At 44.9% G+C, this 144,179-nt stretch overlaps 1 long non-coding RNA gene across 1 annotated transcript; it reads right to left on the minus strand.

The window, feature by feature from the left end:
- Positions 1-38,770: 38,770 nt before the first annotated feature.
- On the minus strand, positions 38,771-67,063 carry LOC132346935 (uncharacterized). Its single transcript, XR_009496949.1, has 4 exons — positions 66,381-67,063; positions 62,976-63,170; positions 51,383-51,529; positions 38,771-39,068 (listed from the first exon to the last, which is right to left on the minus strand). It is a non-coding gene; the product is annotated as an uncharacterized lncRNA (long non-coding RNA).
- Positions 67,064-144,179: the final 77,116 nt, after the last annotated feature.

Here is a 144,179-nt window from a genome sequence, read left to right on the forward strand (position 1 = left end):
GAGCCCCAATTCTACCTGGTCAGGGTGCCTGGTACATTGCTTTCCTTTCATCTAAGACATGGACAACAGTAAGTTGATGGCAAGACCATCAGTGGGATGATACATTGAGAGTGAGTCACTTGACACAGTTAAGTACAGTTATCCCCATCCCTGATGACCCACATATTCCTAGAGCCTGCCACACAAGGTGGGGCTGAGGCGAGTCCTGCCTAACCTCCTTGCAGAGGAAAGGCAGCCTCAGGAAAAGTTAAGCAAAGTTAAGAAAATGACTAGGGAAGTGCTTCAGCAAAGCAATCCTGTTTAAGGCTGGAGTAATACCAGCTGTTAGTTCCCCAGGTGTGTTCCTCAGAGCCCTGGGGAGATCAGAGTCCTGGCAGCCAGTGTGGGGTGCCCACGAGGAACATTACAAGGCATGATTCATTAATGACTCACGGAACACCCACTAGGTATCAAGAAGTCACCTGGGACCACCTACAGCGAAAGACATTCACATGACCACTTCGAGGATCAGTCAGTGATAGCTTTTGCTAATGCTTGAGCTCTGTTGCTCAGAAAATCGAGGCTGGCAGGAGTGTTTCCGTGTTTCATAGCCAGAGATGCCTCCAGTCCTGACCTGTTCAGTGAAAAATAGGCCAAAACAAAAGCATATCTAACAGGGAAGCGAATGGGGCTGACTCCTGGTCAAGCTGGACTGGGGTCTCACAGACTGTCAGGGCTCTGAGCATCCCCCCATCCTGAGTGTCCTTTCCACTGCAGTAAGGGCACTTAGGGGAGAAGGAGCTGCCCAAACTCTAGGCTGATGGAAACCAGGGATTTCTCTAAGTCAAACACTGCCCAGTTTGAAGGTCACTTTCAAATACTACCTCCTCCACATTCCCCAGTCCTGAGGGGGCTTCTTCCTGTACACTTGGGTTGGCCTTGATGAGGCTCATTTATCAAGTATCTACCATGTTTCATTAGGGCTTCCCAGGAGACTCAGTGGGTAAAGAATCTGCCTGTAATGCAGGAGTCACAGGAGATGCAGGTTTGATCCCTGGGTTGGGAAGATCCCCTGGAGGAGGGCATGGCCACCCACTCCACAATTCTTGCCTGGAGAGTCCCATGGACAGAGGAGCCTGGCGGGCTGCAGTCCACAGGGTCACATAGAGTCAGACACAACTGAAGCTACTGAGTAAGCTTGTTTCATTAAACTGCTAAATCCATAGCCCCTATGAGGATGGGGATCTTGGTGTCCCCACCTGCTCCCACAAACCCCAGTTCAGTTCAGTCGCTCAGTCATGTCCGACTCTGTAACCCCATGAACCACCAACCAAAGCCTCTCTGTCAATCACCAACTCCCAGAGTCCACCCAAAGTCATGTCCATTGAGTCCGTGATGCCATCCAACCACCTCATCCTCTGTCGTCCCCTTCTCCTCCTACGCCCAATCCCTCCCAGCATCAGAGTCTTTTCCAATGAGTCAGCTCTTCCCATCAGGTGGCCAGAGTATTGGAGTTTCAGCTTTAACATCTGTCCTTCCAATGAACACCCACGACTGATCCTCTTTAGAATGAACTGGTTGGATTTCTGTAGAGTCTAAGGGACTCTCAAGAGTCTTCTCCAACACCACAGTCCAAAAGCATCAATTCTTCTGCACTCAGCTTTCTTTATAGTCCAACTCTCACATTCATACATGACCACTGGAAAAACCATAGCCTTGACTAGATGGACCTTTGTTGGCAAAGTAATGTCTCTGCTTTTTAATATGCTGTCTAGATTGGTCATAACTTTCCTTCCAGGGAGCAAGTGTCTTTTAATTTCATGGCTGTAGTCACCATCTGCAGTGATTTTGGAGCCCAGAAAAATAAAGTCAGCCACCTTTTCCACTGTTTCCCCTTCTATTTCCCAGGAAGTGATGGGACCAGATGCCATGATCTTCGTTTTCTGAATGTTGAGCTTTAAGCCAACTTTTTCACTCTCCACTTTCACTTTCATCAAGAGGCTCTTTAGTTCCTCTTAACTTTCTGCCATAAGGGTGGTGTCATCTGCATATCTGAGGTTATTGATATTTCTCCTCGCAATCTTGATTCCAGCTTGTGCTTCATGCAGCCCAGAATTTCTCATAATGTACTCTGCATGTAAGTTAAATAAGCAGGGTGACAATATATAGCCTTAACATACTTCTTTTCCTATTTGGAACCAGTCTATTGTTCCATGTCCAGTTCTAACTGTTGCTTCTTGACCTGCATACAGATTTATCAAGAGGCAGGTCAGGTGGTCTGGGATTCCCATCTCTTGAAGAATTTTCCACAGTTTCTTGTGATCCACACAGTCAAAGGCTTTGGCATAGTCAATAAAGCAGAAATAGATGTTTTTCTGGAACTCTCTTGCTTTTTTGGTGATCCAGCGGATGTTGGCAATTTGATCTCTGGTTCCTCTGCCTTTTCTAAAACCAGCTTGAACACTGGAAGTTCACGGTTCATGTATTGCTGAAGCCTGGCTTGAAGAATTTTAAGTATCACTTTACTAGCTTGTGAGAGGAGTGCAATTGTGTGGTAGTTTGAGCATTCTTTGGCATTGCCTTTCTTTGGGATTGGAATGAAAACTGAATGAAAATGTCAGTTTTCATTCCACAAACCCCCGGTCCCAATCAATAAACACCTACCGAGTGAAGACGCAAATACCAGCAAATGCCTGACATCATCACTTCTCCTTGCACAACAACTTTCAGGGTCACCACACAGGAAAGCTATTGGAAGCTCAGAGAGTCAGATGAGCTGCTGAAAACAATGGAGCAGCTAGCAGACATGTGACCAGTCCTTTCCAAAACACGCTCCACTGCTTCACAGACTGTCTTGCAAGTTCATGTGCTCATTCATCCATTAGTCGACGATCCACTGAGTACCTGCTCTGCTATTTCACTGGAGGTGTCTGTGAGGCATGTGTGACTTGCATCCCAATCTGTGAAATGGCCATGATCATGGTACCTCCTCCCAGGGCGGTGTGTGCTGTGTTGACACAGCACTTGGAAGGACACTTGAACTTGCACTGGCCCAGGTTAGGTGATCAGTTACTTTCACTCTCCTTCAGTCTGAGTTCTCTGGGCCAGAGATCTTGAATCATTTGCTCCTTTTCCCCGCACTGATCCAGACTGGTACATAGACAGATTTCATATTGACTAAAAAAAAAAAAGCACATACCATATGTGTGTGTGTGTGTGTGCACGTGCACACGCATGTAGTCACTCAGTCATGTCTGAAGCTTTGCCACCCCATGGACTGTAGCCTGCCAGGCTTCTCTGTCCATAGAATTATCCAGGCAATAATACTGGAGTGCATTGCCATTTCCTCCTCCAGGAGAGCTTCCCAACCCAGGCATCAAACCCATGTCTCCTGCATTGGCAGGTGGATTCTTTATCACTGAGCCACCTGGTAAGCCCACATATCATTATAATGAATTACAGTTTCTATTCATCCCACTAAAACCAATTTACAAAGAGATCGATCAGAACAATGCAGAGGAGCTGGAGTTATGTGCAATGCTGCATCACGAGAGAGCATTCAGAGGGGCTGAAAACCTGGCCGGAGAATTTGAGCCCCTTCCTGGAAAAGGCACTTTCCACAGGGACTATCAGTGACCCAAGGGACACATGGGTTTTTCCCTAAGGCACGCATATGATACTCTGAAGATGCAGTGTTTGAACAGGAAGAACTGATGACATTCTGCTGGATCTGACCTTGTTGATCTTTTTTTTTTTTTAACTTATACTTAATTTTTTTTAATTTACTTATTTTATTTGGAGGTTAATTACTTTACAATATTGTATTGGTTTTGCCATACATCAACATGAATCCGCCATGGGTATACATGACCTTGTTGATCTTAAAACGCTCCAGCATGCTGTCACTGAAACAGCTCAGGTGGGTACAAGGCTCGCTCTTTTCCCAGAATGATTGCAGATCTCCAGGGCTTTGAGATGAAGTGACAGTTATACATATTATCAAAAGTGTATTATTATTATTTTTTAATGTGGAGGAAAGAAGAAGCTGAAAGAAAGAGAAAAATGGCAAATGAAGGAGAGTCTATAAAAGCTCATTAATTCTGAGTTGGGTAACCTGAAATTTGTGAACATTCAGACGTGGGTCAGAAGGAAGATTCCTTTCTCCTTGTTAAAAATTGTTCAGCAAATGAGTTGTGAAGCCGGGGTGGTTACAGAAGGTATATGTTGGCTTCTGTAGGAGAACAAATTGCTTTCAAGGTCACCATGGTCACAAACAGATGAATTGGAAGAGAACAAATAAGAATTCTATTTTGAGTTCCTCTCTTTAGTTATTAGTTTCTTGATATATTTACTCAAGAAGAATAAAATAACACGCATCTAAAAACATTTTACATCCTGAATTTTTCACTAATTAACACCCATCTTTTAATTTAGTGGAATTTCTTTGCATGGATGTTTTTCTTCAAAGGATTCTAAGCCTTCATTTAGACATGTAGTGGAAATGCAATTCTGGAAAAACTATATTATTCATGAACATTATGGAGGTAAAGATGAAGTTCTGTTTCTTAGGGAGTTGGAGGGAGGACGTTGTGGGAGGAAGATGTGGAGGGGGTCTTTGCAAGTGGTCTTTGCAAGTGGCGCTAGTGCTAAAGAACCCACCTGCCAAGGCAAGAGCCCCAAGAGACGTGGGTTCAGTCCCCAGGTTGGGAAGATCCCCTGGAGCAGGGCATGACAGCCCACTCCAGTATTCTTGCCTGAAGAATCCCATGAACAAAGGAGCCTGGTGGGCAATAATCCATAGGGTCACAAAGAGTTGGACAAGACTGAAGTGACTGAGCACGCACACACATATGGGAGAGGAAGAAAAATCATTAAGACTGTGGAGTCCTCGGACTTCAGAGGAGTCAGGGGAACCTGTAGAGGGGGGAGGGGAGGATCTCGCCCTCTTGCCAATCCAGCTGAGCTGGTCACTTTTCCTAACCATGGGCCAAGTTCTGGAGGATTGGATGCTACGATGGAGTTTGGGGTGCAGCAGGATGATGGTTGGGGTGTGCCCTCAGGTTCCATCTTGTGCAGAAGGAGGAGTGCAATGGAGGACAGGAAGACATAAACAGCTTAAGGAACCTGCTATGATGGAGCTGCAGCCACTGCTCACAGCTCTGGTGCTAAATCAACCCACTAAGATTCCACTTCTGCAGCAGAGATGACTAGGTCTTTACACTTGTGCATCCATCTGTCATCAGATGGCACTGTAGGGGGAGGGGTGCTTGATGGAGGAAGTGCTCAGTCCCTGAACTGGCTGCTGGCTGGAGGTCACCTGCCCACAGCAACCCAGAAGCTATTGGGAAGGGTGGTCTGGAAAACTCACCCCTTGACTCCCCAGATTAGCTTAGTTCCCCTTTCTCTAAGATCAAAACAATATTTCTGCCTCTTTGGGACCCTGTGGAGTGGAATGGAAGACTCTGATATAGTGCTTAGCACAGCGGCTATTATGGACTGAATGTCTGTGTCACTTGGGAATTCATACATTGAAACCTAACCTCCAATGGGATGACTTCTGGACATGGGGCCTTTGGGAGGTCATGATGGAGCCCCCAGGAATGAGATTAGCACCCTTGTAGGAAGAAACCAGAGAGTTGGCATCTTCTCTTCCTACCAGTTGGGGTAAAAGGAGAAGCCAGTGATCTACAACGCAGAAGGAGACCCTTCTCCAAGCCTGTCCACCCTGCAGGCTGACCTCAGACCTCCAGCCCCCAGACCTATGAGGAATAAATGCTTGTTGTTTAAAAGCCACCAGGCTCGTGATATTTTGATATAGCAGCCTGAGCTAAGACATTGGCACTCAGTAAAAGTGAATGAATGTGAAAAACATGATTATTTTGTTGTTGTTATTGTTTAGTTGCTAAGTTGTATCTTTTATGACCCCCTTTGACTGTAGCCCACCAGGCTGCTCTGTCCATGGGATTTCTCAGGCAAGAATACTGGAGTGGTTTGCCATTTCCTTCTCAAGCAGATCTTCCTGATCCAGGGATCAAACTCATGTCTCCTGCATTGGCAGGCAGATTCTTTACCACTGAGAAAATATCATTATTATTGTGAATATTTATAAGAACCATATTATTATTGTTACAGAATGCTTACAGTTAATTAAGCATGTGCAATCTCACCACTCATCATTGCTCAGTGAATTACATCCATGTTACAGGTGAGAGTCACAGGCTCATGAAGACTGGGCATGTGACAATAACCAGGGGCTGCCCTGGAAGCTGAGATTGCACACCACAAGTCTATTCTGAAAATTCTGTGTGATCCTGCCTCTCAGGCACTGTTTGAGGTGACTCTGAATAGCCTCCATATTTTCACTGACTTTTCTGGTCCTGCTAGATGGATGAGCACTTGTATTTGAAGTCAAGGCAGTGATGGGACTTCCCTGGATACTGTTTCCAAAGCAATGGACCAAAGACCCTTCTTTCCTTTGGTGGTCACTCAGGACTTGTGAGCTTTTTCACCCCATTGAGGAACCAGCCCCTTCAGTTGGAACACAACTGCTCCTGCTTATACATTGCACAGCAGTCTGTGATTGTGTAGAAATTCAAATGTTTCCAACTTCAGTGTAGGAAGAAGAACATTTCAGAGGATGCTTTTTTATCCTCATGGCCTCAGCATCAGAAGTACATGCATAATTTAAAAACTACGTATTTTCAATTATTGTGAGTTTCTCAAACAAGAGGCTTTTTTTGTGAATGTTAAATGCAACTCGATGATCATTAAAATCTTGCTTGTGTTGACATTTCCTTCAGCTCTAAAACTAAGTTAAATTTTCTTAGTAGTAAATGAGACCTCTTGGGAAAAGTGCTTCCAAAGAAAAGATTTAAGAAGTTTTTTAGCAAAGAAAAAAGAAATAAAGAATGGGGGAGCAAAAAGGAGAAATAGGCTTCAATTTTATGACTTGTTTCGGAATCAAAGTCATGGCCAGTATCCCACGGAGATGAAAATTATTCCAAGCCGGAGGAACAGGGCTGAGAATGTGTGTTTCCATGAAATGTATTGACATTATGATCTTACTAATGCATGCTAATATCCAGCCAAAATTGACTACATAACCAAAAGCACTGGGCAGTCTTATCTAAAATATCAGATACATATTCTGATTTAATCTCATTATTACAAAATTAATTCAGATCTTTGTAGGATGTCTTGAAATGCCTTCCAGAAATAACAAAACTGACAGCCTGATAAATCATATTTCAGTGGCACCTTAGTGAAAAGTCAGAAGAAATCAGTTTGATCCTCCTAGATGAACAGTTCGATGATCAAATTCCTTCCAGCTTTTAGATTCGACGTCTGTAAAAATATCCCACAGTTTACAGTGATGCTGAGGCATGTCAAGAATCACATTTCCCTGGTTTAAATAATTGATTTCTCACTAAATTCCTATACATACAAGTTTTATTTCTTTCAAGTCAAATTTCAACCCCCTCATCTGACTTTCGAAGATTTGTTAAATGTCTGTAAAACTGAGAAAGCTTATTTGTTTTCAACTTAGAAAGTCAAGAACAATCTCAAACATTATAAATGATTCTTAAGGATGGTCCCTAACGTTCCTGGTGATGCTCTCAGAATGGTTGGCTTGATGTCCTGTAACTTTGGGGCTGTCTTTAGATCCAGGTGAGGGAAGTGCGGCTTATGAATCTCTCTTTTGGGAGCTTTGTCTCCACATCTGACAGCCAAGCACAACTGCATAAAATGCAGATGTGATGGTAAACATAATTTTGTCATGTCCTGATGGCAGATTCCCCTTTTCACTTTTCCTTTTCATTCAAGTGTTTTGGCAATAAACAAAAAAAGTAGCTGCCTTGCTTTTTCCAAACAAAGCTCTCAAAATATTCCTATGACTTTCCTTGCCTGTTCCATCCTAAGAGTCCCTGGGGAATCTTTGCTTTACAGCCAAGGCAACTCTGGAGCCAGACTGTCTGAATTTCACGCCCACATCTTGGTAATTGTGGGGCCCAGGAAGAGTCATGAGACATTTAGGGGCTTTAACTTCCTCATCTGTAAAGTGCAGTTATTAACAGTATTGACCTGCTGGGTTATTATCAATTAAGTGAATTAATACCTGCTAGAGGCCCAGATTGCATGGGACACACAGTAATTATATGACAGCTATTTATTATCCTTGTTGTAATCTTGAGAATGTGGAGCTTTCATTTGAGGCTTTGATTTATTCCTTCAAAAATTCTACCGCTCTCTACACTCTAGTGGTCAGGTGACATAAGAAACTTTTCTCATCTTACCTTTTATCAAATGACTATATTTTGTCACATTTTCAGCTCTTTTGTTCTTAGAACCACACCTTATGATGCCTTAATCAGCAGAATTTGAAACAAAGTTTCCATATCTGTATGGAAGGAGATTATATTAATACTACCAATAAATACTGGTATACACCTACATTTATTTCCCATTACACAGAGGGCATCAAGCAACGTCTTCTGGTTGAAGAAACAGACACCCTGAAGAACAGAAGCTTTATGATTAAGATTTCAGTTCAGTTCAGTTGCTCAGTCATGTCTGACTCTTTATGACCCCATGGACTGCAGCACACCAGGCTTCCCTGTCCATCACCAACTCCCAGAGCCTGCTCAAACTCATGTCCACTGAGTCGGTGATGCCATCCAACCATCTCATCCTCTGCTGTTCCCTTCTCCTCCTGCCTTCAATCTTTCCCAGCATCAGGGTCTTTTCCAGTGAGTTGGTTCTTTGCATCAGGTGGCCAAAGTATTGGCTTCAGTTAAAGGTTGCATTTTCAGTTAAAGGTTGCATTTTTGCTTTAATATTAATAATTTAATATGGATTTCTAATAACACCTTCTAAAGAAGTTCCTGATTTGTTCTATATGTTCTTTAAGTTTCCCTGCATAGGCTGAGTAGAACTGATACATTTATAAATCTGTCTATTCTACTCCATTCATTCAAACGATATGACTACCCACACACACTGATGCTGTCCTAGGTGCTGAAGATACAAATTATATTATCTCTGAAGATGTGATGGAGCCTGCATCCAAGCCTGCAATGAAGCAGTCAGAAAGAAGGGTGGCTATAATAGATCCTGTTACATTAGAGAGTGTATGGTTTATAAAAGATGTGAAACCAGAGAGTGGGGATAGAGGTTGGTGGTGGTGCCAGGGAAGTAGTTTTTAAACATGGTTAAAAAACATCATTTAAGGGGAAGAATTAAAGCTGAGGGTTTCTCTCATGACTCAGTTGGTAAAGAATCTGCCTGCAATGCAGGAGATCTGGGTTCCATTCCTGGGTCAGGAAGATACCCTGGAGAAGGAAATGGCAACCCACTACAGTATTTCTTGCCTGGAAAATCCCATGAATAGAGGAGCCTGGTAGGCTAAAGTCCATGGGGTTGCAAGAGTTGGACATGACTTAGCGACTAAACCACCACTACATTAAAGTAGAAGTCTAAGTGATAAAAAGGAGACCTTCATTTAAAGATCAGGGGAAGGAAGTTCCAGGCTATGGGACAGCAAGTGTGGGGTGTTGTTGGTGTGTTTGTATGTTGCTTGTGTGTGTGTGTGTGTGTGTATGAATGAGAGATACAGAGAGATAGAAACAAACCCACTCCAGTATTCTTGCCTAGAGAATCCTGTGGACAGAGGAGCCAGGTGGGTTGCTGTCCATGGGGTCGCACAGAGTCGGATGCGACTGAAGCGACTTAGCAGCAGCAGCAGCAGAAACAAACAAAGAAAAATGGTGAATTAATCCTAAAATCAGTACTCCCTACGCTCCCTTCTTCCTGTCCCATGGGTAATACTGCTCCATGCTACAGCTTGTGAGATCTTACCCGCTCAGGACCCACCACGTGTTGGACCCCTGGCACATCACCAGGCTACAAGTGAGGTCCCAGGACATGAGTTGAGACAGAGTAGATCCTCTTCCCTTTGCAAGGTGGTGCAGGCTCCTACAATCTTTGTAGGTCTGACTTAGGATCTGACGCTTTCCTCTCTCCCTAAGCCCTGAGAGAGGAAAAGAGAGCTCTCCAGGCTAGATGGAGACTGGTGGGGGTTTAGTTCTAAGTCATGTCCAACTCTTTGCAACACCATGGCCTATAGCCCACTAGGCTCCTCCATCCATGGGATTCTCCATGCAACAATACTGCAGTGGGTTACTGTGCCCTCCTGCAGGGCATCTTCTCCACCCAGAAATCGAACCTGCATCTCCTGCATTGCAGGTGGATTCTTTGCCAAGTGAGCCATTGACAGCATTTCAGTTTCTCACAACAGCCAAAAGCAAACAAGTAAATAAGACAAGCATGGACACAGCACAGAGTCCTTTCCTAACTAACCAGAGAAGAGAGATACCCAAACACCTCTCTCTATGCTTTGTTTATTTCTCCTTAGTATTCTTGGAATGATACAATAAATTATTTAAATAATAATAAATTAGTTTAAAAAGAATTTTTTCCTTATGTTGGGCATACATAAAAGCAAGCAAGAAAATTAAACAAGTAGAATGAAAAAAAAAAAAGATTGATTAGAACTTTTGAAAGAGAGAGAAATAACATCCTTTCTTCTGACAGGAAATGCCATCATCTGATCGTGGGCTATTAACATGCCGTTCGTATCCTAGAAGAATATCATGTTAGCAGAAATTAATCTATCAGCTTCTACGTGGTGACCAACCCTGTCAGCTTAATAGCCGCCCCAAAGAACTGATGATGTGGAACCAGAGTAAATAGCAATGTAAATAGAGATACACCGTGGTTCTTTAGATGCCTGAGTAGATTAACCTGATTATTGATTAGCTGGCTTGTAAATTAATGAGTTATCCCTATTAATTATGTGTGTGTCTTCATAAACATCCTCATTGGATTTTCTAGTGATGAAGTGAGCTAAGTAAAGAATAAAATGAGGCAGAATCTTAGGAGATGGGTCCGAGTTTCTGTGAGCAACTAACTCCCCCAGGGCATGGTTCACTTTTCTGTCTTCTCTAGGGCAGTGTGAGGGTCAGGGCTGACCATATCTGCCAGATGGTCACTCAGCCTCCAGCTCCACTTCCTCTGAAGGTGGACCCTCCGTCCAGTGAGCACCTGCATTGCCCCATCCCAGCGGTGCTTATGGGGTATTGATACTCATCGTGTTTTCTCCATCTTGGTTAACAGCCATAAGCCTGTTGAGAGCAGAGCCTGTGACTGATTATTCTCTTTCTTCCTTGGTGCCCAGACAGGGCTGGAAGCAGGGTGGGACAGCACTGAGTGTCGGCTGAGTTGAGGAGCTGTGTTTCCAATATCAGAAAGCCTTCGTTTGGGCCAGCCTTGGCAGAAGCCTCATAAGCATGCTGCCCAGAGGATGATGATTCTGGGATAATGGTAGTGCAGGGGGGACTTTCTATACCCAGAGAGTTGCAAACTGAAACATGTGGAGGGAATGCTCACAGTGATCCTGCCCAACTGTGAAGTTCTCTTACTAGATCGGCTTCCTCACACCCAGCCCCCAGCCTCCAGCACCTCCTGCCTTCCTGAGCATCTGGTATCACTGTTTCCTGCACATGATCCCAGCTCCGATTTACCCATCAGGCACTTCCATCGCTTTTGGTGAATCACCTGCCCTATGTCTTATATAAACTCTGACATTTCAGAAAGGAGACACACCCTTCTCTGACATAAATATTTCCCTGTTTTAAAATTATATTTTGGAATATTGTCATACACATTTGGGAAATGAAGAAATATAAAAGCGAGTGATGAGTGATCCGTCATGATATAAGCATCCTGGCCATCAGCATTTTGTAAATTCAACTCCACAGGATCATGTATAGAAAACTACAAATCGTGAGATGATTGTCTCCATAGGGTGTGTGCTCACACCGCTCGCAAGCGGAGCTTTCTGGCAGAACTCAAACAGCTTGTATTTGCCTTTTCCCCACATCTACTTGAAGTGGATGGTGTGGTAGGAACTGCGTGAATCATCTCCCTGGTAGCATGACACTCTCCTCAATATTTCATGGTGGGGTGGAGAGAGAACAGGCTGTGTGTCCCTAGGCTCAGCTGTGCCGCTGGTCACAGTGTGATGGGAAACACATCTCTTCCCATCTCTGAGATACAGCTGCTTTTTCCTCCTTGGTGGCGGACAGATGAAATAAGCACCAGGGTTCCTACCAGCTATGAAATTCTATAATTCCATGGGGCTTCAATAAGGGGGCAGTAGGCGTGGCTGTCTACACATCCGCTGGAACTTGAGCGGGTGAAATGAATGCTTGAGTTCCCCTTTGGAGACGTCAGATCCCAACAAAGCAATCGCTGCAAACAGAGTGCTTGGAACAGCTGTATGCCGGACGAGGTGTCGCACAGCAGAGCAGCCTCCTCGATGCTGCCTGGGGGGCTGTTAGTCTGTTGATGAGAACCATTTATCTTTTATCTTGCCCCTGTGTGTAGGCAGTGAGATCCAGAAGAGACGGCATTATTTGTTGGATTAAAACTCAGAATGCATCACCATAGAAAACCAGGGAATGGATTTCTCACAATTTTTTTTTTTTACTATATATATTTGAAAATTCCTAATTTGACTTGTAATTCAACTTTTTTTTTGGCTGTGGACGTGAAGGTTTCAAGTAGGGAGAGTCAAACATTAATAATTCAACTGTTCTTAGGGAGGCAGATCCTGTGCAAGCAAAATAAGGCAGATTTGGACACATAGGAGGAGCTCCGTAGAAGTTCCACAAATAGAAAGGGTAGATGAGTGAGCCAACTCACGGCAAAAACAAATGGTCCTCTATAATCATGAATTCATGGACTTCTGGTTGTTTGATCAAACAGTCAATGGAAGACCTAGGATGTTTAAGCTGTACTGAGTGCGTATTGTTTCAGCAATGCTGATTTTAGTTCCTAGCTCACTGGCAAGGAGACAGGCATCCAGGGAAAAGGCAGAGGCTGCTGCTCCAGGCTTTACTTACTATCTGATAAGCTTGTAATTGGAGTCTGTCTGCTCACCGCCCGAAAGCCATTGTTGAAGCCAAGTTGGTGGAAAGGAAAGTTTCTTTAGTTTGGATGCTGGCAACTGGGATGGGGGGAAGGGGTGGATATCAGTCCAAAGGCCAACTCCACCATCACAACCACCCTACCCCTGACAATCAGGAGGAAGTGCTTTTTATAGGCTGAGGGAACTGACTACATGCAGAAATAGTATATTCATCTCTGACAGTCATCTTGAAATTGGTCATGGTGTTTCATCAGTATCATCTTGACTGTTTTAAATAGTTAGTCTTCAGTTTCAGGGTCGGTTTTTCCTCCATTTCTTTGAGGACAATTCTCAGAATTGTCACGGCTTATGCCGTAGCTACAGTCTGATCATCGTGATGTTAACTTCTTCTATCTGGTGAGGGTTTCGGTATCTACAAGACAGCTCACAGGATGTGGCTCAGAATATTATTTATAGCCCTTGAGGAGTAACTAAAGATCCTTGATTTTACTTAAATGAGTATATTATTATAATCATTAGGCTTCCCTGGTGACTCAGACAGTAAAGAATATATTTGCAACACAGGAGACAAGGGTTTGATCCCTGGGTCGGGAAGATGCCCTGGAGGAGAAAACGGCAACTCACTCCAGTATTCTTGCTGGTAAATCCCAAGGACAGAGGCACTGGTGGGCTTCAGTATCTACAAGACAGCTCACAGGTTGTGGCTCAGAATATTGTCTATAGCCCTCAAGGAGGAACTAAATGTTCTTGACTTTACTTAAATGAGTACATCATTATTATTTGGTTTCTTTGACTGTTTTCCTTTGTTTCTGCATTTTCTCATTTCTCTGATTAAAATTCTTCTTTGGCTAAAGTTTTTCCACAGACAAGAGGCAGGCTGAGGTCATGGCAGGGGGTTGGGTGGGGGGGGGGGTTGGGGGTGGCAAGAACCATAAGATCCAGCTCTGCTTCAGTATGACATAATAATTTTCTATGCCATGCCCTGGAGATTCTACCTGAGTCTGGGATGGGAACTCTAGTTCTCAAACTTGTACACATGTTGGTATCACCTGGAGAGTTTTTGAAACACTGATATCTAGGCTCCAATATCAAGGATTCTAATTCAGTTGATATGGGGTATGAACTGAGCATAAGTTTTTTTTTTTTTTATGTTCTGAGTGATTCTAATACGCAGAGAAGTTTGAGAACCACTGCTATAGACTGAACCAGTGTCACAGGTGACTCTTATGACCACCTAGGAGGGCAGCAGCCCAGTGCATCACCTGGGCTTCTGCTGTGCGGCTGAGTATGCAAAAGGTTCCTGAAGAAGTTTTTGATTGGGAATGTCTGATGCTGTAGATGGTCTATCATCCTTCTGCACAATTGAAAAGTAGAAAATGGAATATGACAAATGGGCTTTTTTTTTTTTTAGTTTAAACATTATTTATTTATTTTAATTGGAGGATAATTACTTTACAATATTGTGATGGTTTTGCCATACATCAATATGAATGGGCCATAGGTACATATCACTCATTATTAGACAAATGCAAATCAAAGTCACAGTGAGGTATCATCTCACACCGGTCAGAATGACCAACATCAAAAAGTCTACAAACGATAAATGCTGGACAATGTGTAGAGAAAAGGGAACCCTCCCACACTGTTGGTGGGAATGCAAACTCATTCAACCACTATGGAGAACAGTATGGAGATTCCTTGAAAGACTATGACCCAGCAATCCCACTCTTGGGCATATACCCCTAGGAAACCAGAATTGAAAAAGGCACATGTACCCCAATGATCATTGCAGCACTATTTACAATAGCTAGGATATGGAAGCCATCTAGATGTCAACTGGCAGATGAATGGATAAGGAAATAATGGTACATATACACAATGGAATATTACAGACAAATGTGCTTTTTTTTTTTTTTTCCAAAATGTGCTTTTAAATATACAGCTGCTCTTGCAAGAAAGAAGATAAAATCTGTAGGTGCAGTAAAAACAGAGAACTGAAGAGATAGCTGCATTCCTACCCTGGTGTGTTGAAGGGAAGGCAGGTGACAGTCTCAATAATCTTGGGCAGGGGGTCTAAATTCCAGCTCCAAATCAGAATCATCTGGGGAGATTTTAAGCCATATTAGTGCCCAGTCTTACTCCAAACCTGTTAATTAAATATCTGTGTGGATGGGGCTCAGCTGTCAGGCTTTGTAATAAGCTCTCCTCGATGATTCTAATATGCAGCAGGTTGATTTGGGTGTTAATTCCCACATTAAAGTCAGACATGAACAAGGTTGCTGATTATCACTACATTATTCAGCATCACAGTGGACATAGTTGGACACGACAGAAATGACTTAGCAGGCATGTGCAAACAGTAGAAAGTAACATTATGCTAAGTTCTATTTTAAAGTGGTATTCACAGCACCAAAACTTCCAAAAGGTAGTTAAGAATAAAGCTATTGAATCTAAAAAAGAATATCTATATCTATATCTATATATTATATATATAAAATCAGTTTAGTTCAGTTCAGTTGCTCAGTCGTGTCCGACTCTTTGCAACCCCCATGGACTGCAGCACACCAGGTCTCCCTGTCCATCACCAACTCCCAGAGTTTACTCAAACTCATGTCCACTGAGTCAGTGATGCCATCCAATCATCTCTTCCTCTGTCCTCCCCTTCTCCTCCTGCCTTCAATCTTTCCCAGCATCAGGGTCTTTTCAAATGAGTCAGCTCTTCTCATCAGGTGGCCAAAATATTGGAGTCTCAGCTTCAACATCTGTCCTTCCAATGAACACCCGGGATTGATCTCTTTTAGGATGGACTGGTTGGATCTCCTTTCAGTCTAAGGGACTCTCACGTGTCTTCTCCAACACCACAGTTCAAAAGCATCAATTCTTCAGTGCTCAGCTTTCTTTATAGTCCAACTCTTACATCCATACATGACTACTGGAAAAACCATAGCCTTGACTAGACAGACCTTTGTTGGCAAAGTAATGTCTCTGCTTTTTAATATGTTGTCTAGGTTGGTCATAACTTTTCTTCCAAGGAGTGTCTTTATTTCATGGCTGCAGTCACCATCTGCAGTGATTTTGGAGCCCCAAAAAAATAAAGTCTGACACTGTTTCCACTGTTTCTCCATCTATTTCCCATGAAGTGATGGGACCAGATGCCATGATCTTCGTTTTCTGAATGTTGAGCTTTAAACCAACTTTTGCACTCTCCTCTTTCACTTTCATCAAGAGGCTTTTTAGTTCTTCTTCACTTTCTGCCAGAAGGGTGGTGTCATCTGCGTATCTGAGGTTATTGATATTTCTCCCAGCAATCTTGATTCCAGCTTGTGCTTCTTCCAGCCCAGCGTTTCTCATGATGTACTCTGCATAGAAGTTAAATAATCAGGGTGACAATATACAGCCTTGACGTACTCCTTTTCCTATTTAGAATCAGTCTGTTGTTCCATGTCCAGTTCTAACTGTTGCTTCCTGACCTGCATACAGATTTCTCAAGACACAGGTCAGGTGGTCTGGTATTCCCATGTCTTTCAGAATTTTCCACAGTTGATTGTGATCTACACAGTCAAAGGCTTTGGCATAGTCAGTAAAGCAGAAATAGATGTTTTTCTGGAACTCTCTTGCTTTTTCAATGATCCAGCAAATGTTGGCAATTTGATCTCTGGTTCCTCTGTCTTTTCTAAAACCAGCTTGAACATCTGGAAGTTCACAGTTCATGTATTGTTGAAGCCTGGCTTGGAGAATTTTGAGCATTACTTTGCTAACATATGAGACAAGTGCAATTGTGTGGTAGTTTGAGCATTCTTTGGCATTGTCTTTCTTTGGGATTGGAATGAAAACTGACCTTTTCCAATCCTGTGGCCACTGCTGAGTTTTCCAAATTTGCTGGCATTTTGAGTGCAGCACTTTCACAGCATCATCTCTTATGATTTGAAATAGGATTTGAAATATATATATATATATATAAAATGTATAGTAATGTAGTGTTAGTCGTTCATTTGTGTCTGACTCCCTGTGATCCCATGGACTGTAACCTGCCAGGCTCCTCTGTCCATTGACTTCTCCACAGTGGGGCCATTCACTTCTCCAGGGGATCTTCCTGACTCAGAGATAGAAGCCGGGTCTCCCACACTGCAGGCTGATTCTTTACCATCTGAGCCACCAGTGAAACCCAGTCCTTTGGATGATGTTCACATGAAGAGCTGGCAAGATCTAAAAGTTCCATGGGCTCATCCAGCTTCTTGGGTCAATAAATTGAAAGGGAGCAATGGTGGAGATCAAACCAGTCAATTCTAAAGGAGATCGACCCTCAATGCTGATGCTGAAGTTGAAGCTCCAATACTTTGTCCACCTGATTTGAACAGCTGATTCATTGGACAAGACCTAGATGCTGGGAAAGATCGAAGATGGAAGGAGAAAAGGGCAACAGAGGATGAAACGGTTGGATGGCATCACCAATAAGATGGACATGAACTCAGACAAACTCCAGGAGATGGTACAGGGAGGCCTGGTATGCTCTAGTCCATGAGGCTACAAAGAATCAGACGTGACTTGGCAACTCAACAACAGTAGTGGACACCTGCATCTGAGTTTGGGACTGTTGCTATAACCCATGGGACAGGAATCCAGGGAATTGTGATGGAGGTGGCAAGAAATGGTCAAGTTTTGGATACATTTTGAAGGTAGAACCAATAGGATTTGGTGAAGAATTGTCCGTGGAATATGAGAGAAAGGGGTGACTCCAGGTTTCAGCCAGAAACACTGGAAGGAGAGTGTTTGCATTGCCTGAAATGGACAAGACCATGGAACACTGGTGTAGGGGGAAGTGTAACAGGGGGTTGGTTTGGATCTGTACAGTTTCAGGTGATAATTAGATTATCATGCTGTTAGTTGCATGTGAAATTCTGGAACTGAGAAGGAAGTGCCAGAAGTTTAGGCTAAAAATAAAAGTTAAGGATTTGTTAATACATGATGGTGTTTTAAAACAGTGGTCACAGGACCTGCAGAACTTGGAAACTTGTTATATTGCAAATTCTTGGGTCAACCCTAGATATCTGGGGACTTCTGAGAGCTACTGAATCAGGAACTCCATGGGTAGGGGCTTGAGATCTGTGTTTAATAAGACTCCAGGGTGTTGAGAAGGATGCTGGGGTTGTGGCTCTGGTTAGGGGGGGAAGATTCTTCTTGGATAGAGAGACACCTGTTCCAGGCACTAATGCTTGGGTCCTGCTGAAACTTAGAGGACAGGGCAGGGAGAGAAGAGAGAACCAGCCAAGGAGACGAAAAAGAGAGTGAGTGAGGTGATATGAGGAAGATGGAAATTCTTCCCAGATAGATGCATATGTTCCATGCAATCCCGAACAAAGTCTCAGAAGTTAACAGAGCTTGACAGCTGATTCTAAAAGTCACATAACAGAGTAAAGGGCCAAAGATGGAGAAGACAATTGTAAGAAGACTCAGGCAGGATTAACCTCAGCAGAAATCACAAGAGCTATAGGAGATTTGTGTGAGAGAGGAGTGCAGTCTCAAATCAATGGGGAAGGAGGGACTTTTTAATAACTCGTATGCAGACAATTGGCTGGACATATGGAAAAAAATATATTTAGATCCCTACACAACACCATACACAAAAATATATTCCAGATGGATTAAAGGCCTACATGTGAAAGCAAATGTTTAAAAAGAAAATATAGGATAATATCTTTATCTCACTGGGATAGTAAAAAAAATTTCTGATAAAAAAATTGATACATTGGATGACAAGATTTTACATCTTTGAATGACAAAAGCCAATTTCACAAATTGCGAGAAAGTATTGGCACTAATGGTGAAGAACACATCTACCAAAGCAGAAGATGCAAGAGATGTGTGTTCGACTCCTGGGTTGGGAAGATCCCCTGGAGGAGAATCCCCAGTATTCTCGCCCGGAGAATCCCATGGACAGAGGAGCCTGGTGGGCTACTAGGATCACAAAGGGTCAGACACGACTGAGCAACTTAAACACACACATGTGTTTATGATAAATTTGTTCCAATCAAGATACAAACCCTTCTACACTGTACTAGGCTGCTCTTTCTCTCAAATGTCTTCCTCTCTTGAGCCTGCCCTCCATTGCCCTCCACTTCTGATGTCTATTTATTGAGGAAAATGGATCTTTTGTTTTGCCTTCTGTAAGTTGTGGATCAAATCTCCCTGGTGTCGTTTAACACGGTTTCTCTATCCCCCTTATTTTGTACCAAGTTGTGAACTGAAAAGTAAGTGTGGAGGCTTGATTGCATCACGGTGTGTGTGTGAGTATGTGTGTGTGGGTGTCGTGTGGGTCTGTGGTGTTTGTGTGGTGTGCCTGTGTTGGTCTATGTGTGGTGTGCTTGTATTCGTGCTGTGGTGTGGGGGGGTTGTGTGTATGTTTGTGGTATGTGACATGATGAGGTGTGTGTGAGTGAATGTGGTGGAGCAGGGGGAGAGAGAGAGAGAGAAGGCAACAGAAGGCTGAGGCACTGGGGTCTGGGGTGGGTGGGGAGTTTGGAAGCCAATCGGGTCTCAGGAGGGTAGATGGTCCCTCCACAGAGCAGAACTAGAAGGGGCTCTTGCATCTGTGGTTCCCAGTTAATGCCTAAGACACCCCACCGTGGTAAACATCCAAACCTTCAGGTGAGAATCTGCGCTCCAGGGCGATGGAGCCTGGGTCTGCCTGGCACAGCTGGAACAGATAAGACCTGAGATTTCATTTAATTCAACCCCAAAGTCTTGGTTCTTCCCTTCACCCACCAACTTGAGCTCTCCCCACTCACCTGGCCCAGGGCTCCATGCAGCCTCCAGGTCCCCTGCCATCAGAGGGAGGAGGAGGGGAGGGAAGGGCAGAGGAGGAGACAGAGACGGACAGGTGACATATGCTGAGCCCTCTCCTGCTCAGCCGGGGTTGGTGGGTGAGGTTGATGCAAGATTCCAGGATCTCCCTGCTCCCGAGGCTTTCAAGCAAAACCTTCAGGACTGCCCACTGCTGCTGCTGCTAAGTCGCTTCAGTCGTGTCCGACTCTGTGCGACCCCATAGACGGCACAGTCTGCAGCAAATCTGTCAGCTTCCCTCACAGGTTTGAAATGAGGTTGTGTGAAGTACCATCGTGGAGGTAACATCACATGTGCAGTTTGCTTCTGAACTTACTGCTGGCTAGAAACACAGCCTCCAAAGCAGCCTTTTCATTCATTGCAGTTTGGAGTTTGGTTATTTAGAACAGGCAGGGTACTTCTGGGTTTTGTGGGGGATTTGACATGGCGGGGACATGGTTCTGCTCCATGGTATGAAATTCATCAATCAGAAGTCCTTTTTAATGGGTTCTTCAGAGGGGTCTGTATCACAGCATGGCTATAAATAAACACGCGGCCTAGGGGGAAATGGGCTGTATGGCCTTCCTGGGTGCCTGGTGGCTGCCGAGGGGTAGAGAACTGTTTCACTCCTCCTTTCCTGCCCAGTGAGCACGTAGCACCCACATCCTCGAAGGTTTGAACTAAAGGGATGAGGATACAGAGATCAATAAGTTAACAACAAGCTAGGGATCCTGTTTTAAGGGACTGTGTGAGCAATTCCAACTAGGTCCATAAATACTAACAAGCACCTATCCTCAGTAGAGGGACATGGTAAACCAGGGATGGGGAGTAGGCTGGGTTCTCACAGCTTTCTCTCCGGCAGGAGATGCAAAGAAGAATCTGGGAACAAAGAGTCACCTGTGGATATGTCCATGTCTACTCTCTCCCAGAGGGTGTGGTGGAGACCCTGGCGCTCTTAGAAGCTGGTCTCTTAGTTGAGTCTTTGCAGGGATGTCCGGAGGTAGGAGGCATGGAAGCAGATCCCTGCAACTTCCTCCTGCTGCCTCGTCCTGCACCAGCTTCTGCTCTCAGGCTCCAGGTCTCCAGCCGTGTGGGATTTCAAGTCCTGGGAAGTTATCCTGCTTCTTGAGTCCCCCACGTTTCCTCCGCATGGTCCAGGGTGGAGGGAACTCTCCACATCAGCCTGCTTCTTAGGTCTCAGCTTAAACTTGATGCATTTTGAGAAAAATCTAACATGATTCAATCTAGATGTGTCTACTCCCCTAGGAGCCCACATCACCCGTTTTTCTCCTCCATAGACCTCATCACCTTGGTTAATAACTGACCAGAGTCTCTTTGCAGGTGACCGGCCTCCACACTGAAGCAGGAGGCACTGAGTCTCATTTGTTGCAGTGTTCTAATTGCCCAGGACAGCACTTGAAACATAGGAGGCAACTAATAAATGTTTGTAATATGAATAAAGGGATACTCACATGTAAAAATGAATGATATTATCATGCCCTCAGGGTGTAAAAGTTTTGACAAAAGAATGGCAAAAGTGGGTACGTGGATGAATTAATAAGTTGGCTGGTATTGGAGAAAATGTTCTTCGGATGATAAAACAGTCATTCTATCTCCTTTCTCCCTTGATGCCACAAGGACTTGAAAATTAAATATTTATTTTCTCACTCCTCCACTACACTAAGGGCCGACCACAAGGCAAAGTTCTGACAAATAATAAGGCAGATGTATGATAGGGGGCATCCAGGAATGTAGCTTACTGTCTTGTACAAGAAGTCAGTATGTTGTTGGTGTTACCCCTTTCCTGCTAAACATGGATTTGGTGGCTGGTGTGGTGGCAACCATCTTGTGATGACGTTCAACTGATGTGATGAAAGTCAGTCCACAAGAAGAGTAATAACAGGAACCAAGATAGAGTGAATCTGGGTATTCAGTGGCATCAGTAAGCCAGTGAATTTAAACTGACAGCCAACTCCCTTCTGACAGCTTACCGTGTAAGACAACAAACTCCTGATTGTTTCAGCCATCATTCATTCAGATTTCTTTAACTCATAGCTAAACATGCTTCCAGCTGGTATTGATAATTGGATGAGGTACCTGGCATTTTATGTTTTGATTCTGCCAGGCTGTGGGTGAATTCTGTAAAGTACAAAGGTACTGAGCAGAGGCGGGTCACACGAAGAAGCAAGAAAGGATGGAAGGATGATGATCTTTGATGGACCCCGCCTCCTCCAGGCAGAGCAGTATCCTTCCGCCTATACCCAAAGAGGTTACAGATGACACAGTGATGGCTACAGTTGATTGCTTGTTCTCCGATCTGCTGCTGCTCCCTCTAATAACCCTCCTTGGAAAAGATTACAGCTTTTATTAGGCTCTAAAGATGTGGAGGACCTTGATGATGCTTTCCAGACTTCCTGCACGTCTGTGCACAGCAGGGCAGCCCTGTGCAGGAGAGCCATGTTCTGCTCAGTGTCGGTGAGGTTTTGTGACAAGAACTCATTTTGGCTTCACAAGTGCCCAAACCCAGGGGGCCACCTCGGGCCCCTCTCTGCCATTTGTTCAAGGACCCCTCCCCCGGCATTCTGAGTGACACCCTCCTCTCCGTGGGGTCCCTCCTATCCCGACTCATCCTGGAGCCTTCTGACGCATGGTCTGGACAGAGTCCAGGCTCAGGACACAGTCTGCCCAGTCACAGAGCACAATGTGATTGAAAGTACATCCCGTAATCCCCAAGTCTGAGCGCTTATATTGGCTCCCATAGAAGTCCATAGCACCTGAAGCCCTGTTTATTATTTCCTACTCTCAGCAAATATGTACTGAGCCCGGGGTGTAGGGCTGGCACCACACACACACCGAGCACTGCAGTGGGGAGGAAACCACAGCTCCTGCTCTCACAGAACTACGCTGGGGAGACAGATGCTAACCGCCTATCCACATCCAATTACAACTGCAGCAACTGTCACAAGGGAGCGGCTGGAGGGTTATAAAGAGAGGATGCACTGCGTGGGTGAGAGCCCTCTTCTGGGTTTGCAAACTTCTGTGTCCTCACCTGGCCAAAGAGGCCAGGATCCTTTGGAGCTCTTTCATAAGGGCACTTCATCCTATTCAGAAGGGCTCCACTCTTATGACGTAGTAACATCCATAAAGCCCAAGGTACCAATACTACCACCATCACCTCTGGGAGTCAGGATTTCAACCCAAATCTGAGGGAGATAAAGACAACCCGACTAGAGCAAAGTGCAAGATGGGTGCCAAAGCCACGATACGTCTTCACATCACTGTGCCCAACGTGCAAGGTAAGGAACCAGTTAAAGATGGAATCTCCTGAGGGTTGATACGTTGGCTTTTCCGTTTTCTGGAAGATGGTTTGTTGACTTAGTGGGGAATAACCAGGAACTCAAGCCAACCAACCAAAAAGAAAGAAAGAAAGGAAAACCAGTGAGCACCACTTCTAGGGGCAGAAGAGGAGACTCCTCCCCCACACCGTGTAACGACTATGTGTGTGTGCTCGGTTGCTGATCCTGTGGACTGTAGCCCGCCAGACTCCTCCATCCATGGAATTTCAACCATACTCCAATATAAAGTAAAAATTGAAAAGAAAGAGATTCATCCAGCTTCTTAGAGTGTTGACTCTTTGGGGGTCTCCCCATGCTGTCTTTTCCCTTCCTCTCTTCACTGCCCCCCCACAGTGTAACATTTGAGGATAAAAACAACAGGAAGATGAGAGAAGCCTGGAAGGAAGTTTGGTGATAAGAGTCCTGCTGTTGCCACAACTCATTCCCTTAATTACCCTGAAAATCGTTCACTCTGCATGTTAACATGTTTCTGAAAGGTGGGGCTGCAGAAAGCCTGTGGGGTTTAATGAATTATGTAGCATGCATTTCCCTTTACCACATTATTGTTAGCTGACCAGTTTTCTAAACAAATATATATATATATTAGAATTCAGGGGTGGGGAAATAGCTAGCAAAACAGACCTCATATTTGCAAATAACTTCTTTGTTCACTTGTCTTTATCACAATGTTGAGATTGATTTAAAGATGATGAACTGACTTTTGGTCAATGAGTTTTTTAACACCCCCCCATCTAAAATATGAATATTTCAGTGTGCTAGCTGCAAGGACTGGATGGCTCTGAAATGAAGACAAGGAGAGGTAAGGGTGTACAGTCACAGCCTCTGCAGTCATTTGAGGTTGAAGGTGCCAGCTCCCTGGGGGGGCTCAGCAGGAAGAGGCCTCCTGGGGGGCGCTGTGAGGGTCCCAGCCTCATGCTCATCAGGAGACGATGACAGTGGGGGTGACGAGAAAGTCAAGACATGGCTCAGACTACCGACCTATTAGGAAACTGTAAGGCACATTTTATAATGTGATGAAAGGGTGCAAAACTGGAGCGACACTTAATCCTTGTGTCTTTCTATAAAAAAATCTTTCCGTAATAAGGATTAATTTCCAAGCCTTTCTGTAAAAAAAAAAAGAAAAAGAAAAGAAAGTGTAATTGTCAGACTCTGGGGTGACCAGTAGTTGGGACTGAGGTGAGGAGTCTTATCTGCCTGGTGCCTAAGGGGCCTTACTCTGCAGGAAACGCTGACAGAGGTTAAGAGACCCCAGGTTCTCGGCTCACGGAGTCTGCACATAGTGAGAGGCACTCTCTCCTTGGCCCTCTAGCTGATTTGAAAAATATTTCTTCTGCTTTCTTCAAACTCCTGAAGCGGAGAGACTAGAAAGAACCTGACTGTCTTCTGGTCCAAGTTCTTACAAGGTCCTCTTACATTCAATGTGTTCATTTAGTCCTTCATCCCTACATTCACTCTTCATGTACCCACCGTATGTATTTACTGTATATTCTCTACTAAACATTATTCTCTACTAAACATTATTTAGTAGAGATAAACATATCTCTACTAAACATTATTAGGAACCCTGGTCCTTGTGTTGGGCAGACACTAAATGCTCATCAAGGGACTTTGTGAGAAGAATGTAAGGACCTTGAAGACCTTGAAGAGCAGCCCCAGCCAGTCAGGTTGGCTCCATCTCTGCCTTCCCAGAGCCCAGGGCACCTCAATGCCCTGCTCAGAGCATCCTCCCAGCCCTGACTCAGCACCTGCTGTACAGCAGATCTGGGCAAAGGGAACCTTGGAGGGGAGGAAACCGAGGGGAAAGGGGAGTGGACAGGGACCAGGGGAGCAGGTGCCTCGGGTGCCTTGTGCTCTCTGAGGGATAGCAAACCTCCAATTGACCCTCAAGGCCACACTGTCAAATCAGCCAGTTCCACGACAGGGCATCCCCTTGGTGAGTTTCAGTCCTGACCAGGAGTGGCTGTGTTTCCCATTCAGTAACCAGATGTGCAGGCCCTTGGATCTGGGTCCCAAGAGCATTCATCTTTCCCGCCTCCCTGGCCTTCATCAGCCTTTCCTCTTCTGAAGCTCCAACCATATGATCTCATGAACACAAAGGTCCTCTATTACACCAGACAGATTAAAAATTCCTGGGGGTTTTCATTTCCAGTATCCTGGGGTTGCTGATGTCCAAAGCCACACTGCCCCAGGCTGGTGGGACTCTGAGGAATCTGATGCAACAACTCTGACTGTCCCTTCTTGCTCCTTAAAAGAGGATGAGCTAGCAGGAAGCTCTCAGGAAAGCCCAGCCTGGCCACCTGGATCTCCTGGGAGAGGTACCGTCTTGCCCGCCTATGTTTAAAATCAGACTCGGCCTCTCAGGTGGAGACAACAGGCTGTATTGAAAGCCCTTTCCCTTGAAAATTAGACCTGAGCCCACTGCTTCATAAGAACCCTGTACCCAAGAGCATGGCTGATTGCTATTGCCCAGGAGGATGTCAGGGTTAAGGAACCCCGGCTCCGCACAGGTTGCCACCCATGGGCTGAGACACCTTCAAAAAGCCACTTAACCTTTCTGCACCTTCACCGCTTCAGGCGTGAAATGAAGGGATTGGGGGATGGCTGGAGCCCTTTCCTGGAGAAGGCAATGGCACCCCACTCCAGTATTCTTGCCTGGAAAATCCTATGGATGGAGGAGCCTGGTAGGCTGCAGTCCATGGGGTCGCTAAGAGTTGTACACAACTGAGCAACTTCACTTTCACTTTTTCACTTTCATGCATTGGAGAAGGAAATGGCAACCCACTCCAGTGTTCTTGCCTGGAGAATCCCAGGGACGGCAGAGCCTGGTGGGCTGACGTCTATGGGGTCTCACAGAGTTGGACACAACTGAAGTGACTTAGCAGCAGCAGGAGCCCTTTCCAGAAGTAAACGGCCATGATTTGGCCCTGATTCGGGGTCCTTTCCCAGCTGGTCCTGGAGGAAGAGGGCAGGTCAGAGAAGGTCTCAGAGATACAAGGACAAGCATGAAATATCAGCCCAGTTGCACTGGGGAACCTCCAATTACCTGGGAAGAAAGTTCCAGTCTGTGTGCGGGGCCTCAATGCCATTCTGGCATCAACAATGCTCCTCTGAGCTGGGAGCCTGGATGCCATATATATATTTGTTTTTCTCTTTTTGACTTGCTTCATTGTCTATGACAGACTGTGTGTCCATCCACATTTTTACAAATGACTCAAATTTTATTCCCTTTTATGGCTAATATTCCATTGCATGTGACATAATTTTCTCTTTTAAGAACAGGAAGGTGATTTGTTTAATGAAAAGTAATATGAAATAAGTGGCTGAATCTGGGCAAAGGCGTGGGAGTCGTTTCCCCTTCTTCTCCTTCTGTTTCAAAAAAAGGTGAGCAGAGTGGGAGATGTAGCAGGAACTCCCGCCTTTCTTTCTTGGGAACAATTCACTGGAAAACTGTTCCCTTGGCCTCAGGCTCAAGTGACAGAGTTCATGACATGAGGGGACAGATTCTAAACAAGGGAAAGGAGGCATTTAGGCACATATTAAGCAATAAATGAGATCCACACAATCCCTGACACAAATTAATTAAGTTGCTATGGAATATGGCTCAAAGGTAGACTAGAAGGAAAAGGTGAAAACGGCCCCAAAGGGCAGAATGACGAAAAATGTAAAAACAGAAGGAAAAAAGGCCTGGAGAGTGTGTGCCAATGAGGGGGATGCAGGGTAGTGGGAGGTGCATGGCACAGGGACCAGGGCAGCAGGAGGCATGGCTCTAAAGATGCTCTCAAGGCTTTCCTCTCCCCGATTGATTTAGGATTTAGTAAAACACTCGGAACGCTGTGCACATCACAGGAGCAGGCAGGGTGGCCTTTAAGCTCAGGGAGGACTCGTGGAATTCAAGTGACAAGATGGGTGTTTGACTGCAGTGAGGCCTCCTTCTCCCCGTCTGTTAAATATTATTTTAAAAATATTTTGTTCCACTTACACTAACTAGCCATCTGCTCATGTAAATAAGCGTGGAGACACAATTGCAGCCTGGCCTCTGGGTGTCGGGTGGAGAAGTCTGAGAGGACATGCATGAGGGAGTGTGCCGGGGGCCCTGGTGGAGCCCCCGCCCCATCCCGGTGTCTAAAGATGCCTAAACAGTGTCTGGCAGACTCAGCACGTGGCTGCTTCTAGCGATGTTGTCTGTGTTCTTCTCTTTGTCCCCTGTGGTTTGGGAGCAGGAGAAAGATGGTGTCTGAGAGTTTGCAAGTGGAAAGGATTGCAATGTGTCCGCCACCACTGTAATTCTCCCTTTGGGGAAATCTCCTTCAGCACGGATGCTGGTAAAACATCAAAACAGAGCAGCCTGGAGGGAACCCTGTGACCGAGAACTGAACACAGAACTTGCTAAGTCCATGCTGGTCTCACTGCGTCCTGCAGTACTGACCCGGCAGGACTGTACCATGGAGCTTCTGCCCCGGCACACAACCCTCCCACCGATAGGAACCCCCAGACACAGGACTGGGCTGAAGTCATGTCAGGATGGCGTCCCCCCTGACCTCTGTCCCCTGCCGCCCACTAGGGACCAGGGTGGAGAACAGAGCTTTGCTCATCCACTCAGGTTGGAATTGGGCACTACAGGCCCTTAGCCCAGAGGGGAGGCTGTGTGTTGGGTTGGCCATTGTCAGCCTTGTGGGAGAACGTGGACTCAGCAAGTGGAGGAGATGCATGGAGGCGCGCACCGGGCCGGTCAACAGGGACCGACTCCCGGACACACGCAGGGACGTGACGGTGGCACACAGTTGCATGCAAGCCCAGAGAGAGCTTCAGAGGGAGAGTAGTACATGGATGGGAGGAGATGGAGGCAGAGGCTTGGAGCAGGGCTGGCGCAGACCCTGTGGTCCAGAGGAGGCCTCCTGGCCACAAAGCCCCCCACGTCCAGCTCCATCCTTCCCCTGACCCACTGCACGTCCAGCCTGTGGCTTCAGTGACACAACCCCATATCTTTCCAATAAACCCACCCTTTTGCTCTTCAGCTACTTCGAAGGCGTGTCATTGTCTGAAATATCTTCGCCTCTGTCAATAGACCGACTGACCGGGTGCAGCCATGTCTCTGAATTGAGTTCAGCATCCTCCCTGGGCCTTGCAGAGAGGTCTAGATGCTCCTGCTTCATATCTGAGCCCCACTCTGTTCCCAGAGCTTGTTAGATTTCATGGGTCCAGAGCACAACTGCGGGCCTTGCTCCCAAAGCTGTGGCTTGACAGAGGGGAGGCCTGGTGCTGGACCAAGCCTGGGACAACCAGACCATTGCTTCTGATTGGGGAGAGAGCCGAGACATGTCCATTAAAGATGCCCGAAGAGAGATCTGAGCCCCTCAAATGGTGATGCAGGATTAAAACCACCCTCTAACACACAGACTGTGTCACCAGGCGGGGTCAACTACAGGATTGTTGACAGGATGTGTCTAGTTCTTTTAAATGAGCCAACCAGCCCCATTACTCCTCCTGTCCTGCCTCTCTTGGAGTGGCTCCCAGGTTACCTTCTACTGATCCCTCCCTCCTGGAGCAGCCACATGCCAAGCCACCGGGCACCTCCCCCAGCACAGCAGAAGATGCTGCACTCACCATGCACCGTGGCAGAAGCTCTCGGCATCACCTCTCTCTCTCCATCACCCACTGCCCACAACAGAACCAGTGTTGCAGCCAGCGACTCCACCTCCACGTTCCCCACGTCTGTCCACTTGTCTCAGTCCCGTGTTGCCGCCCTGGTCAGGGCTGATGTCCATATCTCTGGGATGACTCTGACATCCCCCTGGTGGGTCTCCCTGATTCCCACTTGTTCTACAATCCAATCCTTAGGGTGTTTCCAGGGAGACCCTTTGAAACATCAATTCCCACTTAAAGCTCTGCAGCGGCTCCGCTTAGCACTGGGAACAGCACCCAGCCTCCCCAGCGCGGCCCATCCAGCACACCTGCCCGATTCCACTTTTGTTCCCCTCATCCTGCCTGCCATCTTCCTGCCTGGTCAGGTCTCAGACCCACTAAACGTGTCCCTGCTCAGGCTTCCAAACCCACCAGCTGCCATTAAGTGTGACTCAGCCTCCACGTTCTGCCCAGGTGTCTCCTGCTCACAGGCTCTGCTCAAATATTGCCTCCACTGAGAAGCCCTTCTTGACCACTCCACTCACCTTGCCATTCTCTATAACACCCTGACTTGTTGCCCTTAATGCACTTAATTGACCTGAAATGATGTCATTTAGATGTTTACTCAAATTATCGATGCCCCCCACCCGCCACTGATATGTAGAGTCAGGCAGAGCAGAGCTGGTATCTGTCCTATTCACAGGGTACCCTGGCATACTGCCAGGCTTCCTCAAGGCGTAGTTTCTGAATTAATAGCTGCCCACCCTCCTTGTCTGCTTTTTGCTTAGTTAGCCTGTCTCGTTGAGGCTTATCAGTTTTATTGAGCTCTTCCTAGAGCCAGCTTTTGGCGTCATTGTTTTTCTCTATTGATTTCCTGTTTTCAATTCTATTGATTTCTGCTCTAACTCTTTTTATTCCTTTTTTTCTGCTTATTTTGGATTTAATCTGCTCTCCCTCTTCTAGTTTGCTAAGGTGGAAACAGACTTGATTTTAGGCCTTTTTCTTTTCTAATATACATACTCAAGGCTACACATTTCCTTCTCAGCCCTGTGTTCCCTGCAACCAGAAATTTCTGGTAAGTTGTGGTCCACTTTTATTTAGTTTCAAATATTTTAAAATTTCCCTTGAGGCTTTTCTTTTTCTCCTCTTTTGGCCCGTTTTTTTTTTAGAGCTGTGTTGTTTTTTTCTCCATACATTTTGGAATTTTTTTCATTATCTTTCTGTTTCTGATTTCTAGTTTGATTTCACTGTGGTCTGAGAGCAGGCATGCCATGATTCTATTCGTTTAGATGTGCTAAGGTGCGTTTCACGGCCCAGAGCTTGAGAAGAATGTGTTTTCCGCTGCCGTTGGATGAAGCTGTCTATAGATGTCAATTACATCCTCTTGATTGATGGTGCTGTTGAGGTCAACTATGTTCTCACTGCCTTTCTGCTGGCTAAATCTGTCTGTTTGTAATAGAGGGGTGCTGAGGTCTCCAATTATAACCGTGGATTCATCTGTTTCTCCTTGTAGTTCTATCTGATTTTGCTTCAAGTAGTCCGATGCTCTGTTGTTAGGCACATACCTGTTAAGGATGGTCATGTCTCTTATAAGAATTGATCCCTTTATCATTACATAAAACCCTTCTTCATCCCTGATAACACTCTTTGAAGTCCATTCTCTCTCACATTGATGCAGCTATTCGTGCTTTCTTTACATGTGTCTTTATATTTAAAGTAGGCTTCTTGTAGACAATACAGAGTTGGGTTGTGTGTTTTGATCCACTCTGTCAATCTCTGTCTTTTGAATTGGTGCATTTTCCCACCAGTTCAAAGTGACTTGTGAGAGAGTTGGGTTCGTGTCTACCATGTTCATTCCTGTTGGTTATTTGTTGCCCTGGTTGTTTGTTCCTATTTTTGTCTTCCACTCTTTCTCTGCCTTCCGTAGTTTTCATCGAATAGTTTATGTGATTGTACACCACTTCACAGATGACGTGAGTACCTTGCCATAACAAAACAGTCCTAATTCCTTTCTTCTGTTGCCTATACCTCACTTGTCACTCCCTTCACCTCATACATGCACGCACACTGCCCAGGTCACAGCGGACTCAGTATCACCCCAAGCTTGGATTTCCATTGGTGTTTTATAGAAGTTCACCGCTGTTGCTGGTATGCTGGGAAAATGCCTAGTCATGGAAATGCTACATATGGCTCTAGGGTTGTGATAACTTCCTGTGAGGCTACAGGGTCTCATTCATGTTCTGGTGAAGAAGACATGATGGGATTTATGAGACGCGACAAGGGGTTCCCGTCTGTAAGTTCTGACATTGTCTTGCCCATCTGTCTTATTTTTTCTGTCTTCAGAGGCTGTGGCTTATTATTACTTGTATAAATACATTTCTAATGAAGAGAAGATTAAATATGCATGTGTTTTCAAATTAAGGATGCATAACAGAGTCCTAAAAAATGTTTTAACGGAACGAATCATCCAATCTCTCATGAATATTATAACTTGGCAGGGGGCAGTTCAGGTAACTTGTAGACTTGTACTTGTGTTCTTAAATTGAGACAAGGTTAAGGGCTGAGGTGGAGATTGAGACTTTTTATCCATATCTCCATCTATATCCACATCTATAGCTATTTGTTTTCCTGGTGGCTCAGGTGGTAAAGAATTCACCTGCAATGCAGGAGACCCAGGTTCAATCTCTGGGTCAGGAAGATCCCCTGAAGAAGGGAATGGCAACCCACTCTAGTATTCTTGCCTGGAGAATTCCAGAGACAGAGAAGCCTGGTGGACTACAGTCCATGGGGTCGCAAAATCAGACATGACTGAGCAACAAACACACATATCTATGTCTATGTCTATATCTTTCTATATAAAAGAGACTTCCAAAGGCTCATGTGGCTTCTAACTGCCGACTATATCTAGGACGCTGATGAAAACCACACAACTGTGAAAGACCTTGGTCCATTTGAGGGTTTTAGAAAAAAGCAGCCCCCCCTTTTTTTTTTCAAATTCCCCTGAATTCACTTTCTCCTGAATCCAATCCTCAGCAGGGGTTCTCAGTTCTGTGCACAACTTAGCATAAGCCAGGGGAATTTTATAAATACAGTGGTGCTTGGACTCCACTCTAGGAGATTCCACCTGCCTTGCTCTTGGGTACGGCTGGACATCTGCATTTTCCATCTTCTGAGCAGTGGTGACTGAGAAGGAGCCCACATGGACATGCCAGCACTGGACATGCCAGGAGGAAAGGAGGCGGGGTGCCTGTGTACCAACACCTATGGAAGCCCCTTGATAAAAGAACAACTTCATTAATATAGTTTTTCCCTGTAATACTGCTTTAGAAGACTCGATGGTGATTCTTGCTCTCCACCACTGGCTTTTTGGATGGATGCAGAGGAAACCAAGCCCTAATCTCCAATGTGCACTGAACAGTTCACTGGGAGACACAGAGCTTTGCCTCCAACATCACCCCAAGCAGGTGCTTCCTGGGCCTTATGGTTCTATGAAACCACAGGGACCCTCTACAATGTGGAATCTGAGCCAGCAGCCTGGGGTTGTGCGTCTCACAAGCTGGCAGGTGATGTTGACCCCCCTGGCCTGCAGATCCCACAATGAGTAGCTGGTAGACCACTTCCTTCTCAAACTGGGCTTAAAGAGTCCTGGGCTAAGGAAGCATTTCAGGTAGACCAGCCAGAAATCCACAGCACCCTAGCCCAGTTATGTCCCCACCCCTTCTCTTAATATCACCATGCTGGAGAGCCGCTCCCAGTTGGAGCAGAAGTCAGGTGCCAGGAAAAGTCAAAGGAAATGCAGCTTCACTTCTTTCCTTCTCCCTTTCATTTTTAGGGATGTGGATATAGACATGCTGCTGCTAAGTCATGTCAGTCATGTCCGACCCTGTGCAACCCCATAGATGGCAGCCCACCAGGCTCCCCAGTCCCTGGGATTCTCCAGGCAAGAACACTGGAATGGGTTGCCATTTCCTTCTCCAATGCATAAAAGTGAAAAGTGAAAGTTAAGTCGCTCAGTCGTGTCTGACTCTTAGCGACCCCATGGACTGCAGCCTACCAGGCTTCTCTGTCCATGGGATTTTCCAGGCAAGAGTACCGGAGTGGGTTGCCACTGCCTTTTCCAGATATAGACATAGATATAGATATATAGATATAAACATAAACAACTTTTCTTTTCCTCCTTCCATTCCCTAGATATTCCTAGGAAATAGTAAGTGTGTGGATCAAGTCACTGATTTAAGCAAAGGGTAAGTGAGGAGCCAAGGCCAGGCCACAGCAGTGTCACACAGGTGGTCCTTGCCCCTGTGGGGCCAGTGAGAGGGAGCCCCAAATGACAAGACTCCAATAGACCCCCGTGGTCAGGAGACTTTCACAGTTGACTATTCAAAAGACCAAGAATAGCAAGAGATGAAGAATCCAGTGATTTTCCTTCAGATGATTTTGGGTTGCATAGACCTTTATTTTTACCAAACTAAGTAACTATGATTGCTTTTCATAGATAATTGCTGTTTTAAAATAAGATAGGCACTCTAATATTTTCTTTTGTCATAAAATGTGTTTCTTTCACACACTTTAAAAAAATCTATGTGAAAAATGAGTGTGACTTTTGGAGGTCTTAAAACAAAATATTTCTCACTGAGATAAATAGGACCAGCTTCTTCATTTGATATTTTCTCTCTTAAGTGTAGCAAATGAAGTTGGAGATGGGTACGTGTGCCTACATAATGCTTGTCCAATAATGAAGATGCTTGAAGACACAGTGCGAGTTAGAGTTGATTCTTATTATCCATGCGTCCTCTATTTGTGAAGCTGCCTACTCATTACGTTTAATTTGCAATCCCCCAAATCAATACTTACAGCATTTCGACGGTCAACTGCAGACGTGTGCAGAGCAGTGAGAAATGTGGGTCACCAGTGGGCATGTTCACAGCTGATGTGCAGCTAAAAGAGACCCTCAGATACTGACCAGGGGATGGATGGACACTGGAAAGGACAGTGCAGGCAAGTGCGAGAATGTCCAGCTCTGGACCATCTGGTCAGGGTTCAGATTCAGACTCTGACACCGTTGAGGGGAAGCCTTGGGCAAGTTACTTAACACTTCTGAAAGGTGCTCTTTACAAAGTAAAGAAAATAGAATGTACTAGGATAGATTGTTTTTCAGATTTAAGATGATTATATAATAAGAGGACGATAGAGGATAAGATGGGTGGACGGCATCACCAATTCAATGGACATGAACGTGGGCAAACTCTGGAAGATGGTGAGGGATAGATAGGGAAGCCTGGCGTGCTGCAGCCCAAGGGGTCCAGAAGAGTCAGATACAACTTGGTGACTGAATAACAACAAATGTAATATATAGATTTAGAATATTCTATCTATACACAATCCCCTACTAGCCATCATTCAGTATTCACTACTCCCAGGTTTGCAGGGAATTTATAAGAAACCTACTGTTATTAATTATGAACTCCAACTACATATTCTTTTGTTTTTCTTGAAGCAGAATTTTTTCAAAGTGTAACCTCCTGTAGCTCTATAAGATGCCTCAGAAACAAACAATCTGCATGAAATCAGCTCAGTTCAGTCGCTCAGTCGTGTCCGAATCTTTGCAACCGCGTGGACTGCAGCACACTAGGCCTCCCTGTCTGTCACCAACTCCTGGGGTTTACTCAAACTCATGTCCATTCAGTCAGTGATGCCATCCAACTATCTCATCCTCTCTTGTCCCCTTCTCCTCCCACCTTCATTGTCTCCCAGCAACAGGATCTTTTCAGATGAGTCCATTCTTCACATCAGGTGGCCAAAGTATTGGAGTTTCAGCTTCAGCACCAGTCCTTCCAATGAATATTCAGGGTTGATTTCCTTTAGGATGGACTGGTTGGATCTCCTTGCAGCTCAAGGGACTCTCAAGTGTCTTCTCCAAGACCACAGTTCAAAAGCGTCAGTTCTTCAGTGCTCAGCTTTATTTATAGTCCAACTCTCACATCCATACATGACCACTGGAAAAACCATAGCTTTGACTAGACAGACCTTTGTTGGCAAAGTAATGTTTCTGCTTTTTAATATGTTGTCTAGGGTGGTCATAACTTTCCTTCCAAGGAGCAATTGTCTTTTAATTTCATGACTGCAGTCACCATCTGCAGTGATTTTGGAGCCCCAAAAAATAAAGTCTGACACTGTTTCCAGTGTTCCCCCATCTATTTGCCAAGAAGTGATGGGACCAGATGCCATGATCTTGGTTTTCTGAGTGTTGAGTTTTAAGCCAACTTTTTCACTCTCCTCTTTCACTTTCATCAAGAGGCTTTTTAGTTCTTCTTCACTTTCTGCCAGAAAGGTGGTGTCATCTGCATATCTGAGGTTATTGATTTATCTCCTGCCAGTCTTGATTCCAGCCTGTGCTTCATCCAGCCCAGCGTTTCTCATGATGTACTCTGCATATAAGTTAAATAAGCAGGATGACAATATGCAGACTTGACATATTCCTTTTCCGATTTGGAACCAGTCTGTTGTTCCATGTCCAGTTCTAACTGTTGCTTCTTGACCTGCATACAGATTTCTCAGGAGGCAGGTCAGGTGGTCTGGTATTCCAATCCCTTTAAGAACTTTCCACAGTTTGTTGTGATCCACATAGTCAAAGGCTTTGGCATAGTCAATAATGCAGAAATAGATGTTTTTCTGGAATGCTCTTGCTTTTTCAATGATCCAGTGGATGTTGGCAATTTGATCTCTGGTTCCTCTGTCTTTTCTAAGTCCAGCTTGAACATCTGGAAGTTCACAGTTCATGTACTGTTGAAGCTTGGCTTGGAGAATTTTGAGCATTACTTTGCTAGCATGTGAGATGAGTGCAATTGTGCAGTAGTTTAAACATACTTTGTCATTGCCTTTCTTTGGGATTGGAATGAAAACTGACCTTTTCCAGGCCTGTGGTCACTGCTGAATTTTCCAAATTTGCTGGCATATTGAGTGGAGCACTTTCACAGCATTCTCTTTTAGGATTTGAAATAGCTCAACTGGAATTCCGTCACCTCCACTAGCTTTGTTCATAGTGATGCTTCCTAAGGCCCACTTGACTTGGCTCTCCAGGATGTCTGACTCTAGGTGAGTGATCACACCATCGTGGTTATCTGGGTCATGAAGATATATATATATATATATATATTTTTTTTTAATAGTTCTTCTGTGTATTCTTGCCACCTCTTCTTAATATCTTCTGCTTCTGTTAAGTCCATACCATTTCTGTCCTTTATTGTGCCCTTCTTTGCATTGAAATGTTTTCTTGGTATCTGAAGATACCAAGGTATCTAATTTTCTTGAAGAGATCTCTATTCTTTCCCATTCTTTTGTTTTCCTCTATTTCTTTGCATTGATCACTGAGGAAGACATTCTTATCTCTCCTTGCTATTCTTTGGAACACTGCATTCAAATATCTTTCCTTTTCTCCTTTGCCGTTCACTTCTTTTCTTTTCACAACTAGTTGTAAGGCCTCCTCAGACAGCCATTTTGCCTTTTTGCATTTCTTTTTCTTGGGGATGGTCTTGATCCCTGCCTCCTGTACAATGTCACGAACCTTTGTCCATAGTTCATCTGGCACTTTGTCTATCAGATCTAGTCCCTTAAATCTATTTCTCACCTCCACTGTATAATTGTAAGGGATTTTATTTAGGTCATACCTGAATGGTCTAGTGGTTTTCCCTACTTTCTTTAAGTTTGAATTTGGCAATAAGGAGTTCTTGATCTGAGCCACAGTCAGCTCCTGGTCTTATTTTTTGCTGGCTATAGTATAGAGCTTCTCCATCTTTGGCTGCAAAGAATATAATCAATCTGATTTTGGTATTGACCATCTGGTGATGTCCATGTGTAGAGTCTTCTTTTGTGTTGTTGGAAGAGGGTGTTTGCTATGACCAGTACGTTCTCTTGGCAAAACTCTTTTTGCCTTTGCCCTGTTTCATTCTGTTCTCCAAGGCCAAATTTGTCTGTTACTCCAGGTATTTCTTGACTTCCTACTTTTGCATTCCAGTCCCCTATAATGAAAAGGACATCTTTTTGGGTGTTAGTTCTAGAAGGTCTCGTAGGTCTTCATAGAACCATTCAATTTCAGCTTCTTCAGCATTACTGATTGGAGCATAGGCTTGGATTACTGTGATATTGAATGGTTTGCCTTGTAAATGAACAGAGATCATTCTGTCATTTTTGAGATTGCTTCCAAGTACTGCATTTTGGACTCTTTTGTTGACTATGAGGGCTACTCCATTTCTTCTAAGGGATTTTTGCCCACAGTAGTAGATATAATATTCATCTGAGTTAAATTCACCCATTCCAGTCCATTTTAGTTCATTGATTCCTAAAATGTTGATGTTCAATCTTGCCATCTCCTGTTTGACCATTTCCAATTTACCTTGATTCATGGACCTAACATTCCAGGTTCCTATGCAATATTGCTCTTTATAGCATTAGACTTTACTTCCATTACCAGTCACATCCACAACTGGTTGTTGTTGTTGTTTTGGCAACATCTCTTTATTCTTTCTGGAGTTATTTTTCCACTGATCTCCAGTAGTATATTGGGCACCTACTGACCTGGGAAGTTCTTCTTTCAGTGTCCTATCTTTTTGCCTTTTCATACTGTTCGTGGGGTTCTCAAGGCAAGAATACTGAAGTGGTTTGCCATTCCCTTTCCCAATGGACCACGTTTTGTCAGAACTTTCCACCATGACCCATTCATCTTGGGTGGCCCTACATGGCATGGCTCATGGTTTCACTGAGTTAGACAAGGCTGTGGTCCATGTGATCAGATTGGTTAGTTTTCTGTGATTGTGATTTTCAGTCTGTCTGCCCTCTGATGGAGAAGGATGAGAGGCTTATGGAAGATTCCTGATGGGAGAGATTGACTGAGGGGGAAACTGGGTCTTGTTCTGATGGGTGGGACCATGCTCAGTAAATTTTTAATCCAATTTTCTATTGATGGGTGGGGCTGTGTTCCCTCCCTGTTATTTACTTTGGGACAAACTATGGTGGAGGTAATGAAGATAATGGCCACCTCCTTCAAAAGTCTTATGCATGCACTGCTACACTCAGTGCCCCCAGCCCTGCAGCAGGCCACCATCGACCCAAGCCTCCACCGGAGACTCCTGGATACTCACGGGCAAGTCTGAGTCAGTCTCTTGTGGGGTCACTGCTCCTGTGTCCTGGGTCCTGGTGCATACAAAGTTCTATTTGTGCCCTCCAAGAGTCTGTTTCCCAAGTCCTGTGTAAGTTCTGGTGGCTCTGTGGTGGGGTTAATGGCAACCTCCTCCAAGAGGGCTTATGCCATACCCAGGTCTGCTACACCCAAAGCCTCTGCCCCTGCAGCAGACCACTGCTGACTGGTACTTCCACAGGAGACGCTCAAACACAGTTCTCTCTCAGAACTGTGTCTCAGAACTGCCACATGAAATACTGTTGGCAAATTCTGAGCAGTGCCTGTCCTTGAGGAGTCACAACTCACATTAGCATATTAAAGGCTCTGAAAAGTCCTGTATTGGTGTGGAGGGGTGATATTCATCTAACTTTGTTTAATTTGGTGTTGTTCAAAGATATTTGCATATCTGTTTTTTTTTATAGGAAACTGTATTAATATGCCAAAGAATCTGTAGTGGTCTAGGGAACACATTGGGAGAATGATCACTTTGCCCATGAAGCAATATGTGCTTCAGGAAATAATGAATCTGTCATCATTATAATAGCTTCAGTAGAGGTGGAACAACTTTTTTGACAGAAACATCATAGAGAGTATTTGAGCATCAGTCCTGGAGATTACCCTAGAGAAACTTACGGGACACTATTTTGTATGGTGATAAAGAGGATAAGGTATAAGTCAGATAGTCCTGGGCTTCAATCCCAGCTCCATCTCTTACTGACTGACAAAGAGTATGATTCAACCTCCTCAAGGTTCAGTTCTCTGATCTTCAGATTGAGTATGATAACAAAGCCACCTCATCAGGCTACAGTGAAGCCCATAGGAGGGAGTACATGGAAGCCATGACTGTTTTTATTAGAAGGTGTCTTTGCTCTTCAGGAACTTGCAATTCTGGGCAATTCTCTCCCTCATCACTGAGGTTCAAGTAGTGAAAGTCTGAGTTGTCGACAGGGAAGATTTCTTCACAGCAGTGAATAAAATCACTCTGAAATGATAGAAAAAGCTGTGATCCCAGGATTTTGAGAAGTCCAAGTTCTTTCTGGCAGTTGTTGCTACAATAATGACGTAGGTGAAAGAGGATGGCTGCTCTGTCCAGGCTGGTCTGTGCATTTCAGTGATTAACATCGAGGTGCTGCAAAACAATAAACAGTTAAAGCTGGAAAAGAAATGATATGGAGGGACCTACATTGTAGGGCATCTGGGAGCCAGTGGCTCCACCCCAGCGGAAATGGATTTAGACAACCCTCCCGAGCTGCAGAAACAAATGGCACAGTCCTTATGAAAGAATATTGTAAGGGCATGTAATTCAAGCATGAACACAGCCTTTGGTGAAAGTGGATAAAGGGATTAACATACGAATCAACCCCAAGGGGAGGCACCAGCCATGGTGCAAAATTAGATTGGCTGGAGACAGGAGCTGAGGATGTATTTTACTACTGTCATCCAGGAAACAAATTAGTCTTCCAGCTTCAGTGTTTGGAACCCACTCCCAGCTTGCTCAGTCACTGAGAGTAAAAGAAGAGTACAATATATTAACATGGCATCAGTAAAATGAAAATAATTTAGCTGGTCCACACTGGTGATGTTCTGTGGACAAAGCTCTATGTGTGTGTGCTAAGTTGCTTCAGTTGTATTTGACTTTTTGCAACCACATGGACTGTATGTAGCCTACCAGGCTCCTCTGTATAGGATTCTCCAGGCAAGAATACTGGAGTGGGTTGCCATTTCCTGCTCCAAAATAAACTATGAAAGTGAAAGTGTTAGTCACTCAGCCGTGTCTGGCTTTATGCAACCCCATGGACTATAGCCTGACGGGCTCCTCTGTCCAGGAGATTCTCCAGGCAAGAACACTGGAGTGGGTTGCCATGCCCTCCTCCAGGGGATCTTCCCAACCCAGGGATCGAACCCACATCTCTTACGTCTCTTGCATTGCAGGCAGATTCTTTTACCACTGAGCCACTGGGTAGCCATACTATAGTGTACCATAGTGTATAATTTTTTTTTAATGACTATATTTGGGTTAGTAAAGCTTCTCAGATCTGTCAGTTTTGTGTTTTATTAGCTTTGAAAAGTTCCCAGCCAATGTAATGTTGCTTCGTTCCACTTTCCTATCTCCACTCTTCTGGGATCCTGATTGCATGCATGCTCTTCCTTTCAGCACCCCAGAGTGTCTCCCACCTGATTCTATTCTTCCCATGATTTGTCAGTCAATGACCACGACTGACATTGACATCTCCCACTTCTCTGATTCTTTCAGTGTCCAATCTATGTTCCATTCATTGACTTCTTCTAAAATTTTAAGCATTTTTCTGTAATTTCCAATTGACTCTTTTTTAAAAATTTGCAGGTTCTTTGTAGAAATTCTCAATGGCTTCTAACTCCTTGAACATGATAGTCTTAGTTGTTTTTTTTTTTCTTTTTTTAATTCAGTGACTCTCATTTCTGGATCTGCTGTGCATTTGTTTCTATATTCTGTGTCTCCTGCCTTTTGTACATGCTGCCTTGCCATCTCAAGATGCCTGGTAATTTTATACTGTGTGCCAGACACTGTACATTTACAATTGTTTGTAAATGACTTAGGTCCTGTTTGATTCATTTTATGTTTGGGATCACCTCAATCCAAGTTCAATAACTGAGACTATTAGATCTGCAAAGGTTATAGTGACCAGTTGATGTCTAGCTTATTTCAGTTGAACTTAGACAAAAAGCAGCTCTTAACTTCAGCTGACTTTCCTTCATCTTATCCCACTAATTCCTCACTATCCTGTTAGCTTTCTGCTGTCCTCTTAGAGATGTTTTAATATGCTGTATGAAATTAAAAGACGCTTACTCCTTGGAAGGAAAGTTATGACCAACCTAGATAGCATATTCAAAAGCAGAGACATTACTTTGCCAACAAAGTTTCGTCTAGTCAAGGCTATGGTTTTTCCTGTGGTCATGTATGGATGTGAGAATTGGACTGTGAAGAAGGCTGAGAGCTGAAGAATTGATGCTTTTGAACTGTGGTGTTGGAGAAGACTCTTGAGAGTCCCTTGGACTGCAAGGAGATCCAACCAGTCCATTCTGAAGGAGATCAGCCCTGGGATTTCTTTGGAAGGAATGATGCTAAAGCTGAAACTCCAGTACTTTGGCCACCTCATGCGAAGAGTCGACTCATTGGAAAAGACTCTGATGCTGGGAGGAATTGGGGGCAGGAGGAGAAGGGGATGACAGAGGATGAGATGGCTGGATGGCATCGCTGACTCGATGGACGTGAGTCTGAGTGAACTCTGGGAGTTGGTGATGGACAGGGAGGCCTGGCATGCTGCGATTCATGGGGTCACAAAGAGTTGGACACGACTGAGCGACTGATCTGACTGATCTGATCTGATGCTTTTTCTAGCTGCCCTAATTTGAGGGTTAGCCTTCATTTAATCTACCATTTAAAGAATGTTCCTTTATTCATTAAATACTGATACAGTGAGTCCTACTTTGTGCTAGGAACTCTGTTAGATGCTGGCTATTCAGTGGTGAGCCAGAGAGAGGTCTTGCCATGTGGAATCAGTCCTCTAGTGCCCAAGGTTAATTAATAACTTTTGTGCCTGTAGCATCTTGGAAGGATAGATTTGAAATGAGTCCAGAAACATCATCGTGCTCCAGTGATCTGTCGGCACAAGGAAGGATGCTAGGGTAGCCAGTGCACAGAGGACAGTCCTGTCCATCTTACCACAAGTATTTGGCCTAGAAAGTGAAATAGGTCTTCTTGCACCCTGCTCCGGCAACACTGCACACCAAACACAACAACTATGCTTTGTCCAATTCCGACTGGTCCTACTTATGGTCTAACTGTGGGGAGAGGAGCAAAGGGAGATGGTGAAAGAACTTCCTGTGAACTATTTAAGACGTAAACACCGTTGATAGCCCTAAGAGCCCCATGGCACTCTGAAGCAACACTGCTCCTTCATCACGTCATTCCCACATGTTTACACTAGCGCTTCAAAGGCCCATTAGATCTAAACCCTTTGATGAATGACCAGCTACTTCAGCAGTGACTTCCTGTGAGCTCAAATCTATATCCAATGGGAAAAAGAACAAATTGGCTCTTTTATCAAATACTTTCAGTATCAACTCTCAATGAACAGGGACATTTCCCTGTGCTTAAGAGCTACATGATGAGTTTATGAGCAGGACAAAGTGAATAAATATTCAACCCAGGAGCTTGATTAGAAAACAAATCAGTACCACATAAGCCGGGGCTGTCTCCACAATTCTCTTCAAGCTGAGTTTTTCCAACATGCTTTCTCCCTGGGGACCACTTGCATATGGTGTGATGAGAAGTCATTGAGCATCATGACTGGTGTTTGGCCTGCAGGGTGGGTCTGGGGATGGTCCATGGCCCTGGGATGCTGCACACATGCTGCTGAACAGACTCTGAAGAAGACTTCTTTTGCCATGTCTGAGAGATGATCATTAATGGACATATTTTTATGATGTGAAACTGAACAACCAGATCTCCAACCCATTTTATTTTCTTTTGGGCCAAACTGATGCTCATGGTAGCTGCTGTCCCCATGCCTCCTGTCTGGGGTCAGTACTCTCTGAGCAGATGGTGAGGATGGGCTGGGAGTTGTGCACTCAGTGAGATTCATTTGCAATGAGTGCTGGCATCTCCTCTCCCGGCCCTTCTTTGAGAAGAAGTACCATTTGCTGAGACAGGCTTTATCCACTGAAGAAGATTTGGAAGGGAAGAAATACACTTTAAAAATTAACAATAAGATAATCTGCAAGTCTAGAAGATACACGGGACATTTTGCTTTTTAAGACATCCTGTTGTGAGAAACCTCCCTCATATAAGTCAACCTGGCTGTCACGAGGCAGGGCCACAGACTGAGTGGCACTTCTTTCCTCCCCTTCTGGATGCTGAAAGTCCACGATCAAGGGGTCAGCAGGGTTGGTTTCCTCAGAGGACCACGAGGGCAAGTTCCTTCCCAGGCTTCTCTCCTCAGCTTGCAGATGGCTATCTTCTCTCTGCATCTCCACGTGGTCTTCCATCTGGGTCTTTCTGGGTCCTAATCTCCTCTTCTCATAAGCACACCAGTCATATGAAATACCAAACCATTCATATCACCCCATTTTACCTTAATGACCTTTTTGAAGATGCCCACCCCCAAATACAGCCCCATTCTGAAGTTCTGGGGGCTCAAGCCTTCATCATATGAAGCTTCAGTTCAGTTCAGTTCAGTTCAGTCGCTCAGTCGTGTCCAACTCTTTGCGACCCCATGAATCGCAGCACGCCAGGCCTCCCTGACCATCACCAACTCCCGGATTCACTCAGACTCACATCCATCAAGTCAGTGAGGCCATCCAGCCATCTCCTCTGTCATCCCCTTCTTCTCCTGCCCCCAATCCCTCCCAGCATCAGAGTCTTTTCCAATGAGTCAACTCTTTGTGTGAGGTGGCCAAAGTACTGCTTAAGAGGATACAATTCATCTCACAAACTTTTCTAAAAGGGCACAAAAATTTAAAATAGATGGATACACTTGACTACATGAAAATAATTTTTTTAAATTCTGCATGATAAAAATTATGAAAAGTAAAAAGACAAGTGGGAAATTGTGGAACATACTTGCTATTTATATCACTAAAGGCCATTTCTTAAAAAATGAAAGAGAGAGAAAAATGGCAGATAGAACAATACATAATTTTGTTCAGTTGACAAAAGAAGTACAGTGCAAAAATGGGCACACAATACAGGGAGTTCACAGAAAATGAAACACACAAGTGGCTCTTAAATGTATAAAATGATACTCAACATGAAATACAAACTTCAAACAACCTTGAAATGACATTTTTAAGTGGCTCTGTTGGCAAAAATGTGATAACCCAAACTTGACCAGAATTTGTGGATTAGATTCTTTCATATATTACCAGTGGGAGCACAAATTGGTATGACCTCTATGTTGGACACTTGGCAAATCTATCAAAATTACAATTATACAAAACCTTTGACTTGGATTCCTCACTCCTAGAAACGTGGGCTAAAACAGAGCTCCATCTGTGTGAAATGACTTACGCACAAGGTCATCCATGGTATCCTGCACTATGGTGAAATATTGAACAGGATCTAAACATAAATCAATAGGTCTGCTTCCATGGAACCTTTCACAGCTCTTAGAGGAATAGGGAAGCCCTATATATTCTGATATGAAACAATCTCCAATGCATATTTGGTGGGAAAAGCCAAAGATGAGTCAGTGTTTGTGAACTCTATTATCTGTGAGCAGATGTATTCCTAGAGTCTGCATTTGCATGTCTCTGAAACTCCAGTACTTTGGCCACCTCATGTGAAGAGTTGACTCATTGGAAAAGACTCTGATGCTGGGAGGGATTGGGGGCAGGAGGAGAAGGAGACGACAGAGGATGAGATGGCTGGATGGCATCACTGACTCGATGGACATGAGTCTGAGTCAACTCCGGGAGTTGGTGATGGACAGGGAGGCCTGGCGTGCTGTGATTCATGGGGTCGCAAAGACTCGGACACAACTGAGCAACTGAACTGAACTAAACTGAGAGCACATGGTGTGAACTGAACTGAGAGCACACGGTGAGAACTGTTGATCCTGGTTGCTTTGAGGGAAAAGGACGTGGTGCCTAGGAGACAGGATGGATAGGACATCATATACTCTTTCCTCCCTTGCATTTACTGGAAGCAAATAGGACAAAATGTTAATGTCTGTTCTGAGGTGGGTGCAAGAGTGATCTGCTCTATTATCTTCTGTACTTTTCATGCTTATTTGAAATGTTTCATAATTAAAATTAAAAATAAAATATCACATCTTTTTGCCTACTAAGTTTTTAAAAAAGATTCCCACACACTTACACCTAAATTTGCTCATATTTTTAACTGTTACATGTATTCTATTCAGTGCTGTCAGAGTTGCTCAAGTAAGAAACATAATCCAATAGGCTATAGCCAAGTAGGGAATTTACTGCCTCCTTTTTCTGGAAAGTCCTGAGGACCGCCTTCAGTTATGGTTGGATCTAGTGGCAAAAATGGTTGGATCTGGAAGCCCAAATGGTGTCCCTCTCTTGTCTTCCCCTTCTCTGGCTCTTCCTGCACTTTTCTCTGGCAGGACACCCTCTTGTTGAGGTGCAGATGGTCAGAGCAGCTCCAGGCTAACAGCCTTCACATTTACTAAATTTTTATAAAAACTCTTCCCCAGCAGTTAAAAAAAAAATGGGCTCCCTAGGGACAGAGGAGCCTAGTGGCCTGCCACCTATGGGGTCGCACAGAGTTGGACATGACTGAAGCGACTTAGCAGCAGCAGCAGGTCATGTTAGGTCATGTGACCAGCCCATTCAATTACTGTGAGTCTAGCATGCCCAGGTGTGAGTGGACATCATCCTTGGGGTTGGATTTGTGTCTCCCTTTTCCCAAAGCTAAGGATTGTGAGTGTGTGATGGTCAGTTTAGCAAAGGAACACAGACATCTCTTTTCCCTCCAAGGGGAAAAAGGATTCAGTAGGCAAACTACATCTGTTGGATTATTGAAAAAGTAAGAGAGTTCCAGAAGAACATCTATTTCTGCTTTACTGACTATGCCAAAGCCTTTGGCTGTGTGGATCACAACAAACTGTGGAAAATTCTTAAAGGGATGGGAATACCAGACCACCTGACCTGCCTCCTGAGAAATCTATATGCAGGTCAGGAAGCAACAGTTAGAACTGGACATGGAACAACAGACTGATTCCAAATAGGAAAAAGAGTGTGTCAAGGCTACATATTGTCACCCTGCTTATTTAACTTACATGCAGAGTACATCATGAGAAATGTTTGGCTGAATGAAGCACAAGCTGGAATCAAGATTTCTGGGAGAAATATCAATAATCTCAGATATGCAGATGACACCATCCTTCTGGCAGAACATGAAGAATAACTAAAGAGCCTCTTGATGAAAGTGAAAGAGGAGAGTGAAAAAGTTTGCTTAAAGCTCAACATTCAGAAAACTAAGATCATGGCCTCTGATCCCATGACTTCATGGCAAATAGATGGGGAAACATTGAAAAAAGTGACAGACTTTATTGTTTTGGCTCCAAAATCACTGCAGATGGTGATTGCAGCCATGAAATTAAAAGACACTTACTCCTTGGAAGAAAAGTTATGACCACCCTAGACAGCATATTAAAAAGTAGAGATATTACTTTGCCAACAAAGGTCTGTCTAATCAAAGCTATTGTTTTTCCAGTAGTCATGTATGGATAAGAGAGTTGGACTATAAAGAAAACTGAGCACCGAAGAATTGATGCTTTTGAACTGTGGTGTTGGAGAAGACATTTGACAGTCCCTTGGGCTGCAGGAAGATCCAACCAGTCCATCCTAAAGGAAATTAGTCTGGAATATTCAGGACTAAGGACTGATGCTGAAGCTGAAACTCCAGTACTTTGGCCACCTGATGCAAAGAACTGACTCATTTGAAAAGACCCTGATGCTGAGAAAGATTGAAGGTAGGAGAAGAAGGGGACAGCAGAGGACGAGATGGTTGGATGGCATCATCGACTCAATGGACATGAGTTTGAGTAAACTCCAGAAGTTGGCGATGGACAGGGAGGCCTGGTGTGCTGCAGTCCAATGGGGTCACAAAGAGTTGGACATGACTGAACAACTGAACTGAACTGACTGAACTGGGCATGCTGTGGTGGCAAACGTCCATTAAGAAATCTGTAATTTCAATATCTTAAAAAACTAGCAATAAAACTACCATTTGACACAGCAATCCCTCTACTGGGCAAATATCCTGAGAAAACCACAATTCTAAAGGACACATGTACACCAATGTTCTTTGCAGCACTATTTACGATAGCCAGGATGTGGAAGCAACTTAGACGTCTGTGGACAGATGAATGGATAGAAGTTGTAGTACATATATACGATGGAATATTACTCATCCATTTAAAGGAACACATTTGAATCAGTTATAATGAGGTGGATGTACCTAGAGTCTATCATACTGACTGAAGTAAGTCAGAAAGAGAAAAACAAATATCATATACATGGAATCTTGAAAGATTGTGTTGATGAGCCTATTTGCAGGGAAGCAATAGAGACACAGGCATAGAGAACAGACTTGGGAACACAGTGGGGGAAGGAGAGGGTGGGACAAATTGAGAGATTAGCACTGAAACACACACATTAGGAATTTGCTGTATGACCTGGGGAGTTCGACCCAGTGCTTTGTGACAACCCAGAAGAGTGGGATGGGGTGGAAGGTGGGAAGGAGGTTCAAGAGGGAGGGGCCTTATGTATACCTGTGTCTGATTCATATTGAGGTATGGCAGAAACCAACACAACATTGTAAAGCAATTATCCTCCAATTAAAAATAAATTAATTTTAAAAAGAAATCTTTAATGCCAGCCACTTCCCTGGACAGAAGAGGCCATAAAGATGAAAACCATACCATTGGCAGGTATCTGCATGGTGAGCATGGTGTTCTATGGCTATAACTTTATGGGGAGTTGGTGTTGCAGGCCAGCTTTCCACTTTTCAGGAACCAGTCAGCATTTACACACTGGAATCTGTTTAATTTCCCACCTTTGTTCTAAAGCTCCCCTCCCCAGCTCTTCACTGCATTATTCAGTAATGATTTTCCTGATACGATGTCAGATAGCTTATAGAAGGTCCCAAATTGTGGAATATTTGATTGCATTCTTGTTGGGACACTTAATCCTTTATCCCTGGATTCCCTGTAGTTTACCAGCTAGGTGTAAAGTATTGATTAACTTTAGACTGAATGTTTTTTCAACAAGAATGCTTCACGGTGATGCTGTTTACTTCTTACTGATTTCCATTAGGAAGTGTAGACTAGAGGCCTGTCCTCCTGACAGTCATGGTAACTTTCGCCACTTGGTTGAGCATGTGGCCTCAAGGTTTATCCACGTGAATGTGTATTCCTTGTTCACAAGTAACAGGGGACGTTTGGGCATGTACTTAGGAACTGAGCAAAATCCTTTCCCTGAGAAGCTTCTTTCTAATTATCATAGGCATCCTGACATTCCTGGGTCAATGAGGTGTTGGTGGGGGTGCTGCAAATACGAAGTTCCCTAATTCCACCATTGCTTCCTCATCTAGCTCCTGCCACTTCTCTGTAAAGAGGAGTTTTTCTTACTAACTGAGGATAAACTAGTTCTGGGTAAATGCTTAGTTCTTTCCCATTAGGCTCCAATTTTCAAGGTAAGGAGTGGTTGCAGTTGTCACTTTGAATAGCAGCATTCTTTTTTTCTTTTTTCATGTCATGATTTGGGGTCCTCACAACCTAATGCTGAGATGGGTTTTGGGGTGCAGGATCCTCTTTGGAGATAGATACCTGCAAAGGGAAGGGGCAGATAGGGGTGGGCAGAGGAAGATGTTAAACCACTCAGGGCAAAGGTTGATGAAGCCTTGTCTAACGTGGAGGGGCTTTGGGGCCAGCCCTGTCCTTCAGAATTAGGAGCTGCCCAACTGCTCCCACTGGGCTGATGTGCCTAGACCTTTACAGACCCGCCCCACTCAGCCCTCCTGTCACCCTTAGAGCATAACCTTGAGCCAGACGGCTCCCTGAACCTAAAGCAGTCCTGGGGGAGCTGACGGCTTGGTGCTCCTTCCCAGGTGGCTCAATGGTAAGGAACCTGCCTGCCAATGCAGGAGATGCAGGATACATGGGATCAGTCCCTGGGTTGGGAAGATCCCCTGGAGCAGGGTGTGGCAACTCACTCCAGTATTTTTGCCTGGAGAATCCCTTGGACAGAGGAGGCTTGTGGGCTATAGTCCATGGGCTTGCAAACAGTCAGATACAACTGAAGCAACTTAGCACTTTGTTCTGTATTTTAATAACTTGATGGACTCATATTTTATGTTCTATATTTTGCAATAAAAATATGTTTGAGGGGAAGCTCAAATATCCCACATTTAACCAATAGAATTGCTTTTGACACATGATAATATGTCTTTGAACCTTACTGCCTTCTAATGGAAGTGGTATTTATAAAACAAGATCTGAGTTTTGGCCCCAAGATACTGCTTCTAAACCCTCTCACTGGAGAGAAATAGGATGTGTGTGTTCATTTTCTATTTCAATTTAGCATCACAGAATTTATTTTCTTGTCTTTTTAAATTTCATATATATGTATATATATTTGTATACGTTTGCACTAGTAATACTAAGTTACTTGTTTATTCTAAAAGGTACATTAAATGGTGTCAAAACTATGATATCAAAATTATTATTAAAAAAAAACAACACCGAGTGAATGTTACAGTTTCTCTATAGTTCTTTTTATCCTTAGAATTATAATCACCAAGGATTTAGATTCAGGTTGCTGTTTTCAGAGATTACAAGGAATAATTTTTCTCTGTGTTATTATGTTACTACTTCGATATAAAATTATGTTCATTTGTTTCAGCTTGTTTTCAGCTTGAGGGCTGGAATTTTCCCTTTCTGATTTACTTTTTTTTGACTCTGTAAAAAGCATCTGCCAGCTTTGAATCAGAATTCTTACTTTGACATTTTTCCCACTGAGATTCCTTTCTTCTTCCTTAGTTTCTAGGCATCTAAAATCAGCATACTTCCAAATGTCTTATCTGGGTACACTGGCGCTTCTTATGCAGATAGGGAATAGGAGAGCACTCCCCCAAATGTGAATTATGAAACACCACATTCATGAGATGCTTCCTGAGAAACAAGTTTGGGAAACTCTGTGACTGCCCCACCAGTCACACACACACACACAGACTCACTCACAACTCAACGGCAAAAGAAAGAAGGCAAGAGAGCCTTCAGTAAGAAAGGAGGTTTAACTCCTTTAAATACAAAGTGCTATGTAGTGTTTGATCTTCAAACGGGCTTTGGATTACATACATTAACAATCTATGGGATTAGTGCTCTGAGGTGTACATTTTGTTTTCCCTAATTTAAATGCAACTTGTTGGAAGCAAAGATTAGGGTTGTTAAGCTTTCTCCTGATATCTTCATTATGACTCACAGGCCTTAAAATAAGGAAACAGCAAAAGTTTGTGTGCCTCTCAGGAAGGAGCCAGTGCCTCACAGGTGTATATTTGGAATATAAGCATCATCAGAGAAAAGACTTTCTGTTGCCTCTGCTGGAACAGAGAATTCAACTCTATTTGGCACATCATAGGTGTCTGATGCTTTCTGGTGTAAGAAAGAATGAAGGGTCATTTGATGGGCATTTGTTTTCTCTGAGAACTAGAGCCTCCAGACATGCTGACTAGGTAAAGATGTCCTACACTTTTTTTAGGGCACCTAAGATTTTAAAAATAATAACTAAAATACACAAATAAGAGGCTTAGTGAACACCTAAGATCTCCTGGAAAATTACATAGGGAATTTCATAATAACTATCAAGCAAATGTTTAAAACCTATGATCAAAATAAACATATATAGTCTAAAGAAATCTAGAAAAGAATAACGTAAGTAGAGAAACACATTTTAGATTATGGTATTATTTACCAAAGCATATCTCAGGGAAAGCAAGATTTAGGTAGTATTAACAAATGTTCACAAATGGCTTTATCCTTAAATAAGTTTAGGAATCTTTTTATTGGACAGATTGGAACTAGTTTCTTTAATGTAGAATTCTAAAATTAATTCAACATTCAATCAGTTAATGCAGGAGGAGAAGGGGATGACAGATGATGAGATAGTTGGATGGCATCACCACCCAACAGACATGGGTTTGGGTAGACTCCGTGAGCTGGTGATGGACAGGGAGGCCTGGCGTGCTGCGGTTCATGGGGTCACAAAGAGCTGGATATGACTGAGCGACTGAACTGAACTGAACTGAGACTAATATCTAGAGTGAGTCTCTAATAAGGGAATAGATAGTTTGTGTCATTTCCAAATGTTTTATTTTTCCAAGTATTCTTGCCTGAAGAATTCCATGGACAGAGGAGCCTGGCAGGCTACAGTCCATAGGGTCACAAAGAATCTGACACAACTGAGCTCATACACACACATGTGTGATACCTAATATGTCAAGGGATCTGCTGGACAAAATAGACAACATGCAGTGATAGACGGGTAATGTAAGCAGAGAGATGGAAACTGAAAAAAATCTCTAAGTAAAATGATAGAACCCCAAAATACAGAAAAAAAGAATGCCTTTGAAGGGCTCAGAAACAGACTGGAGAAGTGGAGGAAGGAGTCAGTGAGCTTGAAGACATGTCAGAAGAAAACTTCCCGGACTTAGATGGAATAGCTAAGATCACTGGAATAATTTCAAAAGGTATAAATGTGAATATTTGAAAAACCACAAGGAGAAGAAAGTGAGAACTGATCAGAAGAAATGCTGAAGTACTAATAATTGAGAAATTTCCAAAATAAATTACAGGATACCAAAACAGATCCAGAAAGCTCAGACAACACCAAGCACAGTAATTATCAACAAATATACACCTATGCATGGGGGCTTACCTTGTAGCTCAGCTGGTAAAGAATCTGCTGGCAATGCAGTAGACCCTGGTTCAATTCTTGGATTGGGAAGATCCGCTGGAGAAGGGATAAGCTACATACTCCAGTATTCTTTGGCTTCCCTGGTAGCTCAGCTGGTAGAGAATCCACCTGCAATGCAAGAGACCTGGGTCTGATCCCTGGGTTGGGAAGATCCCTTGGAGAAGGGAAGGGCTACCCACTCCAGAATGCACCTATGCATAATGAATTCAAATGGTAGAAAATCGAAAGTAAGGAGAAAACCTAAAGAAGCAAAGGAAAATGGTTTTACTCCCTAGAGGAGTAAGGATAGATTTTACAGTGGATTTCTCATGAGAGAGCATGTAAGAAATAAGAATGTCATGAAGTAGTTTAAAGGTTGACAGAAAACACCTACACACCTAGAATTCTATATCCAGCAAAATTATCCTTCAAAAGGGAAGTAGAAACACTTTCTCAGAAAAACAAAAACGATGGGAATTCATTGCCAACAGACCTTCCCTACTTGAAATGGTAGAAGAAATCCTTCAGGAAAAAGAAACTCATACAGAATCAAAACTCAGATTACATACTGAATGGAAGAACTTCAGAGAAAATATAAATGAAGATAAAATATTTCTTATACTAAATTGACCTAGCAGAAAACTGCATTTAAATTAAACGTTAAATTAATACTAGTAACAAAAATATTGGGTGATCACAGCATATGGATAGTGAAATAAATAACAGCAGTCCTATGAGGTGTGTGAGGGGAAAATTGGGAATTTTGTATTAGAAGATATATATAGTACAGTGTTACGTGAAGGTGGATATAGATTAGTTAAGTACATATATGGTAAATCCTTTAAATATCTTTGAAAGAATTTTAAATAGAAGTATAACTGATTTTCTAAGAGACCAGATAAAACATAACCATATAAAATTCTCAATTTAACCAGAGAAGAAAGAAAAATGAAGGGGATGTAAAGAAATGCAGAACAATGACAATGAACAGAAAACACATTCAAATATGGTAGAATGGGAGTACACTACATTAGCTCTTTTAAATACAAATGGTCTAAATACACTAATTAAAAGGAAAAGATTATTAGAGGGTATTAAAAAAATTAAAACCAAGACCAAACTACATATTGTCTAATTGATACCTACTATAGAGTTAAATACCCAGGTATGTTTGAAGTTAAGAGATGGAGAAAGAGATGTCTGCTAACACAAAAGACATTTGAAACAGCTACATTAATGTCAGAAAAAGTAGAGTTCAGAGTAGGAAGGTCATTAGGGATAAATACAAGCAATATATGATGATAAAGCAATCAATTCTCCAGGAAGAAATATGGTTGAACCTTGAAGACATTATGATAAGTGAGAGAAGACAGTTACAATAATCATATGCTATACGACCCCATTTATAGAAAAAGTCCAGAGCAGGCAAATCTATAGTGACAGAAAGCAGATCAGTAGTTGCCTAGGGCTGGGGTGGGGGTCGGGAGCAAAAGGGAATGACTGATATTACAAGTAGGGGGCTTTCTGCAGTCATGAAAAGGTCTGCTATTGATTGTGCTGCTGCTGCTGCTGCTGCTAAATCACGTCAGTCGTGTCCGACTCTGTGCAACCCCATAGACAGCAGCCCACCAGGCTCCCCCGTCCCTGGGATGCTCCAGGCAAGAACACTGGAGTGGGTTGCCATTTCCTTCTCCAATGCATGAAAGTGAAAAGTGAGAGTGAAGTCGCTCAGTCGTGTTTGACTCTTAGTGACCCCATGGACTGCAGCCTACCAGGGTCCTCCATCCATGGAATTTTCCAGGCAAGAGTACTGGAGTGGGGTGCCATTGCCTTCTCCTTGATTGTGGTAAGGGTTGCACAATTCTAAATACATTAGAAACCATTGGACTGTGTGTTTAGTATGGGTGAATTGTGTGGTGTGTGAATTACATCTCAATAAAATATTTAAAAATAATAGAGGAAACTAGGTGTGGAACATAGGAAACTCTATGTACCATCTTCCTTTTTTTCCCCCCTGCAAATCTAAATCTCTTAGCATAAAATAACAATGTTTATTTAAAGAAACAAGTCACCAGCCCTGATACCCTGCTCTGTGTTTCTCTTCCACCTTCCAACTAAATGGGCAGGGATGGTAAGAAATTTCCAGAGTCCCTCACTGGAGGAAACTGCTTCCTGCCTGCTCTGACTTCTTTTCCTGGAAAAGAAGCTTCTCCCTTGGCATTAACTACTTTGCATTCCGAAGGTGGAAGTGTCACCGGGAGTCTCACTGCATTGGGTTTCTGAGAAGGAAAAGCCACCCTCGGGCAGCCTCCAGAAGTCAGTAGTGGAGAGAACACAAAACTCTATCAATTATGCATCTGCATGAGAATGAAAGAGAGCACATCGTGCAAAAATACATAATTTGCAAAAATATTTTATTTGCACCTAATTTTCCAATTATGTGTGTGCTTGGAATCACACAGCATTTGCTACTTGCAAATTGTTCCTCTCCTTCATAGCCCTACAGTACCTCAATGAAACTGTACCAAAATATAATTCTATTGAGTTAAGCTAAAAAAATCAAAAGGAAGAGCTAATGTATGTGTGTGTGTACAGAAGAGCTATTATATATATATATATATATATATATATATATATATATATATATATATTTCAGCTAGAGACTTTAATTTAATTGACTTCTCCAAGCCGAGCAAATGATGCATGAACGTACATCTAGATTCAATGTTCAGATTCTTCAATAAAAAGGGAGGGTGTATGGGGAGGCCGTTCCAGATGAGTCGTACAAGAAGCGAAGAATTACAGATTCTGCCTAATATGTGGATTTTCCCCCACTTTCTATTGAACTGCTCGACCTTATCAAATGGCAGGATAATTAAGCCAGCCCAAGGGAGTCACACACACACTGTGGGACACACCCTTTGAGAAGTCCAGATACAATGGTCAGCAGTTTTGGGTCCCAGACTGTTCCACTTGCTTTCCTTGGCGAATGCTGATCAATGAGCCAGTCAGGCTGGATCAAAGGCAGCGTGATGAAATGCCACCATACAAAGTAGTTGACTTCATGGATCTGCCCAAATGAGTCATAAAACTAGTCATCAATACCCTCCATCGTGCTGTCCTGAGCTCACGTTTAGCTCGAGGGATACTCCGATCAAAAGAGCTTACTGTATGATCTCTTTGGCCATTCATTCATCACCTTTACCTTCCAGGAGGAGAGGGTGGGAAAGAGAAGAACACCATTGTCATCACTGAACCAGAGCTCAAGCACTGGTTTCTATGCTTACAGAGGCATAGGGTCTAAAAATGCTTACAATGCAATCTCTTATCAGGAAAAGAGGTGGTGTTGTATTCTGTTTTGCAATTTGTATTTCCATCAGCCTCTATTTAGTGTTGGACATAAAAATCCACATGCATTGAGAAAAAGCAATCCAGTATGTGTCCTTCTTCTGCTGATGCCATTTTTCTAGAAACTAATATTGTTTGTGAGAGAAATATCACTAGCACAGTTTCCTGAGCTGTGAAATCTGCCTTAAGTATATTCAGAATGAAGTGGGGATGTTACTGTGGGGGTATCATGTAGGTGTCCCCCAGAATTCTGCTGGTTGATGACTGGCCCTCAGAGATGCAAAGACAACTGCCTAGGTTCCACAGAGACGGTCCTTCTTCCCTCTTGCTATTATAGACAAGCAGGTATTGTGTTTGAGGATTTTAAGTTGAGAGCTAGCTGTCATTTTGCTTCAGAGGGAGATTACTTGAATTGGCAAATCTTCGATATTTTAAAACATGTGTACATTCTGCAGTCTACAACACATATTGACTACTCAAATTTAACTGTGGAGTTGAAACACAGTCAGGAGTCTCCATATATCACAAAAGCAAATCATTCCATTCGTTTATTCTTCACTGGCTCATTCCTTTAATCAATGCCATGAAGCCAAAGGAATGGAAAACTCATACTTCTTGGGTTTCCCTGGTGGCTCAGTGGTAAAGAATCCACTTACCAATGCAGAGGACACGGGCTTGATCCCTGGTTTCGGAAGATCCTGCGTATCTCAGGGCAACTAAGCCCAAATGCCACAACTATTGAGCCTGTGCTCAGAGCCCGGGAGCTGCATCTACTGAGGTCCATGGACCCTAGAGCCTATGCTCCACAAGAGAAGTCACTGCAGTGAGAAGCCTGCACACTGCAACAAAGACCCAGCACAGTCAAAAACAAACAAATAAATTATATATTTTTTAAAGAAGCCTAATAGTTCTTGGTTTAGGCTGGAGGCTGACATCGGGGGGAAATTCACGGAAAATTGGCATTTGGTTTGGGCCCTGGTGATGTCTGTTGGTGATGGAGACAGGAAAGTACAGGGGACAAGGGGAACCAAGGCACATACACACTTAGGACAGATGTACTAGAGAGATGAAAAGGGAAACAGTACTTTCTCAAGGGCTGTGGATGGAGGTCAGGATGGTCCCAGGTGAGGAAGTCACCTGGGCTTCAGCTTCAGCATCTGTCCTTCCAGTGAATATTCAGAGTTGCTTTCCTTTACGATTGACTGGTTTGATTTCCTTGCTGTCCAAGGGACTCTCAAGAGTCATAGTTCGAAAGCATCAATTCTTTGGCACTCAGCCTTCTTTATGGTCCAGGTCTCACAACTGTACCTAACAACTGGAAAACCATAGCTTTGACTATGCGGACCTTTGTTGGCAAAGTAATGTCTCTGCTTTTTAATACGCTGTCTAGGTTTGTCATAGATTTTCTGTCCACATTCACATGTCTATCTTGAATAGCAGCCATGACAACTGGGCAGGGTGTTGCAAGTGGGGTCAGGGCTGGGCAGGTATCCCTGGTTCTAGAATCTGTTTTCATATCAAAGTCCCTTAGGGTCATGTTAGCCTTTGTGCAAACCCTTTCTCAAATATGCATCACCTTTGCTTTAAAGTCACCCTCAGAGGTTTTCATGGTTACATGCCCTGTGCTTGTGTGGTTTTGTTGTGCTGGCTTTGGGTTATAATTCTACATGTCCTTACTAAATCTCCTTGGCAAAGCCACCCCAACAATTCAGATTGTAGGCTTGGATTTTTTTTTTTTTCTTTTTCTCAGGATCTATGAACTAAAGTTCTCATTGTTCTTCCTGGCTCCAGATCACCCTGGGTAATAATATGGAACAGGGTGGGAGCTGTATTAGTGACCTGCAGCTGCCATAATAGGTCACCAGAACTTGTTGGCTTCAGACAACAGAACCAGGCACGTGCTCTCTCACTTTTCAAGAGGGCAGAGGACTGCAGTTCAGCCACCAGCAGGGTTGTGCTCCTTCGGCAGGATCTAGAGCACCTCTCTGTACAACACCCAGGGGCTGGGGATCCAGGTGTCCTTGGCTTGTGGCTACCTCACTCTAGTCTCTGCCCCTCTCTTCAAATGGTCTCCCCTTCTCCTGTCTGGGTCCACATCTTCTCTTCTCTTCTATAAGGACATTTGTCACTGGATCGGGGGCCCACTCAGACAATCCAGGATGACCTCACCTCGGGAGTATTAACTGAATTATGTCTGCAAAGACCCCTTTTCCAAATAAGGCAATATCCACAGGTCCCAGGGGTCACACTGTGGATCTTTTGGGGGACATCATTCAGCCATCTTGGAGAAGGCAATGGCACCCCACTCCAGTACTCTTGCCTGGAAAATCCCATGGACGGAGGAGCCTGGTGGGCTGCAGTCCATGGGGTCGCTAAGAGTCGGACATGACTGAGCGACTTCACTTTCACTTTTCACTTTCATGCATTGGAGAAGAAAATGGCAACCCACTCCAGTGTTCTTGCCTGGAGAATCCCAGGGACAGGGGAGCCTAGTAGGCTACCCTCTATGGGGTCGCACAGAGTCGGACATGACTGAAGTGACTTAGCAGCAGCTGCAGCAGCAGCATTCAGCCATCTGTAAGTCCCAAGACAAGATCAGCATTCTTATCAGAGTATGCACTATAAAGTTAGGTGCTACTGTTAAGACTTCAGTGAGACTTGATTCTCCCCGGAAATATCTTAATTCCCCTTTGATCATTTTCTCAGTTGGCTTGTAGTCATAGGATGTGATTACGAAGAAATGGAATAATATTTTTTTGTAAAAAAAGATCCTGCCAAAATGCACATAAAAATGAGTAATGTTGGCCTAAAATATGTTACTTGGAATGTTTTCCAACTAGACCATTTTTTTTTTTTTAATCCTTAGAACCATTTTAAAAATTACATTAGACAAACCAATGTTCTTATTTTAGAGCACATCTTTTGCTCAAAGTGTCCAGACCCTGAACTTCTTTTTCCACACCTAACTTCACCATGTCTCTTATGTATCTTCTAGGACTGAACTTTAAATAAAATAAAATTAATGCCCTGTTTGAAGGATATTGCCACAATAAGCCTCCCGCTACTAACTGATCAAGGCTGAGGATTTGCTAAGAACTTTTATGATTGCCAGAAGGCTAGTCAGTGTTGAGATAAGAGTTGCTGAGACCATCTTCTCTTTTAGATATTTGACTTCACTTTAGCTGTGTTTTCTAAGGAAATTTTAATAGGTTTTGTTGGTGATTTATTTTTTCCTTTGTACAGTGTTTGAAAATCCTGCCTGAAAATCTGAGTCTGCAATGTACTTACCATCTGCTCAACTTGGAGTGTGTACATTTCATCTTGAGCTTCAAGAGGACACCTGCCTCCCTTTAAGCTGCTGGTCAGTCCTAGGGTTTGATGGACATTTACAGAAACAGATGTGAGCCTTCTTAGCAGAAATGGCCCTGGGCACAGACTGGCTCCTGTGTCAAGGTGAGCCACCCACTGTGATTGCAGCGGGCACCACCCGGAGTGACACACCCCAGCTCCCCCACAAACTGGTCATGCATGGCAAAGAAAACTAACTGAAAAAATAAGGGTAGAAATAAGTCTCAGGAAACCTCACTGTATTCCTATTGAAACATCATAACCTCTTTGAAAAGACAAAAATTTTCATATTCAGTCAATCATCCCCACTCCACAATCAAATTCCAAACACAATGGAATCGAAAGGAGAAGATGGAATTATTTATAGCATTGACTAGAAATATATTCTCTTGTTCTGAGCATAGATACAGAATCCAAGATCAAATATCAGCAAACTGAATGCTGGTACATAAGAGCGTGGACATACACATGCCCCAACACGTACACTCTATGAATCATAAGACAGGTGTTCATCTACCATTTGTTGTTTTAATATAAAGGAACATAAGAATTCAATTCAACTTAGTAGCACATTTTTAAAAAACAGTCATATCAACAGATATAGGTAATATAATTCAATATACAAAGATGAGTTTTTAAAAAACAGGCAAATTAGGAATAAAAGCAAATACCCTTAACACAATAAAACCCCAAGCAAATACAGACTGTTTTGAAATGATTACAGCCAAGGTCAAGGCAAAATTCCCTCCTCATTATTTATTAAGTAAAAATAAAAACCCATGGAGGAATTAGTTCAGGGTCAAACAAACTAGCCACTGGAACAAAATAGGAAGTCCAGGTATAAAAACAGTCATAGGGGCAGTGGCATGAGATGGAGTGCCCTGTATAAGTTGGGGAGAAGTGATGGGCATTCTATTAACATAAATGGCACCAGCATCTTCACCTTCCTGGCTGACAAATGGACTATTACATCCTTACTTTTCATCATACCCAAACGTCAATTCAAAGTTGACTGTAAACTTAAATGTGAAGTGAAACCATTTCAAGCAAAACAAAGCAATCCCGTTAGGTAAATGGTAGCAGCCTATTTAATGATTTTGAATGGAGACAAATTTCTTGATTTGGACTAAAAAGGCACAGACCACCACCAAAACAAATGCTACCACATTTAATTACATTTAAATTTAAAGTATCTGTCAAATGTAAAATACCTTAAGTAAAACAAAGACAGACACATTCTGGAATTATGTGCTAATAGTTTGTTAAATGATGGGGGAGAAATATCTGAGTATGAAGAGAAAGGTACTAAGAGTCAGAAGAAGAACAAAACAAACAACCGATGGAAAACAGACAGTCCATAGAAGAGGAAATCTAGAGCAGTAGACACAGAAAAAGATGCAGACTCACTAGTAACTAAAAATGTACAGATTAAGACCGCAGAGATGCTCTTTATCATTCATCCATCAGAAGCGGAACTTCTGTCCTCTGCTGGGGGACAGGGTGGCTGGAGGAGGAGAACCAACTGGCGACATCTGTAAGGGATACTCCACCATCCAAGTATTTCATAAATTCAACTCCTAGGGACATAGCTCATAATATAGTCTATGCCCATCTCTTTGGCCCTTTTCCCAGCACTAATTCTAGGGACAAATGGCTGGGTCTGGGTTACTTAGAACAACCCTGACCATGGCAGGCTTTGAATCGTGGGCATCAGTCTAAGAGAGGGGGTCTTGAGTGAATCCTCTGAGAAGTGTCCACTGCAGACCTGACTCTGAGATGTTTACTCTGAGTACTTGCCAGGCCCCACATTCTCCCTGTTTCCCCTCCTTCCAGTTTCTCCAGGGACTGGTTTTATGATTTTCAACAGGAAAGAGCAGGGATCATCAGCCTGGAGCTGTGGAGCCGACGGTTATTAATTACAAATGAAACAATTACAAAAATATTCACAGGATACAAGGTTATATGTTATTACACTGATTAAATAAAAGGCTACTCTCCAAATCCACAGTAAACATCAATATTTTTGCTTCCCTTTCACTGTTAAGTACTTTTTTCCCCCTTATCTTTAACCTCAACATTATTAAAAGTGCACCAGGAATCTATTTAAAAAATCTCACTGTGACATTTCTGCAGTAAAAAAAAATGACCTTACCATTTTACGGGTGCTGCAATCATTTGGCAGCATACAACATTTTTTTTTCCTCCCCCAGTAAATCAACATTCTAGAAAATGCTTGTTTAAAACTCTTTATTCGATTGTCATTTGTAAGTGGGCCAGTGCTTCCAATCACAGAGAATGAAGAATGGCTAAATTGCAGACAATTTCCATGCTCAGGTGTCTTGCAAACTGTCTTTCATCTTGATCATGCCTCACATTTCATTTCCAAGGTGAGCTGAAACCTTCGCTGGGCTCAGAACTGTGTCTTAAGAGCCGAGGGTACAAGAGAATCCACAAGCTAATGAACAGAGTTGAAAAGTGACTATGTCACTGCAGGCATAAATCAAACTTTTTTTCCCAAATGATTTGTGTTCAGCTTGTTCTTTCCTCATATTGCCTCTCAAATAATAGAAATAGAGTGTGTGGAATCCTTTTGTCTGTATCAGAAAGCCACAAATGATGGCCCCGTACCCGTCTATCAACTGGCGGGAGCGAAGATGGGAACCATGGTTGCGCTGGTGTCACAGCTTCTGCTGTTGGTGACGGTGATGGTGAAGTTCATGAAGATGAGGATGACAATGGTGGTGATGCTGATCAGTGTTTATAAAACCTGCAGCATCTGCATATTTGGGGTTGAAAGCTTTTCTAGATACCCTGCTGATCACTCTGTTCACCTGTTTCCCTTAATCCTCACAAGAGCCATATGAAGTAAATCTTCCTATTATTACCACCATTAGGAGTCGTAGTAATACCTCCACTAAATGGATAAGAAAAGTAGGCTCGGTGAATGGACACACCCATTCACCTGATTAGGGTTAGCTGTTTTGCAGAAATCCAGAGGGGAAAGAAGGATCAGGCCAGTGTAACTGCAAAATGGGCCTTTGTTAACAAAAACATGCTTTAAATTCCTCATAAAATTTCCCCTTTATAGGAGACACACCAATCATCATTTCTCTCACATGTTCAATATTAAATCAACACTTAAGGAATGCAGATCAAGCCTTTACCCTCAAGGTACGTTGGCCATCTGATGCTCAGAGCTGACTCATTGGAAAAGACACTGATGCCGGGAAAGATTGAGGGCAGGAGGAAAAGGGGGCGACCGTGGATGAGATGGTTGGATGGCATCCCAAACTCAATGGACATGAGTTTGCACAAACTCTGGGAGATAGTGAAGGACAGGGAAGCCTGGTGTGAGGCAGTCCAAGGGGTTGCAGGGGTGGACATGGCTTAGGGACTCAACAGCAACCACAAGAGGCATGGTGGGTAACTCTGCTTTTAGCATCAGCCCTGCCAGCACAGAACTCACTGGTAGAAGCAGTGCATTAAAAAATCTGCTGCTGACATGGATAAATGCAAATCTAGGGGCTGTAGACTCCACCCTGTGCCCACAGCTGAGAGGCCCAGGGAAGACACCAGACTCTGCACCAGCCAAAGTCTGCCTCCTGGACAGAAAATTGGGAAGGTGAGACCAAGGAGGCTTAAAGAGGCTGGTCACAGAGCTTCAGCGCTTGGGCCACCTCCCTGGCCAGCCAGTACCACACACCTACAGGATCTTATGGCAGAGGGAGAAGTCAAGAAGGAAGCAGAGAGGGGGACCCTGGGGCCTTGGGGTGTGCGGTGGGGACCTCCTGATCTTCCACTGCCAGTCCGTGGGGCCTGACTGGAGACTGTCTGATCTTTAAACAACCTTCCTCCCTTTTCCTGAACTAGTTAGGGTGGAATTCCATCTTGTCTAGCTCAACAGTCTTAGAAAAAAGTCTGTTATCGTGGATATACTGCCTAAAAATTTCAGTATATGCATTTTTGAAGTTGAACTAAAATTATTCCTTTGGAAATAGTTTTCCTTTTACCTCAGTGATTCTCTTAACTTTGGTTGAGAAAGGTTCTCCCCTGAAATAAATGCTACATTAGACATTTCAGGAAAAACGATGGGCACACCCCCCATTCTGCAGCCTGCGGTCTACTTGGAGGAGACAGATGGGTAGACAAGGACCAGAGGTGATGTGGAGCTCGCCTGTGGGTTGGTGTGGGCCTTGGACACCAGATGCCTGGGCACCTGAGTGATGCCCAGGTAGAAACCACACCCAAAGGTCCTGGAGAGACAGTCTGATGCCCTCTAAACAAACAAAGAGTCCACATAGCATGCCTGAAACACATTAGAAACTTTTTCCAGATCAGCCTTGGATACAATCAAGTCAATAGGAATAATCAAGAACTCACACAGGAAGTGTTTCAATAAAGTGTGTTTGGCCATCACATCAGAGCTGACTATCCCCTCCGGAACCTCTCTGGTTCCGGGTCTCCACTTAAACCCCATCTTGTCACAGAGGCAATTCCTGACCAACCGTGAGCACACACAGCATCCTTCTCCACCCATACACTCATGCTCTAGCCCTTGGCCCCACTTATTTTTTTCTTCTAAGCATCTATCACGCCTGTGTGCTTGCATGGTTCCCCTCTTCCAGAATGTCAGCTCCCTGGAAACCTGGGCTTCTCAGACCTGGATGCTGTGTCTACAAGCCCTGAGAACCCTGCCTGGTGCCTAATGGGCTTTCCACAAATACCGGTTGAGTCAATAAATTAATCTTAAAGAAAACGTGATTGTAGACCCACCAACAACAGTCAAACTCCAACAACAAGCCAGCAACCCTACACCACCAATGTAACAACAGCACATAAGATATGCCTCAGCCGACATGGTTCATGGTGGTAACTTTACCTGATCTGCAGGATGGCCCCGTGAGTGGGTAGGAGGGTCCTCATTTCCAGGTGAGCCAATGGAAGCTCCTCAGGGTGACATGAGTGACCCACTCAGCACCTCTCAGACTCCGCAGTGAGGTCTGTGGCAGGAACAAGATTCCCTTCCAGGTCCGTTTAATTCCAAAGCATGAGTCTGTAGCTTTCCCTTCTCCACCTGCGGAAGGTAGAGTTCAAGAGGTTTAATAGATTTTCGCGATTTCCGGAATGGTTTCCACAGATCTAATTGATTTTTTGTCTCCATCCCATCCTGTACAAAGGCCTCAGGGTTCCATGTGTCCTCAGGTTCTGGGGACACCCCCTAGGGATCTCCAGAGGACACCCCCTGCCTCTCTCCACCAGCATTTGAAGCAGCAGCCACTCATGAACACCAGACTCCACTGGAGGTGCCATTTCCATAGGAAATGGGTTTAACAGGGGCATCGTTCCATATTTGTGCTTTTAAACAGTGGACTGAAGTCTGCACTGAGATTTGATTGGATTCAGATTTCTGCAACACAGTTCCCAGATCCATCATACGAAACCCAGGTGTTCATGCTTCTGATCTCTTTGTATGTTGGGTTTTCTTAGCAACACACTCCAAAGACCCTAAAGATATGGGAAATGTCACTAAATTCTTTCCCCTTTATGCTAGTTAGTTAGGTTATTATTTTCTCTTTTAAAAAAACAAACAGAAAGCCAACAACTCATTATTTCAAATGGAATTTGAAAAAATGTGATTTCTGAGAAAGGTTTTTGTTCTGGTTTAGTTTTTGCCTCAAGGGACACGGAGGTGCTAATTCTCCACCCCGGCTATCCTCGCATCCCGCATCCCCCCGTGCGGGGGTTAAAGTTCCTTCTGCCTCCATTCCCTTCCCACCCACGTGTGGTGCCCTTCCCCGACAGACATATAGGCGCCTCATGGTGACCCTTCACTTCAGTCTGACTATCTAAGGAACTTTCCAGGCTTTAATAGCTGACTACTTCTCATCACTCAATTAACCTTTTATTGGTTAAGGTTTTCTCACCCAATATTCCAGATTTACTTTCCTCCCTGGAGAGCGTGTAGGCACAGTAGTACTAATGGTATGACCATATGTTCAAAAGAAATAGCTTATTAGAAGCATTGTTGCCTGAGAAACACAGGCTGATATGTTTTTCCACTCAATTATACTTTTCCATAAATATAATTTCAACTTGGTTTTCTCCTAGGCTTAAATACAAAATAACCATCTAACTTGCCTGATGCACTTTCAGAATCAAAATAGTAAACTATATAATTTTTTTTGGTTTGTTTTCCATATTATGACCTGCCACCTGAGGATAGGTCCCCCTAGGCTAATGAGCATGAAGCTTACAATCCTTTAAAATACCTTGGCACACAAATATTGTTTGTGGGAATGTAAAATGATGCAGCCACTCAGGAAAAATATTTGGTAATTTCTCATAAAACCGACTATGCAACTACCATACACCCCAGCAACTGCAGTCTTGAATATTTTCCCCAGGAAAATGAACACTCATATGTATATAAAATCCTGTGCATGAGTGTTCATAACAGCTTTACATATATCATCCCCAAAGTGGAAACAATCGAGATGTCTTTCAGTGGATAAATAATTAAACAAATGAGGTCCATCCACATGGATGCGCACACAAGAATTAAGAGAAAGCTCGAGGGAATTAAGTGAAAAAAAGTCAATGCCAAGAGATAAGACTCCATATTCTATTTATACAAGGTTCTTGAGACAACAGCGATTAGAAATGGAAATGGAACTGGTTGTTTCTGGGGATAGAAAGAAGGGGAGGAGGTTTGAAAGGACGAAGGAGAGAATTTTGTGCTGATGGAAATGTTCTGAATTTTGACTGTGTCAATGCCTCCATTTTGACAGTGAGTTTACTATATTTTGCAAGATGTTACTGAAGGGTAGCAGAATACGGCACTCCAAAACATGCCACTTTGGTAAAGAGATTATTTTGAACTGAAGGCAGCTGAGAAGCAGCAGATACAATAAAGGCTCTCTGTCCTCTTTTATTTCCCTAAAAGCAGGACATACATTTATAAAGATGCATCCCCCATCATCTAGGAAGGACAGAAAACAATGACCAGAGGCCACTCGAGACTATTATCTGCCCAGAGATAGCAGCAGGGGAATGTACATAACCAACATTAGCATATATATCTTTTCTTCCACTAGTTCTCTTATATATTTATTAATGCATGCATGCATGCTAAGTCATTACAGTCATGTCCAACTCTTTGTGACCCTTTGGACTGCAGCCCTCTAGGCTCCTCTGTCCATGGGATTCTACAGTAAAGAATACTGGAATGGGTTGCCATACCCTCCTCCAGGGGCTCTTCCTGACCCAGGGATTGAACCCGTGTCTCTTACATCATCTAATTGACTCTTTACCACTAGCGCCACCTGGGAAGCCATATATTTATTAATATTTTCCTACAATTTTCTGCTCTTAGAAATTCAAATTCCTTTTTCCTTTGTCTTGACACTTCTTTACAAAGTGTATTCTGTTGTTAAGATGTTATAGAAACCCAATTCTAACCACCTTTTAGAGTTACTTTCCACTGATTACTCCCCTGGGTATGTGCCGTGCACATGTTAATAAGCTTCTGTTTGTTTTTCTCTTGTTAATCTGTCTTTTATTGTTCTAATTTGCAGCATCCCAGCCAAGGAACCCAAGATAGATAAAGGAAAAAGATGTTTTTCTCCTAGTTACAACTAGGGAAATCTGGACAAAGGGTATGCAGAATCTCTTACATTACAATTTCCTACAATTGTATGTGGATCCACAATTACCTTAAAATAAAATTACAAAAACATTAACAAATTTTTCTCTAAATGGCAATGTTAAATTTTCTTACCAGACAACAGTTTAAAAGCCAAACTGTAAGACTAAGTCCAATAGCTTAATTTCTGAGAATCAAATAGGCATTTATCTACAAAAGAAACTTTCAAAACCCGCCCTTAAAAGTGATGACAAGTTCTAACTAGAGATTAAAAAAAAAAGTTCTTTCTTGATAGTTCCACTTCTTTTCAACTCTGCTCTGGGCCAAGTAACCACTGAGGTTAATTCAGATTAGGTGTTAATGTTTGATCCGAAGTCAGGTGTTACCTCTCCTAGCTACTCTTTGCATTTCATTGGAAAGTTTAAAGTTATCCCAAGGGGAGTTTTAGGGGAAGCACAGACAGGTGGGGACATTTTTTTGATGCCCCTCCAGCCCACAGAGATGACCCCCTTGGCTACCAACCACCTGACACTGTCCTGTCTGAACTCAGGATTGCTGACATCCAGGCAAGGTTGGACCAGCTGGCTGCCTGGCCAAGGGTCTTGCTGAGGTGCAGTGGGCTCTGCTTCCTCTGTGACTCACATTTAAGTCTGTAACGGAGTTTTTCTCCTGGCGAGGCTGCTGTCTTCATTCCTGCCTCGTCTGCTGGGCGTTCGATCTTGAGGATCAGGTTGGAAGTTGATGCTTTGATTGTCTTTGATGTTTTCAAAGGCAGGAAAGGCTGTCATCTTTTCAAGTGGCACTCAGCTCTAGGTAAAGAATGTTTCTGATTTCTGGAGTGTCTATCAGAGGCAATTATACCCTGATTGACCCGTTTGCCATTCAAATGTCTCCTAACACTTGCTCCCATGTTGGGAGTGAAGATCTTATTTCTATTCTTCTACTCAAGCCTGCCTGCTTTGAGAGTTCACCAGAGTTCTAAACTTTGGGGATGAAAAGCACCAGATGGTTGGTATTTTTTTTCTGCACAGCTGACATTTTTCAAAATCAATATTTTAAGCCCAATACAGAGAACACAGAATCTTGTCTTTATTTCAAAACAGGTATGAAAAATAGCCAATCTGCATAGATACAGTGACAAGTGCTAGATATTCAAAGACAGAAAGAGACGTGGCTCTTGCCCATGAAGAATTTACAGTCTGGATGTGTGGTAGGGTGGGGTGGGGCAGTGAGGGTCCCGAAGATGAACATTATGACACACAATGGGCACACAGAGTGTTGTGGTCGCTGTGTTCCCATGTCCTTGACACTTAGAGGTATTAACTTCAAGGGTGCCTTCACCCAGGCAAATGATACTCCTCTTAAAAATTAATTTGTCATTGATTATTAATCAGGATCGGAGAATGCAATGGCACCCCACTCCAGTACTCTTGCCTGGGAAATCCCATGGACGGAGGAGCCTGGTAGGCTGCAGTCCATGGGGTCGCTAAGAGTCGGACACGACTGAGCAACTTCACTTTCACTTTTCACTTTCATGCATTAGAGAAGGAAATGGCAACCCACTCCAGTGTCCTTGCCTGGAGAATCCCAGGGAGGCGGGGCCTCGTGGGCTGCTGTCTATGGGGTTGCACTGAGTCGGACACGACTGAAGCAACTTAGCAGCAGCAGCAGCATTAATCAGGATATACTTTTCTCCCACACCCATATGATTTTATTGCCTGCTTTCCCTCTGGGGCATTTCCTCTTTCATTACTGGTTTTTTGTGTGTGTAATTTTAAAATTCTCCATTGGGGAGTAGCTCCAATGCACTAAGACCTAGAGTTTTAACCTCCCTGCACATTCAGATTTGGAAGGACAAGAAATGTTGATAAGATGTTACTAACAAGCCCACTCTCCCCCTGTCATTTATTTTCCTTCTCTCTCTAGGAGTAACCAGGGTCTTGATGTTTAAAGACAGTTTCCTCCGTATGCTTCTTTTTCTATTTTTTATATATGTATGTTGGAGAAGGCAATGGCAACCCACTCCAGTACTCTTGCCTGGAAAATCCCTTGGACGGAGGAGCCTGGTGGGCTGCAGTCCATGGGGTCACAAAGAGTCAGACACAACTGAGCGACTTCACTACTTTCACTTTTCACTTTCACTTTTCACTTTCATGCATTGGAGAAGGAAATGGCAACCCACTCCAGTGTTCTTGCCTGGAGAATCCCAGGGACGGCAGAACCTGGTGGGCTGCTGTCTATGGAGTCACACAGAGTCGGACACAACTGAAGCGACACAGCAGCATGTATGTATGTATCCATCACATGTAGTTTGTATGTTTTATTTGTAACTAAAATAAAGTGTATCAGATTATTTATAACCATTTGAAGTTTGCTTTTTCTCCCACACCACCTTATGCTTTTGATGTTTTTTAGATGGATCAATATTTATACCAAATCGCTTCAGTCTCTAAAGCAAAGGTTGGCAAACTTTCTGTTCAAGGATAGAAGGTATGTATGGAAGACTTTGTGGCCATAGGGAGCTTGCTGATGTCTGCTCTTCAGTATTCCATTGCAGACCAGAATTTGTATACATTTCCTTATTATTTTTTAAAAATCGCTCTCAATATTTTATATTATTAAAAAAAATGCATCACTAAACCTACAAACACACTGTCTTCTCGTGCAAGTGTAAAGAGGTGGAGGGTATTTATCTGGAAATTGTTTGTTTGACTTTCCTTTCCATGAACTGTGAGAGCAGCTCTATCCACAGTAGATGGCATGTCAGCAGAAAAATGAATATCATTGGTTTTATACCAGCCAGTGCAATCAGGACAAGAAAAAGAAACATTTTTTTAAGGTGTTGCGATGTCAGGGGTAATTTGTAACCATAGTGATACAGAGATTATGCTGAAGGATTTAATCCTTCCATCATTCCTTCAGTGAGGATCTGCAAATGTAAAACTGGTAGTTTCTTTATGTCTGAAAAGTTCTTTATCCACCCTCATCCTCAAACAAAGGTGTATCTGGGTACACATTGATAGAAACTTATGATTTCACAATTGGAAGCTTTCTTTGTCTTCTAGCTTATCGTGTGCTTGATGAAAAACATGTAGTACCTAATTGTTATTTCTTTTAAAATATTTTCGCTATGATTGCTTTTGAGATTTCCTTAGTTTCTTTGGCATCCTGCTGTCTCCGCACAATACGATTAATTGACATTTATATTATTTATGAGCCTGTCAGTGTGTAGATTCTTGTTCTTTGACTCTGGAAATTTCTGAAGCACACGCTCTGATTATTGCCTCTCCTGCAATCTCTTTATTGCCCTAGCTGAAAATCCTACTGGATGTATTTTTGAACCTACTCAATTTACCCTACTGGTCTCATAACGTCTGCCTCTTCTTTTTTCATCTCTATAAATCCCTGTAGTGCATTCTGGGAAATTGTCTAATTTGGGTGGCTTATGAAGAAGGTGGAAATTAAATGCCAATAATAAGAACATTGGAGGTTTAGGAAGGAATGATCAGAGTTAAAGAGTTCTGAGGTCTATATGCTCTTTGAAAGGGTAATATACACATTAATTAATTGTAGACTTTGAAGGTTAAATATCTAATGTTAAATCTTTAAGGGTTACTAATAAAAGAATAGAAATAGAAGGCAAATCTGATGAAAGGTTAAAAATCAAAAGGAAAATGAAGATTAGTCCATCAAACACCATAGGAAGGAGAAAAGTCATCAAGACATTATGATCATATAAACTTACCCAAATATTTCAAAAACCACAATAAGTAAATATAGATTATATTGTTTAGTCAAGTAAGCAATTTTCAGACTGCATTAAAAAATCCAACCAATTTATCTTTACAAAGATAAATTTAAAATGTAAGGCCCCCCAAAATTCAAAGTAAAAGGATTTAAAAACATACACCATACAAAGACTATTCAAAAGAAAAAGACTAAGGTAGCATAAATCTGATACAATGGGCTTTGGGGTAAAAGAGGTTATTAGGGATGAAAGGTTATAACATCATGAGAAATGTGATTCACCAGAAACACCATTCACACACAATCCTGAACTTGTAGCCCCAGACAGCATAACTTCAAAATGAAATTAAAAAATAATATAGACAGAAAACCGAGAGGATGACAAATCAGCAATGATGATGAGAAAAGCAATGCAGGTTTCCATAAGTGAGAGAAAAAACAATAAATGAAAAGGATATAGACGGGTGTCAATTAGTGGAAACTAGATCCATGAACCCAATAATTAAATACTTTCTTTCCAAGCACCCTGTGTGTATTCTAAGACACAAAGCAAGTCCTCACAGATACCAAAAAAATCAACTTAGTGCACCCCAGAGAGTTGAGTTTTCACAGCTAGCATGAGGTAGGATTCTACTAAAAGAGATAGGGCTTCTCTGGTAGCTCAGTGGTCAAGAATCTGCCTGCCAATGCAGAAGGCATGGGTTCGGCCCCTGATTTGGGAAGATCCCACATCCTGTGGAGCAACTGAGCCCAGGCACCACAACTACTGAAGCCTGTGTGCCCTGGAGCCTGTGCTCTGTCTGCGACAAGAGAAGCCACAGCGATGAGAAGCCCGCACACCACATCTAGAGAGTAGTCCCTGCTCTCTGCGACTTAGAGAAAAGCCTGCACAGCAACAAAGACACAGCCCAGCCAAAAACAAATGAATAAACAAAATTATTTTTTAAAAAGAGATAAAATATTTAGCACAAAGCCTGACATGTAAGGTTAAATGACTATTATTTTGTCATAAATATTATTCTTAAATAGCCTCAACTTACAGATCTTCCTTATTTCTCTGTTTGTAGTCACCTTTCTTGACTTTTCAGAATAGGCAAATCAATCTATCAGCCAGTCAACTATTGCGTGAGTTGGAATTTCCATAACAGAGTTGAGAATGGTGTTTAAAACTCAGATACAGAGCACTCATTTTATGTATCAGGACGCTGTACAGCAAGGGATGGTCTCTCCCCATCTCGGACATTTTCCCCCTAACAGTGTTGAGAGCTGAATTTCTCATTTTTTCACTCTCATCCTGGATTCTACTGGGTTCTGCTTCCTGATCTCTTGCTAAAATATCCAGAAGCTAGAGAGGCTGCTGAACAAGAAAACTGTCTAAGGTGCCACTGCCTCTCTGGTTTTATAGATGATGTTCTTTCAGAGGCAGCTTTTCACGTCCTGGTTTCTGTGTGTTGGGGCTTCACTCCTGGTCCATGAGCACTGATTCAGGCTCCTTGGAGACTGCTCTGGAGCCATGTGAGGACCCAGCTCTCCTCTCCTTCAATTTGGAGGCTGACCTCCAACCATCCAGACAGCCTGTCCTAAACATCTGCAGACCCCACAGAACCTCCCTGTGGAACGGCCAGTGTTTCTGAGGCAACGCTGTGCTTCAGCTCAGGCATCAGTAAAGTGCTGGATCTCCTGTAATTTCATCAGGCACACACACCTCTTTTCACTACCCAGGCTCTGTGTCTCTAGACACTGGGCTGTGGTCCAGCTCTCAGTTTCACTTACATGGTTCCCTGTGCACTGTTGTTGTCCAGTCACTTAGTCATGTCCGACTCTTACAACCCCATAGACTGCAGCATGCCAGGCTCCTCTGTCCTCTACTCTTTCCCAGAGTTTGCTCAAACTCATGCCCCTTGAGTCGATGATGCTATCTAACCATCTCAACCTCGGCAGCCCCCTTCACCTTTTGCCTTCAACCTTTCCCAGCATCAGGGTCTTTTCCAATGAGTTGACTCTTTGCATCAGGTGGCCAAAGTTTTGGAGCTTGAGCTTGAGCTTCAGCATCAGTCCTTCCACAAAAATAGTCAGAGTTGATTTCTTTAGGATAGACTGGTTGGATCTCCTTGCAGTCCAAGGGACTCTCAAGAGTCTTCTCCAACACCACAGTCCAAAAGCATCAATTCTTTAGTGCTCAGTCTTCTTTATGGTCCACCTCTCTTTATGGTCCCTTGCACTGTATACAGCAGAAAGTCCTCACCAGTTTGGCCCTAAGTTTCCCTTTTCAATGCTGCTGTAGGTTTCCCTTTGTTCCTTTCAGCAAAAATTTGGTTCATGGCACAAGATATCTACAATCAGTCCTCCATTTTATCAAGATGCCTCTCTTTCATTTTATGATTAGATGTGAAACTGGATTTTAAATCCAGACGAGGAATCAAATCCAAGATAATCCTTCTGCCCATCATTTTGGTACTTCTGGTTTGAATAATGTAAACATCATGTAGCTCAGAAGTAATCAGCAAAGGTCTCCCAACACCATGGAGATTGTTTCTGGCAAGAGAAAAATACATTAGTTTTCCATTTCTATAAACTGAATGCTCATTTAGAAGAAAAATGAAGTGTTTACTCTGAGACTACATATCATTAGGCAGATATTTTTGAACATTTGAATCAGAAATATGTTTGTAAAAATTCTGCACCCAGACATAAACCCATATGGCATCATGGTTATTTGCTTTTGGCATGCCAATTTTGTAAGTTTTGTGTTTTCCTTTTCCTTCAGATTTGGAGTGAAGACTCAAGAGATTGCAAGGAAGTTCTCAATGTTTCATTAAAAAACAATTAAATAGTAAAAGGAGTAACATGTAATCGCAAGTTGTATCTTCACTAGAGATAAGGGGAGGGTTTCCCAACTGGAAACGTTTTGCCACCAAGGGGGCAGGTGATGAGGTCTGGAGACATTCTCAATCGTCACAACAGGGGGACACTACTGTTATCTCATGTGCAAACACCAGAGATGCTGCCAGAATTCCACAGTGCACAGCAGAGTCATCCAGCCCCAAATCAGCCAGTTATGAAGAGTGTCAAGGCTGAGGAACCAAGAATAAGGAAAAGCTGATCTGACTAAGTTTTCAGAGATGCCATATTTATGTAATCCCAGAGAAGCTATGTTCTCCTTCCTCCAGGGGAAGGTACACACCTTTTTGATCTTATGTGTCCCTCTAAGACAGGACCCTGACCTAAGGCATGTCTTAAAATCTTGCAGTGTGAATGATTGGTCTGGCATTTGCAGAGCAGCCGTGGGTCTTTAAAAAGACACTGGCTTTGAGTGAAAATGTCTGGTTTCCAGCCAGCACTGCTACCTGGCTGTGGAGAGAAAATGCTTTCATCTCTAAGTTTCAGATTTGTCATCCATGAAAGAGTTAATGACACTGACCACACAGAAACATTTAGAAGAAAAATAAGATCACAGTCAGGAGAGCATGGTACACCCTGGACATGGCAAACACAATCAAGGGATAATGTTAGTTTTTAATATTTCATATACTTTCTATTTCGCCATAGATGTTTGAGGCTCCAAATCTATTTTTTCAAGTGCAGCTTTTCTTTTTTTTTCTTATGGCCCACTAAAATAAAAAAGGCACAGTGTAAATAACCTTTATTCTCCCCTGGGTGCTTTTATCCTGCCTTTATTTACCCATATTTGTTTTTCCTTATCCGTTCCCCCAATTCACCTGCTGCTACTGCAAAGCAATAGAAATCAGAGCAAAGAAGAATCACTCAGGAGCCTGCCCAGGGCTGTAATCAAACCCTGTGAATGTTTCCATCCTTCATATCAAAGCCAGAGCAGCACACAAGTTAGAGAATGGAGTTACCATTTAAATCATTGTAACGGCAATAGCCTTTCTTCTTGCGAAGTAAAAGCTAGAATTAATATTTTCAATAGTAAAGAGGGAAAAAAGTGGACCAAGTGAAAATGAGAATGGGCATTTACCTCTGAAAGGGAAAATTCTTCCTTAAAGCCTCACCCAGAAACAGAAATCAGGAAGCCAGGAGCCCCAGCCTCTGAGTTAAAATATTAGGATTTGGGCTTCCTGGTGGCTCAGTGGTAAAGAATTCACCTGCTGGTGCTGGAGACGTGGGTTTGATCCCTGGTCTGGGAAGATCCCACAGCTCGCAGAGCAATTAAGCCACAACCATTGAGTCTGTGCTCTAGAGCCTGTGAGCCACAACTAGAGTAGCCCCCACTCCCAGCAACTACAGAAAGCCCACGTGCAGTAAGGAACACCCAGCACAGCCGAAAATAAATAAATAAAGTTAATCTTTAAAAATATATATTAGGATTTCTTCATCTTCTCCCTCCCCTTTCTACCCCGGGACAGAGAAGGGACATTACCTTTAACAAAGATGGGAAGCCGGCTGTGCTTAGCAGGCATGTATGGTGACGTACTGGAGCCATTCACTGGAGTAATTCTCTCCAGGGCACTGAAGGGTCCATTCCATTGTCCCCACTTCACAGATGGGGAACCAAGGTTGAGACAGATTGAGTGCCCTGTTCAAGTCCCCTATACCCAAGTGGATGATGAGGTCAGAACTTCATTCATTTGACTCTCTGACCCAGGACACTTCAACCATGTGATGGCCTTTGTGCTGGGAACCAGAGGGTTCATCTATCCATCACACATATCATTAGGGCTTCCCAGGAGGTGCTAGTGGTAAAGAACCTGCCTGCCAATGCAGGAGACATAAAAGACTGGGTTGGGAAGATCCCCTGGAGGAGGGCATGGCAACCCACTCCAATATTCTTGCCTGGAGAATCCCATGGACGGAGGAGACTGGTAGGCTATAGTCTATAGGGTCACAAAGACTTGGACTCGACTGAAGCGACTTAGCACGCACACACTTTGTCCTTTACCTAAAGTCTTCATCTCATCGGTGGGAGTGAAGATCATAAATCTCATAGTGAGAGACTAACAAGAATGCACAGAGCCAGGCAGCCTTGACTTTGGTTTATACGTTCTCCTTCCCTCTATGTGGCCAGAGTCTATTTTAAGAAAGGAGAAATAGCAAAAGCGCTTACAGCTTTCCAATCAGCTTTCTGAGACCTCAGTGTTGTTAATTGCCTACCGTATCTGTCATTACTGCATTTTTTTCCGGCGTATTTAGGTAAAACTCTATATGCTAGTTAATTAGAAAGATTAAAGAAATGAGGCTGCTTTAGGTCACCCTGTTATTACATTACACAGGAATTCACCACGTGTGGAAAAGGATGTTTGGGCTCTTTCTATGGGTAGCCAGATAACATGCCCCAGTTTTCACAACCGTGGTCGAGCTAAAAGGCTGAAGAATAGCACTTCAGGTATGAAATGGAGGTTGTGTTGTTTAACACCATTCCGGGGAAGACTGCATAAACGCATTAGGGCAGGCAATCTGGGGCATGTTTGTACAATCTCCTGGAAGTGGGGTGACATTTATAGAGGAGCATCTCGCCTATACCGAAAAATGGCTCGGTTCTGCCCATTTCCTGGGAGAGCTGCTTTCACAGCTGGACTGGGGTTGTTGTCCTTTGCACGTCGAGGTTCTGGATGGCCGATGTCACTGGATGCCTGGACCAGCTGTCGTGGTCACAGGGCCACTCTCCCTCCACGCTCGCTGTGTGCCCAGCCCTGGGCTGAGCCCTGTCCCTGAGATGTTCCATGTGACCCTCACAGACTGTTGTTATCTGCAAAGAGCACAGGCTGCCCTGTCAATCCCACATGGTCTAGGAAGTAGCTGAGGGTTTGCCCGAATCCAGCATCCTTGACCAGCACTGACCAGCAACTCAGGGTTTGGGCTCTGTTGTCAAATAGTCTAGATCAAATTCTGATTTCTCACTAAGGAGTTCAAGGACCCTTGACACCTACTTAACCTCTCTGCAGCTCAGCTCTCCTGCCTGCAGTGGGGAGAACCGCTCTGACCTCAGCAGGTGCTGTCCAGACCAGGAAATGGTGTGACATCACCTCTCTCCCTGAGTCATCTCCTCCCCAGTCTCTCAGCCCCTTCAGGAGACTGGGGAGAAGCAAGGGCTTCTAGCCATGGGATTTGATTGCTCAAAGGGGCAGGTAGTGGAGGCTTGGGAGAGATGAAGCACAGCCTCACAGACGGGGAACGGGGACCCTGAAGTTGGTCATGGGTTGACCCTGGTTCCACGTCTGTACCCTGACCCCTCTTCCCTGCAGGAGTCTGGACCAAGAGGGCACAAAGTCATGCCGACTTTCCAAGGAAGATCCAGGAAGTGAAGCAGGACTGAGTCTCTCAAAAGAGCAGAAGGTCTGCCTTTCCCCAGAAGGCCTCTGGGGCCTTCGAGCCAGAGAGGAACTTACCTCTGGGTGAGTAAGCATGGTCTGTGCCCCCATGGAGGAGCAACCACATGGCTGGGAAACCAGTATCACCCCAAACAGGCTGACGTAACAGACACTGCCACCAGGCCTGCTCCACCTTCACTCTGGATCCTCCAGGGTCCATGCTGACTGCTGATCCATCTGTCTGTGGATTAGAGTTGAGGTGGGAAGAATCATGGCTCAAGCTTCCGCTTTGCAACCATCTGGCTGGATGACCTTCCAAGTCCCGGAGCCCTGATGAGCAGTCTTGGTCACACCGCAAGCACCCAGAGCCACCTGGTGTTTATCGGGCACTTGCTGTTGGCCGGCACCACCCGTTGTCTGGACCCCTCCCGCACCGAGCCCTTCGCATGCCTTCTGGCGTTAGTCCCCATGGCGATGCAGACACCCCCATTTTGTGGACAGTAACAACTGCTCAATAAATACTTACGTCTATATTTACAATAATGATAATTACTTTTACGGCACAAAATGAGGATTTGGGGCAGCTTTATCGCTTAGAGAAAAATGTTTAGTGGTTTTTAGTGAGATGGGTGATAACTTAAGTCCTCACCAGCAGACTGTCACTTTGTTAAATGTTTCTCTTCAACTTCCAGGGTTTCCCAGGTGGCTCAGTGGTAAAGAATCTGCCTGTCAAGCAGGGGACATGGGTTCCATCCCTGGGTCAGGAAGATTCCCTGGAGGAGCAAATGGCAACCCACTCCAGTATTCTTGCCTGAGAATCCCATGGACGGGGAGCCTGGCATGCTATGGTCCAAGGGGTTGCAAAGAATCAGACCTGACTGAGCATACATGTACCTTCAACATATGTATCATGAGATAGTCTAGCAGGTGATGTTTTCATGTTGCATAAAAATAAGCTTATTGTATTGTAGCATATTGTGGTAACAGGGTTTCTAGACTTCAGTACTACAGACAGGGAAACAATTCTCTGTTGTGAGGGATCCCTGGCCTCCACCCACTCAACAGCAACAGCCCGACTCTCCAAACATTCAGATATCCCCCAGCTGGGTAAATTGACCTGATTGAGAACCACCATCTTGCATCAGTTATCACAAATTTAGGAGTGGGGTCTAAATGCTATGACAGATTTTTTTTCTTTGTTTTTTAATTAAAAAGTTTTTTCCCAACAAAGAGATATTATCAATATGTCTAAAAGTGACTTCTTAAAAACTTTTGCCTTCCTCTCATTCAGTCTGTCCTTTGAATGTGATTTCTCTGGAGTGTGGGGACGCCAGGTCAGGATGGATGGGGTAATTAATGGACATCTTCAAGTACTTGCTGAACTGCTGAGGTCACCTCTGCTTCGAGGCTGGTGCCAGGCACGTTTGTCTCATCTTGGATAGACAGATACTGCCCCTGATTATATTTGAAGAAGAAAGAAAACACGTAATTTGATTATCTGCATGGAGTGGCTGTGGTGTAGATAATCCCTTCCTCTCAAATGGAAGAATTGTTGCCACAAGAAGAAGCAGTTTCTGGCTGAAGGCAGTGTGGTGTGATAGAAATTAATGATGCTGCCTGGGTGGATGGCTGGTTACATCTTTTCTGGCTTTAATGTCGTCTTAACCATGCATCTGTGCTAACCTGCATGACCCTAGCAGCGGTCTGTCTTCATCTCTGCCCCGCTAAAGCAGATTTAGCACAACCGATGAGATGAAGATGCAGGATGCCCTCTACATGCCGGCTAGTGGTCACTGAAAACTTACCTATGCTCAGAAATAAGGTCTCAGAAGGAAACATGCAATCCTGAATCTGTTGCTCATTTGATTCACAAAACCCAGGAATTACCAGGATTCCAAAGTACCAAGAAAGCTGGTGGGTGGGAAGACGCCTACACCAGTGCATCCAGCTTATTTTCCCCCCGCTGGCCTCATTTGTGTGACTTTTTCTCTACAGATGCATCCAGAGCCTGGGAATGACAACTGTAGTCTCTGGTCACTGGTAGGAACAGGCTGGAGAAGCTCAGTGTTGGCAGACGTAAGTCAGCTCAAGCTGGAGGAGTGAGTCTGAGCTCTTCCCCACTGATGAGAAGAGTGATTGGAAAATGAATCTCTAAGTCACAAGAGCTCACTGATCTGGGAGCACAGAAGTAATGCTTGCAGCATGAATGAATCAATGAAAGAATGAGTGGATGAGATCATCAGTAAATCTGTGGTGTTCAAAGAAATCCATCTCATAAAAACAAATGACAATAACGATACTAAATGTAACACTCATCACAGGCTGAGCGCCACTGTGAGTGCTTTACATATTAGTAAAGCACAAAACATAAACACTGCTCTGATCCCACATTGAAGATGGGAAAATTGAGGCACAGAGAGATTGAGTCACTGGTCTGAGGTCACAGAGCTTGTCCATGATGGTGCTGGGTGCCTGAGTCTGCACTCTCAGGCACGTCACGCTGTTTCCCTATATTGTCTGATAGTTTGCATTACTAAAGGGGTCTGCACTTCATGCAAACATTAATTGATTAGGAATTTTGAATAGTGAACATCAGCCTTGTTGGTTTATCACAATTAGGATGGGAAGCAGAGATGGGGAAAATCACTCATTCAACCCCTCTGGACACTCATTTGGGAAAGCACAATGCAAGTAAATGGGAAAACTGAATTCAATTTGCTACAATTCCATTCACGAGCCCTTGCAAATTCCTGAGTGAAATGATGAGGGGGTTTCCTACCCGGATGCCACCCTTATTCAGACTTGTTGGGGTCACATGATGACATGCTAGGTCAAGAATTAAAACGGGTTTCTTGCAGCAAACCCCTCTTCCTCGGCTGTGATAGTTGCTATAGAAATGCCCAGGTGAGATACTCTTGTGAGCGCACAGAGAAGTGTACTAGGCCTGAGCTTTATTACAAGTTGTGGGCTTCCATCAAAATCAAGTCTCCAAAAAGAAAATCAACTATCTCCATAAAAGTCCATGATTAAAGGGGGAAAAAGTCAGTATATTTATAATTATCTGAGAATTAAGAATGAAAAATAGAGGTCTTCTTTATTTAGCTCTTTCTCCTTAAATAATGCAGTGAGGGAGAGATTTTGTGGGGATGTATAATTTAACATAATTGAGTACGGGTGTTAGAACGTTGCATCCACTCTAGTTAATGACCGTTTCAGAGAGAGTTGAGGCTTCCTGGTAGAGCCGAGCCGAGGTTCCCCAAGAGCCAAGGGAGGAAACAGGCATGAGCCAAGGTTGGGGACAAGGGGTTCGGATGGGGAAGGTTTCATAAATTCCACCGGACACGGGCTGAGCAGCTCGTGTGTGAAGGACCCGCTGGTGCTCAGAGCAGGAATGAAATTGGCGGATGTGGAAGGTGGTCCAGACGCTTTCCCTGGAGAGGTTTACCCTGGGGCCAGCGGTTCTCCGAGCACCTCCCAGCCCACGGCGTCAGGTCTGAACTGCACAATAAGACTGATTACGTTAGGGCCAGGGGCCATTCCGCCCCCGTCAGATCCTTCCCGCTCCGTATTAGTTTCCCGTGGTGGTGGTGGTTTAGTCGCTAAGTCTGTCCAGCTCTTTGAGACCCCAAGGACTATAGCCTACCAGGCTCCTCTGCCCATGGAATTCTCCAGACACGAACACTGGAGTGGGTTGCCATTCCCTCCTTTAGGGGATCTTCCCAACCTAGGGATCGAACCCAGGTCTCCCGTGCTGCAGGGGGTCTCCTACATCCCAGGCAGTTTCTTTACTGGCTGAGCCACTAGGGAAGCCTGTATTAGTTTTCTATTCTCATCTAACAAAGTACCATGCACACAGCTCTGAAACAAAGCACACTTATTACAATACAGCTTCAGAGTGTCGGGGTCTGAGCAGGGCCTCTCTGTGTCCTCTGTTCAGGGTTTTCCAAGGCTATGGCCAATGAGCTCCCATGGAGTTGGTATCCGCTTCCCAGGGTGTTCAGTTCTTCATGGCTGCATCACCCAGGGCCCAGCTCTTAGACATCACTGTCTCCCTCTCCGCCTCACCTCAGTCTCTTTTATACTCTGTCACTTGCCACACTCCGCTTCAAGGTACTAATATCTGTTGTCTCTTGGCACTTTTAGGGACAGAAAGCCAATTCAATATCTTAGCTTGGTGACTAGACATACATGCTTCAGGCATGGCTGGATCTAGGTGCTTTTATGATGTCACTGAGGCCCTGTTTCTCCTGAGTCTTTGCTGTTTCCCTGTTATAGCTGACATTTTGCTGTTTTACACATTTCAATCTGGATGGCTAAGAAGTGACATCTGAGAGGCACTTGTGGGGATCTCAAGCACAAAGAAAGATGCATCTGAGTGTAGGATTCCCTTCAGTTTATAGTTTTCTGTTTTTCCCTACAGACTTAGCATCAGTCACCTTCCGACAGACTCCCCAGCCCCTCCTCATCTATAAACTCATCATCACTTGGTCAAACACAAACATCTAATATTTTCCAAGTATTTCTGGCTTGAAGTCACTTTGCATCCTGCTTATAAGTGAAAATGGTTGAATCCCATTTGAAATGGTTATTTCAGAAAAGATGTCCCACTATTCCTCCTCTTAGTGGGGTGGGAAGGACTGCAAATCTCAGACAATTGCTTCTTTTGTTAATGTTTTTTTAACTTATGAATGGTTTTTCCATAATCATGGCCTTCTCCTTGAATAAGGCCAAGTCCTAATTTTGAAGAAAGGGAATGTTGGTGTTTCTTCTCTTACTTTTGAGACTGAAACATGATGGGATGGCTTGGCTCTGACTGGTAGAGCAGGAATGAAAAGATATCCAAGAAAACAGGCTCTGACTGCACCCACCAAGTTCAGGATGACTGCTCAGGACACGGACCCGCTTGCCCAGCACTCACAGCCATCTCCGGGGCCCAGGTGCACCTATGACTTTTCTGTGTGACCCTGACATCCCTTGCTAAAGTACAAACCGGCCAGCAGGGCTTAGGTGCCATTGAAATTTTGTTCAGATTTTATCAAGAAGCTGCCATCAAATGCCCAGGGCTGGGGGCTGGTGGAGGCGCAGCCTGTCTCTGGCTCCTTCATTAAACGAACGGTCCTGAGTGTCTGATGTGCACCAGGCCCTGGGCTCAGCCTGGGAAGGGTATGGACAGGCTGGCCTTGGTCTCTCAGGACTGGTGGGTGGCGGGGAGGACAGGCCATCCAGTGAGTTACAATAACACAATAATGTGTGTGAGCGTCTTGCTAGGGAGGTGGGAGTGCCTTGTGGAAGCAAAGGGCAGGGACCCACTGCCCACAGACAGGCACCCACATTCTGAGCAGGGGGAGGACTGGCAGGTCCCTGATCGCTCAATGAAGTCACCGCCCTTAGCCCTGGATGAAGCGGCCCTCCCCTGTGTTCCCCCACCAGAGCCCCCCCGGGTGGCAGCCATTGGAGTTGGGGGCTGGGCTGTCCACCCTGAGGGTCACGCCACCACCAAGCTGTCACCAGCTTCCTCAGCTGCATCTGCAGGGGACAGAGCAGACACACCTCAGGATGACAGGCAACAGTGGAGGGCAGGTGGCGTGAGCAGGGTGGCCCACCAGACGAAGCCACTCACCTGCTGGCTCAGCTCCTAGACGCTCCATGCAGCTGGGGCCTAGTTTCTCTAGATTCACCAGAAATCCATATTTTTACATGAAAAAAAACATATATATATATATATTTAAATAATACAAACAAAAACACGGCTGGCCTGACCCCACATGACCTGGAAATCCAGATTTGTGACTGTCTTTGACCCAGCTGCTCCAGCTGGACCCTCGGCTTAACCTCCTCACATCAAGCCTGGCAAGAGGCCAGCCCTGCTCCACCCGGGGCCAAAGGTGGCGGGAATGTGTCACGGGAGAGACGCCTCTGGCTTTGACTGGGGCCATGAGGCCAGCGCAAGCAGCTATTTTTAGGCTGCTGCTCTATCTCCCTACTGAGAACGGTGAGGCCGACGTGAATGAAAAAGGATGTGTCCCCCTGCAGGAAATCAACTCTGCCAGTTGGCTGGCCGCCTGCCCCGTCAGTCCTCGGGGTCATGGGGATCTGTGCTTTACCCGGGCCTGCCGCCCATCCACGGCAGAAAGTCTGCTATGTTCTTCCCTCCCTGAGTGATCTCATGGCAGGTCAGTGCTGCCCACCTGCAAATTCCCTTCTCCTTCTTCACCTTTTCTTTTCCCCTTCCTCCAGAACGCTTTTTTTTTTTTCTTTAGTGGTCCCTTTTCTCTGGACTGTAATGAAAAGGCAATAGCAGCAGTAGGTTGCCTATAATATGAGCTGGTTTGTCTTCAGCCTTTTTATTATTTAACCTGCACCCATGGGGGTAAACGAATACCCGTCCCAGAAGAGAAAGATGAATCCACAGAAAAGACTGGGGACTGTGTGGAGACGCAAGGGCAGGATTTGCCAAGGCTGCAAGATTTAATTTGCCAGACTGCTGGGCCCATCGAAAGTTTCCGCAGTAACCACTTGGGTCCTCATAAAGCCGAAACAGCAGAGGAGGAAAATGAAATCCTGGATCAATGTCTCCGTTTGGAGACCTTAACTTAACTTCAGCTGAAAAAAGGAAGGAGAGAAACTCAAGCAGCCAACTGTGCTTGTCACAGCAGATCAGCCAAGGAAGCCAGCGCTAGGCGTGTGACATTTACCAGGAAACCAGGGGTGCCCAGGGCTCTGTTTGGGGGCTTTGGGAAGAATCCAGGGTGCTCTCTTCTAACTTCTGATGGCCTCCCTGCAAACTCACCCTCCTCCTCACCGGGCGAGGTGGTGCTGAGCAGCTGCAGCGACCTAAGGATGTCTTGGGTGAAGGGTAGGGAAGGGTTGCTGCCAGGCCAAGGGTCTGAGGACCCTGTGTGCTGAGTAGGGCACAAGACAGACTTAGAGACCTGAAATGCCAAACCCAGACATCACTCTGTTCCGGGAGCTGTTTTCCTGAAGCTGGAATTCAGCTTCTGCACTGATGGCTTCCTGACATGAGCCTGCTCAGGATATGGCTGGTGCTGACCCAAGGCGCAGGCGCCCGAGAATGCTCTTGGGAGATGAAAGGAAAGGGTTGGCAGGGAGAATGGTGGGGTGGAGGCTGGACATGTAAACCAGGAGATGTCGGACAGGAGGGCTAGGAGGAGATGGAAAGAGGTGGAGTGACACGGGACAGACTTCAGTTTCCTTGGCTTAAACCACAGTCAGTTGAATTTACAGACTGGAGCAGAAGAGTTATCCACTTATCTTCATGCACTGCTTGTGCTATTCAAAGTCTTGGCAGAAACAGGATGTATGCATCGCCACCCTCCCAAATATTCAATCAAAAGGAAAAGTAGCAGGTTTTCAGGGAGAACCTGGCTCAGGTGTGTCAGGCTCAGGTCAAGGGCAGCCTCACTGGGATGACACATGGACACCACGCACCCCAACAGGACACACGGGGGGAGGATGCTGCTTCTGGGTGTTTCTCCCAACAACACACAACCTCAGTCTCACCGTGAGCAAACATCAGCAAGCCCCAAATACTGTATTTTCTACAAAATAACTGGGCAATATCTTCCAAAGTGTCAAGGTCAGAAAATATGAGGAGAGACAGAGAAAGTGCCAGGTCACTCAAGATGAGGAAAGACAGAGAAGTGGCGCCAAACTGGAAGAGACTAAGGAGACATGATTGCCAAACGCAATGTGGAATCCTGGAATGGAAGAGGGTTAAGGGAAAAACTGTGAAGTTCATGAGTTAGAATATCCAGACTCTACTTAGTAGGAAAACAGTGAGAATGCTTTCTTAATTTTGATTAAAACTGTGTAAGATATTAACCTAAGGGAAAGCTAAGTGAAGAGTATATGAGTACTCTTTGAATTATCTTTGCAGCTTTTCTTAGCTCCAAAACTCTCTCGAAATGGAAAGAATAACTCACACACACACACAAAAGAAACACCATCCAGAAGTGTCCGCACAGGACATCCAAGGATGTAGGATACCTTACACCCACCCCCGAAGACTCCTGACCTTTCTCTTTGATTCCTTCGTCCTGTTTTAATCACGCATGATGAAGTCACTAGGGCCCCAAGGACATATGACACCAGGCACAGCTGAAATCTTATAAATAAATTACCAAACAGATGTGGGGGGTGGGGGACATGACTTGGGGATTTCTGCATCCCATTCACTATAAATGCTGACCTTGGAGAAGGTGAAGATCTGAATGGTGGAGGGAGATAGACCACTGTGTGGTCCCCACAGATAAGAGGTGGGTATGGACCCAGGTCATTCCAAGGACAACAGTTCTGCTCTACTGTTCAGGTGGGCTCAGAGGCCTGTAGTAGAAACAGGAAAGGTGACTTAGAAGCATAAACTCTGTCTTTGTCACGGCCTGTTCAAGGCCTGTTCTTAAAAGTTGAGACATGGCTTCAATGAATGGAGGTCTTCTTAGTTCTGCTGTGTGAAGGATTTCACCCCATTTTTCATTGTTGCGGGTGGGGCTCCCTGGTTGGGAGAAAACACTGATTCCTGGTACTACAAAATAAGGGAGTGTATTGGTCAGTTATTGCCACACTGCTGCTGTGTAACAAACTACCCCATCCTTATCCCCAGCATCTCTAGAGGAAACAGATTGCCAAGTATTGAAAAGTAGAAGGCGGCATCTGTGAGAGGTCAGGGTAATAAGCCGTGAGAAGGACTCTACCCACTGCTGCTGGCTCTGAAGACAGAGGAAGGGGCCCCAGACGGTTCACAGCAGCCAACCTTCATTTCTCACTGGTGTGTCTGTGGGTCAACCTCAGTTTAGCTGACCCAGACTAGAGGCAGGTCTGGGCTATGAGTTCAGCCCAAACCTGATGCATATACAGACCATCTTTCTGGGACTACCAGACAATGTGGTCAGGGGTCTATGGTGTAGATGACCTCAGGTAGCTCTGCTTTTTCACTGCTGCTTTCAGTCTGTCTGTCTGTCTTATGGCAATTGCACCCTCCTTGCTTTCGTCTAGGGAAACGACCCCTGCCCACCCACACAGCCCTGCTGGGCTTCATTGCCCACGGCACTCTGTCTTGGCCTGGCTGTGGGACAGGGGAGGCCTTCTGACTAGCCATCAGTGCATTTCACCCTGGCCACAGTGGTGAGCTCTGAGGAGGGCACACTAATGGAGCTGGATGGCTGTCCAGCGAGAAGCACTGTCTTAGGCAGTGGTCCACTTCCCTGGCTCCCGGCCACAGGATGAGGCCAGGGTAGATAAAGCTGAGAGCCACAGTGGGGAGGAAGAGAACCCTAATAACACCTGGATCCACCTGGACCTGAAGGCTCCAAGTCTGATGTTTCAAGTTCTAAGCTAATTCTATCCCTTCTTATAAGAATATGTTTTGCTCTGATTTTTTTTAAAACATTTAACCCAAGTTTAAGTAGCATACAACCATTATAGAAGAGGGAAGTGGCCTTCCCAGCCATGTACCTTTTAAGGCATATTTATTGAAATATCATTTACATACCAAGAAATTCACCTATTGAAGTGAACACCTAAATGGTATTTAGTGAATTCACAGAGATGTGCAAATATCCCTAGAACCGGGACCGAGACTATTGCTTTTAGGAATGATCTCTGACCTGCCTTATCCCCCAGGAGGACATGTGGGTCCTTCCAGATTTTCTGCAACATCCTCTCCCCAAAGTGATGCTTTTCCTTGAGCCAAGACTCGGGGCCTGGGCCTGACCTACTGTGTCTAGATTAGACTGAGCCAATGAGACCCCCTCCTCTGGACAGGATAATGTTGTCTGGAAGGTTCCCATTCTATACCAACCTAGAAAGAAAAAAAAAAAATACTAAAACATTGGAATCTGTGTTTGAGATGGAAAAGAAATTCCAGTTTGTGTTTACAGTTTCTCCATGGGAACTAGAGCATAGGGCCACTCTATGCTGTTGGGGTCTGAGGCCGTTCTGCAGTGCATTACTTGGATCTAAATAACCTCTGGGAAGAGATGTTGGGGAACATGGGGCTGGTCTGAGAAGGGGCCTCCTGATGAGCCAGGCCCTCCAAAACGGACCTTGCCCTGACCTCATGGAGTCAAGCAAACAGATGCTGTGGTGAAGCCCCAGTTCAAACCAGAGATGATAGAGAAAACAGAAGGGTCCTGCTAAGAAGGTGATTTAGGTCAGGTGTTTCCTACCTTTGGAAAGATGCAGAGCTTTCTTGTGAGGGGCTTGACTCTTGAGACTCTCCTACAGACTCTTTTAGATTTAAAATTAGACTTCGCTTCCTTTCAGGAACTTTGGAAAATTTCATAAGCTGCATAGTATTGCTGATGATATCCAGAGAGGCACCGCCCTCTCTCCCTACACCCTGAATGTAGAGATATCTAAGTGGATGTTGTTCCCATCTGTTCTAAAGATCCCCCAACCCATGGCCCCAGCCTTAGCTGGACCCAGGGGCCCGTGTCCCAGGCCCAGTAATGCGGGTGAGTGAAGCTCACACACCCTGCCCGGCAAGAGCAGGTTGTTAAGTATTCAGGAATTCAGCAAGTGAGCTATTAAACCATCCATAACTACAAATGATGGGATTATTTACAATATGGAAGCTGCTGCTGCTGCTGCTGCTGCTGCTGTTGCTAAGTTGCTTCAATCGTGTCTGACTCTGTGCGACCCCTTGGATGGCAGCCCACCAGGCTCCCCCATCCCTGGGATTCTCCAGGCAAGAACACTGGAGTGGGTTGCCATTTCCTTCTCCAATGCATGAAAGTGAAAAGTGAAAGTGAAAAGTGAAAGTGAAGTCGCTCAGTTGTGTCTGACTCTTTGTGACCCCATGGACTGCAGCCTACCAGGCTCCTCCGTCCATGGGATTTTCCAGGCAAGAGTACTGGAGTGGGGTGCCATCGCCTTCTCCGAATATGGAAGCTAGCAAGTGCAAAAACCCACCCCTCCCTGTTTTGTTCCCCCAGCGAGCTGGTTTACCCACACACCAGACGCACTCAAGTCCTTTCTCAGATACTTCTTAGTTGTACTGACTACTTGTCTGTCTTTGGGTTGATTGTTCAGTCTCTAGGCCTTGGTTTTTGCATCTGTGCAATGGGGGCAACAATGGTATCTGTCTCATCAGATGACCATGAGACCTTTACCAGGTGAGGCATGTAAATTGCTCTTTTAGTCCCTGCTCCATGGACATTGGTCAGGATGGAGCTAAAAGCCAGCTGAGCCCAATGACAGCACACCAGCCACTTTGTCGGCAGCCCAAGAAAGTACCTTCTGCAGAGACACAAGTGCAGCAATTAATAGGGAGCCATTCAATCCAGAAAGGACAATTAGGGTGGCATTAGGGTGGCATTCTGGCCACAAGAAACAACAGCCTCATTTAAAAGGAAGAGCTTTCATGAAAACAGAGTTTTTGCCTCTATGCTTCCAGAAAACTCTCCACAAAGCCATAGAAGTAATTATAACTGTGGTAACAAGAAACAGACAGAGACTAGAGTTTCTTTCATTAAAGAATAGGCAGAAATACTGTGGCAATGCGTCTCCATTTTAATTACCATGGTCGTTACAAAGACCCTTCCGTGCTCATGGTCTGGGAGACAGGTTCCACGCAAGGAGCTCCTGGGGTGATCAGGGAAAATGAGGTGGACCCTGGACAGGAGTGGGGTCAGGAACCCTGGCAAGACCAGCCCTCATTCTCTGCAGCCTTTGAGGACACAGCATCCAGGCTCAGAGCTCACTGGAAGGAAGGCGAAACTGGAGGATCCTTCCAGGAACCTGTGCACCTGTTGAGACTCGTGCTCACACCCGGGTGCTCTTTTCCTCCCAGAGAACTCAGGTCCCTCTGAGTGGTCAGCTTGGGCAAAGCCAGGAGGCTGAATCCTGACTTGACCACTTACAACAGCTTAACAGCCTTGAGCAGGAATCCACCCCTGAACTTGGGGGAGGGGGGATGACGCCTGCTGCTCAGACCTTGGGGCTCCTGACGGGTGTACCAGCCACATGGCAGCTGCTCAGTGACCCTGACTCCCATTCCTTCAGCATTTTCTCTGCTTTTCTGACCTCCCTTCCCCCCAGGACAGGAACAGAAGGAATGAGAGATGGGCATGGCTGTTCTCTCTTCCCTCTCTGCCTGCCTCCTGTCCTTTCAGAGGCAGGCATGTGTCTGCAGTACCAGGCATGCTACTCGGGGCCTGGGGTCTGATGGTGAGATAATTCCTGGGATTCCTACCTGTGATGGGATGTCTGCCTTTGGGGAGGCAGCTGTTGCTGCTGCTGCTAAGTCGCTTCAGTTGTGTCCGACTCTGTGCGACCCCATAGATGGCAGCCCACCAGGCTCCCCTGTCCCTGGGATTCTCCAGGCAAGAACACTGGAGTGGGTTGCCATTTCCTTCTCCAATGCATGAAAGTGAAAAGTGAAAGTGAAGTCGCTCAGTCATGTCTGACTCTTAGCAACCCCATGGCCTGCAGCCTACCAGGCTCCTCTGTCCATGGGATTCTCCAGGCAAGAGTACTGGAGTGGGGTGCCATTGCCTTCTCCTGGGGGCAGAGGAGAGTCTAATCCTGAAAAGTGCTCTGAAGGAGGCTATGGGATGTGAGAAAACCAGGGCGGGGTCAGTGCAGCACTGGGGCTTCTATAGACAGTGGACAGAGTAAGACATCTGAGTGGAGAACATTTCAGCAGACTTGACAGGTGAGAGCAAGGCAGATTGAGAAAGCAGAGAGCTGGGAGAAACACACAGACACAGATACACACAAATATAGACACACACAGACATATACACACACACATAAATATAGACACACACACACATACATGGGGCTTCCCTGTGGCTCAGCTGGTAAAGAGTATACCTGCAATGCGGGAGACCTGGGTTCGATTCCTGGGTTGGGAAGATCCCCTGGAGAAGGGAAAGGCTGCCCACTCCAGTATTCTGGCCTGGAGAATTCCATAGTCCATGGGTTTGCAAAGAGTTGGACACACTGTGTGATTTTCACTTTCATAGACATACACACACAGAGACACACACAAATATAGACACACACAGACATATACACATAGACATACACACACGTACACAAATATAGACGCACGCATACGTATACACACATCTGATCTACAGCACCACTGGTGCTGATCTTGCAAACATCGCAAAGAAAATGGAAATCTTTATCATGGCTAGAAATGCATGTTTTCAAAAGGGTTTTTGAGAGTGAAAGCAGAGTAACTATGAGTGGATTTTTTCTGGCACTGACCTATAACTTGTCCTGACACCTGATGGTGTGTGCAAACCTGTGTGTCTGACTCTTTGCCACCCCATGGACTGTAGCCCACCAGGCTCCTCTGACCACGGGATTCCCCAGGCAAGAATACTGAGTGTGTTGCTATTTCCTCCTCCAGGGGATCTTCCCAACCCAGAGATTGAACCCATGTCTCTTACATCTCCTGCATTGGCAGACAGGTTATTTACTACTGAGCCACCAGGGAGGCTGACATCTGATGGTAATGGGCCTCTTTCGTGCGAAGAAAGATACTTCATTCACAGGTCCTTCAGTAGGTCACAGGGTATACACAGTCCATTCACGTGGAAACCACAGGGAAAGGATCCTTCTCAGAGGGTTGCCTTCTACTGATGCCTGGAGACTCTGCCTTTCCCATGTCCCCCTACAAGGTGCCCTTCTACTTGTCCTCCACTAAAACTATTGGTTGACTCTCTGACACTGGCCTAGTGAGAAATGAAAATCTGATCCACGTGACTTCCATCCTGGTCATAAATGAGAAGGAAGACGTTTTGCTGATCGTGAGGGTAAGCTTTGAAATGCCTGACGCAGTTTGTCATTGACCCCCAGGCAGAAAGCAATTGATCTGAGTCACACATGTGAAAGCCCTTTGTAAACTGTTCAGCTCAAACTGTGATGGCTGCTCCGAACCTGGGAGGGATCGCCTTTGCCAGGGAGAGCCTACACTTTCACAGGGGAGGCTGCCCTTAAAATGATGAGCTGGATGCATTTGCTGAATGCCAGGAATAACAACCACCCTGTATCTGCTTAGGGGTTTCCCCAAGGATGTATTATCCAGACTTGACTCCAGATGAATGCATCCCAGGAACCAGATAAGACCACATGGGATCCTGCATAGAGAAAGTCAATGCCAGATCAGAAGATCAAGAAGAAAGATAAATTCTCCACTGGTCTGTTGGGTGCCTCGTCTGACACTGAGTTTCTGAGAGTGGATATACACACACACACACAATGAGATGAAGACACCAGTGTATCCATTGTGTGTGTGTAGCATATGTGTGTGCTATGTTGCTTCAGTCATGTCCAACTCTTTGTGACCCTATAGACTGTAGCCTGCCAGGCTCCTCTGTCCAGGAGATTCTCTAGGCAAGAATACTGGAATGGGGTACCATGCCCTGCTACAGGGGATCTTCCCAACCCAGGGATTGAACCCATCCCCTTGTGTCCGCTGCATTGGCAGGCAGGTTCTTTACCTCTAGCACAACTTGGGAAGCCCCACGTGTAGCACAGCCAGGTGGTAAATAAACAGATACTTGTTGGGGGAATACACCATTCCAGATACTCTTTGTTACACAGCTGCTCCCTGGTACCACATTGCTATCTCATGCACTCCACACACGGGTCCTTGAAGTCGGGGGTTATCATTTCTCTCCCGAGATAAGTCGTCTAAGACTCAGGGCACACTGTTACCCGAGACATGGCCGAACAGAGATCACACATGGGAGATAATTCAAACCCTCTTTTCTCCATTAGGCTGTGTTTCAGAGAGCCCAGAAGTCTTAACAAACAACAGAAGCTGTACATGAAATCTGAGTGTTCTGTTACCCCCATGACTTTAGGGTATCCTACCTTGAGTCTCTTGAATCTTAACTTTTTTTTTCGCCTGAACCCAGATGTATTTTCACTTGACTTGGTTGCATTTAGGGTATCTTAAATTGCCTCCCTTGCATCTGTGAATACCCCTCCCCAACCATAAATCACCCCAGAATGGGTTGGCAAACCTACATGCTGCAGAAGGGCCAATTACAGAGTATCAGTATTTTCTCAGTGTGTCCTGAAGTGGTCCATAGAAGAAGAAATGGTAAACAATGGCCTGTTTAGGAATTCTTCCTTACAAGAGAAATACATTTTAATGCCCACTCTGAATTCAGCATCTCTTGTGCCACTAGGTGATGAAGCTAGTTAAATAAATTTGTAGAGACATATGCACCCCCAAGACATAGGCTTGTGGGGAACCGATGGTCTTTGTGTTTCTCTGGGTTGCTGTGAAAGGCTGCAGCCCATGGTTGCCTAATGGCTTTGATATTTTGTTTCCTGCACCCCTTACAGACTGTAGGAAGAACACTTGGGGAGATGAGCTGTGCTCTGCTTTGCTCCGAGGGTCCTACACTTCTGTGGCGGGATTTTACCGGAGCTCCCCCACCGCCCCCATCTGTCTGTAGAGCTCATTAGAAGGGAGAAAGTGCTTCTAAAGTAGCAAATGACAAATATTCTTCCCTTACACGGGTGCCAAAGGAACAGGTCAATGTGGGTTGTTCCTGCCTAGATTAATCACAGGAAGTGCCCGCTTCTGTGTCGACCTGTCACTTACCGACAGCAGCTAAACCAGGCGTTATTTAATCATGTAACCCTGAACGCTGGCCACCCTCTCTGCCCACAGAAACATGACGGCCTGCTTCTTTAACAAATATCTGAAGGTTTCGGCTGCCAACAGATATTGATCGATTTCAAAGCTCCTTTCCAAAATCAATATCAGCGAGTGGGCAGGACTTCAGCCTCTAGGACAAAGGGAGTTGATGGTCTGAACTCCCCTCTCACAATCGGGCCACCAGAGACCTGAGCGTCTTGGCAGAAAGATGCTCTCAGCCCACCTACCTTTCCAGCTCGTCTTGCAAAGTGCTATTTGCTTGCGGATGTCGGAGATGCTCCCAAGAGGAAGTACGTTTATGAACAAAAGGGAAGCTTCTATTGGGCTGATCTTCATCTTCATCTTTCTTATTATCTGAGCGATTTTAAGTTGATGATGTTTAATGAGATCCACGTCGTTCAGATAGACTTCAAGCTGTGATCCAGCAAGGCAACACCAATTTAGCCTTACTAAACATCCCTCCCGACTTTTTTTAAGTGCCTCGTGCCACGTAAATGAGACTGCCATTGAGATAATTGGATCCTTGTGGCTCTTAATTTTTCACAGATACACTATTTTGAAAATAAATCATGAACCATCATCTTGGAATGTTAAAGTTAATTTACATTGAATACACTTTCCTACTTCAAAGTAAGTGCATGTCTGTCTTTAACAGGTAATTGACAGCTCCGGACCCTCTCTTCATGCTGTCTGAACCTCCAGTTACATCTAAAACACTCATGTCAATCCAAAGGAATCCTTTGGACTTTCTGTCAATCATCTTTTCAGAAATGAATATGTCCAAACAACCTGCAACTTTATAATCAGTTGAAACTGTTGTTCCAAAAAGCATTATGTTTTACTTGGTATCGCCAGAGTCCATCCTGCATTTGCAGTGAGCTGTGTGAATTCTGAATACACAGAACATCTCAATGACCATTCAATACAGATGAATAGGCCCCTCTGATATATAAAGAACTCGATTACATGTTTCAATAAAGAATAAAAAGTGCCTTTCTTTCTCAAAAAGATCTCTCTTGTTTTGGCTGTAGGTGGAATAAACATCAGCACAAATCAAACAGCTGAGCTGCACTCTATCACTTTTGATTATAAAATGCAGAAACATACCTATCACCACCAAGTTGCTCCACATCCTGAATGGCCTAGTAGGAAGTATTGATATTACTGGTAATTCTAAATGGCCACCTAACCAAGTACACGTCAGGAGAGTAAAACAAAACCATGCATCTGCTGTCAAGTGAAAACTCATTACCCCTCATTCATTTCCTCTGCTTCCCTACTGGGAGAAGGAAATGGCAACCCACTCCAGTGTTCTTGCCTAGAGAATCCCGAGGACAGAGGAGCCTGGTGGGCTGCTGTCTGTAGGGTCACATAGAGTCGGACATGACTGAAGTGACTTAGCATGCATGCATGCATTGGAGAAGGAAATGGCAACCCACTCCAGTGTTCTTGCCTGGAAAATCCCAGGGACAGAGGAGCCTGGTGGGCTGCCATCTACGGGGTTGCACAGAGTTGGACACGACTGAAGCGATTTAGCAGCAGCGGCAGCAGCAGCTTCCCTATTGTATCACCTTCGTCATTCTTTAGCAGGCAGAGAGCGCAGGAGGAGAGACGCTCAATAAATAAAGTATAAATGCATTTTGCGATGACAAAATGTTAAATAAAACACTGCTCACATCAGAGTGACAGCAAGGAGGCCAGGGGAGGAGACAGCAGGAGAACACTGTACAGCCTGGCTACGTTCGCCCCAGGTTTTCTGATCTCCTCCCTGTTAAAACGGAGCTTTCTTCTTATTGTTTAGTCGCTCAGTTGTGTCTCTTTGCGGCCCCGTGGACTGTAGCCCACCAGTCTCCTCTATCTGTGGAATTCCCCAGGCAAGAATACTGGAGCGGGTTGCCATCCCCTCCATCAGGGGATGTTCCTGACCGAGGGATCAAACCCTCGTTGCGTCTCCTATATCGGCAGGTGGGTTCTCTACCACTGGGCTACTAGGGAAGCCTGAAATTTTCTTAGAGGGCTTTTTGTGAGGCATTTCAGTTCATGGATTAGAGAATGAGGGAGCGTGTTGTAAGATGTGCCCCAAAATGAGAGATTGCAGACAACGATTTGCTGTTCATTGAATCACTGGCTTCCATGGATTTCTAACTCGTGTTGGCTCATGGACTGTTGAGCTTGGGTGTCTCGTTGCTGAAATGGAGGTCATTTGATTGGAAGTGATATGATTTGAGCCAGAAGCCACCCATGGCTCAACTGGGCTTCTCTGTGCGACAGCAGGGTGGTTCCAGTTTTAAGGAACACAAAAACCACCTAGGGGTCTGAGGGTTAGCAGGTCCGGTGGGACCTGAGATTCTGCACTCTTAACAAGCTCCCCTGGGACACGGAGTCTGCTGGCACTGGGGCCCCATTCCCAGGAGTGAAGCCCTGAAGTGGAAGTTCTCTAAATCTATACAGAAATGAGGTCTGGCAGAGGAACGTTTTAACTTAGATCACAAGTTTTCATCCAGGGGTTGGTCACACATTTAGTGAGGCTTGCAGGGAAAAGTGGGTGCCAGTGACAGAGCAGCAAGATTGCAAATGACACTTCTAAGGCCTGAAGCTACAGGTAAGTCAATGGCATCACCTACATTTGACTTGGAGCTTCCAAGATGGTGCTTCCCTGGTAGCTCAGCTGGTAAAGAATACACCTGCAATACAGGAGACCCCAGTTCTAGTCCTGGATTGGGAAGATCCCCTGGAGAAGGGATAGGCTACCCACTCTAGTATTCATGGGCTTCCCTGGAGGCTCAGATGGTAAAGAATCCACCTGCAATTCAGGAGACCTGGGATCGATCCCTGGGTTGGGAAGACCCCCTGGAGAAAGACATGTCAACCCACTCCAGTATTCTTGCCTGGAGAATCTTCATGGACAGAAGAGCCTGGCAGGCTGCAGTCCATGTGGTCACAAAGAGTCCGGCATGACTAAGCACACACACAGGTGGCGCTAGTGGTAAAGAACCTGCCTGCCTGCAGGAGAGATAAGAGATGGGAGTTCAATCCCTGGGTGGGGAAGATCTCCTGGAGAAGGGCATGGTAACCCACCGCAGTATTCTTGCCTGGAGAATCCCATGGACAGAGGAGCCTGATGGGCTACAGTCCGTAGGATTGTAAAGAATCAGACTTTACTGAAGCAGCTTATGGGAGGAGAGGACATTTGATTTATTGTTTGTAAAAGAAAAGAGCAGATTTGTAGCCAATGCCTGACAATATGTTTCTGGAGAAGCTTATCGTTCATTTGTTCACTGAGACTTCCTCACAAAGCACCTACTAGGACCTAATTTCTGCAGCACTATCTGGGGACAGCTCTGAACTGATGCTCCATGGATCGCTGTGTTGATGGCAAAGTATGGGGCACCCGAGTCCTTGCAGAAGGATCTGGGGCTCTGTCAACATCCAGTCACACCCAAGAGAGCCTTCCATTCATGCATAGGAGACAGCAGAAATAAGAAAACTGAGACCCACCCCCCACTGCCCTCACATTATTATTATGGCTGCCTGCTTGACTCTCCCTTTCATTAGTATTATTATCCTTTTGCAGCACATCTCTCCTCCTCAGTTTAGACTGACTTAGCAATGCAAACCCTCAAAATACAAAGAGTGCCTAGATAGGACAGCAAGGATTGAGTCCTGTTGGGAGTGATATGGAAGTACCAGCTCTGTTTCATCCTTCCCACTGGTGGTCATTGCCTGGAGGGTGGGAGGAAGAGAAATTGACCGATTCCATGCCATTCCTCAATAGGACGTCATTGATCTCTGCTGTCCTCTCTTGGTTCCCTGTCACAACTGCTTTCTCAAACCTCATTGAACCATTGTAAAGGTCAACATGTGTGTCTGAACTAGAGTTCCCACTGCCGACTGAGGATGGATGAAGCTATCGCTCCCACTGGCTGCTAACTGGTCTGCAGACACTGAATTGGTGTCAGAATTCAAATCATTATTTCTCTGCCTTTTTTCCCTGAGGGTATCCCTTCTCCAAGATCTCCATACGCCTGACCCTCGCTAGACCTCCAGTTAAAAGGGGCACCTGTTTTCAATGATGGGGACTTGCTGACACTCATCCAGTACATGGACCACATTTGCTCTTCAAACGCCGTGGCTGACGGTCTTGATGTGTTTTCCTATTGCTTGTGTTACTCAGTGATGTGTAGTTCAGCCTGGAAACATTTCCTTTGACTCTCTGTGATGTTTTCAAAGGTAGGAACAAACCCCATCTTTTTTTTTTTTTTGCCTTCTGCTCAGTGTCGGGTAAGGCTGTGATGGCCGGTGGGAGCAAAGACGAGAAACAGAGAGGGTTCCCTGACCTCTGTGCATGCTCGCTTTCCCAGGGACCTCGTGAGCTTCTCTGTAACCCGGAAGGGCAGCCTGAGCCCACCCTCATTTAGAACGTGGACTTGGATAGCAACATGTTGGCTGAATCGGTTACAATCTTCAAAGAGCAGGGACTCACTCTGCACCCACTGATGGTCCACTGCATCCATCTGCTTGGAGACCTGTTGCAGGCTCATCTTCCCTACACCCAGTGAGAACCCTGCCAACCACTCCAGGCATCCAGAGGAGCCTCTGAGGGCAATGTGTGATGCTCCTTGGAGTCTCTTCACTCTGAAGTAGATGAAAGTAAAGAGGAAGTGGGACAGGTTCCTCCCAGCTCATCCCGAGGCAGAGTTGTGGGCTGTCTGCCACACTCTCCTAAGATGTGAACACATCTCACGTCTCACTTCTCATAGCAGGTGAGAGGCTGCTGAGCAGTGCTGGAGCCAGACTGGGTCTCAGAGAGGCTGTGTTCATGGCTGCGGTATCCTGGTGTGATGTCCACTCAGTGGGGTGGAAGGAGGCTGCAGGTCTGGAGCTCCAGGTCACCCAGAGAAAAAACAGCCTCCCCAAGACATAGAGCGCCCACCTGCCCACGTGCCCCAATCTGCTGTCACAGCCATGTGGCCTGGTTCTTAATGAATGTGTGTTTCTGAGTACACACGAAGCAGATCCTCCCGCCCCGAGAAAGGAAATATTTCCTGCTATATCAGTAAACAAGAATATCACAGTCATCAGTGATTCTGGCCCTCCGAATATGAATTTCTGAGCTCTAAGGGCACTCAGGAAGGAGAAGAATTCTGTTATCTAACAGCCATCAGACTGCAGCCACTCCCTATGGTGAGCCCAGGGGATTTCAGGATGTGAAAACAACGCAGGACAATGGCCCAAGAGAGCTGAGATGCACATGAAAGGAATGATTTCAGTGAGTCTAGACTCTTGCATCTTCCCATAAGTAGAAACGCGCTAAATTCCTTAACTTGGGATATCTGGTTTTCTTTAACAATAATCTTTTGATGTTCAAACTACCTGCCCTTTGTTGCACAGCTTCTTTTCAACCTGGCTCCTCCCCTAACGTCCTTGGAGCACTTATCTCAAGGTCACTTGAGATGCTATCTTCCGGGCTTGGAGTCCTAAAAATTCCCACCAAATAAAACATAACTTTCAACTTTTATGTTGTGATTATTTTTTTAAGTCAACACCCCTTTGGTGGGGATTTTCTTCATCTTCCAGGAGGCAGTGAGTCTCTACATTGAAAGTACCGTGGCCTGAGGAGATGGGTAAACAGAAGGCAGGATCATTCCTGTACCTGTGGTGATTAAACACAGGACCAGAGTCCTGGCTTCGCTTTCAGCTCTGAGATTCTTGCTGTTGGCACTGAGAGCAGCTGCCTCTCATCTTTTCTCAGACATGCTTTTCCCCAAACATGCTCTAGAGATACACAGCTTTCACTGCTGTGATCTCTTTATGGATTGTTCCTTTATTGCACATTTCATGTTGGACATCACCCTAAGGACTTTTCAGATAGGCACTAACGTCATTCCCATTTTGCAGAGGGGTAGACCGAGGCATGGGAAGTGTGTTCATGGAGCTGGGGATGCTGGTGGAACCCACAGTCTCACCTGGATGCCCTGCTTTCAGAGTGTTAGTTGCTCAGTTGTGTCCAATTCCTAGCAACCCCCTAGACCGTAGCCTGCCAGGCTCCTCTGTCTGTGGAATTCTCCAGGCAAGAATACTGGAGTGGGTTGCCATTCCCTTCTCCAGGGGATCTTCCCAACTCAGGGATAGAATCTGGGTCTCCTACATTGCAGGCAGATTCTTTACCATCTGAGCCACCAGGGATCCTCTGCTCTTAGCCGTCTGCTAAAGCTGTCTTGTTCTTCCCTTGAAGGCCTGGCTTCCACAGGAGGACTAAGCCAGCAGTTAGAAGCCTCTAGTGAAGGGGCCTCTATGGACAAAACCACCGTTCTCACTGCCTCGGAAATGGGGAAAAATGGAGAGTCCCCAAGTAGCATTTACATCCATATACAATGAGTTATTGACCATGTAATTGGAGTAAATGCTCAACACGGGAGTAGAAATTGTAATTAGGTCTCTGATTCCTCTGAATCCCAGTGAGAGGATCATGTGAATGCCGGAATCAAGATTTCAGGATGGAACTGGCTTTCTGCTGACTGTCTCCAAGTGGGGAGTTGGGAGCCTCAGTCCTTATCTCTCCTGTGGGCAACTTGCTTCATTGCTGCCTTTAAGGAAGGAACTAGGTCATTCCCTCGGAGGATGTAACAGGAATATTAGAGGCAGTAAATGAATATCCTGTCGAGTGGAGGATGATAAATGCATTCTCATTATTTGATGTAGGCAGACAGATAAAGCAGAGAGATTACTTTGCTGACCAAGGTCCGTATAGTAAAAGCTTTGGTTTTTCCAGTAGTCGTGTATGGATGTGAAAGTTGGACCATAAAGAAAGCTGAGCACCAAAGAACTGATGCCTTCAAATTGTGGTGCTGGAGAAGACTTGCACTGCAAGGAGATCAAACCAGTCAATCCTAAAGGAAATCAGTCCTGAATATTCATTGGAAAGACTGATGCTGAAGCTCCAATACTTTGACCACCTGATGCAAAGAGCTGACTCATTGGAAAAGACCCTGAGGCTGGGAAAGACTGAGGGCAGAAGGAGAAGGGGGCAGCAGAAGACAAAATGGTTAGACAGCATCACTGACTCAATGGAGATGAATTTGAACAAACTCTGGGAGACAGTGGAGGACAGAGGAGCCTGGTATGCTGCAGTCCATGGGGTCACAAAGAGTCAGACATGACTTACTGACTGAACAGCAACAACAAAAGATGGAACAGCCACAGATGGAAGTCCAGTGGGCACGGGGCAGCCACGCCGGGGAGCGTCAGGATGCATTTATTAGCAAATGTTTCATGAAATCAATCTGACCCCACTTGCTCTTTTTCTTACTTGGACATGCCGTCCAGCCATTTTCGACATCATGCCATAATTGCCACCAGCTCCAGCAGCCTGGGCAGGTAGCGAGCACACAGTGGGTGCTCAATACTCGTTTACCAAATGAATTGTGCTAATTATTATGTTTAAAGGGATGCTGCATTGATTGTTCCATCTTTAAGAAAAAAGGAGGGTGAGCAGCTTATTACAGGCAGCACAATATCTGAAGAAATCTCTATCTCCCTTTAGGCCCACTTTCCCAAGTTTCCACTACAAATAATACAGCTATTTAAGCCGACAACAAGTATGTATGGTGGCTGCTCCCAGCTCAGCGGAAGCTAAAATCATCAGCTTCATACAGTGTGCACTGTATGAGTCTCAGGTTGTTTACATGCCCACGTCCTGGTATTATGTGTGAGCTTTATCCCCCTGCTTGCCTGTGGGTTGGCGATGACATGTCATAGGCCAAACCCCACCTCCCTCTGGTATCCTATGACCAATGAACTACAAATGCTTTTAACATTTTTGACCTTATTTTTTCATATAGTTCTGAGGCTTCCCTGGTGGCTCAGATGGTAAAGAATCTGCCCACAATGCAGGAGACCCAGGTTAGATTCCCAGGTTGGAACGATCCCCTGGAGAAGGAAATGGAAACCCACTCCATTATGCTTGCCTGTAGAATTCCATGGCCAGAGGAGTCTGGTGGGCTACAGTCCATGGGGTTACAAAGAGTCAGACAGGACTGAGTGACTAACACTTTCACTTTAGATTTCCAGAATCACTGAGAAGCTAGTATATAGAGTTCTATATGCCTGTTCCCTCCTCACTAAGCCCAGGGACACACTTCTTCTCCCTGTTAACAGCTCATACTAGTGGTTCATTTTCTACAGCTGTGAGCACTGACTGATGCACTGTCATTAACCCAAGTCCACCATTTACATTAAGGTTCAGTCTTTGAGTTGTATAGTTCTATATGTTTTGACAAATATAATACATAATGGCCTGTATCCACCATTATAGTTTCATATAGAATAGTATCATAAACTCCCTAATATACCCTGTGCATCAACACAGTCAAGAAACCAAAAGGATCGTAATATTTCATGACATGTGAAAATGCTCTGCAATTCACATTGCAGTGTCTGCAAATAAAGAAAGTTGTACGGGACCCCAGCCTCCTTAGTTTGTTTCCACATTGTCAAAAGCTGCTATTGCTCTTCCTGAGTTGAGACCATGAGACCTGCAAAGCCACAAATATTTATAGCTCATTGAAGTAATTTTATTTTAAAGTATTAGTCACTCAGTCGTGTCCAACACTTTGCAGCCCTATGGACTGTAGCCCTCCAGGTTCCTCTATCCATAGGATTGCCCAGGCAAGAATACTGGAGTCGGTTACCATTTCCTTCACCAAAGGATCTTCCCAACCCAGGGATTGAATCTGTGTCTCTTACACTGGCTGCTGCTGCTGCTAAGTCACGTCAGTCATGTCCAACTCTGTGCAACCCCATAGATAGCAGCCCACCAGGCTCTCCCGTCCCTGGGATTCTTCAGGCAAGAACACTGGAGTGGGTTGCCATTTCCTTCTCCAATGCATGAAAGTGAAAAATGAAAGTGAAGTCTCTCAGTCGTGTCCGACTTTTAGCGACCCCATGGACTGCAGCCTACCAGGCTCCTCCGTCCATGGGATTTTCCAGGCAAGAGTACTGGAGTGGGGTGCCATTGTCTTCTCCATCTTACACTGGCAGGCAGGTTCTTTACCAGCTGAGCCACTAGGGAAGTTCTATCAGACATCATTGCTGGGAAAAGTAAATGCTCACAGTGACTCTATTAGGGGAACACACCTGGGTGCTGACACCTGGCCACTGACACCTGGCCTCTCCTAGGCTTCCCTGTGACTGTCTTCCATCCACTCATCTTTACCTGCATCCCTACGTTGTGATAAACCATAACTGTGCGTATCACTGCTTTCCTGACTGCTTTCCTGTGCATATCCACTGCTTCCAGTGGATCCCTGAACCTGAGGGCGGGGTCTCCTGACCCGCAAAAGACTGCTGGCTTACTGGTTTTGCTGAAATGTGAGGTTAACAGAGCATGAAGAGTTATCCCTTTCACAGATGCCCACGTGAAGATCCGCCACAATTCTTCCACCATCACCGGAGTCTACAAGCAAGAGGGAGGGTCTCTGACCTTTCCTCATATTGTGCTATTTCTGTCTTAGCTGTTTTGAAGCAGATACAATCATCTCCATTTCAAAGATGAGAAAAGGAGGGCTCGGAGCAGGTAAGCAACCCACACTGAATTTCAAGGTCAGCTGGCAGCAGAGTCAGACAAGCCCAAACCTGATCTGTTTGTTTGTTTTCTCAACTACAAATTAACTTCCAAAGTTTCCAGGAGTCTCTTGGATTAAAAACTCATTTTCAGTCTTTTTATTAAAGATGTATTTGACTGAATGTGACACAGAAGGGAAATTTCAGAGAAGATCTGGAAGTTCACATTTGAAGAGGTTTGTAAAAGCCAGATAAAAATACAGGATTTTCTGTTCCAATTAGAACTGAATGTTAGAATTTAGTAGTATCAGGTCACTGTGACCCATAAAACTTGGCTCTTCTCTTTATGTGAAGCTTTTTTTTGGTTGTTTTCACTGGGAAGACATTTTCTTTTAAAAACCTAGAAAATGCAAGAGAACAGAGCCTGGAAAGCTTTTTTTTTTTTTTTTTTCCAGCTTTCTGTAGACAGAGGCAATCAGCTTCATATTTGGGTGCATTTTGATCAACTCTCCAGATGAGAGGTAGTAATTTATGATAAAGTTATTTAATTTAAATTAGGGTTCGTTGGCTGTTAAGAGTGGTTCTCTGGCCAGACAGCAGAACAGAGCCTGAATCTTTCGGGGTGGAGAAGATGCCCAAGACCTTAGCATGAGAACCATCCAACTGGATTCCATGGCACATCTGAGTCACTGGGAGGTGCTTATATCATGCATTTCTTCAAAAAGGCTCTCAGAGGATCTTCCATTGTTAAATCATCTCTTACAGTCACTGAAGTAGACAGTTTCTGTCACACTTTCAAGAAAATGTATCTGGGTGTGTATTTCATGAGCAGGTGGATGTAGAGACTGTCTAGGTGTCAACCCTACACCTGGAAAGTCTATGCCTGGGTGTAAAGTTCTTAGATTTTCCACTTTTTTTTTTAATAAATGACAGCTCAGCTGTACTTCCTTCTGGCAGGAGTGTGGCATTGATCTCAGACCACACACGTTTGTGCTTGTTTTCATGAAGGCATATATTTTCCTTCTAAGACCAGTCTTTGGGTTTATCTTTATTTTATCATTTTAATGTTTGCTGAAATGTGTCTAACTTTGGTCCATTTTGACTGATTTTTCCTTGGAAAATGGAGGACATTTGCCTCTTGTACTCTGAGATATTTATCACGTTTCCAGCAATTTTTCTGTGATTGTGTCATGGATAATTGTCTCTGTTTCAGTCATTCTGGTATTTTCCTTAGAAATAGCTATGATTCCTTGCACTGGTTTTCTTATCTATAATTAACCATGTCATCTTATCACTTCAAATTCTTCATTAGCGTTGTGCAAGAGTGTCTCAAATTCTCCATTTTTCTCTGTGCCTTCATGAATCTCTTAGTGGGGACCTGAGAAAGCCTGGGTCAGGTGAGGACGCTGACCCATCCCCGCAACACGGCCTGACTTGGGAACCTGGAAAAGTCCTGAGGCATCTTGGCTTGACCTAACGCTTAAGAAAAATCTTATCTCCCAAACAGCAGTTAAAACTCAGGCTTAATTCTATGATAGAGAGATCATTTCCCTTAACCAAAATACAGCATGCTGATCATATGGTATAAATCACTTATTCATTCTATAAATATTTATTGGTTGCCTTTGACAGAGCAGTCACTTTTCTAGTTCTTGGAAGAGAGAACAAAACACAAAGTCCCTGATCTAATGGGGGAGACAGACGATAAACCAAACAAGTAAGTAAATTATGGCGAGTATCAGAAGGTGTGAAGTATTTAGGGACAAAACAAAGAGGGGGAGAAAGTAAGGTTTGGGGAGTGTGTGTATATGACAAAGACTCCTAAGATGTAAGCTTGCTTTCTTTTGTATTAAATGTTCCGTTTCCGATGCTTAGGAACCAACACCGACAGCTCTCTGATTATGTATGTCTCGTGTACAATCATTTATTCCATGTAAACTAATAACAATGGAAGTTTTCTAGTTTAAGGTCCTATTACCTAAACACTTTCAAGGTAAAGTGCATAAGGCCATGCCACGCCATGCTTAGTTGCTCAGTCGTGTCTGACCCTTTGTGACCCAATGGACTGTAGCCTGCCAGGCTCCTCTGTCCATGGAATTCTCCTGGCAAGAATACTGGTGAGAGCTTGCCATTCCCTTCTCCAGGGGATCTTCCTGACTCAGGGATCAAACCCACATATCCTGTGTCTCCTGCATTGCAGGCAGATTCTTTACCCACTGTGGCATTGGGGAAGCCCCAAAGTGCATAAAGTTCCAAGCCATTTCTCTTTCTCTGGACAATGGAATCAGCTGGTTGACCACCCTTCTACCTTCCATACCTGTACCAATTTGTTTCTGTGGGGATTTGCATTTCAATGGTTTAAAGGATGCAATAAAAACATAAAACAAAATCGGGTTCCACCTGAGTCCTCTCAACTGGCAGGAAGGATTTCTGCCTTTGAGCATTCCAGTCACTTCTGGGGATGTCATATATCTCACTTCGGTGTCACTGAGAGCATACTGGAGGGTGAGATGAACAGTTAACACCAGGTATTTCTAAACCCTCTTAGAAGGAACACCTATTTCCCCCAGAAACTGAGACCTGGCACCACTGCACTCCTTCTCCCCATAGGAAGAGTGGTGGGAAGAGCAGAGCTCCACCTGAAATGTCCTCACCCTAATCCCTGGAACCAGGCTACACAACACAGCCACAGGGACTTCGCAGACTCGATTCAATTAAAGATCTGGAGCTGAAAGTGTGTCCTGGATGCACCCATATCCCTCACAAGGGTCTTTAGGTGAATAAGGGAGGCTGGAGGGTCAGAATGGGAGTTGTGAAGACAGAGAAGAGGTGGGAATGACACCACTGCTGACTCTGAAGATGGAGGAGGAGGCCACGAGCCAAGAAACATAGGCACCTCTCAAGCAGGAGAAGCCAAGGAAGCCTCCCCAGGGGCTTCCAGAGGGAACCAGTGCTGCCTACACCTTGGTCTTGTTCTATCCCAAGAGACCCACCTTAGACCAGACCACGTCTAACTCACAGAGCTGTCAGATGATTAGCTCGTGCTGTCTTAGCTGCTAAGTTGGTGGTAGTTCATTACAGTAGCCACAGGAGGCCAATACGAGGACCACTGTTTGGACTCCCCTGAAGCTGAGTCAGGATGGCCAAGGATACTCACCAGATGACCCTGGGTCACATTCCCTATGGCCGTTGTCTCAGCCATGGGGCCAATGGGCAGGTATTTGGGTCTGCCTTGTCTAATGCTGTACCCGATTAACCTCATGAGAAGAGTTAACTCATTGGAAAAGACTCTGATGCTGGGAGGGATTGGGGGCAGGAGGAGAAGGGGACGACAGAGGATGAGATGGCTGGATGGCATCACAGACTCGATGGACGTGAGTTTGAGTGAACTCCGGGAGTTGGTGATGGACAGGGAGGCCTGGCGTGCTGCGATTCATGGGGTCGCAAAGAGTCGGACACGACTGAGTGACTGAACTGAACTGAACTGAATTACCTATCACAGTGTCTAAGCTGCACCTGATGTTTGTGGAATGACTTGAGCAAACTTGGTCCCACAGATGTTCTATGTAAAGGAGACACGTTGATAATAGCCTGCTTCATGTCTGACTTTCTGCCACGTTCAGGGACTGTGCCAGAGAGAAGCCCCTGAAGTTTAAACAGCTCTGGGAGGGCCCCTCTGCTGCCCCAAACAACTGAGAGATCCTGGTGCCTCCAGAGGTGCGTGCACAGGGCTCTGCCCTGGCCTCCCATCCACATGGAGAAGGTACATTCCTGTGTTTTTAGGGAGCCACCACTTCACATCTTCCCTTTTCCTTTTTTCTTTCTGAGAAGATGGGGAAAGCACAGCCGGCCTGCATGAATCTCAGGATAAACCAAGGATCACAACCAGACCCTCTGGCTCATGACATCAGCTCTAGGTGAGAACTCCCAATGGCGCAGCCCAGAAAGGGAAGTGGCCCTGAGTTTATCACAGACACTTCATGTCCATGAAAAGACACCACGTTTCCTGCGTACAAATTTTTCCTACCTGTCAGGCTCTCTCCTGTTGGAGCCAGTAGCCTGTGTGTGCTCCAAGGGACCGTGGCTTAAAAATGTCCATTCCAGGTAAAAACCTTAGACATGGTGAGCAGGTTGTCCAGACTCCCAGCCCCTCCCACATACAGGTGACATAACCAAGATGCTATCACCTCTGACCCATGGCTTTGCCTCCATCAGTTCTTCTGTGGAGAACACACTGGAAATCAAAGCCCAGCTTATCTCCTGCCCATCCTGATCACTGAAACCTGATGTCCTTTCTTTTAAGAGATAACCTTTGGGAGTAACACACCAGCTGTATTGGGGGGATTAAATCTTGTGCTAGCAGAATGATTTATGCTCCAATAAAGCCAAACAAAACCTAATTGGGTAGGATGAGACCACCAAAAATTATGTTCACGATGAAAAACAGGACGAGAACTAATTGTCTGGGTGCAGTGTTCCATTTAGCTATAATTCTACAGTCAATTAGTATTCTGTTTAATTGTACAATTAATGAACATATAAATTAAATTCATAGTTTACTTCTACCACTAAATTACTTATTTGAATTGCCTCTCTTTGGGAAAAAAAATAAGCAACTCAATGCACACATTATTAAAATGACTCAGTAATGTACATTCTGGGCATGCCTTAATTGTAAAACAATTACTCCACTATTATGGTGGGATGATGCCTGTTTTATTGGGAGCTGAATAATTTAATTTTCTCTTATCAAATGAACAGGTAATAGTTTCACTGACTGATGTGCCATTCTCCCAACAGATTTCGACTTCTATCGGCAGATCCCACACGCCCAGTGCCTATAAAGGCAGCACCAGGGAGGTGGTGGTTTTGATTTGACCTGTGGGAGGCACAGCCAGAATTCCCTTGACTGCATCCCACTCTCAGTAGGTAGAGGTGAAACTGCTGATAAAAAGACAGTAGAGTTGCATTGTAGCCCTTAATGGCTACTGAGTGGAGGAGAGACCAGGACAACAGGAAAGCCATACTCAGTGGCCCCTCTACTCTTTTAGTCCCAGAACATTCCTCTGCAAGAATACCTGGATGTCCACAGGTGGTGGGCACTCACCTGTGCTCACGAACAAGACTCCTTCTACAGGTGTCGCTGCTGCTTCATCCTCGTATCTATTGACCAATGGTGCCACCATATTTGTGCAGCCCTGGTTCTCTCCTAGCTGCTGAAGCTCTGAGCCCTTTGATGTTCCAAGGTTCACTGATGTTCTTCCATTGGAAGGGAGTGGCCCCGTCCTCCTGGTGTTGCACAGTAGAGCAGGGTCCTGAAGTCCTGCAGAATTCAACAAGACACCTTAGTTCATTTGTCCTGCCATGACCCATCCCCTCCTTACTTCCTGGACAACACACTGCCTGCCCTGGACACTTAGTGCCTAGCCCCTTCCTCCAGTGCTTCTGCCAGGAGAGGTCTCCCCTCCAGCAGGAGTGCCCTTTGGTCTCTCAGGAAGTTGGTTTCTGATCCAGCTGCCCCGCCAGCAATCTAGATATATCCCCCAGGGGTTTACATTCCCTCCAGGATTCCTACTCCATACAATTAAATCCTTGTCTGAACCAGAGGGAAGCCCATTCAAAATGCCCGGCTGGATGAAGCACAAGCTGGAATTAAGATTTCCAAGAGAAATATCAATAACCTCAGATATGCAGATTCCAACACCCTTATGGCAGAAAGTGAAGAGGAACTAAAGAGGCTCTTGATGAGAGTGAAAGAGAAGAGTGAAAAATCTGGCTTAAAACTCAACATTCAAAAAACTAACATCATGGCATTTGGTCCCATCACTTCTTGGCAAATGGGGAAACAATAGAAATAGTGACAGACTTTATTTTCTTTGGCTCCAAAATCACAGAAGATGGTGACTGCAGCCATGAAATTAAAAGACACTTATTTCTTGGTAGAAAAGCTATGACAAACATAGCATATAAAAAAAAAAACAGAGATATCTCTTTGCTGACAAAAAAGCTATGGTTTTTCCAGTAGTCATGTATGGATGTGAAAGTTGGGCCAGAAAGAAGGCTGAATGCCAGAAAATTGATGCTTTTGAACTGTGGTGTTGGAGAAGACTCTTGAGAGTCCCTTGAACTGCAGGGGGATCAAACCAGTCAATCCTATAGGAAATCAACCCTGAATATTCATTGGAAGGACTGATGCTGAAGCTGAAGCTCCAATACTTTGGCTACCTGATGTGAGGAGCCAACTTGTTGGAAAAGACCCTGACACTGGGAAAGATTGGAGGCAAAAGAAGAAGAGGATGACAGAAGAGGTGATGGTTGGATGGCATCACTGAATCAATGGAAATGAGTTTGAGCAAGCTCCAGGAGATGGTGAAGGACAAGGAAGCTTGGCATGCTGTAGTCCATGGGGTCTCAAAGAGTCATAGATGACTGAACAACTGAACAACAACGCAGCAAGAATATTTCATTGTGAAATCCTGCAGTCTGGGGAGCCAGGCTGCCTGCGTTCACATCTCAGGTCTGACACTGTCCATGCCTGTGACCTTGGGCAAAGCCCTCAGTCTGTATGAGTCTGGCCTCCTTACCAGTGAAGAAGGGACAGCAGTGTTTCCTGGGAGTCCTATAAGATGAAAGGATGAAGGGCATGAAGGCGCTCAAGTGCACACTGGTGTGATGTACCTGAATCTAAGACATTGCACCTCAGTGGTGCTAAAAGGCAAAACCCCATCAGACCCCATGAGGAAGGTGACAGATACCCAGCCATTGTCAGGGAGCTCACAATTAGACCAGAGTGGGGAAGGGAGTGTGCAGGGACACCAGTATCTGTCAAGCAGTTCTCAGAGATTTGCTGGGCCCGGTTCTGTGATTGATTTGGTGTGTTTTCCATGTCTGAACACAGTCTGAATCATCTAACACAAATAGAAGCAACAGGCCTGGATTAACTGGCCAGCACTCACGAGTTTATACACAAGGCAGAAGAGAGCTTCTGAGAGCAGCAGTCTGGGCTTGGAGCAAACGGTTTCCCTGATGCCCACAGACACATGTCAAAGTCCAAATGGCACCAAAATTAAACAGAGAGGCTAGGTGTTACTCAAGACTAGTGCAGTCAGGGCTGAGCTCAATTCTACTGACACCAAAAGTGGGAGGGTTTTAAGCCCTGGGTGCGCCAGTGAAAAGTGCAGGGGGCCACCATCCAGGTGGTACCCAGCGGGGTGTGTGGTACATCAAGTGTTTCTCTCTGTGATGTGGAAGTCAGGCTACATCTCTCCTGTGGAGTCTGGGGATACAGTGCTCTCTCCTTTGTCTGCACTTCAAGGAGGTGGCTCCCACCTCCTCAAGAAAGATAGGCTCTGGGTTGTCACACAGGAAAGGCACCAGGGGGAAATTTGCAAAGGGTCAGAGAAAGAATTTATACTTGCAAATTTTCTAAAGTAAACACTGTCAGCAAAGGGAGGTGAGAAACCTCCAGCTAGGAAGAAACGTGTCTAGATTTTCTCCATGCTGAGGGTATCATCCAGGTTGTCTTGGTCACAGATGAGGGGTCCTGGGCTGCAGTCTGGTGGCTGGGGGACACCACTGTGCCCTGTCCTCCTGAGCCCTGCTCCACAGCACCAGGGATGAAATTCATCTCTCAGGCAATCAATTCCCCGACCCTGAATTTCCAGCAATAATACACAGATGTGCTGGTTTGGTTCATGTTATTAGCCATCTCTTAATAACCTTTGGGTCAGGGGTGTTATTGATGCTTGAATTTAATTCAAATTATAATGGGATAAATCATCTGCCGTCTACAATCCTTGTTTATTGAATTTCGTATGATCCACTTAATTTAGGCCCTCCCAACTCTGAAGGTTGAAGCCTATTGAAAATCCGTCTCTTTATCCTCTCATGACCTAATTTATGTTTTCCCCTTTAACTTCTCCACCTACTTTATTGCTGTCACTGCCTCCGAGGCTCTCCTGAAGCAGAAGGCGGGGCTGGGAAGATTAGCATTTTTATTGCTTTATTTGGTATCCTAGCCAAGCTATCCAGATGAAAACTGCCCTGCTGCCCTGCAGTGGGCTCCTCTGCAGCCTCCCTCCCTGGATCCTTTGTTTCTATCCAGCAGCACTTACTTCCTTTGACCAGATAAACATTTACTGAGCATCTACTCTGTATTTTAATCTATTTTTGAAATCACAGTGTTTTAAAAATAGCATGGCAACCCCAGAGAGGATACAAGCAGCAATAGTTGCCTTTGGGGGAGGATGCAGACTGTCCCTGGGTAGAGGGCTGGAGACAGTGCCCAGGAACCCAGAGAAGGGGAGGGTCTCCTTGGGGTGGGGAGAAGGAGGGGTCGTCACCTGAAAGGATTTGAGATAGACACCCCTCCCCCACCACCAAGTTTGGTTTTGTTGTTGTTGTTCAGTCGCTCAGTTGTGTTTGACTCTTTGTGACCCCATAGTATGTAGCACAAAGAAGGCAATGGCACCCCACTCCAGTACTCTTGCCTGGAAAATCCATGGACAGAGGAGCCTGGTAGGCTGCAGTCCACGGGGTCGCTAAGAGTCAGGAACGACTGAACGACTTCACTTTCACTTTTCACTTTCATGCATTGGAGAAGGAAATGACAACCTACTCCAGTGTTCTTGCCTGGAGAATCCCAGGGACGGGGGAGCCTGGTGGGCTGCCATCTCTGGGGTCGCACAGAGTCGGACACTACTGAAGCGACTTAGCAGCAGCAGCAGCAGTATGTAGCACACCAGACCTCCCTGTCCTTCTCTTTCTCCTGGAGTTTGCTCACACTTATGTCTGTTGAGTCAATGATGCCATCCAACCATCTCGTCCTCTGTCATCCGCTTCTCCTCCTGCCCTCAATCTTTCCCAGCATCAGGGTCTTTTACAATGAGTCAGCTCTTTGGATCAGAAGGTTAGACTTGGAAAAGAGGAGATGGGTAGGGATAAGAGGAGTGGTGGTGGGGCAGGGTTTCTTGGCCAAGGAACAACCATGGCCAGAAATGTAGAACGAATGAGGGGGGACCCAGATAGAAGCCCTCCCCAGAAACCATCTGAGAAGCACAAGTTGACCTGGGCTGTGAAGACAGGATGCTGAAGATGTCCAAGGGAGACACGAGGACCTGGTACCATTACAAGGCGCAACACTTGCAATCAATGCCTAGAGCTTTGTTCATTGATAATTGACACCCTTGGCCCCGACTCAGAAGCACAGAAATCAAATAAAGGCTACTTGGACGTTTCCTGCAGCTTGTGAATTGATACCGATTTAACAAAGTGCTTGTTGTCGGAGAAAGCAGACCAGCAGATGGGCCACATAGGTGCTGATGGAAAATGTCTTCAAATAGACGACTGTGCCGTTTGCCCCTTGAGGAGGCGTGATCCCCGATTCCCCTTCCAAATTCATGGGTGACGCCCATCACTGGGCAAGCTCATAGCCCTGCTGACTCAGGCCTTTAATCGCAGGCAATTAGAGTGACTGACAGCGCTAATTAAGCCCTTACCTGAGCAGGCACCTCCACTAGCATCACTGCCGAGAGCAGCCAGCCATAACTTTGATCTCTTTGATTTGCTGTTTTCTCATTCCGGCTGTTTCAGGTCTTATCTAAATTTCCTCATCACCTTTAATGAACATTTTTCTCCCATTTTTCCTAACGATTTTAAGGAGCTGGTGCAAGATGTTCTCTGAAAACACATGCACAGTTACTATACTGTTAGTCAAGAGGGCTCATCAGTACAGAAAGAGGGATTTTGCATCAAAATTGCTGGGTGCTTGGAGCAGCCTGCAATACATCAGCTTCTTTTTTTTTTTTTTTCCAGATATGACATTACTGCCATTTAGCTGCAGAAACTTCTGATGCCAATTCTTCTTATTCTATTAAAAATATAAGCCTGTTTTTTGAGGCTGAAATACAAACTAGACTTTTTAGAAGGGACTAATGGAAGAAAACTGAAGAAAAAAAATTACTTAGCATTTTACTCACTTCTAAGATCAAATGAATTAAAAAAAAAACTAACGGAAAGTGAAATCTTGCATAATTTCACTTTGCCTGAATTTTGTGCTTCACTCCAGTTCAGTGTTGTAAGATTCTAAACACACACAACTGTCTTAAGGGTGTTCTCCCCAAATCCCTTCTTCAGTCAACATGCATTTCTTTACTGATACTCTATTTTGTGACAGGCACAGGGCTCTTGTGTGTGTCTGTTTTTAGGACAAAGAAAATATGAGAAATACTCTTTCCTCAGCTCTTGTGTGCAATTAGAGTGACTTTTGAGTCGTGGTTCACTCTTTCCCTGCTGCCCAACCTGCCTGGCCTCTTCGATCTTCCTCTCCTCTTCTCTCGCTGTCCTGTACCCAGGCTCTCTGACCCCTCCTTGCCTGGCCTGGTTTCCTGGACTGAAAGACAGAGGCCAAACTCACCACCCTGCATTCAGAGGCTTCATCCTGTTGTTGTCCAGTCCTCTGATCCAGTCCCATCCCAACCTCCCAGTTGGAGTCCAGGAAGCAGCCTCTTGTTTCCATCCCCACTTCAGTAGGGGGAAATGACAGGGACATCACCTAGAGAGGGGTTGGAAACACGAGGCTGCTTCCTGGACAGGACTGAGCGACTGAGTACGCATGCACACTTAATATGACAGCTTTTCACATGTCAATTATACCTGTATTAAAAAAAATTAATGGTTAAAAAAAAATCCACTGGGGAATGCCTAATGTAGAAATTGGGCTTCCTTGGTAGGCCAGCTGGTAAAGAATCCACCTGCAATATGGGAGACCCCCGTTTGATTCCTGGGTCAGGAAGATCCCCTGGAGAAGGAATAGGCTACCCACTCTAATATCCTTGGGCTTCCTTGGTGGCTCAGATGGTAAAGAATCTGCCTGCAATGTGGGAGACTTGGGTTCGATCCCTGGGTTGGGAAGATCCCCTGGAGAAGGGCATGGCAACTCACTCTAGTATTCCTGCCTGCAGAATCCCATAGAGCCTGGTGTGCTGCAGTCCACGGGGTAGCACAGAGTCAGACACAGCTGAGCAACTCAGCACAGCACAATGTAGAAATTAGTCAATCATATGTGCTGCTGTCTCCCCAAGCTGCTTAGATTTCAAAGGAAAAAGAATCAAATGACCATATTTGGGCAACACCTGCAAACTGGACTTGTTTGATTTGTTTTCTCAGATGTGTTTTCTGGGTCAAGCCATGCATGGAAGATGTGGGGGTGAGATGGAGGATGTCAAGAGGCTGTGTGGTGGATTTCTGCAGTTCTGAATCCCCATTCATGCCGCATTTCCCCATGACTCTCTTCTGTACAACATCTTTCAGCCATGTTTGTGTGGCTGAGAAAGTCACTGTGGACAGTGGCCTTTGTGGAGGGGTCTAGGCCTGAATGCTGCCAATGATCTCTTTGCTTCCTAAAGTGGTTTTGTGGGGTTTAACTGATATCTTGTTGGGGACAAGATTGGAGCCCCTGGTGGCTCAAGCCATAAAAAGTCTGCCTGCAATGCAGGAGGTACCCACGTTTGATCCCTGGGTCAGGAAGATTCCCCTGGAGAAGGAAATGGCAACCCATACCAGTATTCTTGCCTGGAAAATACCATGGATGGAGGAGCCTGGCAGGTTACAGTTCATGGGGTTGTAAAGAGTCAGACACGACTGAGCAACATCACTTTTTCTTTCTTTCTGGGAACAGGAGGGGACATGAGTCTTTCCCTTTCTCTCCTAAAGGGAGGAAATGAAGGGTGCTTATTCCCCAGCCTGACATTCTTTATGGCCTCCAGGCCAAGAGGGACACTGAACCCACACCCCTAACCAGAGCCAGTGGTGGGAGGATACATGGCTGACCCAGCAGCCTCAGGATGGGGTAAAACCTCCTTCTCAAGCACAGGCCAGGGTCCGATGGAGGGTCTTCAGAAACCTTCAGAAGTGAATGAGCCAGTATCTGGCTGGGAAATCCACTCTTTGGCAGACCACACCCTGTTATCTCAAGAACCATATTTACCGCACGCAGGCTTAACCTGGGGTTAACGTGAATCGTAACCTCGGTTTACTGGGTGCTTACTCTGTGCAGGTAGTGTGCCAAGGGATGAACACGGGCTGTTTTCTTAAACCCTCCCAGCAATTTCGAGAAGATTTCTGATTCTTAGTAGTTATGGATGAGGAATCAAAGCTCTGAGGACCGTGGTCTGGGGGACTCCAGGGCCTGCACCCCCAGTGAAGATGTGGCATGGCCTCTCCATCTGTAATGAGATTCTAGAAACTTCACCCCAAGAGGCTGTGGAAGTCATCATAGGCTCTGTCATCACAACTAGGATGCACTGGCCGGCACTGCTCTAAACATCAGGTCCACTCCTGGGCCCTTTGCTCAAAATGAAAATGGTCTCCAGCTTTGCCTTCTTTCCTCTTGAAAACTAAAACGGCTTTTCTCTAACTACATTCATTCTCAACACAAGATCATTTCTAAATATTGTTGTTTAGTCACTATGTCATGTCCAAATCTTTTTCCACCCCATGGACTGCAGCCCACCAGGCTCCTCTGTCCATAGGATTTTCCAGGCAAGAATACCAGAGTGGGATTCCATTTCCTTCTCCAGGAAATCTTCCCGACCCAGAGACAGAACTCGTGCCTCCTACATTGGCAGGAGGAATCTTTTCCACTGAGCGACCAGGGAAGCCCTCACTTCTAAATACATACTCTGAAAAATCTGAACAGTGAAGAGAAGCATAAAGTAAGATTTTCTCTAGAAGCCCACCATCAGTGGGCAATTGCTCTTAGCATTTCTGGGAGGTGCTTTCAGTTTCTGCAAATAATTGCCAGGGACAGCTGTGCATGCACATTCATGTGGGAACCTACTCCAGTGACAGTAATGGGGAATGGAGAATAGGTGGCAATTGGGGTCTGAATTTCCACTTAATAATCTCTTTGAGGTGCTTATCCACATTGATGGTCACAGCTGCACAGCACTGTGGGTGACGGGGAAATTAAAATCCACTATTGTACTGTAACATGTCTCTCCTCCTCTTATCTGTGACCATCCACGTCATTTCCAGTGCCTCACTGTTATCATATTTGATGGACAACCTTCTGCATAATCTTTAGCATTTGTCCACTTGCCTATTAAAATGAGGTCTCTTGTCCTGATGTTTCTGGAACAAAGATGTGCTTTCTTTTAAAAAGACAGAGTGATGCCAGCTCCAATTTGGAGGTGTGGAGAGCTGGACAGAGTACCATCCCCACACTTACAAGAAGAAAAGTTGGGAAAGTTCTTACTTGTTCTCTAACCCATCAGAGAACTGAGGCTACAACGCAAATAACCAACCTGGATGCTGACTGTCTGCCAGCCTGCATCATGGTGACAGTGCCTCCTTACCACCTGCTCACCTGGGGTGAGTTACTTAACCTTTCCCTTCATCTCCAAAACAGAAAGAATAATAGCTTTCTTGTGAAAATTGAATGAGTTGATACAAGAAATGCACTTGGAATAATGCATGCTTCAGTAAAGACAGCCTTCATTACTGGATTGGGTTTCCCAGGTGGCTCCCAGTAGTAAAGAACCCACCTGCCGATACAAGAGATCTAAGGGACACAGCCTCAATCCCTGGGTCAGGAAGACCCCCTGGAGGAGGGCATGGCAACCCACTCCAGTATTCTTGTCCAGAGAATACCCTGGACAGAGAAGCCTAGAGGGCTACGGTTCACTGGGTTGCATATAGTCAGACATGACTGAAGTGACTTAGCATGCATGCACAGTACTAGATTAATTTTCTTTTGGTTGTGCCATGGTGACAGATCCCTCCCACATCTCAGGCCCTGGTGGTAACAAGGGCCTCTGAGACTCTGCTCCCTGATCTCGCCACCAGGGTTCCCTTTCTAAGGCTAGTGGTTGGGAGACTGCACAATGGGACTCAGAGCCTCCCATGGGATTCAGGCATCACTGTGGACTTGACGCCATAAGGGGGACGGCGTTTGCCATTTTCACCCCATTTTATTGGCCAAAGCAAGTCTAATGGACACGCCTGGTGTTAATGGGGCGAGGTCCTGCAATCCTGTTACAGGGAGGGCTGTGAATAATCGGGAACCATACACAGCCTATCACCACTGTTATAATCACAGATTATCATTATTATACTCAGTGCAATCCTGAGGACTGCAGAACCAAGGCCAAAAGCCACAAGAAAGGCTTCAGAAGAAGTAATTTAATTGTAAATCCAAAGCAAAAATAATCAAGAATTGGTTCTCCAATATCTAAAGTGTGTCATTTTCCTTTCACTTTTCTTTATAAAGGGCCCTCCTCTTCCTTAAGCCAGCTTCTTTTTGAGAGTCCCTTGGACTGCAAGGAGATTAAACTAGTCAACCCTAAAGGAAACTAACACTGAATATTCACTGGAAGGATGATACTGAAGCTGAAGTTCCAATACTTTGGCCACGTGATGCAAAGAGTTGACTCCTCGGAAAAGACTCTGATGCTGGAAAAGATTGAAGGCAAAAGGAGAAGAGGGCAATGGAGGATGAGATGGTTGGATGGCATCACCAACTCAATGCACATAAATCTGAGAAGACTCAGGGAGATAGTGAAAGACAGGGAAGCCTGGTGTGCTGCAGTCTGCTGCTGCAGCTAAGTCACTTCAGTCGTGCCTGACTCTGTGTGACCCCAGAGACGGCAGCCCACCAGGCTCCCCTGCCCCTGGGATTATCCAGGCAAGAACACTAGAGTGGATTGCCATTTCCTTCTCCAATGCATGAAAGTGAAAAGTGAAAGTGAAGTCGCTCAGTTGTGTCCGACTCCTAGCAACCCCATGGACTGCAGCCTACCAGGCTCCTCCGTCCGTGGGATTTTCCAGGCAAGAGTACTGGAATGGGGTGCCATTGCCTTCTCCATGCTGCAGTCTACAGGGTCTCAAAGAGTCACACAACTTAGCAACTCAACAATAACAACAGCTTCTCTCCTTGCAATTTGTATGGGATCGCAAGTCGGATCACAAATAGGATTCCTCTCCTGCACGAATTTCTCCATCCCATTGGTAGAGAAGATACACAACGTTTTAGAACTGATTTCTAAGAGGACCATATCACTGAGACAAAATGTTAGAGGAGACAGTTTCAAGGCAAGCTGTTAACGGTGTTTGCCTCTGAAGAGAAAGAGTAGTGTGGAGACAAAGGTGCTCCTTCGCCTGACTGTTTTCTCAAATCTGTTTCGTACAGTTAAAGAAAAATCAAGCAGAAAAGTTCCAAAGTCTCCGGGGCTTCAAATCACTTTTTGCACAGAGAGAATCCCAGACTTTCTTACATCCTAGCTCCAGGGCACACTCCTGAAAAGCTAGAAACATCACCCAATACAAAGACCAGAAATTTAAGCACATTGCCCTTCAGTTTTTAACAGGAAATAACCTGAGGGGAATCAAGAGGATTCCTGAGTATTTAAAGTCTGAAAAGTTCAGACCCAAGACTAAAAGTAACCAGGAAGGCTTCGGGAGAAATAATTCAATTGTAAACCCAAAGCAATGAATAATCAAGAATTGGTCCTCCAATATCTAAAGTGTGCCATTAGAGGATTTCATGTCTGGATTCATTGACAATGAACATAATAATGATCTCTGATTTTCAAGTTAGCTGTTAGGAGTGAAGTACCAATCTTCCTGAAAGTGTGATAAAGAAGCCATCCGGCGGTTACAGCCACAGGATTCTGTGTAGAACTTAGGGAAGCGTTGGTATTCGTTCTTCAGGGTTATCAATTTGACCTCTACCGAATGGCCCAGATTTATGGGAAACTCATTAAAGAGTCAGGCAGTGACTGCACTCCATCCCATCTGATAATTTATGGTATTAACCGGGAGAGCCAAGGGCTACAAAACCAAACTCATTCAAAGGTTTTTACTTACCAGAGACTGCATGTTTGCAGTACAATCTAAAAGCTGAGAAGAGTCTGACCATGAGTGATTTTGACATGATTTACATATATGCAAATCACACAAAATTATGTAAATATGTGTGATCTCCAAATATATTAAATTTTTAAGCATACACACACACACACAATTTTCGTCTAAGAAGTGCCTCTCTTCTCAGAAATCGCGAGCTCGCCTCCAGAGAGCTCTAGGCAGCCTGACAGGTTTCTAACCCATTGATCCTCAGCGTGTGGTCCCCAGCCAGCAGCGTCGGTGCCACCTCCTGAATCGGAACCAGGGATGGAGGCCCGGCATTCTCAGTGTTCACCGGATGTGTGCTCAAGGCTGGGGCTCATGCTCCCCTTCGTCTCCTTTCTTCTCTTTGAAACAGTGATCCCCCTCCTCCCTCCTCATTCACAGCAGAAGACCATACTTTCTCGTGAAGAACACAGAAGCACTCAGGAGAGGCCTTCCACTTTCTGCCACCATCTCACCCACAAGCATGCGTGCAGAAAGAGCCGTATCTTTGGCCTCCTGTTCATTACATCCAGGGAACTGCCTGTGCCCTCATCTGCTGCCATCCCCTCTGTTCTGGCACTGGATTTCTGCCCTGTGAAGTGCCCCAGGACATAGCTTCAGCAACCCATCAGTTTTTATCATGCCCTTGGTCATCTTCATAATGCAAATCTATTAGTAGTGTGAGTCCTGTCTGAACCTAAGAAACAGACAAACATCTGAACTTTCCCGATCCTACCTATTTCCAGTTCACTGAACTTTCCCTTTATGTTAATAATCTGCAAAGAGCTGTCTAAACTTGTATCAAGTTACTCTCTTTCCTTTCTCTGCTGAACCCACCCATTGAGCCTGTATCCCCATCACTCACCAAAGCTGCCCCTGAGAAGGACTCTAAATGCTCCTCATTTCTAAGCCCAGTGGTTTTCAGTTCTGTTGTTTCTTATTTGTCTGCAGCACTTGACACAGTGGAGCATGGTCTCCTGTCTTCACTTGCCTTCTGCTTGAATCCCCGCTTTCTTCACTGATATTCCTTTTTAGACCCCGTCACTGGTCCCTCATTTCTCTAACATCAAAATGTTGAGATACCCAGGGCTCAGGGTGCCATTCTGCTACTTCCTGGTTTCTGTTAGGCCCCTAGGTAGTGGTTCTCAGTCTTGGCTGCGCACCAAAACCTCCTGGGGCACTTTGGAAACTCTCAATGCACCCGAGATCAAGTCAGTCAGAGTCTCTTGGGTGGAACAGAAATATCAGTATGTTTTCGAGGTTTCCCAGGTGATTGCTATGTGCAGTCAAGTTTGAAAACCACTTTCCTAGGGGACCTGATCCAGTTTATTGCCAAATCATCTATATGCTAATGACCCTGATCTTAGAGTTCTGGCCAGTCCCTCTCCCTGATGATCCAGACTCCCATCCAGCATGTGCAATGAGATGCAACTCACACTTAAAATGTTCCAACTGGACTTTTGGCCCATCACTCTAAATTCAGCCAGTCATCTCCATCTCAGCAAATAGAAACTCCATCTTTTCAGGTTCACAGGCCACGTCTTTTGACGTGGTGGCCTCAGCACCCCTCTTCCTCTTGTGCCCTATGTCCAATCTGTAGCAAATTCTGCCCTTTAGAGCAATTCCAGAATCTGATCATTTCTCACCATCTCCACCACCACCTCCCTGGACCAAGCCATCATCCTCTCCTGCCTGATTATTACAGTGACCACCACCCTCCACCCTCTACGGGCTTCCATTCTCCTCCCTTCACTTTCCCTTTCACCCATTTGCAGGGCAGCGATACAGAGATAGCGATGCAGATGTAGAGAATGGACTTGTGGACACAGCAGGGGAAGGAGAGGGTGGGATGAACTGAGAGAGTAGCATTGTGTGTATAAAATGGGTAGCTAGTGGGAAGCTGCTATGGAGCACAGGGAGCTCAGCTTGGTGCGCTGTGACGACCTGGAGGAATGGGATGGGGGGTGGGAGGGAGGCTCAAGAGGGATGGAATATATGCATACTTCTAGCTGGTTCACTTTGTTGTACAGCAGAAACCACACAGCATTCTAAAGCAACTATCTTCCAATTAAGAAAAAAAAAGAAGCCAGAATGGGTTTTTCAAAACAGGAGTCAGCTCCTGTCCATTCTTTGCTGAAGCATATGACCCAGTGGCTTCTGGCTTTACCAAGGGTAAAATGCAAGGGCACCATTTTCTTTCTAGGTACCTTTTATTAATCATTTTTATATCTATAGCCTATTTCATGCCACTGTTAATCAGAGATTATCAAAACAGATGGTGAAATTGTTCTCAGGTACAAAAATCCTACTTCTTTTTTACATGACAAGAAAACACTTTTGGATAGCTCTAGATCAGCATTTTCTAAACTTACCTGACTACGAAACATTTTTAAATTATAATATATTGATGGGACACGAAGAGGAGTTCATGAAATATAAATGTAAGGTTAGATTGAAGTAGACAGCACCAAAAAAAAGTTCTCAAAGGTGAATTAATAGCTTAAAGAAATAATAAAAATTTGATTCACATTCACTTTGCTTTAATACAGAACAAAAAACAAATTAGAGAAATCTGCTTAGGCATAAGTTAATAAGAATAAAATATGTCAACATAAAGTAATTTTTTGCATGTGCATTTTCTAATAAAAGAAGACATGCTCCAAAAAATGTTTTCTTAAATAGTGCTTTTGGGGATCTATTCTGAAACACGCAGCTACTTAAAAGTTGTGAAGATGTCACTGAACTTCATCCCCATATGAGGTACAGGATCACATCCATTTCCATTTTTCTTTTAATTCGAGTGGAATATGACCATTCTGCTTCTCCACAAATTGTGTGGCAAAGGATGACACATGTAAATGACATTTTCACAATATTCGAGAGCATCTGGATTAGGTTACTGTGCAAATCATTCACCTTGATGTTCGTATTCATGGTCTGCTCTTGATATTTTAGAAACTGAATCTGCACATTTTTCTCTTCCTTTCAAAGTTTTCACCTTAGACATTCTAGATAGTTTGAGAACCTTGTGAATTTCTGTGGTTTTGTCATCATTGCTGTTTTGATAAAACTGCCTTCCTCCAGCCACAGGTCTATGCAGAAGCGATTTGTGCAGTATAAATATTTCAGGCACCATAAATGTTGAATAATGTCACAGACAGATGCTGAAATATTCAGGCAAAGTCTACAGCACAAAGCAGTGGCCAATCAGTGGACAACATTCACTTGAAGGGCAATGGATAAATGCTGCCTTCGCACTGGGAGGCTTGGCCTTGGATACTTGGCAAAGGATGGAGTGTGGTGACTCTGTACTGGATGCCTAGATCCAGATCTTGGTTCTGCTCCTCAGCGGCTGAGTGCTGGGGCAAATGCTTTAACGTCGCTGAACCTCAGCAAATGGGAACAATGAAAATCTTACAGGATTAAAGATGAAGTACGAAGCATTAGAATAGTACCTGCACATAGTATGCCATTCATGAATTATTAGATTATTTTTCTTAGGATATCACATAGTAATAGACAACTGTTTTCTGTCTTGTTACAAATATCTAAAAAGTATTTTTTGAAAATAAAGGTGGAAAGCATTAGGTTGGCCAAAATGTTCATTTGGGTTTTTTTTCTAATGTCTTATGAAAATGCCAGAATGAACCTTTTTGTCAACCCAATAAATCCTCCCACTGCTCCCAAAGCAACATCCATGAATATACTCCATGAATCACATTTGAGGAAATATCTTGAAGTAGTTGATATAGTCAGACTTTTTTCTAGCCTTGCATACCAGATTGAGCTGGACATTTATCTGGAAATAATGATGGTAATAAGAATCATCATTAAACATGTTCAGTCCAGAGAGTATGCTGGTGATGTCATGTGCTTCACTTCTAATTCCTAAACCAGTCTTACAAAGCAGTTATCACATCTGCCTTCTCTAGGAGAGGAAAACATGTGGCAGAGACATTGACTGACTTGCCCTGCTACCTTGGAGATGGGAAGTGGTGAGCCTGGAAGAGCCCAGGTGGTCCTGTGCTAATTCATACCAGAGGGGAAACTTTGCCACCATTATCTCTGGGGCATAAACAACAAAGCATAAGACACGCTAAGAAGAAATGTAGACAAGAAAGATGGTCATTTGGAGAGAATAAAGATGCTGTTAGAGCAACATCAAAGAAGAGTTTGTTACAGTCAGGGACAGAGGTGGGTCAGAGGTTGAGGGAAGGCTTGGGACCCCCTGGGTACCTTCGGGGAAGACAAAAAAATCCTTGGGCTGGAGGGAACTTGCCAGTGCTCTCAGGGAGGGTAATCCCAAGTGCCCAAAGCCATTGAGGAAACTTGTTCACCTTGAATCCTTTGAGAGGTCCTCTGCCCTCACTCCTTACTCAAGGTCATCTTTACTTTCTTGCATCCTTGAAGCCCCACAGAATGAGAAGCTTGACATCCTTGCCCTCCAGCCCTTGACTCATTCACTGATCTGCTTTGAACACATCAAACTTATTCAACACATTAGACTTTGAACCCACCTATAGTTTCCACTTCCAAACACCCCCATACACACTATAAAAGAAGATGCTGCTGACTCCAGGTGACTCAGAAGCTGAGTCAGAAGCTGAGTCACCTCCTGGAGGTGTCCACAGAGCCTCTGCCTCCTCCACGTCCCACCCCCACAGCTCAGCTCCTGGGGCAAACAGGCAAAGTGTCGCTTCTCCGGGAGAGGTTTAATGAAGAAGGTTGATTCTTGCCTGACATGAATGCCTCCATGTTCATTTTGAAATATTTTTTCCTTCAGAATACAAATATTTGAATATACACAGACACCAAAAGTAAAATTAAAATCCACTCATAATCTCTATAGATTTCTATGGACCTCGAGACTGGAATGGACCATCCTATAAATACAGTTCCTTATCTTTATTTTTTTAAGCAAAATACCACATGCATTGTCAATGTAACACTTTTTTTACACAACATTATTTCTAATGATTCATGTGTATTTTATCACAATATGATGTCATACTGGAGTTAACTAACTTCTTAGTAAAGAATATGTAAATGTCGTTTCTGTTTGTTTATATCATAAATAATGATGCAGTGAACATCTTCTAATATAAATCCTTATACATATGTTATATTTCTGCAGTTGTTTTTTAGAATCTAATCTTCAAAACCAAATTTCTGGGTCAAAAGGTATGACCATTTTTATAGATTTTAATTTGTATTTCTTGGTGGTTCAGCAGGAATGTTGTACCAAGTTAAATTTTCACAAATAATTGCTAAGTTATATGTGTGAATGTGTGTGTGCACAGTCGCTCAGTCGTGTCTCTTTGAGACCCTTTGGACTATAGCCCACCAGCCTCCTCTGTCCATGGGACTTTTCAGGCGAGAATACTGGAGTGGTTTGCCATTTCTTCCTCCAGGGGATCTTCCTGACCAAGGGATCGAGCCCATGTCTCCTGCACTGCCAGCGAAATCTTTACCTCTGACCCATTGGGGAAGCCCATAACTTATATAAGATTGTGTATATATGACATACTTTTTAGTAGTGTGGCATGCTTGTCCAGTGGCCAGGGTTGAGGGGAGATAGAGGGGCACCCAAAGTTCCCTGACCACCTTCAGGAACCACATTGGTTCAGAGGATATTCATAGAGTGTCTGAATTCTGCACTGGGAGCTGGTATCACAGTGAGGAACCCCATCTGGCTGCACTGAAAGCTGTGTCAGTTGCAGCACTGCTGGCCAGCTCTGGCTGAATGCATGATGAGAGGACAGCCCTGTTTCAGAGACAGGTGATGGAGGAGAGAGTTGACGCAATTCTCCTTCCTTGGAGCAGGACACGGAGCTCATGGAGGAGAGGGAACCCCTGTGTTGAGCAGGAACGTGCCTGTACAGGCTGCCCTTGCAGGCTCACTCTACATGGACTTGGGGACACTCAGTGCTATGGCTTGATGGCCAGTGACACCAGACAGGAGATAGAGGACACGGGGCTAGACCTTTCTCCAGCAGGGACCATTCTGCTCCAGGGGGATGTGGCCATGTCTGGGGACATTTCTGGTTGTTGCAACAGCCAAGCAGGTACTGCTGGCACCTAGTGATGCTAGAGGCCAGGCCAGGGACACTGATACACATCCCGCAGTGCTGAGGACAGCCTCCTGCAGCAGAGATGTTTCTGACCCTAAATGTTGGCCCTGCCAGTGCTGAGAAACCCAGGGCTGGGTTCAGAGACACTGCTGTGCTGTGGGCTCAGAAGGCAGCTGTCAGCTGAAGTGGCCCAAAGCTGAACTCTCTGCTATGGGAACACGGTGTCAGAACACCTCCCGCGCTACGCTTGCGGAGGATTAAACACACACTTTCTTTGTGCTTCATTTAGCATCCTCTTACCACACACTTTGTTCTGCAACACAGGACACATTAGTTCATGCAGATGATGAAAAATAGTATCCCTTGTTTCTCCCAATTCTTTCTCAAAATATTTACAATTGCAAATCTGATGGTGACTGGATTTCTATATGAATTCAGCTTAGCCTGCCTGATGGCATGATAATTCTGAGATGATGTCTTAGACCTTTAATCAACAAGAAGTGTCGTAATCCCACTATGTAGGAAGAATTCCTCTTGTGACAATAAACAGTGCCGGCAATCAATGGATAATCTATGTTTCTGTTCCACAGCCAAGGTCTGACTGCCGATTCATGAGGCAAGGATGAAGCCACACGCAGCAGAATTCATATTTTCTGAAGTATCCTTAGTATTGATTTTAGTAAGATATATATTTTCTTTTCTTTTTTCCCCTTCTTAGGCGGCAGTGAATTAATACTCGCTGTTCAGAGTGAGTACAGAGATTCATTTTGTTTCAAAGAAGTGTACATGTTTCTTTATAAGACACAGCACATACTACTTTAGCAAAGACACAGTTACTTAAAACAAAACAAAGGACTTTCATTAGATTTGAAAAATATATATATGAAAATCTTGGTGGATGTGAAGAAGCAAGATGAGGGAGTTGAGTGAAAAATTCAAAGCATCCATGTCTTGTTTGTTCAGCAAGTAACTTACTAAGCACTTTCCACATGTATTTATGAACCTGCACTTTATATAAGGTGTGCATTTTTATAACAATTGCATTTATCACTTTCCAAAATTATCACTGTGAGGATCATTTACAAATAATTTCTTGCAACAGGATACTCCATTTTTCAGTTTAGGATACCAATATTTTTCAGCTATGGGTGCAATTAATGAATCTTTTCAAGGTTGCAGAGATAGAGACACTGGGCACATTCCAGCCAGACTTTGAGGCCCCTGGAGCAGCCACATTCACAAATCGGAACTCAAGTGGCTAATGGACAGAAGAGGCATCAGTGAGGATGTTAGCCCATGAATTTCATACAAGAAAGATGAATCCCTAGGACTTCCCTGGTGGTCCAGGGTTGAGAATCCGCCCACCAATGCAGGATATACAGGTTCAGTCCCTGATCCAGGAAGACTCCCCATGTTGAGGGGCAGCTAAGCCCATGCACCACAACTACTGAACCCATGTTCTATAACAAGAGAAGCTACCACAGTGAGAAGCATGAACACCACAGAGAGTAGCCCCCATTTGCCACAACTAGAGAAAGGCCAAGTGAATGTGAAAGTGAAAGTCACTCAGTCATGTCTGACTCTTTGCAACCCCATGGACTGTCCATGGGATTCTCCAGGCCAGAATGCTGGAATGGGTAGCCTTTCCCTTCTTCTTCAGGGGATCTTCCCAGCCCAGGGATCGAACCCAGGTCTCCCACATCGCAGGTGGATTCTTTACCAGCTGAGCCACAAGGGAAGCCCAAGAATACTGGAGTGGGTAGCCTATCCCTTTTCCAGCGGATCTTCCTGACCCAGGAATTGAACTGGGGTTTCCTGCATTGCAGGTGGATTCTTTACCAACTGAGCTATGAGGGAAGCCCCAGAGAAAGGCCAAATTCAGCAACAAAGAATCAGCACAGCCAAAAATAAACAAATAAACAATTTTTTTTTTAAAAAGAAAGATCAACCTTAAGTTTAGTCTTCACAGCAACTTCAGCCATGCTGCGCCACCCCTCCCTCCTGGCAGGCACACTCGACCTTGGTCATCACAGGCTCTCCACTGCCCCCCCACCCATCCGCCCCAGCACTGGGGCACAGAAGGAGCCTCCCTTATCCTGGTCGGCACAGTCCCTTCCGCTTGCCCTCCCAAACATCCATTGTTCCAGGACACAGTGTCCTTGCATGCAGGATGGCAGAGCGGATAAGACATAGGTGCTTGAGTTGAATGCCAGGGTTCAAATCCTACATCAGCCAGTTACCAGTTACTCAATCTATAAAATTAAGATGGGAAAACAGATTAACCACCCGTAGCCTCAGGTGAATGTTGAGAAGGAAGGGTCAGGAGGGACATGGTAATCATCAGCCTCCAAATTTCAGGTGCTTTTTGCCTCCTGGATGGGATGAGCAACCGTTGGGATGCTCCTTCTCTGGCATGATGGGAATATCCACAGGAAAGGAGAAGTGGAGCCCTGGGCTGGTTCTTTGAGAAAGAGCCACAGCGTCTCACTTCCTCAGGACCTTGCTGGGCACCACTCTGGCTTCAGAGGAAGCCAGCAAGGAACATGACCCCACCTGGCAAGCAGGAGCCATCCTTGCCTTGGCTTAATTACAGGTAGTCAGCATGAAGTCACCAAGGAAAACCATGCTTGGTTGATCTGATAGAATTTTTCAAGGAACAGCACAAAGAGTCAACAGGAGAAAGCCTGGCTGTAATTTACTTGGACTTCAAGTAAGCGTTTGATATAGTAGCACACAAAAGACTAATATTCTAGGTCAGCAAGGATGTGATGGCTAGGGAGCTGCCTGAATGGGTAAGGAACTTGTCAAGATCTTCAAGATAGAGAGGATAAGAGCCGAGCAAATAGCTCGGGGAAGGAAGATGTGACAACTGGAATTCTGCCGACACCAGCACTCTGGCAAGCTTTGTTCATTTCCTGACTATTCTGTTAGCGATGCTGGAGTTAAGAGAAGGCCAGTTGGTTTTTTCCGAGGGCCTCGAGACTGTAGTTTAAATTCTTTCGTCCAAGAGATAGTCCAGAGGTGCTGGGGGGTCAGCGAGGAGTTTTATTTGGCAGCTGGAGCTGAAGCAGCAATTTCTGCCGAAATGGATTGAGTGAATTTAGATTCTTCTGAGGATTTAAAATCATCTAAGCGTCAGGATGTTGAGCTTTGCATTTTGCTCTAGCATTTCTTTATCCTTCCAGAAACCACTTTGTAACTTCCCTCAGAGAAGCTTCTGACACCCTCCCTTACATGTTCACAGGAGGTTTTATGCTTACCCAAAAAAGTGGGGTGCAGAACCCCAACCTGGCTGGGGTGTCATCAGCACCTTGTAGTCCCAAGGGTGCAGATGGGGATGGGCATGTGACCCAGGTCAGCCCATCAGAATGGACCTCAGGACTCCTCAGAGATGCACCCTTCACCTGGTGGCAGCTTTGAGCTGAGGCATCAGCTGACCCCTCAGTACTTCCTGGGAGGAGATGGGAGAGACTGGCTGGGATGAGGCCATCTCAGAAGAAGGCAGAACAAGGAACCTAGACAGGGACCTGAATCTGAGATCACCCCAGCTGTCAATATTTTCATGGCAAGGCTGATTTGTGTTGAGTTTTGTTTGCTTATAGCACAGAGACGCATCTGACTGCCTGAAACCTCACCACCCCACAGTTAAGCATCACCACCGGGAAACATGGAAGCCTAGACATGAGTGAGGCTCTGAATCAAGCAGCTGGGCTGCCCTTGATGCCCCCCAATCCCCAGCCTCAGCTTGTCCCAGCAGGACACATGACCACACCCAAAGTCTCCGGGATCGAAGCAGAAGACCCATACACCCATTTCACATTAGAGGACATGGAAGCCCACATTGTGTATCATCCACAAACCGCCTAGGACCCTGCTTCCATGGCAATGGCTGTAATTGATCATCTAGCGTGAGCTTTGTCCACGTGATGCCCCTGACCCATTACCACCACCATCATCATCACCATTAGTGTTCAGTGTCAGGGCCCTAATGATGTGCTGGACACTGTGTGAGTATCTCACCTGTGTTATTATGTGGCATCTTTGTGAAGTTATCCTAAATGTTAGCTACAATCCTCAGCTCCAGTTTATGTACTGGCAGGCTGAGGCTTAGGTAATTCAGTATTTATTTGATACACAGACATTCTTCTTCTGCTGCTGCTGCTGCTGCTGCTAAGTCGCTTCAGTCGTGTCCGACTCTGTGCGACCCCATAGACGGCAGCCCACCAGGCTTCCCTGTCCTTGGGATTCTCCCGGCAAGAACACTGAAGTGGGTTGCCATTTCCTTCTCCAATGCATGAAAGTGAAAAGTGAAAGTGAAGTCGCTCAGTCTTGTCTGACTCTTTGCGACCCCATGGACTGCAGCCCACCAGGCTCCTCCATCCATGGGATTTTCCAGGCAAAAGTACTGGAGTGGGGTGCCATCACCTTTTCCTCAGCCATTCTTCTAGGGCCCATCAAAGGATGCAACTGTGCTAAGAACTGACAAATCAGTATCAGAAAACCCAACACTCACTCTCTCTCTCTTCCCACGGAGGGTAGAGGCTGGCGTGGATAGGGAGCAGGGAGCACAGGTAGAGCATTCCTCCAGGAGCTGGAGAGAGAGGCAGGGTGAACCTCTCCAGGGTCTTAAATGAAGTGGTTGGAAATTTTGTTCTTTATCCAATGAGCCACAGAGAGTCATTAATGGATATTTTTTTAGGAAAAAGAGCTTGATGAGTCTTGCATTGTGAAAGAACAATTTGGTATAATGAGAGTTTGCAGAGATGAAGAACACCAAAGAGATTTGAGACATACTTGGAGGTAAAACCTTTAGCACTTAGGCAACACTGATCAAAGAGGATAAAGAAGGAAGACACCAAGGTGCCAGCCTGCGCTAACCCACTGGATGGAGCATGGTGCTTGGCACTGAGGCTGGGACCACAGACAGAGATCTGTAGGGAAAACTGCAGGTGATACAGAATTTGAGAAGCATTTGAAAAGCACCGTTGGGAAGTTTTCAATGGGTTGAGTAATCATCTGGGTGTCTTCAGTTTATAGACTGATTTGAAGCACTAAAGTGGATGAGAACCTCTAGAGAAGAATAAAGACTAAGAGACAAATAAAAGTAAAAATGAAGAGTAAGACAAATAAAGAATCACGAATGAGGCCAGAGCCTCCAGTGGCTGAAATGGAGTCAGGTAGGCCAGGAAGAGGAAGGCAGGTCAGAGAGTTGGGTCCAGGCTGGGTAGGTGGGGTGGGGTGCAGCAGAGGGGGGACAGTGGGGGGTGTTGACCCAGGAGGCACAGGCAGAAAGTGGTCTCTGAGTCACAGACTTTGAGCCTGAGTGATGGCAGCTCCAGTCTGGATGTAGAATGGAGGCAGGATTGGGGTAGAGTTGGTGGGGAGGGACCTTGTGGGGAGGGGGAGAGGCTCAGTTTGATAGTTGTTAAGATGGGAAAGAGGCAGGATTTCAAGCTGGAAGAGACAATGGCTACTGAGCAGTTGAGGTTCTGGGATGGAAGAAGTGCTGCTGAGAATCTATATGTCTATGAAAGCATGGGATTCAGACCAGAGACAAGAGAGCAGACCTCAGTGTAAGGAGAGTTGGTGCCTTCACCATATGAGAGACAAGGAGGAACAGGGCTGGCAGTGAGAAGACACATCCCGAGGTCGGACGGTCCACAGGGCCGAGCCTCTCTCTGGTTGGCCTCATGCAGATGTCCTGCAACTCCTTGGCCCTCAGACCCCTTCTCAAGGCCGTGGCCTTGCGTTCTCACTCTGCTCCAGCCTGTGACCATGAGTGCAAATAGTTTCTGGCAAGGTGACTCACAGGACCCTTCTGGGAACACATGCTGTTTAGCTGGTGTCTTGGGTACCTGATTTTAACATCCCCAGTGCATGCAGGAGCCCCGTGAGTGTTGATTAGGGCCTCGTGCTCTGTGGAGAAGCTCTTAAAGACCCAGATTTCCAGGTACTGACTTGGGGACAGTGATCTGGGAAGCTGGCATGCAGGTTGAGGGGAGCTATCTTCTACAAAATCTCCCTGTTTGTGAGATGTAAGACTCCTTGGCCAGGTATGGGGACAATGGAGTTAAGACACTATTGACAATATGAGATATTTGTTGTGGGCCCCTGGGTAGCCAGATCTATGCAAATGAATGATCAGTGGTGGGCTCCCAGGTGTCTGTAGGAAGGGATTTGTTACAGGGTCCTGGCTAGACTAGAACCAGTAATTCTCAATCTTAGCTGCATATTAGAATCCCCTGGGGACACATTATCAGCTGCACTCCAGATCAGTTGAAAGTGAATCTTTGTTCGAGGGATTCACTATTCTTCAACAGCTTTTCTGAGATATAATTTACATCTCCTACAGCTAAACTGTTCTAAGTGTACAATTGAGGGGCCTTTGGGATATTTATAGAGCAACCATCATCATAATTACATTGTCATCATCTCAAAAGTTTCCTGGGTGATTGCAGTGAGTAGCCGGGCCTGAGACTGGCAGTAAAAAGTCATTCACTAAGACATGTTCAAATCAAACACTGCTGGTATGGTGGTCATGAACTAAGGTCTAGCAGATGCCACATGACTGTGTTCCAAACTCCTGGATAAAAGGTCCCTTGTAAATTACCAAAACCCAACATCTGTCTCAAAGCCCCTATGTTGCCACATCCATCCGTCTCTCCATACATTAATTAAATATTTGACTAATTAATATATATTGGCCATCCACTAAGTACTAACCACTTAGCGACTCAATAAGAAACAAACACATCTGTGGTTCAAGACCTCTTTGTTTTTTGTTGTTTAGTTACTCAGTCGTGTCCGACTCTTTGCCACCCCTTGGACTATAGCTCTGCCAGGCCTCTCTGCCCATGGGATTTCCCAGGCAAGAATACTGGAGTGAATTGCCATTTCCTTCTCCAGGGGATTTTCCTGACCCAGAGATCTAACTCACATCTCTTGCAATATAGGGGGATTCTTTAACACTGGGCCATCAGGGAAGCCCTCCGGATCTCTTGGAGTTTATAATAATAGAATCATGAAACCAGGTGTCATTTATATTCTGAAGAAACATGCAATTTCCATAGGAAATCAATATAAATCAAAATACACTGGCCAATACATAATTTAGAAGTTACAACAGGATTTTTGATTAATTAGTTGCAGTTAACAAAGACATCATCCAAATCCTGCATTACTCATCACTGTTCTGACTTTTGTTGTTGTTCAGTTGCTAAACAGTGTGTGACTCCATGGACTGTAGCACACCAGGCTCCCTTGTCCTTCACCATCTCCCGGAGTTTGCTCAAATTCATGTCTACTGAGTCAGTGATGCTATCTAACCACCTCATCCTCTGTGGTCCCCTTCTCCTCCTGCATTCAATCTTTCCCAGCACCAGGGTCTTTCCCAATGAGTCAGCTCTTCATATCAGGTGGCCAAAGTATTGGGGCTTCAGCTTCAGCATCAGTCCTTCCAATTTCCTGACATATCTATGGTCATTTACAGATGGAGAAGTCTTCATGGGCTGAATGTACTAAGAACTCACTTAAATAAGGGATAACCTGTTGCAGAATCTAGGGATGGAAATACTGTACATACAATTAGCAAACAGGTGAACATGCAGATTTGGGAACAACCACTGTGTTGCCTGGTTTGTGATTCTCTTCACAAATGTAATTGTGATGATCAATATAGGAGTCGTCCTTGAATGACAAGTGCAACTAAATGAGATTTTTGGTTGGAAATGTGTCTCTTGTAATAGAAGATCAAGGGTCCCCAACCTCCGGGCCGAAGACCAGTACCTCCTGTCAGGTCAGGGCGGTGTTAGATTAGAAATGAGGTGCACAGTAAGTGGAAGGTGCTTGAGTCAACCCAAAACCATTCCCCACTCCTACCCCCGGTCCATGGAAAAATCTTCCACGAAACCAATCTCTGGTGCTGGAAAGGCTGGGGACTACTGTCCTAGAGGAATTTAAATGTAAGAATGGACACCCAAACACATCTTCCTTTTCTAATCACCATCCAACACAGAGACACACATTTTGAGAGTCAGGTGGATGCACAACTGCCCTGGGGACCACCTTCCTCAGTGTGAAGGCATTCTTTCCCAAGCCCCTTCCAGGAGCCTGGTTCTATCTTAGGCAGCCCTGCCATGCTGATTGGGTCTGATGCCCATGGAGACACATTTCATAGGCCAAGATGAGGACTTGGTTCACGAGCTTAGGAAGAGAGGGAGAGACTTGAACCAACACTCCAATTCAGATACATAGAAATGCTTCCTCAATAATAAAAGACTCAACTCTGTCCTCAAGACAGAATGCTCTTGTAAAATCCTTCCCCTGCCCCCTCAGGGTCCCGCAACCAGCTGAGAACATTTGTCATCAGAAGGACCAAGTCACTCTTGCAGCCTCCAGCCACTCTCAGGTGACACGTCCCATCCCACAGCGCCTGTCATGTTCACGGAAACAGCAGGGGAGACAGGGGCGGCAGCGGAGGAGTGCAGAGCTGGGGTGAGAGCTGCAGGCGTGTTATGTTTCCCTGATTGTCTCTTGGAAGAAGTGACCAGCAGCTGGGCAGTGTGTGCTGCTAGGACTCCAGAAATGATTCGTGTTGATATGTTAATTAGGAGCAATCATTCTGTTGCAGAGCAACCCAACAAATGTGACAGCCAAATAAATCTGTGTGCTTCGAAGCTCCGGCAGTGTTTAATCTGGAGAGATTCAGCTCACTGCAAGAGGCCCCCAGGGAGGGCAGGTTCTGACTCAAAGGGGAGGAGTTCATTCCCTTCTGCTGCCTGGACCGGGGAGGGGGGCCCTGAGGGGGGAGGTTCTGGGTCTCTGGATGGTCCTCTGGGTTTTGGCATTGGAATCAATTGAGGATGATAATAATGATAATAGTATCAGATAATCCATAGTCCTCATTTCCTATGTGCCCAACACTGAGATTATGAATGTCACGTGTACTATCTCAGGAAAGACTTGCAGGATTTTTTAGACTCATTGCTAATTTCCAGAAGAGGTATTGAGGCCCAGAGAGATTGTGTGACTTACCCAAAGACCCTCAGTGCCTGGGAGGGTGGACACTAGAATGAATACAGACCTGAAGGCGCCAAATCTATGTTCTTAATGACAGTGGGAGTCTGGTGCCTTGGACAGTAAAGAATCTGCCTGCAATGCTGGAGACCCAGGTTTGATCCCTGGGTCAGGAAGATCCCCTGGAGAAAGGAATGGCTACTCACTTTAGTATTCTTGCCTGGAGAACACCACTGACAAAGGATCCTGGCCGGGCTACAGTCCATGGGGTCACAAAGACTCAGACATGACTGAGTAACACTTTCAGCACTATGAAGGGGATTCCAGGCTGACAATCAGGAGTCCAGCAAACTTCCATCCACAGAACATTTTCTCATTGCTGAACTTCAGCTTATTAAGGGGGCAGGATGATGTGAGATGCTTCCTTTTTTGAGAATGTCTGTTCTCTTCGCAGGAGCTCATTTACCCCACACCCCACACGAGGATGCAGAGTAAAGAACAAAGAACCTCGGAGAATGCAAGCTGGTGGCCTTGAGAAGGAGCTGAAGACCAGAGAGAGAAGGGGGCCAAGGCTGAGACCAAGGAGGCAGGGACAGTGACGGATGGGTGGGACACAGGAGGAAAGACCTGGAGAGGAGCAGACACAGGGCGGGAGGGTGAGAAAGGATGTCTGGGGCTATGAGGCAGAGGGGCATGGTACACTTGCTGGTGCAGGTGGAGCCAGATGGACACGATTAGACCAAGTTCTCTTGTTTGGTTTGGAGAAGCCAGAGTCTCACCTCTAGAACATGTGCTTCTTCCCAAACCCAGAATCTCCACAGTTGTGCCCTTACAACTCTGGTCTTGGGTAATGGACATCATCCTTCCCCACTCTGAAAAAGGATTCTCTGTTTAAAACATTTGAGACATACACATTCACACTTCCCTTGAATAATCCAATTGCAATTGTTATGCCAACTACTCCTGGCAATGGGGCTCTTAAAAAAAAAAATTATATAACCTCACGTAATGCATAATTTACCAAATGTATTTGTTCATGATTTTTTTATGTATCACAAATATCAATCTAAGGGTTCTACACTGGGAAAGGCTTTATCATCTCAGAGGAGTCAATTGGTGATATAGGGACCTTTTGGTGGGGGGTGGCTCAGGGCATGGAGACGCTTCAAATACTGTGGGAAGGGAAATTCCAGCACGTTCCCAAGGTCACTGAAAGTTAAAACTTATAACCCAGTCCACATTGCTCTGCTTTTTTCATCAAATTCAGGACCATAACAGTCTTGTAATATCCTGTGCTTCCTTAGACAGGTACACCTTGGCGTTACCACCAGTTTGATTCTAGACCACTGCAATAAAGTATCACAAGAAAGCAAGTCACAGAATGTTTTTGGTTTCCCAATGCATAGAAATATTAGTTTACACTAGACTGTAGCCCATTACGTGTGTGATAGCATCATATCTAAAATGTACATGCCTTCATCAAACAAAAAACTTCATTGCTATAAACACTAATCATCATCTGCCAACACAGTGAGAGTTGTCACAAGTTTCAGTTTGTAGAAAAAAAAAATCAGTATCTGAGCAGCACAATAAAACAAGCTATGGCTGCATGTGAAGCTAACAGCATTGCCTGTGACATTCCCTGGTTAATATGCAGGTTGTATATAATGTGGGAACCTTTCTTGTTTCTGCGGCTAAGCATGGGGAGACCCTGGGAGCTGTCCTAGGTGGTAAGACTTTGAGAACTGCTCTTGGCTCCCCCCTGGGTGAGGCTGTTTTCTGAACAGCTCCTGTGACATCTGAAAGAGCTCTGATGCTCCTGTGAGAACTGGGGTTTTTTTTAAGCCAAGAACCCATGGAGAGGAAGGATAGAAGGCTGGTGCCAACAAGGGAAGGAGTGTTCTCTGACCTTCTTGGTGGCCTCCTTCTCATAGGAGAAAGTGTGTATGCTCTGAGCTCTCTGATGGTATTGGCTGTACTGGGAGCAGCCCGGAGTTAAACTGGGGAAACAATCTAGATTAATCTGCACAAGAAAACCAAATTGTGCGATCCTGAAGCTTTAGTTCTGCCTGGGCTCAGTCACTCCAAACCCAAGGAGAATGTACTAGAGGCACAAAGCAGCTTGAGTGGCTTCCTCTGGGGGGAGGGCAGGAAGCCAAGGAAGGGGCTGGTTTGGGCTTTGGGTCAGCTGTTTAAAGAAAACCCATGCAGAATGGTGAGGCAACTTATGCTCAAGGAATCGAGTTTCCCCCATCTAGACATGATTTCCATAGATACAACCCCAGGGCAATTGCAAAAGTCCTGGGAGGGCTTTAAACTCTCACCAAGTACAGAACAGAAGTTGAATCCAAGTTATTTAACTTCAAGGGCAGGAGTGGGCAGTGAATCAGACCTTAAAGGTGATCCCAACAGGTTCCCTCTCCCATCCCCAGTGGATGCTCCTAGTAGGAAATGCATTGTTGGGAAGACAGGTTCAGTTCAGTTCTGTTCAGTCACTCAGTCGTGTCTGACTCTTTGTGACCCCATGAATGGCAGCACGCCAGGCCTCCCTGTCCATCACCAACTCCCGGAGTTTACCCAAACTCATGTCCATCGAGTTGGTGATGCCATCCAGCCATCTCATCCTCTGTCGTCCCCTTCTCCTCCTGCCCCCAATCCCTCCCAGCATCAGGGTCTTTTCCAATGAGTCAACTCTTCGCATGAGGTGGCCAAAGTATTGGAGTTTCAGCTTCAGCATCAGTCCTTCCAATGAACACCCAGGACTGATCTCCTTTAGGATGGACTGGTTGGATCTCCTTGCAGTCCAAGGGACTCTCAAGAGTCTTCTCCAACACCACAGTCCAAAAGCATCAATTCTTTGGCACTCAGCTTTCTTCACAGTCCAACTCTCACATCCATACATGACCACTGGAAAAACCATAGCCTTGACTAGATGAACCTTTGTTGGCAAAGTAATGTCCTTGCTTTTTAATATGCCATCTAGGTTGGTCATAACTTTCTTTCCAAGGAGTAAGCGTCTTTTAATTTCATGGCTGCAATCACCATCTGCAGTGATTTTGGGGTCCCTAAAAATAAAATCTGACACTGTTTCCACCGTTTCCCCATCTATTTGCCATGAAGTGATGGGACCGGATCCCATAATCTTCGTTCTCTGAATGTTGAGCTTTAAGTCAACTTTTTCAGTCTCCTCTTTCACTTTCATCAAGAAGCTTTTTAGTTCCTCTTCACTTTCTGCCATAAGGGTGGTGTCATCTGCATATCTGAGGTTATTGATATTTCTCCTGGCAATCTTGATTCCAGCTTGTGCTTCTTCCAGCCTAGCATTTCTCATGATGTACTCTGCATATAAGTTAAATATGTAGGATGATATTATACAGCCTTGACTTACTCCTTTCCTATTTGGAACCAGTCTGTTGGTCCATGTCCAGTTCTAACTGTTGCTTCCTGACCTGCATATAGGTTTGTCAAGAGGCAGGTCAGGTGGTCTGGTATTCCCATCTCTTTCAGAATTCTCCACAGTTTATTGGGATCCACACAGTCAAAGGCTTTGGCATAGTCAATAAAGCAGAAATAGATGTTTTTCTGGAACACTCTCGCTTTTTCGATGATCCAGTGGATGTTGGGAAGACAGGAGGGGACCATTAAAATGCTGTGTTTATTGTTTAATTGCTCAATTGTGTCCAACTCTTTGTGACCCTTTGGAATGTAGGCCACCAGGCTCCTCTGTCCACGGAATTTTCCAGGCAAGAACACTGGAGTGGGTTGCTGTTTCCTTCTCCAGAGAATATTCCTGACCCAAGGATTGAATCTGCATCTTCTGCATTGCAGGCAGATTCTTTATCACTGGGCCACCAGGCAAGCCCCAAAAGTGTGGTCATGGAAAGGGTTATAAAATAGTTTTCAAACTATTCTGTTTATCAGCTGGGCTCACAATGTTGCTCAGCCCATGGTGGAGCTAAGAAGTCTCCCAAAAGAGTGGGAGCCAGCAAGGCATCACCTTATCCTCCTCCCCAAAATAAGGCACTTCTATGGTTATCACCTGGGAACCACCTACTGCTATGGGCTTCAGTTGAAGCAGAAATTAGGAAGGACCATGCCCTTTGCTTCGGAGAAGGCAATGGCACCCCACTCCAGTACTCTTGCCTGGAAAATCCCATGGACAGAGGAGCCTGGTAGGCTGCAGTCCATGGGGTCGCAAAGAGTTGGACACAACTGAAGGACTTCACTTTCACTTTTCACTTTCATGCATTGGAGAAGGAAATGGCGACCCACTCCAGTGTTCTTGCCTGGAGAATCCCAGTGATGGGGGAGCCTGGTGGGCTGCCATCTATGGGATCTCACAGAGTCGGACACGACTGAATCGACTTAGCAGCAGCAGCAGCAGCAGCAGCATGCTTTTTGCTTAAATGATGTAAGTGTATTGCTTCTGTGTTTAAAATAAAAACTATCAGAATCCCACTGTCATGATGAACCTCTAATAATATCACCAAATATGGAGAAGAAACTGAATTTGGAGGAAAACCGAGGATGGCAAATCACAGTGCCCACCCTATGTTGTCATTGTTAAGTTGCTCAGTCGTGTCCAACTCTTTGCAACCCCGATGACTGTAGCATGCCAGGTTTCCCTGTGCTTTACCATCTCCCAGAGTTTGCTCAGATCCATGTCCATTGAGTCAGAGATGCCAACAAACCATCTCATCCTCTGCTGCCTTATCCTCTTGCCCTCAGTTTCTCCCAGTCTTTTCCCAGTCTTTCTCTTTTCCAATGAGTCAACTCTTCACATCAGGTGGCCAAAGGATTGGAGCTACAACTTCAGCATCAGTCCTTCCAAGGAAGATTCAGGGTTGATTTCCCTTGGGATTGACTGATTTGATCTCCTTGCTGTCCAAGGGACTGTCAAGAGTCTTCTTCAGCACCACAGTTCAAAAGCATCAGTTCTTCAGTGCTCAGCCTTCTTTATGGTCCAACTCTCACATCCGTACATATCTACTGGAATAACCATAGCTTTGGCTAGACAGACCAACTGCATTCCTTTCTAGGGAGAAGCTACAAGGAGACCCCAAAGTGGAGTTTCTCAAAAAAGACTGACTATTTTGAATCCCTACTTTATTATACGCAAAAATTGCACTGTGTAGATAACTCCAATCAGATCCAAATTCCAATTTGAAAACCCAACATAAAGTGCACTCCCAAGAATCCATAATTAGACAATGTTTATTACAGCAGCCTTGGTGCTTAAAATGTTGAATATGGGTTAATCTTGGATAGATTTAAAACACCACCTGTTCACTTCTGTTAAAAAATATATTATAATTGCAATTTTAGTTTCACCAAAGTGCTTAATCCTCAAGTGTTTGGTTTCATCTTCTGAATATGTAGGTGGTTGCAGAGGGCCTTATGTCAGGCTGAGAGCCAGCAGGTGGTCCCTCAACTGGACAGGCAGGTGTGTGGCTAGGACAGGCCCCTGTTCAAAGGCCTTCCTTCCTTAAAGTCACCACCTAGTCCTGCCCAGGGCTGAGGGATCCTGTAAGCCCTACAAGGGCAAGGCTGTGCCAAGGAGATTTGGCATGGAACTGGCTAGACCTTTCATGGGTTGTCCTCATGAAAGCCAGAGGTAACTGGACCCTTAAAAGTGCGTCCTTGCTTCTCCAGGACAGAGAGGACCTGCAACTTTCTCAATTCAGTGTCTCCCTGGAGGGAAAACTTGAATACAAAGCAGAATAATTCTGCATTCACCCTGCCTCTTCCACAAGGTCATAGCTTCTTGATTAAAGGTTTATGAGTGTCAGAGCTAGATGTCAGTTTAAAGACATTTAGTTCGCCCCCTGCCACTAAAACCAGGGTTGTGGGATCATCTTCAGGATGACCTTGAGTGGCACTGGAGCTGAGAGCCCAAACATCGCAGGTGGGCTAGCCCAGAGATTCACCTTGGGGGTAATTCTGCCTCCAAGAGGCAGTTCTGTCCATTTGAAATATTTCAGTGTCACAGCCAAAAGGAAGCTATTAGTATCTTGAGGATGGATGCTGCTCAACACCATGGTAACCACACCCAGGACAGCCCCCCTGCAGAGAATTCTCCAGCCCCAAATGTCAACAGTGTTAGGACTGGGAGGCCCTATATGTACTTGGTCACTCAGTCATGTCTGGCTCTTTGAGACCCATGGACTGTAGCCCACCAGGCTCTTCTGTCCATGGAATTCTCCAGGCAAGAATACTACAGTGGGTTGGATTCCCTTCTCCAGGAGATCCTCCCAACCCAGGGATCGAACCTGTGTCCCTTGCATTGGCAGGCAGATTCTCAACCACTGGACCACCAGGGAAGTCCAGTTTTCAATATTTAGACTTAGCTTATGAGTTCAGAGTTCAGAAGGAACTGTAAATAAGATTTATCTAGAAACACAACAAGGGAAGGAGTCTTGGGCAGAAGTTGTGGAGTAGATTGGAGAGAAGAGACAGGGAGGGAAAAGATGGGAGCTAAGGAGCACCTTACAAAGCAGGGGGTCCAGGGTCCTGCAGGAAGTGGATAGAACAAGACACAGAGGGCTGAGCACACCATCTAAGATTCTAAAGAGTCCCAGTGCATGCTTAGTCGTTCAGTCATATCCGACTCTTTTCGACCCCATGGATGGTAACTCACCAGGCTCCTATGTCCGTGGAATTCTCCCAGCAAGAATACTGGAGTGGGTTGCCATTCCCTTCTCCAGGGGATCTTTCTGACCCAGGGATCAAACCCACGTCTCCTGCATTGCAAGTGGTCTCCTTCCACAAGGGAAGCCCCTAGAAACTACAAAAGTTGTCTTTCAGGAAAAGGAATCAGAATTAAACCACAATGGAAGAAGTTTAAGGTAGATTTAGAATATTATCTTTACAGGTCAGCCCAGTCATGCCAGGATTAGAGAGAGTTTTATGGGGAAGCAAAAGCATAATTTTACGTTCCTCAAATAGAGCAATTTATCTATAAATGGAAAAATCCTCACAAAGTGGATTATTCTATAATAACGTATTTAAAATATTTCTAAAGGTAGCCATCTTATACAGAGTTTATCTTGACTTTCTGTTAAGCATACATCCTGGTGTTAATTCATACATTTAAAGAGGTGAGGCTATAGATGAAAATGCAGGAGGAAAGGCACTGGGGGAAGTGTCTTTCTCTGGATGCTCACAACAGAAGCAGGTGTGGAAAGGACGATCTGATTTCAGGGCCATGATAATAGTCTGAAAATGATTAGTTCTAGACCCAAATCTGTCCACAATAACAAGAGGGAAAAAAAATGTTCTCTTTTGTGAAAAGGCTGAGATCATGCCAAAATTCCATTTTTATAACCTGAGATATAAATCCATTTGACTCACATCTACTATTTTAGCATAACTAAACAGTGTCTGGCATTGGGTAGGAATTTGTTTACAGAAAGGTTACAGCAGTATTTTTGAGACAGCTGTGCACTCTGAGGATGGAGAATGTAGAAGGGAATGTTGTTGTTTAGTCACTAAGTTGTTCTTTGCAACCCCGTGGACTGTAGCCAGCCAGTTCCACTGACTATGGGATTCTCCAGGAAAGAATACTGGGGAGGGTTATCATTTCCTTCTCCAGTGGATCATCCCAATCCAGGGATCAAACCTGTGTCTCCTGCATTGGAAGGCAGATTTTTTTTTTAATAGTTGAGCCACCTGGGAAGTACATGGAAGTGGATACTCCTCACCAGATACTGAAAGTGAAAGTCATTCAGTAGTGTCTGACTCTTTGCGACCCCATGAATTAGACAGTCCATGGAATTCTCCAGGCCAGAATACTGGAGTGGGTAGCCTTTCCCTTCTCTGGGGATCTTCCCCAACCCAGGGATCGAACCTAGGTCTCCCACATTGCAGGCTGATTCTTTACCAGCTGAGACAGGAGGGAAGCCCAATATTGGAGTGGGTGGCCTATCCCTTCTCCAGGGTTCTTCCCAATCCAGGAATTGAACTGGGGTTTCCCGCATTGAAGGTGGATTCTTTACCAACTGAGATATCAGGGAAGCCCAGATACTAAGTTTCCACATTTCTGTTCTCAATCTAAAAATGTAAGACATCCAAGCAATCCAGAGAAGAAGCATCACTAGAGGTGGAGATTCCGGTCATCTGGCCAGGTACGCGGATGAACTAGAAGATAAAGGTCACCCCAGATGGCTGGCTTTAACTGAGTGTCCAGAGGGGAGAAGCACCTTCTTAGCAGTCAAGGGGACAGTGATGACCAAACCCAGCACCCACATGGAGCTTCCCTTCCTGTGCGAGAAGATGGCCAGTCAATAGTAACATGACATGTCAGCAAGTGAGAAGGGCCATAAAAGGCAAACCAGGGCAAGGAGAAGCAGGAGGCCCAAGGGAGGGGATGGGAAGTGTTACCAGTTTAAACAGCATGGAGTCTGTAGAGCACAGTGAAAAGGCGAATGTCACTGCAAGTACTTGGTGAAGACAAGCAAGTGTGTTAAGTGGTTATGTGTGGAAAGGTGCTTCCAGCAGAGGGAATGGCCAGTGACCACAGAGATGCAGGGAGAGAATATGCAAGGCAGCTTCCATAATGTCTTTACCACTTATATTGAGTGATGCATTCTTAATAATTTTTTTTTTTCTGATACGTATAGGCAACCAAGTTTGGGCCATTCTAAAGAAGTTATTGAGAAGGCTAAACATGCCCTGCAGATACAGATTTCTCTACAGTGCTTAATTTTAGAGAATTCAAATCCAATGACTATCAAAAATGAAAATTAAACACCAAGAACTCTAAGGATACTGTTCTTCAATTATCTGGGTTGTTAATTTAGCTGATTGGTATTTTAAGTTTGATGCTCTCAAAATCTGTAAAATATTTATGAGCGAGTGAAGAAATGCCACACGCAGTGTTGAGTGATAAATCTTTTAAATAAGAAAATGGAACTGTCGTCTAGCATCTGTATTATTTGCTGTCATTTGAGCATGTCCAATGTTGCAGGTGGGAAAGATGGTAGACTTCATCAGGTGCACGCAGAAGAGACAGGAGCAGCTTCACTGGAAGTAATGTGAGTGGGCTGTGATGCTCAGATGATACTAATCCTGTTAGTCAAACAGATTCCTGCAAGATGACTAATGAATCATTTGATGCCTAATACCTCGCCAAAGAAGTCGTGATAAGCAGTCATCAGTCACCTTTGCAGTATGCATTATGACTGTGTAATATATTCCACTGGTACCTGATGGTTCATACGTATTTCATAGCAGAGAGAATATTTATATCCTAAAAGCAATCACAGATTCGAGATATTTAAACTAAATTTTGTATTTCACTGAGGCAAATAAATTTACAGGGAATATAATTATTTATAACCTGGTTAGAGACCCTGGTAAATATTAAAATGGAATCAGCTTGAGAGAAACTGTCAATTGTCCAAATAAATTTCTGCAGTGTATGTATTTTTAGAGGCAACTGAGTTGACTGTGCTTATGAAACATAATAATTTTAAAAACCATTTATGGAAGATTAGGAGGCATTTTAAGAAGCCGTGTGGGTTTGTTGTCTGATAAATGATCTGAAGGCCTCCAGCAAGTATGGAGCAAAGCTTAGCTACAATCCTCATACCCAACTGCCAATGAGTCACAAATGCCTACTCCCCTCCTTAATAGTCCACCCCCGGGGACCCTGGCCTGTCTTTTCTGCAGATCATTCCCCACAGAAATTCGTGCTCCAAGGAAAGAGTCAGTGCATTGTCCCAAGTCTCTAAACTGGGTTACTATCAACTTTGAGAGCCTGGTATCCTATACAGGGATCCACATGTCCACTCATGGACTCTCTGAAATCTGTGAGGCATGCAAGTGTAGGGAGCAATTTCTGTGCTTCAATCGTTAGATGAAATCAAGCACCAACCATGGCATCTTTGAAGAGAAATTCCTGTGATGGCACAGGCTGCAGTTGACCTGCTGAGTTCCAGGGCTACACACACCTGGAGCAAGGGGGGCTCACAGACACCCTAGTGGCACGAAGCTGAACACTCCAGCCAACAGCCGATTCCGAGGCCAAATGCCAATTACCCATGGTTCCAGTCCATGGAAGCCAACCTCCATTCTGAGAGGCAGCACTTCTCAATTTTCAGCTGCATATCTTGGCTCCATGCAGCGAATCATCTCAACCTAGAAAAATGTCCATCTGTTCACAGACTAAGCTGGGTATGAAATGTGCTCTGTCCACAGTCTCCTTCCCATGACCATGTGATTCCCAGAAGGACAAGTTCTGACCTGGGTGTGGAGCCCCGGCCAGCATGCCCTCTTCTTTCCCAGGCAAAGACACCTCTTGCATCTGCCCTCAACACCAGCTTGCTCGAGGCTCCCTCATACATGCGGCTGGTCTCAGTGCCCTGAGAGTCTTGTCTGGAGGGTCGGCCACTTCACCCCACGCTGCATGTAGTATGAAAGCTGCCGCATCAAACATAGAGACACTAATCACTGGTAACTATTCTTGGCCCTGCTAAGTGATGCTTTTCCTGCTGTGTTCCTGAAAATTCAGCTTCTCATCTAGAATTCATCCGGAGTGCCTGCCCGTGAATTAATAATTTTGAGTGCTAACAGAGATGCGGGATGCTCTTATCTTTTAGCTACAAGTTCAGGGAAATGTGATTGAAGCTGACAAGTTCTGCATAGACACCTCCCAATTTTCTTAGCTATAATCTGTGTAGATGCCTGAACACACAGACACACACACACACACACACTGTTTTGGATATTCTCATTCCCACTGGTGTTCAAGGCACCCTTCCGCTTCAGGGCTTCTTCCTTCTTTGAGATTAACATGCAGCTCTTTGAATGTCCACAGGTATTCACAGGGCTTCCCAGGTGGCACTAGTGGTAAAGGAGCCGCCTGTCAATGCGGGAGACGTGAGACATGGGTTTGATCCCTGGGTCAGGAAGATCCCCTGTATGAGGGCATGGAAACTCACTCCAGTATTCTTGCCTAGAGAATCCTATGGACGGAGAAGCCTGGTGTGCTACAGTCCATGGGGTTGCACAGAGTCAGACTGAAGCATATACACACACAGGCAATCACAGGTATGGTCACTGATTCACTCTCATTCATTCAATAGGCTATTATTTATTGAGCAATTACTATGTGGTAAAAACGATTTTGGATGCTGGGTCACATTTGAAGCAAAGCCACCTTCGTAGCACTTACAATCTAGAAAGAGGATGCTGTGGGTCCTTGGCTAGAGGTGGAAGGTACCTCTGTCACAGCAGCCAACCGGGTGGTGCCCTGTCTGTGGTGGCTCTAGACAATAATAATGTGCATGCCCGAGGAAGCCATGGACAAACTGCAGTGGGGTACTAGGGCGTAAAACAGTATGAATGGAGGTGGTGATGGCTTTAAAACACTCACGGGTCCTTTGATAATCCTCTCTTGAAAAGGTAGGGCCTGATTCTCCTCCCTTTGAGAACAGCAGGACTTACTGATGCACTTCTAATGAACAGAATGAAGCAGAGGTGATGGTGGGGACCAGGTGAAGAAGGGTCACTTCTTGTTTGCTGCGTAGTTCATGGATCAGCCTATAGGGGGCGCCAGCTGCCATCCCGGCAGGCTGTCAGGCCCCTGTGTGCACAGATCAGGTGGTGGGGCCTCCCAGGCGTCCCGCCCACGCCCAGGTGAGGCTTCTCCAGCCCCAGTGAAGCCCTCATGTAACACAGTACTGATAGTTGGGCTGCGACCTTGGGAGACCCTCCTCCAGAATCCACTGGCTAAACCGCTTCTGGATTCTTGACTTTCAGAAACCAGGGGAGTTAATACACGTTTGTCGCTTTAACCTTCTAAGTCTGGGGGCTACACAAGACAGAACTAATACGGATGCCAACATAATGTTGTCCTTTTAAGATGACAGGCTATACTTTATTATTTCCTGGAAATATGGCTATTTTTTAAATCCCATCTGTATTCAACATCTCAGCATAATGAATGCAGAAAGCCAATTTGAATGCCCAGATGTATGTATATATTTAATACGTGAGTACACACATGTGCACTGGATTAGTTACATCTTAATTTGAAGATAATAAGTCAAACTACAAATTAAAATTAAGATAGATTTCTTTACCTAGGGCAGGTAACATAATTTCTCTGATCTGGTTTGCCTGTAAAATTGGGCTAAATTAGAGCCACTCTCCAGGCATTACAATTCGCTAATCGCAATCCCTGGCACTGAGCAGGCAGCTACGTGTTACCAGCTGTAGAGGGGTGTGTGTGTGTGTGTGT

The sequence above is a fragment of the Bos taurus genome, chromosome 13 (assembly GCF_002263795.3).
Source record: "Bos taurus isolate L1 Dominette 01449 registration number 42190680 breed Hereford chromosome 13, ARS-UCD2.0, whole genome shotgun sequence".
Lineage (NCBI taxonomy): Eukaryota > Metazoa > Chordata > Mammalia > Artiodactyla > Bovidae > Bos > Bos taurus.